Source organism: Pinus tabuliformis, chromosome 4_1 (assembly GCF_031772625.1).
Source record: "Pinus tabuliformis cultivar Carrire ecotype Pingquan chromosome 4_1, CPIR1, whole genome shotgun sequence".
NCBI lineage: Eukaryota > Viridiplantae > Streptophyta > Pinopsida > Pinales > Pinaceae > Pinus > Pinus tabuliformis.
The window spans coordinates 779519958-779664136 of NC_142303.1; the positions used below are offsets into that span (position 1 = coordinate 779519958).

The 144179-nt window shown below is 40.5% G+C and overlaps 1 protein-coding gene across 9 annotated transcripts; it reads right to left on the minus strand.

The window, feature by feature from the left end:
- Positions 1-53843: 53843 nt before the first annotated feature.
- CI51 (51 kDa subunit of complex I) lies at positions 53844-115346 on the minus strand. Of its 9 annotated transcripts, XR_016258203.1 has the most exons (3): positions 114839-115180; positions 69436-69850; positions 69250-69309 (listed from the first exon to the last, which is right to left on the minus strand). XR_016258203.1 is itself a non-coding variant. In XM_089420336.1 (2 exons), the coding sequence occupies exon 2, from the start codon at positions 55579-55581 to the stop codon at positions 54130-54132; it is 1452 nt and encodes a 483-aa protein (XP_089276462.1). In that variant the 5' UTR covers positions 55582-55605; positions 114839-115131; the 3' UTR covers positions 53844-54129. The 9 variants fall into 9 exon arrangements, 1 of the variants encoding a protein (XP_089276462.1); XM_089420336.1 differs by lacking the exons at positions 69250-69309; positions 69436-69850 and adding an exon at positions 53844-55605 and having other exon boundaries at positions 114839-115131; XR_016258206.1 differs by lacking the exons at positions 69250-69309; positions 69436-69850 and adding an exon at positions 55632-55983 and having other exon boundaries at positions 114839-115346.
- Positions 115347-144179: the final 28833 nt, after the last annotated feature.

Below are 144179 nucleotides of genomic sequence, written 5' to 3' on the forward strand. Positions count from 1 at the left end.
AAACCAATAAGAGGTCTATCCATTAGCTATACTGCTTATAATTCGAACAAGTTCAGCTTAGGGAAAGAGTCAGTTCATTTGTCATGATTGTTTCTAGTTTCCATTTAGATCTAGGGAGATTGCTTTTGTTCGCAAGAGGGATTTTCCGGTGTAACAAACTGGCGACCATACTAGGGAACGTCTCTGTTCTCGTCTTTTTCCTTATCCTTGCTTTCTGATTTTTCTGATTTATTTAGACTTGAGGCTTCATAAATTAATGGCATTTTAGATCTGAGTGGTTGATTCTTGAATTTTTTATTTTTCCTTTAAGTTTTCCTCCCTGCGATGTGTCTGTTTCTAAACAGAGTGCATCTCTGCGCCTTTTTTCCGTAGCAACTGAGTGCATGCACTCTGTTTCCTACTGAAAACCCGCGCATGCCTTGAAAATTTTTGAAATTTTCATACTAGCTTCAACCCAGACCTGAATTTGTCTCTTTGAAAGTGTCATTCTATTTTTTTAGATTGTGTGTTATCTCTTCTGAACTCAGTTGATTGCTTTGTTGATGATTTTTGAAGATTAGGTATTTTTGAAAGAATACCTTAGGGTTTTGCTTGGTTGATTTGTTGATTGATCAAAACAAGTTTGAATGTCTTTTTGTAAGTGATATTCTTATTTTGTTCTGTCAAATACACTGGTTAAACCTTAAATATTGCTTATTTGTGGTCAAAAATGCTTTGAATTGAAAATTAGGGTTTCTGAAGACCTTGTGCTTTTGTGAAAGAATTCTAGTTATTTTTTCTTGATAAAAGAAGTTGTTTCTTTCATCTTAGGAAAATTTTCGCAATTGCACTGTTATTGTCTTTAAATAAAAGCATTCATAAGAGAATATGTCTTTTCTCCAACCTTCTTGATTGATTTTTGTGTACTTGGAAGTTTTGAGTGATTAGAAGAAAAGAGTGTTTAAGTTTATTTTGATGATTAGGGAAATCTGGAAATTAGTTTGTTGACTGCGTTTTCATTACAAAATAGTGAAATTGGTTGCTTTAGGAAATTGGAAAAGTTGTGAGTTTTTCTATTTAATTTCTCAAAAAATCAAAGAAACTCTTTCTTTTCTCTAAATAGAATTTCATCGAAATTGAAAGTTGCTTTTGCATTTTAGAGTGCATTAAGATTTCGAGTCGTGTCACAACATCATAAGTTTCACCTTCATCACCCATTAAGTAAAAGAACAACTTAATAATATAGTGTTAATTAAAATTCACCTAGAATTTTATATTTTTTTAGGGCTCTTTTCACCTACAGTAGATTAAGTGTACGGATTTGGAATAGGGAAGGAAGTAAACTTTCCAAAGCTACAAACTAGCAATAGAATCTTGAGATAGGGAGAGAAAATCCAATTATTTTCGTTTTTCTCTGGGAAGCTCTTCTTATACATGAGTTAAGCACAAGGCCGTGTCAACTCTAGTGAAGTGATCTGACCCACTTAATTGGCCTAGATACAGTGATTTGCATGTATTACAATGGTACCGAAAGGTACTTGGGGTCACTTGAAAGTAAACCTCCAACTAATCATGTGGAGGAGCCTTCAAGGCGATTGAGCTTGTTATTCTTCCCTTGTGTGTACGTCTGATCTACGACTACCCCCCCAAGTAAAATTGTTCTATTTGGTGAACTTAGTGACTATAATCCTAGGGCTCTACCTAAGGTGACGGCAGAGAGAAGGTCTTGCTGTACTTGGAACAGACGTTGACTAGACTCGCTTGGACTCTCTGGAGGGTAATTTTTGCTTGAGATGGTTTATAACAAATTTACTTGCACCAAACCATTTCATTAAGCAGGTTGTTAGGATAACTGATTCCAAATTCTCATTTTCTATAAAACTTTTCACCTTGATCTCTTCAATGTTGGATTTTATCACCAACTAGTAAATATTGATCTATGTGAAGAGTAAGTTTGTATGGTTTGAACTCCTATATTTTTAGCGTGTGTTACTTTTTGTGTTGTTTTTTACTTTTTAGAGACTTTAGGTGTAATTTAGATATTGTGTGATTAATAAATTGAAATTTTTTCATTGTGGCGAAACTACCAAGACAATCACATAGCATACTCAGGGATCCCCCTGACTATACACCTAGTCAATTAGAAAAGGTTAAATTAGAAAATTCTAAATCATCTGAAACTAGAACTGTAGCAGAAATTGAAACTTCTACTATTTTAGATTCTGATGTAAGAGGAACCGAAGTTAATCAACCTATAACATCTACTATTTTAGACCTTGAAGTGACAGAAATTGAATTTGATCAAACTCAGAATTTAACATCACACTCAGCAGCAACTGATTTACAAATTACTGAACTCGTTCAAACTGAATCAGATACTAGAGAATCTTCCGATAGAAACCTCATTTCCGAACCAGATATTGACAAACCTGAGTTTGATATTTCTGAGCCTGAAATTCATACGTCTACTATAGCACATATTTTGGATCCTCCACTTTCACCGCATGTGAAACTTATCATTACTGATAGTATTCCTCCTGATCTTATTGCCATTGAAGAACTTTTTTGAGACGAAGAGGAAGAACCTATAGTTTCTACCAGTGAGCCTGTAGATATCTCATAACTTTTGTTTTGATCTCTTCACCCTAACCCTTGGTATTTTACACCCTTGAACTTTTTAGGACAAGGTATTCTGCGTTACACGACTCCTTATTCTACCATACCAGGTTTTGACTGGTCCACAATGATTCCTAGAAGTGTCGTGTCAGATACATCCATGTTTTCCACTTCTCCGGTATCCACATTGTATGGTGGTTTTTTACCACCTGGATATCACTCTCTTGCAGGAGCTTCTTCCTTGAACCCATCTTCAAACATGTCAACTGGTGTAATTAACCCTACCAATGAAGGTTTAGCATCTGAACAAGTCATTAATATGATTTCTGGTAATGTTGGTAATCCACAAGCTAACCCAACAGGTGGTTATTATCCGCCTGGGGGGCAACCGTCATATCCTCTGCCTAGAGGACAACCTTTTGGTGGACCTTACCCTGTAGCTGGGGGGAAACCCCCCACCGGAAACTACTTTAATTATGTTCAAATGCCTCAAACCGGTTTTGGTTAGCCTGTTATGCCTCAACCCGTCGTTGGAATGCCTTACCCTGGATTGAATACAATCTGGAACCCTTCTCAACAGTCAATTCATGTTTCTTCTCAAGTGTATTTGTATCAACCTAACAAACCTATGCAGCAACTACCTTTTCAAGTCCAACCAACCGTCCAAGCTAACCCATTGACACTTGCCCAGCAATCACTTCGACAGCTTGCCCTGAGTACTCATCAAACTGTGGGGCAGTTTGTTATGCCAACGATTGTTCAGAACCCAGGTTCAAGTTCACCTCAAACTCCCATTCTAGGAGTATCACAAATAATTGTCCCGCTTATATCACAGGTTACTATGCAACCACTTGTTCAGTCTTTACCTCAGGCATCTGGTGTTCAATCCATTCCTATGATTCCATCAGCACCTCAAATACCTGTTGTTAAGCCTAACATCCCATATATGCAAGTACCTTTTCAAGGGCTACCTTTCCAAGGTTTACCCCAGAGTCAGTTTGTTTGAGGTACACCTTTTCAAACTCAATTTCTCCAAGGTCAACCCTTTCAAGGATAGTTTTTTCAAGGTCAAATGGGTCAGAACCTCCCCTTCCAGAATCAAACGTACCTAGGTCATATCTTTGAAAAACCTATTCAACTGCAATATGCTATGGCTCATCTTAGATGCCCAGGAGGTATGCAGATTCCAACTGCTTAGGATATCCTGGATATCCTCCTCCTAGTACAAGACTTTCCCCTCGGGGTTATCAATATCCATCGCAAGACCCTAATGACCAGTTTCCCTTCATTGCAACTTTGGATTCACCTAACCTCTCTCAGTTAACTAATGATCCACTTCTCTATTTACTCTATTGGTCGGCTATTCCTACTAAGTTTCCCAGTGATGTTCCTAAGTTCGAAGGTAAGTCGGGTGAAGATCCGTCCAACCATGTCATGACCTACCATCTTTGGTGCGCATCCAACTCATTAAATGACAATTCTATTAGATTACGAATTTTTCAACGAACCTTAACCGAAACGATAGTGAAATGGTATGTAGAATTGTTGCGTGCTTCCTTCAACACATTTAATGCCCTTGCTACAGCCTTTTTGACCCATTTTCAGTTACCCTTTCGGTATGACAATGGAACTAGACTTTTGACTTCTTTGAAGCTTCAACGTTAACCCATATCTCATATCACATTCAAGAATGGAGACGAAGATGTTTCCTAGTTAAAGTTTACGTTCCATACTAGATTTTGGCCAAATGGTTCATAAAGTCACTTTTACCAGTAATAACTGAAGATTTGGCCAAAGGGGGTGTTGTAACTAAAGAGCGGGTAATTTCACGCGCTCAATATATCAATCTTGTTTATACTCAATCTGGTACTTTGTATGAAAAGATCCCATATTTACCCCGATCTACTCCAAATAATCCACCTCTTCTAGGATCACATGCCGCAGATGGCATGATTGGTTCTGTGAGTCAGAAATCTAAGAACAAAAAGAAAATTCTAAGAATTTCCAGGTTTCAGTTTTATCTGATTCACCTGACAAAGATCCTTCTCCCAGAACTACTTCTGAAATTAATGTCGTAGATTCATCTACTGGCAAGGGTAAGTCATCTGGAAATAAGAAAAATGGTAAAAGAAAAACTAAATAAGACAACTTCTCTAAGGAGAAACGAAAAAAGAATGAACCATCTGACAAAAAGAGGAAACCTCGCTATCCTTGCTTAATTTGTGAAGAAGATCATTACACTAAGGAATGCCCTCATCGGGTCGAAGTTTCCAAATTCGTCAAAAGTTTACCCACACCCGTTATTTTGAAGGATCCTTTTCCTCCTCAAGACAATAAAATGATCTCTCACGACCAATCCTCCTCATCCCCATCGGAAGATATCATGATGATATCTTCCAGAGTTATGGTAGCAACGAGACCCAAATATTACGCATCAAAGAGTCCTATTGAAAATGGATATGACTCCAGTTCACCTGGTCAAACTTCTGCATCTACTCCTCCTTCTTATGAACCATTACATATTGAAAAACCAAATCCCGATATGATAATTCGTCTGCCTCCTAAGGTATGCTTCATAGTTCATCCTTTAATCCTCATGCGAGGGTTGCCCAAAATTATAACATTGTCGAAGATCTAGCTATGTCACCTTTGGCCATGTCTTCCCTTGAAGTGCTGCAAACTTGTCCAGCGCAAAGGAAATTATTATTATCAGCCATAGAAGTTGTAGATCCTCATGACTCCCATTTGATTGTTTTCGATCTCAAGAATCATGTCTCGTGTCTCCCACATCAACTGGCTTTTTAAATACTATCTCATGTCAAAACTCGATGATTTTTTCGAGTAGTGATTGATGAAGGAGCGTCGACATGTATTATGTCCATTGCCTGTTGGAAATCCTTCGGCCCAAAACTTTGAAAGCCTTCGATGGAAGAGTTTTTCATCCGTATGGACTTTTAAATGATTTTCCAATAGAGTTAGAGGGCAAAACAGTTGCAATAGATGTTGAGGTTGTTGATGCTCAACTTAACTATAACCTTTTGCTTGGTCGGACTCAGCTGGACTTATGCCATGGTGGTAGTGGTCTCGTCGTATTTTAGGAAGATTATGTTTCTTCACAAAGGAAGAATTGTGAAAGTGGATCAATAGTCCTACTATACCTCTAACCCTAGTTCCACCGGCAGCATCCCATTTGTTGGAAAATCCACCACTCCATATGAAAAAGTTGGTGTTAGCATGATCAAAGACTCATATTTGATGGGAAATTTCATGTTCCGTCCACCCATTCTTCTTCATAATGAAGCACAAATTAACTTGATTACATCAAGTACTTTCGAAATGGGAGATCCACGGAAAGTACGATCTTATATGGCGTTGAAATGCCTTGTACTCCTTTTGAGTTAGCCTATGAGGCCATTCGGTCTTTTTCCAACCCATGAACATCTTATGATGATCGAATGAATACGATCATTGATGAATATTCTCATTTTTCACGCTTAGAACCATTCTATACACCTAATCCTTTTAACACATATTTTTTAACTAATGAAGGGATTATGGAAGTTATGACATTGGATGAAATTCCATGGAATGATACTCATCATCGTTCAACTTTCTTACCATCCTTTGACAAAATCGAGAATAATCTCTCGTCACTATTTTCATCTGAGACCCTTAGCGATCCTGAAAACCCAATATCTACCATTTCTTCCAGTTCTGAATAGAATTTAGGGAACATATCAACAATGATACCTACTGATATCTTAGTGAAACCCTGAATAATTGAAAATATTCATATACGAGCCTCTTGTTCGTTAGAAGAGATTTCAATGTACAAAGCCCTATTTCAGGAATTCCATGACATTTTTGCCTGGTCCTATCAAGAGATGTCAGGAATCGACCCTAGCATTGTTGTACATGAAATAAAAACTAATGCGGATGCTAAGCCAGTTAGACAATGATTACATCTAATACATCCATGAAAATCTGATGCTATCAAAACTGAGGTTGAGAAACTGTTGAAAGTAGGATTCATTTACCTTGTTCCTTTAACTGATTGGGTATCCAATGTTGTGCCCATTAATAAAAGGCAAGGAACTATTCGAGTGTCTATCGATTACTGAAATATCAATCAAGCTTGTCCCAAGGATAATTATCCAACTTCATATATCAACCAAATTGTCGATGATTGTGCCAGGAATGAAATGTTTTCCTTCATGGATGGATTTTCTGGCTACAATAATATAAACATATTGCCTGACGATCAGTGTAAAACTGCATTTATATTCCCATGGGGAAATTTTGCTTATCGCAAACTCCCATTTGGCCTAAAAAATGATGGCGAGACTCTTCAACAAGCAATGTATTATGCATTCCACGATATCAAGCATATTGTTCAGCCTATTTAGATTACCTATCGGCTCATTCCATGAAACGGAAGGATCACCCATTGCACTTAAAAGCAATTTTCATTAGGTGTAGGCATTACAATATTCACTTGAATCCGCACAAATGTGTATTTTGTGTGCAATCCGATTGGCTTCTAGGTTTCATCATTTCAAGGTGGGCATTCGTGTCGATCCCCTCGAGGTAGAGGTAATTATGAATTTTCCAGCTCCTTCTAGCCTTAATCAACTCCAAAGTTTGCAAGGGAAGGCAAACATTTTGCGTAGATTTATCCACAATTAAGCTGAACTAACACAGGGTTTTACTCGACTGATGAAAAATGGTATTCCATTTTTCTGGAATGAGATTGTTGATAAAACTTTTGATGCATTAAATCATGCACTGACTAATGCACCCTTACTGTATCCACCTGATTATCATCGAAACTACTTTATGTATCTCTCTGCATCCGATGCTACCATTGGCATGGTGTTATTCCAAGAGGATGATTTTGGCAGCGAACATGTCGTTTACTATTTGAGTAGGAGTCTCACTAAAACTGAGATTAAATACACATAAGTGAAGAAGCTAGCCTTGACAGTTGTGCAAGATGTTCAACGATTCCGCCACTATATACTTCTCTGGAAAATGACTGTCATTTCAGATTGCAACCCTATGGTGTACATTCTCACGAAACTCGAAGTCGATAGTCCTTCTACAAGAGTTTGATTTGGAATTTGAAAAATCCAAATCAAATAAATCCTTGATTTTCGTTGAACTATTGTGTGAATTTCCCCATACTGATATAGAAACTGTAGCAGAAGATTCTTTTGCTGATGAATATCTCTTTCTTATTAGTACGTTAGATCCATGGTATGGAGACATCATTGTATATCTCCAAACACAAAATTTTAGGCCCGAGTTATCCAAAACTGGTCGTTGGCGAATTCGATACCAATCCCAACAATACAATATTATTGGCGACACCCTTTATCGTCATGGTGCCGATTTTGTATTCCGACATTGTTTAACTTTTCAAGAAGCCAAAAAAACTTTAAATGACTGCCACTCTAGAGCATGTGGCGGTCACATGTCTGGGTATGCTACTGCCCAAAAGATATTACGTGCTGGCTATTTTTGGCTGTCCAACTTTAAAAATTGTATCACTACAGTTTGCAAATGCCATAATTGCCAAATTTATGATCGCAAAATGCGAGCACCTCCCACTCCTCTTCACCCAATCGTAGTTGTCGGTCCTTTTTCCAAATGGGGCATCGACTTTGTCACTTATAACCCTCCCTTGGTGGGGGGCATGGATATATCATCCTTGCAGTCGATTACTTTACAAATGTATCGAGGGTGATGCCTACATATAGAGACGACGGCGAAACTGTAGCTATTTTCATTTTCAATCGTGTGATTGCTCGATTCGGTGTCCCACAAACTATTGTTACAGACCACGGTAGTCATTTTCGTAACTTTATGATGGTCGAACTATCCGCACAACTCGGCCTGTGCCATGATAGATCTACTCCGTATTATCCACAAGCTAATGGTCAAGTCGAAGTTGTCAATAAAGTTTTAACCAATATGATTAAACGGATAGTTGGTATGCATAAAGGAAACTGGCACTCTATGCTCTTTTTAGCACTGTGGGCTTACCGCACTACTATAAAAACATCGACCGGTTTTACCCCTTTTCAACTCGTTTATGGTTTGGAAGTCGTATTACCTATTGAATGTGAAATTCCATCTCTTAAATTAGCTATCAAATTATTACCTTCTACCTCTGCAGACGAAGAACGCTTTGTACATTTAGCTCATCTAGATGAAAATCATTGTAATGTCGTACTAGCTAGCAAAGCTCACCAGAAACGTGTCAAAGCCCAATATGATCAAAACGTTAATCCTCGTACATATTTAGAAGGTGACCTAGTCTTGGTCTATGATCAAGCTCATGACAAGCTAGGTGCAGGGAAATTTGAGCCCATGTGGCATGGCCCTTACATCATAAAATGTGTATTAGCTAAAGGTTCCTATGAGCTGGTTGATTATGATGGTGTTCCTTTGGGAAAGCCCAAAAATGGTATTTACCTAAAGAAATATTTTGCATAAAATTTTGGTGAAGATTTGTACATTATTTACTGTTTTTTAGGTATGTGTGATGGTTAGTGTTTTTTACATTTTTTACTACTTCTCCTGCTTATCTCGTTTTTACACTTGATTTGTACATGTCGACGTTTTCTCTGACTTACTTTGGCTTTGTTGATGGCGCTAGTCGTAGTACTCAAAATTTATCTTCCGCAACCTGGGTTATCTATTCACCCAGTGACGAGCTAGTCTCTATTCACAGAATATGTCTCGGTCAAACAACAAACAATATAGTGGAATATAGCGCAATCATTGAGCTATTAGATTATGCTATTACATTTGGTATCCAGCATTCGATCATTAAGTTAGATTCGTAGCTCGTAGTATTACATTTAAATGGTGTCTATTCAGTAAGGATTCCAACCATGTTAAGGGTCTTTTTACAAGTCTGTCTCTTGGAAAGACAATTTGATTATATCAAATATCAACACATTCCGATATATTTAAACACAATGACAGATGCATTGGCGAATCATGTGTTAAATAGACATTTGCAACATTTTTAATTAAAAACAATATTCATTCATACATTGATCAAGATAAACATAGGTAAAAAGTAGTATATTTTTCTTTAAAATAGAGTTTGGGTGTGTCTACAAAATATGTCATCCAAGGACATAAGGCCCCATGGCCTTTTATTTTTTGAATATGCTGACACCAAAAAGTCAAAAATGGTCCTAGAAAATAGAAAAACTAGGCATTATGATGCTCATGATAACAGATGATAGCACGGGAAACTCGACACAGCAAACGTCTGAGAGGCCCTAGAACTCCAACTACACATCTATGATAGTCGCGTGGAATGTCATCAGTCCCAGTCTCTAGGATGTTGGCAGTCAACCTCTCAAGGTTGTGCTCCAACTCTGTCAGAATGTCATCAACCTCTAGGTTTGTTGTCGCAGCTACTATAGGTTGCTCACCTCATCTATCGTACCGTCTCATCCCGGCTGGATGGGTCGGACCCACATCTGCACATGCATTTCGGATAATTAGCCTTTGAAGACAAAAAACACTTAAAAATTGAAAATTTTGAAAATATGTTAAAATGAGAAATTCTTACCTAAATCACCCTACTGAGCTCCGGCTGGAAGTGGGATATCAAGATCACCTTGGTAATCCATCCCATCATATAGAAAGTCCTCGATCAGAACAATCTACTAGCCCATCCAGTCAAAAAACTTTTTCGTATACCTCACTACAAGACCATCACCTACATGACATGCCATCAATGCAACCCACCTCATCAAGCGTGGATCCCCCGAACCTCCCTCGTCTACTAGAATCTGTTGTGGCCAAAGAATAGGAACCCTCTCTAGATAAAAAGCAAGGAGAATGGCACCAGAACCTAAATTCTAACGAGATTCAAGTTTGACCTTTCCCTTTCCCCTTTTTCTTCTTTTAATATGATGGATGGATATGACCTGACAAGTTTTAGTTTACCATTCTTGCACCTAATCAATTGGCCCTTCATGTTTACCACTACTGCCTCATACTATTTGTATACCGTGGATTCCCAGCATTCCACGATCGTCTGCACCTGAGCCCGTGGGCTAGATGAAGGGCAGCACTTCCACACAGCTTGCAAACAGTGAAAGCAATGGTCCTCAAGGGTAAAAGTTTGATGGACTAAATTTCAAACCAACCATCTTTGGGCGGAGCACCCCTGCAAAAGCACCATACATATCCATAAGTAGTATCTCCCCTTGCTCTCGAACCAAATAGTGAAAGATCAGCTCCCCGATGAGATAACCCAGTCAAAAATTAGATGTCATAAACATCAATGGTAAGGTGATGATCAGGAATCACAAAGCATTGTTCCTGGACATTCCAGGTCCTCAACAACCCTGTCATCAGATCTACTTGGGCTTTCATCCCAGGGATAAGCTAGTATTTCAGGAAGCCACAAGTCCTGAGAGCCTACAAAGTGGCCAAATCTGCCAAAGCAGCCAAATCATTGACTTCATGCTCTCTTTCCCTCCACTCCATTTTCGAGCAATCAAATGACGATTTAAAAGCAGTTAGAAGCATTTTTGAAACTTATTTCATGTTTTTTGGGGTTTAAAAATATTTTAAAAAATAGCCCATGGCGCCTGTGTGGTCGCCCTTTTATGGACAGGGCACAGCTGTGCGGAATTTTCCAACAAAATTCCACGCAGGTAGAGATTTTCGGTATGGAAAATTTTATTGACCTATGCGGGCCCGATTGAACGAAACACACGCAAGGCCAAGGGCACATTTTTGAACAAATATTTGTCCCCAAAAGCCAAATGAAAGCTTAAAATGAAAAATTAAATGGATAGAAAGCTAATTTATGGAGAGATCTTCCACCTGGAGGAAACAGTGTGTGATTTCGTCAACCGGTTAGCTCAGAATCAGTCCTGGAAGTTCGGCGGTAAAAACTCCTCTCTCTGCTCTGAATTGGTGAAAATGAAAATGGTAAAAATAAAATTACTTTTTCCCACTTTTATAAGTTTTTTTAGCTTAAAAAATATTATTTTTTTATGTTTTGAATCTTTTTGAGAGGGAAAACACCCTTTTGAGCAGTTATGACGGGTTATTGAGTTTAAATGTGCAAGATCATTTACAGAGTAAAGATAAATCATTTTCGACATTTTAGCAAACTCTTATCGCTTTTTATGCCTTAAAAAAATTACAAAAATCGAAAATCATGGAGTCTTCTTTTAGGCTCTTTTCATACTCTTTCAAAAACAAAAAGATTGTCGAGTACTTGCTTGTTCGAACTCGTAAAAGTAAATGAACAACCATCCCCTCAGTATAAGTTTACCCCTTTTACGGACTGAGCCAAGACCATTTACGAAAAAGGTATATGTTGATCAAACATGGTCAATAGAGTTCTCTCCTATATTATTTTATCCTTTTTCAGACCTGAGAGACTAAATTGACGAAAAAGAACCTGATGGAGTCTACTTATGTTTTTCTTCTGACTCTCTAAAAATGAAAAACGTCGAGCTTTACTTTCTCCGGGCTCATTAAAATTTTATGGTTAAAGAGTTGAATGAGTTTTATTTTTGTGTCTTTTTCAAACTCTTAAAAGAAAACAACATCAAGTTACCCCTTTACTGGACTCGTAAAAAATTAAACAATATAGGACTCGTTAAGCATAACGAGACCGAACCATTCCTTCTTAGGGTTTGTTAAAAATACTTCGATGGACTCATCCAAAGGATGAGCTTACAGTCCAAGCATATGTTATCCTCCTCAAGCTTGTAAAAAATAAAGAGGTACTTGCCAGTAATGGTGGGGGGGAATTGGGGAAGGTGTCCATTTTACATCATCAGTTAAAAGGTAGCATGTCACTCTTGAACACGGCACTCTGTCACATTCATGTCTGGGTTGGGAAATCCATTTGCCTTACATTTAATCAAACCTCATTGAAAATCTTCATGGTTTTAGGTATTATCATTGAGTCAAATGCTGCCAAATCATTATAGTTTTATTATGTGTTCAAGAGAAGTTCAACCTTGGTTCAAATCCATTTGCAAAATCTTTGCCTTCATTCGCGTCGTCCATCCTTGAGTCAGTCCTTGCAAACTATTTTCAAAACTTGATATCATGTTTTGTGTCGTAGGATTTCCTATGACAGATCGCTTCCTATCGACTTCAACTCATTATCTAGGAAGTTGATTTAGAAACCTTCAGTACCTTGAAGCCTGCATGCCTTAATGGCAGGTTTTTCACTTTCGACAACAAGTTCTCATCATTGGCCTTCGATTGAATGATTCTATGAGTGTTCGACTTCAGATCACATATTCGCACTTCATAGATTGTACTGGGAGTACCTTGAGAACCATTGTCATTATTGGTGGTTTCTCTCGCACTTGTTAACGGTTCACATCATTGACCGGTAATCAAGTGGTTTCTTCCATGTTTGACTTCGAGACATTCACTCGCATGGTTAGAATCGTACTGTGGATCGAGAGATGGAGATCAAGACCTTGGATCTAGTTTCATCAATCCAAGTTGCAAGAAGATTTTATATTCATGATTATGTAGACAGATGGCTATGTCCATGTTGTGTCTACCATCTATATGATCTTAGTTTTTCCATATTTGTTCATTAAGTTCGCTTTACTCTGAGTATGGGAATGCCTACCTCAAAGATGATTTTTGATATATATTTTGCATTATGTTCCCTTTGAATGTTCCTTGCAGGTTTCCAACCATTGCCTCTAATCTGATCCTTGGAATGATAAAGCGCTTCAATCTTTAAACTTATTTTTCAGACTTTGCACTTTAGGGGGCAATGTATTACACGTAAGTTTGTCGCCGTGACACTTTCTCAGTTTATGGATATTTTTACCATTCATGAACATGTTGAAACCAGCTCCCTTATAAGTCAAGCAATTCAAAATATGTTAACGTACATGAGAAATTTTGGTCAAATAGACCTTACACCTTGTTAAGTTCCACCTGTGCCAATTTCTCTAGAGTTTCTAGCGCATGCACTAAAATTGACTCTAAGAATAGTGCAGAGTTGTGCTTTGTCTGCAACTATAAACCCGCGCAGGTGAATTCTAGAAAGTAAAAATAAAAAAGTACATTCTAGAAATATAGTTGGTCGAATATTTCCCAACTGAATGCTTCCAGGTGATGACTATTCGAACTATAACCCTCATAATATGCATCTTCATCCCTTTTCTCATTGTAACCTAATCCTTCATTAAAGGAGGTTCATCCTCTTCTTAGGGATTTGAAACTTCCCCCTCTTTGATTTATAAAAGGAGTAGAGAGTTGAGGGATGAAGGAGGTCAGAACTCAAAGAATACAAACTTATTTTGTTGGTTTGAGATTGGAGAGCTTGTCATCTGAGGAGGAGATTGAAGGAATTGGGAGGGACCTCACGGCATCAAGGAGAAATTTGTAAGGCTCCTCTTATCTTCTAATTAATACAAATGAGCACTTTCTCCCATTGATTTTGTCTTTTGTGAATGATGAATAATTTACAATTGTTTATTATATTTATTAAGGAAAATTCAATCCCTAATTTCCTTGATCATTAGGCTAATTTGTTTGAATTATTATATCACATGTGCTTTTTATCCTTTTATGGTTTCTGTTTGCAAGTCCTATCAAGAATTGAAGAGCTACATCAAGTCGTAATAAGGGATCTTCATCAAGTATTTCGTGAAACCAGTAAAAGGTCTATCCATTAGCTATACTGCTTATAATTCGAACAAGTTCAACTTAGGGAAAGAGTCAGTTCATTTGTCATGATTTTTTCTAGTTTCCATATAGGATCTAGGGAGATCGCTCTTGTCTGCAAGAGGGATTGTCCGGTGTAACATAAGGGAAGCCCGCTCTAGCTGGAAATGGTCTGCAATGTAGCTCCTAGAGAAGCCCTGAGATGGACTCCTTCACTCCCCTAGGGTGACACTCGAAGTTCACCAAAGGTAGAGGTGGAATTCCCGCTCGGAAATTCCTTGTGCTAAACAGCACGGTTGCCTTGGCTAAGAAACTCAAGCGAACTAATGTCGAAATTGTAAAATGACCAAAGATAATCCACAAAATGAGTCCATCCTCCTTTTATAATTTCTCCTCATGCCTCTGGACTTCTTTTTTTTAAATATTATTTTATTAGTGGGGGCCATTTTCTACTAAGTCACTTTTGCCACCATTTAATAAAATAATAATTTGCTGCTATTCTCTGATAAAATAATACTAGCCACCTTTCTCCAATAATATTTGCCCCTTTTTAATTAATATTACTAAAATTGGGTAAAATTTGTTAATGACTCTCGTGCTCAGAAAATTGGGGATATTACAGATTCTTTGTTTCTGTTAAGGGTTTTTTCTTCTATATATGCAGCCTACAAGTTGTTAAAGGAGGTGGCCAATGTAATGGGATATTAGGTCGAATGGCGTTAGGCCCAGAGCAACCGTATCTTGTTACTTTTTAAATTGAGTATCCCCTGTGTTGGTTAAAATGTATGTGCTTAGTTTAAGTTCCAAACCATTTCTAATATCATAGTCGTTGTATTTTATTTGATTGAGGGCCATGAGAGTTTTATGGTTGCAGATATCATAATTGCAGAGAATGGTGGTCCAAATAGGCCAGGTTCGAGCCAAGGTGTAGCCAAGAGCTGCTAGGAACCATCATCAAGAAGGAAAGGACATCGGTATGCACAGTCAAAGAAGGGACAAAGGTCGGACAAGGCACAATTGAATCGTGTCACCGAGAAGAGCCAGAGATCATGGCATGAAGAAAACATCCATTTGCATAAGAACGAGTAGAGGTGATGAAAGGAGAGCTCTGCAGAATCAAAGTAAAGAAGGGTAGAGTTGTTGAAATGAAGTGGACCCATTGGTTGGGCTTCGAGCTTCAATTTTAGCGAACATGCATGGAGAGGAGTTGACCATCCCGACCTCTAACTCGAGCGAGGCCTAGTCAGTTGGTCGGGCCATGCGCTAGTTTGAGGTCCACCATGAAGAACATGAAAGGTTCAACCCTCGGCCCTCAAATTCATCTGACACCGACCTCAGGTGGGGCCATGAGTTTTTTCAACAAACAAATTTGTCTAGGAAAATTTTGTGTGAGGGAATATGGCTAGGAGATGGCCCTGAACGCGACATTGGTCAAAGACGAAAGGTTGAAGTTGGGGTTTGAAGGAGACGAGTTCATTGTTGCATGTCAGAGGGAAGAAATCTTAGGCCCATAACCCAAAGCTTCCAGAATTGAAGCCATCTAGGGATGAAATTGATAGACCCCATAATTGGTATTCATATGATCCTTATTATAGTGATCCCTCAATTTGTGTTTAAGGGCTAATGTAGTTAAGCTTTTAAGGTTATATAAACCCAACTTGATGTTATTGAGAACCAATGATGGTTTTCACTGGTCAACAGAAATTGACATAGGTATTTAACGATGACACAATGAGGGGGATTCGACAAAGTAAGGGTTGCTTAGAGTAGTAATGGACCAAGGAACTATTTTTCAGTACACACAAAGAAATCAAAAGGGATTTTCAGTAAATAAAGCTAAGTTTATTTTGTTTTAGGTTTTTGTACTATTCTTGACACTAATTTTGCAAATGTTGTTCTAACCATTTAAGCATAGGCTCTAGTTGCTCCACTCTCATGTGTGAATATGTTTGGAAGTTCCAATGAACACTCTAGTGTAAACCTTCTTGCATGATTTTGCTTCACTTCAATTTTAAGGGGATTATGTGGAAGTGTTATGGGGATAATTGTTCTATTAAATCTTGCCATGGTCAAATATGTTGTTGTCTGAATGTTCTTAACCCAATTGTGTTCAAAGAAAAATGATGGTAGATGTGATATCTCTATATTTTTAAAGCATATATTATAGTAATGAGGTACCTCACAGGAAGTTGGCATTAACCAATGGCATTGAGAGAACACCTTCATATATCCTCGAAGATGTGTTTAAGGGAGGATCTAAATATATTTAATATAAACACAATTTAAGGGGATTGTTGGACCTTTGGGACCACTTCATTTATAGTCAATCACTTTAGTGGTTATTGAAGTCTTGCCCTTTGGGGTCTTATAGTGAGGTTCTAACCTCATAAAATATGAAAAATTACTTGTTTACCATGGGCTCATTCTTAAAACCTTAATAAATACAAGTAATGTATCCTCTATGCCATAGCATTTGTATTATATTTTTGTTAAAATTGGCAACTAGGGCCAAACTCCATGTGGGTCATCTTATTTATGGCAGCTGATATTTTTCTTGCATCCCTCTCATCGAGAGGTGTAGGATTGATCTAAAGATCATCCGATTCCGATAAGTATTCATGGAGATATGAATTTATTTGCAATATAAGACAATTCGTCAAGGTCGGTCAGCAACCAAATAAACCCCACATGTGCTCAACATTTTAGTATAAATAGAGGTGGCCTTCAAGTCATTTCAACACACTTGGGATCTCCTCCTCTCTCTACTTGTCTTTGGGTTTTAGTGGGAGGAGAGATCCTAAGGAATAACGTTGCCCTGATCCAGAGGGTAGAAAAGCTAGAAAAGCTGGAACCGCCGGAAAAGCTGGAACTGTTGGAACTGCCAGAAAAGTCAGAAATGCTGGAAAAGCCGAAACTGCCAGAAAATCTGGAAAAGCCGGAACTTCCAAAAAAGATGGAACTGCTGGAAAAGGCAAAAAATCCGGAACTGCCAGAAAAGACGGAACTGCCGGAAAAGCTGGAAATGCCGAAAAAGCCGGAACTGCCAGAAAAGCTGGAAAAGCCAAAAAATCTAGAAATGTCGGAAATGCCAGAACTGCCGGAAAAGCCGGAACTAATGGGACTGTCGGAATTCCTTGGAACAACCGAAACTGCAAAAACTGTCGACAACAGCCTAAACTTCTAGAACTACCGAGAACTGCCAAAACAGCCGGAGCATCTGTCTCCGAAGGAGAGCAACATGCAAGGGATAACTAACTAACATTGGGACAGTTGTATGGTACTTAGCAACAAATACACCAAGCATGCAATGTTACAGCTAGCATGCAAGGGACAACTAGCATGCTAAGGACAACAAGCATGCTAGGGACTATTCATTGAAAGCAAGGAACCCCAGGTATGAAGAATCAAATGTTATTTTTGATAAGATAAAGAAGCATTATCTTGTATTGGCCCTCTCCTTCAAATTATTTGGGAATCTGGCTTATAGATTGTAGTGCTTCAAGGCACTTCATCAGATAGATGGGTGCACTCTCTAATTTGGTGGAGATGGAAACAATCGTGGGATTATACTTGGAGCCGATGCCACCTGTCATGGAAAGGGTGTAGGGAATGTTAACTCTCAAATTGAATAAGGGTAGCACGATTCATTTACAAAATCTCTTTTATGTACCTGATTGCAAGAAGAACCTGGTGTCCATCTCGGAAATGGAAGTCAAAGGTTTCAGGGTGGCATTCATCGATGGAAAGGTATGTGTTAAAAAATATAATTTTCAAAGATGCTTTTTCTCATGGGTTCAGGGTTGCCAATTTGTATCAAGTTGCAGGATGGTCCATTGGGGATAATGTCAATTAATATATCACATCTATAAAACCGGAGGTCTACCTATGGGGCCCTACCTGATGTGAGTCAAATGGTGATAGGGATGTTTGAATTCAAGCAGAGCATGAAGGTACATGTCTGAGATGTTGGGTGTGGAGACTGATTATCTTTTGTATTCAAAGGTATCGTCGCATTGGACCCCAGTTCGAAATGGGGCAACAACGCCGCCCGTAAAATATTCACTGCAGGGGGGGTCCAAGGGGGGTCCAGGGGGGGGCGACTGCGACCTTTTGGGAGCCCCCCCCTTGCGAGGGGTTTCGGGGGCAGCGCCCTCGAAGCTAAGAATAGATGTAAAATTGCCTTGTAAAATGTTGTAATTTCGTAGTCGATTTGGGTTGTTCATTAGGCGGAGATCTGGTGGTAGAAGTTATGTTTAATTTACGGTTTTTTCCCTAGAAGGCAACCCCTCGCTATATATGAGGGAATTGTATTGCGTCTATGTAGATCGGTATTCTGAGTAAGGAAGAGAGAGGATATTGAGAGCAAAGAGGGAGTTACAGCGAATCTGTTGTAGGTTGTATCTCTTCAGTTTGCTGGATAATATAATAAAAGAAGGACTGGCTGTTTCTCCGTGGACGTAGCCCAAACCGGGTGAACCATGTATATCTGTGTCTCTCTTGTTTTATGCGTTTTCTATGTTTATATTTCTGCAATATTTTATGTGTTCCATTGCTCTATAATATATAATTTTCTAACATGAGATGTACTGAAGGAAAATCTTATAAGGGGACCATTCCCCTCATGCAGCAGGTCCACAGGTTTGGAACAACCCGAGGAGTTTGAGATTCATGATCGGGAATCTCATGTATATAGGTGGAAGAAAGCCCTCTATGGCTTGAAGCAAAACACCATGGGCGTAGTATGAGAGGATTGATAGTTGTCTCATGAAGCTGAGATTCACTAGGAGTGAAACCAATCCAAACCATTACCTAAAGGTTGTGGATGATAGACCTCTCATACCGGCACCTTATGAGGACGACCTATTTCTGACAGGTGCAGACCCTCTCATTTGCATAAGTAAGAGGGAGTTCGATTCCGAATGTGGAATGATAAACTGCAAGCCTGTGAATACCTCGAGGATATTAAATTTCAGAAGTTATATGGTAGTGATGTCGGACCAGATTTGGGAAATGCCTCTAAGTTTCATAAACTCATTCACGTTGATGTTCTTGGTGAACTTCCATCCGAACATATGTTTTGCAGTTAGCATGGTGAGCTCATATTTGGTTGAGCCTCACTGGATTGGTGCCAAGAATCTTTTGAGATATCTTCAGGGCACAATCTCTCATGGATTGAGATACACTGTCGGAAATATGAAACTACATGATTATTCGAACGCTAACTAGGCAAGCAGTGTGGAGGATCACTAGAGCACTTCTCAGTGTTGGTTCTCTTTAGATTCTGCTTCGATATCATGGATGTGAAAGAAGCAGAATTCGGTTGCTATAAGCACTGCCGAGACCGAATACATAGCGACGAGTATGATCTCGTGTGAAGCTGCATGGTTGCAGAAGCTCTTAAGTGAGTTGTTTGTACACATGATGAATACCACTGTGATTCTCTGTGACAACCAGAGGGGGGATTCGATTATTGAGGAATCCCATATTCGATGATTGCTCCAGCAGATAGACATCAGATACTGCCTTATCTATGATATGGTAAGTTGATGAGCGAGGAGGCTCCATCGCATTGAGACTGATGTACAGGTCGCAGACATTTTGTCAAAGCCCCGGGGAAAGGTCAAATCTATGATTTTCCCGAACGACTTGGAGTCGTTGAGAGACCTTCTTATAAGGGTCTTGCATGTTGCATTCATTGAGCTCTGGGAGCTCTAGGGGGCTTGGGGTACTTACTAGAGCAACATACGACCACAGGACGACTCACCTTCCCCTGGTAGTGCGCTGTGAATAGGATGATTAGTTCTTCTGTGGGCCAGGATGATTAGTTCTCCCGTGGCAACTGTGGAACAGGATGATTAGTTATCCTGTGGGCCAGGATGATTTATTCTCTGTGGCGACTGTGGAATAGGATGATTAGTTCTCCTATGGGCCAGGATGATTAGTTCTCTGTGGCATCCACTGACAGGATGATTCGTTCTCCTGTGGACAGGATGATTAGTTCTCTTGTCGAAGCATCCTACCCATGCAGTCTGGGACTCATGGGAAGTACCTCTCATCTGATCAGTGAGTAGGGAAATGAGGATAGGGACCATAGTAGTACTATCAATGGATGCATCGTTATATCTACCGTACTCCCTATGCTAGGATGACCTCCATTGATCTCGGATAAATGAAACTGATCTGGGATTAGTATGAGTGGTTTGAGAGACTCTCTTGTGACATTGATCTGAGATCAATGAAACTGATCTGGGATCAGTATGAGTGGTTTGAGACACTCTCTTGTGACATTGATCTGGGATCAATGACACTGATATGGGATCAGTATGAGTGGTTTGAGACACTCTCTTGTGATATTGATCTGGGACCAATAAAACTGACTTCGGGTCAGTAAGAGTTATGTGACACACTCTCTTCAGATGAAACTAACTTCGGGTCAGTAGAGAATGGTATGAGACATTCTCCATCAATTCTTCTTCATCATGGTTCAGCAGAGTAGAGTAGAGTAAAGGAGAGCAGAGCTCAGTAGATCAAAGCAGAGTAGAGCAGTGCAGGGTAATGATGGCAGAGATAGTACAGTCAAACAAATGGATCAACGGATGGAGTTCTCCCTAGTTGAGAGGGAGTGTTAAAATTGGAAACTAGGGCCAAACTCCATGTGGGTCATCTTATTTATGGCAGTTGATATTTTTCTTGCATCCCTCTCATTGAGAGGTGTAGGATTGATCTAAAGATCATCCGATTCTGATAAGTATTCATGGAGTTATGAATCTATATGCATTATAAGACAATTCGTCAAGGTCAGCCAGCAGCCAAATAAACCCCACATGTGCTCAACGTTTTAGTATAAATATAGGTGCCTTCAAGTCATTACAACACACTTGGGATCTCTTCCTCTCTCTACTTGTCTTTGGGTTTTAGTAGGAGGAGAGATCCTAAGGAATAACGTTGCTCTGATCCAGAGGGCAGAAAAGCAGAAACTGCCGGAAAAGCCAGAACTTCCGGAAAAGCCAGAAAAGTCAGAAAAGCCGAAACTATCGGAAAAGCTAGAAAAGTCGGAACTTCCAAAAAAGCCAAAAATGCCGGAAAATTCGGAACTGCTAGAAAAGTTGGAAAAGCCGAAACCGCCGGAAAAGACGGAAGTGCCAGAAAATCCAGAAAAGCCGGAAAAACCGGAACTGCCGAAAAAGCTGGAAAAGCTAGAAAAGCAGGAACTATCGGAACTGCCAGAAAAGTCAGAACTGCCAGAAAGCTGGAACTGCCGGGACTTCCGGAACTGTTGGGACTGCAAGAACTGCCGGGAACAACCAGAACTGTTGGAACTGCCGGGAACAACCAGAACTGTTGGAACTGCTGGGAACAACCGGAACTGCCAGAACTATCAGGAACTGCCGAAACAGCCGGAGCATCTGTCTCTGAAGGAGAGAAGCATGCAAGGTACATCTAACTAACTATTGAAAATGCAACAAGATGATGGAGCTTAGTGAAAAGAAGTCGCCTTCACTAAGTGGGCCCGCAGGCTATTTTTGGCGCAAAGTCTATTTTTAGACTATGTCTATTTTTAGACATATGGATCATGGTCTATGAGTTGCAAGATGCTATTTGTGGATGATTGGTCATGTTGGTAAAAATATATGGACTTGTATTTTTAGACATATGGGCAGAGTCTATTTTTAGACTGCTAGTCTAAAAATAGAACAGTCGAATATTATTAGCTTTTAATCATATTTGGACTAAACATTATCTTATCCTCTTGGAGCACTTCAGTTCGAGCTACGAATGTGGCACATGCAACTTCCAGAAGGAAATATGCTTTTCTTATGGGTCAGTTGAGCTATTGCATGATGGCTTCAGTTAGAACTCAAGTGATTGAGTTTGGTGGAGTTGATTGAGGAGTTGATGGAGTTGTGTTCAGTTTGACTTAGTTGAACTAGTTGTATTTAGTCTAACTGCCAAATACACTAGTGATGAGTGATGCGAATTAATTATTAATTAATTCACTAATTATTAACTCATAAATCAACTAAAGAATTCATCAGTTAACTCAGTGCATGGACAGTTCAGTGGAGACAAGTGTTAGAGGTGGATGAAAGAGTGAGACTACTATCAATTGTGACTATCGCTGTGCATGAGATTTGCACAATCAATGATTGAGATTGCCAATGAGTATTGCACAGTACAAGCCAAGGGAAAACGAGCTTGGATCATTCCTATTCTCACATTGGATTATGCAATAGAGGCAGGCAAACAGCGGAGGAGATTTGAACCTGTGACTTGATTCAGATCTGAGCTAGTTTGTGTGTAGCAGGTGGAGATAATACTGAGTACTTGTGAGGAGTATTGTACTATGTATTGTTACATGTTCTCTATCAATATAATATACAGATAGTTGGGGGCTTTCAGCTGTATGCTTTCCCCGTTTACATACTGTGTTGATATGTGTGATTGATGTTTCAATGTGCGCATGCGACTGTTCTTTAATTCCGCAAATTGATAATCAACATAGAGGAGGTTATGTATTATGCATGCATTCCGCAAATAGTGTATAATTAGGATAATCTCTATGAATAAGTGTTATATTATTCAAAATTTCTACATGGTATTAGAGCGAAGTTGATCATCAGATCTATTATTCAGAAAGTGATTACATTTTATTTCTTTAGGCAGAGTCTGTAATCGGGCCAGGTAGCCTCTGGATTCATCCTTCTTTTGGAAGGTGAGATATCCGGTAAAATCCCATACAGTCAATCTCTGTATGAGAAATACTTTGTTCTCACTCATTTTAGATCAGAAGCGGTTGAGTTTTGAGCTGGTGGAATTCGAATTTACAGCAGTGTTTTCTTGGTGTCGAAGTTGAAATGTATTTCAACGGATTGCGATTGGAGTATTCCCTTGAAGGCAGCTCGAATTATATTGCATGGAAAGGCAGGATGGAGGCGGTGTTAGATGACAATGGGTTGAAGGAGTTCATAGAGGCTGAGGGCCCAAAGCCTACTGATGCTGCTCACGTTGAGGCTTGGCAAAAGAAGACAGCAAAGTGTCAAAGGATTCTGTTGGAGGGCATGAAGGATCACATTGTATCCAGCCTACATGGAAAGGCTTCTCCATACTTGATGTGGAAAGCGTTGACAGATTTATTCCAAAGCAAGAGTGACCAGAGGAAGTTGGCGCTCAAGGATAAACTCAGAAACATTAAGTGTGAGAAAGGAGACAGTATGCCCAAGTATCTCACGAAGTTCACCCAATGCCAGGATGAGCTCGGAAGTGTGGGGGTGACTGTCGATGATGAGGACTTGGTGAGCTTGGCTCTCCTTAGTCTTCCGAAGAGTTGGCATTCCTATCAGGACTCTGTCAATGGTCGGGAGAAATTTCTAGGATGGGAGAGACTTTGGTCGGATCTTGTGCAAGAGGAGATCAGGCGGAATACTAGGGATGGATCTTCATCAAAGGCATCTGATGAAGAAAATTGTGCTTTGGCTGCCAAAGCAAAGAAGGGGAAGGAGAAGGGTTCTCTTTCCAAATCCAGTTCTTCCAATGATGGGAAGAAGGTTGACAAATCGAAAGTGTGATGCTTTCGTTGTCATGAGGTGGGCCATTATGCTGCAAATTGTCCACGGAGGAAATCCAAGAAGGGATCCGGGGAAGGATCTGAAGGTGAGGCACTTGCTTCACAGTTTGAGTTGGATTTCACACTCTTTGCATGCATGGTTTCATCCATGGTGGGAAGTGGTTGGTTTCTTATCAGTGGAGCTTTTTTCCACATGACCGGTGACAAGAGTTTGTTCAGTACTTTGGAGGAGAAAGATCTCCAAATACTCATAGCGATGGGTAATGATGAGAAGTATAGTGTCTCAGGTGTAGGCACGGTTATTTTTTAGAGGGAGCATGGAGCTCGCCTTACCTTGACCGATGTCAAGTATGTACCAGGACTGAAGAGAAACTTGGTGTCGATCGCGATGCTGGAAGACGGAGGCTATGATGTAGTCTTCAGTAAGGGAAAGGTTTTCCTTAGACACATCATCACTAGACAGGTGAAGCAGATTGGTTCATGGGTCAAGAACCTGTATGCTCTTGAGGTTCAAGATGCATGCAAAGCCTTGAGCAGTGAGGAAATTGATGGAGACTTGGTGGTTGAGAGGGAGCGTATATTACCTCTCAACATGCAGAGCCAGAAGAAGTCTCAGACGACTGTGGAGGAGCCACGATTGGTGCAGCAGCTTCAGGAGGTTGTGGAGCAGCCACAACAAGGGAAGCTGAGAGGAGATCGAGTAGAGACATCTACTCATGCAGAGACCTCCAGTAGGGGGAAACTTCAAGCTTGGTGGGCTAAGGGATCACATGCAGCCATACCTCCATGAAGGAGGTGGGGCGATATAGAGTGATTGTCCCAAGGAGGAGGGGCAGGATCCTTGAGGTACCCAACCTCTTGGATGAGACCTTGCTACAGGAGCCCCGATGTGGAGTAGCAGGAACTGAATGATTGGGTAGAGACAAATGCGGATGGAGCGGCAGAGAGAGCGACAATGTAGGGAATCCCAGGACAGCACATAGCTAGCAGGCTGCAGCAATGCGAGAGGCACAAGTGTTTTGCACAGTGCTAGGTGGCACAGAGAAGTGTGCAATGGTGCGAGATGCATGGAGATGTTGCAGTAGCGCAGATGTCAGAGAGGGAGCACTTGTCAGCAGCAGGTAGAGCTTCAGCATCAGAGTATGTTCCTAGCCCAACAGAGTGGTCAGTTGGGAGTGTTTTTTGTTCCAAGTGTTGTTGGAGCAAGTGGACCGGGCAGATGTGTTGCATGCAGAACATTCCAGAGTTGCAAGATAGGGGTTGCAGATAATCCATATGAGTGTTGAAAATGAAACAAGATGATGGAGCTTAGTGAAAAGAAGTCACCTTCACTAAGTGGGCCCGCAGGCTATTTTTGGCGCAAAGTCTATTTTTAGACATATGGATCATGGTCTATGAGTTGCAGGATGCTATTTGTGGATGATTGGTCATGTTGGTAAAAATAGATGGACTTGTATTTTTAGACATATGGGTGGAGTCTATTTTTAGACTGCTAGTCTAAAAATAGAACAGTCGAATATTATTAGCTCTTAATAATATTTGGACTATAAACATTATCTTATCCTCTTGGAGCACTTCAGTTCGAGCTATGGATGTGGCACATGCAACTTCAAGAAGGAAATATGTTTTTCTTATGGGTCAGTTGAGCTATTGCATGATGGACTTCAGTTAGAACTCAAGTGATTGAGTTTGGTGGAGTTGATTGAGGAGTTGATGGAGTTGTGTTCAGTTTGACTTAGTTGAACTAGTTGTATTTAGTCTAACTGCCAAATACACTAGTGATGAGTGATGTGAATTAATTATTAATTAATTCACTAATTATTAACTCATAAATCAACTAAATAATACATCAGTTAACTCAGTGCATGGACAGTTCAGTGGAGACAAGTGTTAGAGGTGGATGAAAGAGTGAGACTACTATCAGTTGTGACTATAGTTGTGCATGAGATTTGCACAATCAATGATTGAGATTGCCAATGAGGATTGCGCAGTACAAGCCAAGGGAAAACGAGCTTGGATCATTCCTATTCTCACATTGGATTGCGCAGTAGAGGCATGCAAACAGCGGAGGAGATTTGAACCTGTGACTTGATTCAGATCTGAGCTAGTTTGTGTGTAGCAGGTGGAGATAGTACTAAGTACTTGTGAGGAGTATTGTACTATGTATTGTTACATGTTCTCTATCAATATAATATACAGATAGTTGGGGTTTTTCAGTGGTATGCTTTCCCCGTTTACATACTGTGTTGATATGTGTGATTGATGTTTCAATGTGCGCATGTGATTGTTCTTTAATTCCGCAAATTGATGATCAACATAGAGGAGGTTATGTATTATGCATGCATTCCACAAATAGTGTATAATCAGGATAATCTCTATGAATAAGTGCTATATTATTCAAAATTTCTACACTAACATTGGGACAATTGTATGGTACTTAGTAGCAAATACACCAAGCATGCAATGTTATAGTTAGCATGCAAGGGATAACTAGCATGCAACAACAAGAATGCTAAGGACAGCAAGCATGCTAGGGACAACAAGCAAGCAAGGGACAACAAGCAAGCAGGTGCAGCCAACACATAGGTCAGGATGGCAACATGGTGTAGCAATGGCACATAATGTAGTACAATGATGGGTATAGTCATGATTAATGAAGCATGATGAGATGCAGCATAGTGATGATGGGTGCAACATGGTGCAGCGCGGTGAGGTGCAGCATGATGACGAAATGCAGCACAATGATAGGTGAAGGAGTCACCTTGGAGAATTAGTTGAATCAACATGCCTTCAACTGATCTCATGTATCATCTTCATAGAGATGATCCATGCTCTTATCTAGATAAGTCAAAGTGTTGACTTCTGTTGTAAACGTACTATCTCTCTCTCTCTCTGTGCTGAACTATTGAAGAACATATAAGAAGAATTGATCAAGGGTTTCCCCACATTGGGGTTTGTCCCTGGCTAGTGCCACATCTTGTGTCCTCTTGTCTTGGCTTGTCTTCTGCGATTTATGTTTATGTTCTATTTGTAGTTTACGTTAATGCTGATGTGATTTCTAATCTGGAAAAGATATGGAGCTAACTGTGAAAATTGAAATAAATTGATCTAAGCATAGAACATACCTAAAATTAACAATTTTTTTACTATTGTCCACTCATAATTCCCAAAAATTATCCTAAGGTGCAGTTTTTAGGCATAAATTAACTATAGAGATAAGGAATATGTGGCAACACCAATTATGGTGGGGTGAACAAGTCCATCATTTTCAATGGGTTTCCTCATCAAATTGAGGACCCATGTATGATTCATTACATACGAAATTTTATATTAAGTTTAACTTGACCATTAACAAATTTAATCAAATCTTGTTTGCCAGTGCCTTCGAACATAAGTTTAAAATAATGGACTGCCCTAGAGGTCAAAGAAATGATGTGGAATTTGTCCATAGATAAAAGTGGTTGCTACCACATAGTTAGCACCATAATTTATGATAATCTAAACAACATTCTTCTCACCCACCCTCAAGTACACAACAAGGAGGTACTCTTAACTTGCACACAATAATTTACAAATTTAAGGAAAATCGTGCCTCTCAAAAAATAAACAAGAAAATTTAATGTGGTTCCATTTGAAGCATTAATGTGGTAATACTAAAATTTTAAGCAATTAAAAGAATGGTGTTATTTTAAAAGTCCTTTTTTGGGATGAGTGGGGCAACATTTTGATTAAAGATTATTAGGGATATGCAAATATTCATTGCAAAAGATCATGCTTCATGTGCATATACAAATTGGTTCCATTCCTTCCAATAGTCAAGCCATCAAACATAAGTAAGCAATTTGTATATGCACATGAAGGATGATCTTTAGTAATGAATATTTGCACATCCCTAATAACCTTTAATCAAAATGTTGCCCCACTCATCCCAAAAAATGACTTCTAAACTAACACCATGCTTTTAAATGCTTCAAATTTGAATACTACAAAATTGAATATGAATTTGATTATGATTTTGCAATAGCTTTCTTTAAGGTTTAAGCGTAACTTAGTGTTTATTGGATACCTACATTCTCCTTGCCACTTGGAAATTATGTGCCAAGCCATCGTGAACTTCCAATCATCATAGTTCATTCATTTACATGTTCAAACATAGTGAGCCCAATGACTCATGGCACTCTAAATCACCTTCAAATGTTTAATGGAACACAACCTTTGAATGGAAAACACACATTCATTTTCATATAAATGTCCAAATAATGAGGCAACCCCTATCCATCTAGGCATTGGTTCACTAGTGGATAGGGCCTCATAGAGACCCATGTTGATTTAGGCTTTTAAGGCACCCATTGGACCACCTAGGTAGTTTAACTAAAGAGATTAAGTGTCTCAACTAGGAGGTTCACTACACACCCAAAGAGTGCAATTCTCCTTTGTTGTGGAAGATCACACAACTAGTGAGGTAGGAACTATTGTTGCACTTTCCACCTATGAGTATTGTGATTTTACCAACATCTTCAAAGCTCATATGCTCATCAGAACTCCATCACCAAATCCCTTTAAATCAGCTTGCCCCCTTGCTTAAATCGGGATTAAAAAATTGAGATGTTATGATGAATCAACCCTATCTTTGTCATATAGTGGACATCTACAAAATATTTCAAGGTCAACAACACCTAGCCTAACAACACTCTTAGCCCACCCACCATTGCTTGACAGATATAAACCACTTGAATACAAATTTTAAAACATCATGGTTCATCCTCTTATTGTTTTTTTCATACCTATCTTGTTGGCACTCTCTAAATCACCTTTAAAGGATTACCGATGAAAAAAAGTGCATTCATTTGTTTTTTATGACTTGCATAGAAGGTGGACCCTAACCATAGAGATTGGCTCAATAGTCGTTAGGATCACATAATGACCTAAGTCCACTTGGGAAAAGGCACTCCATCTAGCCACCTTTGAAGCTTTATTGACCTAAAGATAATAAATGTCCCAATTAAGAGGTTCACTACACCCCCAAAGTGTACAACCCCCCTACCTTCTGAAGAATCAACCATCCAAATGCGACCCTACTACCACATTGCCAACCTAGAAGTATCACTTGTGCATCATCATCTTCAAAGTCCTCGTTGGTTCATCACGAATCCATCTTGAACTGGCTTAAATTGGCTTGCCCCATAGCATTTCTTGAACCAAGATTAAATATTTAAGATGTGGTACAATGAATCAACCCTCTATTACAAAGCACATCCCTATGAAATGATTCAAGGTTAGTAGAACCCAAACTATGACACTGCTACACAAACACTACCCCCCAAAAAAAATCTCATTAAAAAGCCAACAATCAACCATAAGGGACATAACCCCATACCTTCGGGGCCAATTGCTGAAATCCCAAATTATATTAAAAGATGAAACAATTGTATAAAGAAAGAGTTGTTAAAGGGTTCCTCGCTCCACATGACTCCAAAAGAACCCACTAAAAACATCCCACTTTATTGGGTCACACTTCCTTTCCAAGCCACAAGATGGTTGTATAAACTCAGCTCCAACTAAGCACCAACTGTTGGGCAGCGGATCCCCCGCGTAACGGTTTTGGGGCTCAAAGCCCGCATTTTGGGAAAAAGTATGGTAAAGGTTCCGCGAAGTGCGCAGAGCGTGAATTGTAATGGGTCAAGTCCAAGGGTAGTCAGCCCTAAAATATTATAGGTTAATCTAGAATGTGTCGGCTTGCCCATGGTCCGCGGACCATGGAAATGTATAAATAAAGCAAGGATCTAGGTTTAGAAGGCAGTTTTTGGGGGATAGCTTAGTTAGAGATCTAAAGGTATGGGTTTGTGAAAGCAAGAGTGCTCTGAGTCTGTAAGTCGGAGTCGTGGGTGGTAGTAGTTAGAGTAGGCTCTGCAGTTGTGTGCATAGAGGCCTGGTAGTGTCTGCAGCGATGTGCGCGGATTGGATTGTACTGAACAGAAGATTAATAAAGATAAGTGTTCTGAATTATTGTGTATCTGATCACAAATCCATATGTTTATGCTTATGTTATGGTTTTTATGAGTATATTCAAGATTTATGCTTGCGCGCACTGGGTTTAATTGTTAAATTCTCGATTAAAGACAGTAAGGAATAAATTAGATCCATAATAACTGCAATAATTTTAAGAATCTAAGAAACACCCCATCGCGGATCTTCGTGAAGGCCAGACCGCTGCACAAAATAGCGCGAGTGCGTAGATCGGGTTACGACCCCTCTAGACCTCATCAAGACATCCCTAGGGTGTGGAAGCCTGGTTCCAGCACCCTCCCATGCTACCTCGGGTGAGACTTCAGTCCGTGCTGCACTGATTGTTGCCGAAAGGGCCGGTAGTGCGAGATTTATTTGGCTAAAAAATCTTCCGAACCTGGGTTAGGGCCCAATAATCCAACAAATGGTTCCGTTGTTAGGACTGGGATCTCACTAAGGGATGTATGATGTCGGAACGTTGGAACCCTAGGAGGAAAGAGATTTAAGATTGGTGGGATTGGAGGGTTTATCACTGAATTCGTGATAGAAACAACTGTCAGCTACGGTGAAGCCGAAAGACGTTTTCTCAAAGGACCGCAAGTAGAAGGAGCTTCAAAGGGATCGAAGGGTTAATTTCGCCACCGCGAGCAAGTGGGGAAGAGTGCACAGGAGTGAAGTTTAGCATGGCAAACGAGATCAAGTTCCTGTATTCAAAGGAGTAGGAAACGAAGATCCCGATCAGTTTTGGTTCGGAGTAAGAGCAGTATGGGAAGCACATGGGGTTACGGATGATAACATTAAAAAGGCCACATTAGTAATTGCACTACAAGATCGCGCACTGACTTGGTATATCAAACACTCAAATGATCACCCGAATGCCGGAATAGCAGAAGTCCAAAGTGCATTGAACAGAGAATTTAGTCGACCAAAATCAAAGATGCAGTCAATTATAGGATTCAAGGAGATCGCGATGCTTCCAGGTGAAACCCCCTGGGATCTAGATCAAAGGTTGAAAAGTACAATCCGCGAGGCTAATATGACGTTGATGGACACACAGCACCGTGCGTGGTTTGTGGCGTCGTTGACACCACACCTGAGAACAGCACTGTCACAACAGAAGCTCTCAACCCAGGTAGAGGCATTGGAAATGGCAATGAGGTTGCACGAAACACCAATACAGGAACCAAGGTTGGGAGTCCAACAAATCCATGCGCAACTACAAAACCTATGTTTAGAGATGCAGAGTTTGAAGAAGGATAGGGTGCCCCGGCCAGAACTGCGCGAAGAAGTGTTGTGTATAAAATGTAAGGGCCAGGGTCACCATAAGGATCACTATCCTGTGTTTGCAAACTATTTAGCAAGTGGGGCACCGATGTCATTGAGACTAGAGGCGTGGGCTGGTCTGAATGCGTCCGCCGCTCTCTGGTGCGCGATTTTTCAGGTAGGAGGAAAGCACGCGATGGACAACTGTCACCTATTGCAGAAATATACCCAGACTCCGCAACAGCTATACTATAATTTCTGTAGATTGGTGGGTCTTGATGAGAGAACATGTCAAAGCTATGAACTAATGATGGATAGAACTCCGGCCTATCGAGTGCAGACGGAAATGCGAGGGCCCGATCCAGCTACAGCAATAGTGCGGGGTGGCTTCCAAGGGTGAGGCCGAGGTCGCGGGGGGATGGGCCCAGGAGGGGCCGCAGACTACTAATTTGTTACAATTGCGGGGGCCCTAGGCACTACGCTCGTGATTGTACCAACCCGACAAGATTATCTTGCCCGTACTGTGAAGATTTTGATCATGAAATGATAAATTGTCTAAAGCTGATCACACAAATGTGCGAAAAAGGGGTGTTGCAGCGCACTCTGATGCAAAACATCCAGATGATGAGGTTCGAACCACAAGGAGGACACCAACATGAACATGATGCTCAGAAGTGGCGCGACCACAGGGGAAGATAAGGGGAAGAATCCTGAAGGAGACACCTGGGTACGTAAGGCTCCTACAAAGGAACCTGAATTTGACTTGAACTGCGCAAAAGAAACGTTTATGGAAGCTAAGAAGAGCTTCGTGGAGGTCTCTACTTTAAGTAGTAGGGATCAACCAGAGATGGACCTGGACCTCTCGCTGCTAACTAACTCTTTAGAGACATGTATGAAACTGTTGCGTGATAATAAGGCGGTTAAGGGACTACAAGAATTGATCACTAGGTGCGCAGGGTCCGAGGAGCTGCGCGTAGTACGAAAAATGGGGAAGCATGCCCTGCGCACCGGACGGGAAATGTGATTGACAGTGCAAATTGGTGAATATGAGATGGATCAAGTAATCTTAGATCTGGGGTCGGACGCGAACATATTACCGAAGCAAACTTGGGAGCGCATGGGCAAGCCTGCACTACAGTGGTCTCCCATTCAATTACGAATGGCGAACCAACAAAAGATCTTGCCCATGGGAAGATTAACAGGAGTAATAGTGGATATTGATGGCGCGAGCATGCAGACATATTTCGAGGTAATAGAAATTGTGGATGACAGTAACCCTTACCCTGCATTACTCGGAATAGACTGGGCAACGGATATGAATGGAGTTATTAATCTAAAGAAGCGGAAAATGATTTTTGAGACAAAGTCCCTATGTGTGATCGTTCCATTGGACCCCGCCGAAGGACAACGTTACACAGAGCCTGTGTGCAACAATGGAGTGACGAAGAGCTAGATTGTATCTACAAAATAACTGCGTGGAACCAGGATCGGCTACACCCTATTGTAGATGAAAGGACCCTGTGGAGGCACGTAGAATCCTGCCTGTCGGAGTCCGACGAAGATGATGAGCGATGGCACAATCGGTTGAGGGAAGTGACGACACTAAATTGTAATATGATGACCAAATCCCTGCGTTGCGTAACCACCCAGGCGTGGGATCTACCAACCTATGATGGACTAACAGCGGTGGACGAATTCTTGCACTAGTATGAGAGTGCAATACCAGAAAACCAAAGGTTCGATGCATTAAAATGGGTGTTGCGCGCGACTCCTGCGCGTTGGTGGGGGACACATGAAGGGAATTTTGAAAGCTGGTATGACTGCAGAAGGATGATGCAACTAAGATTTGGGAAGCCAGAACTACAAATAACCGAGAAATACAATGGACACGATGACCCGCACAAGCACCTCGCAAAATGGACAAAAGCCTATGGAGAGGAGCCCCAGCCGGAATGGGTACATTTATTTTATCATACCCTGGATGTCATCCCCAGAAACTGGTATACTGAGACAGAGCTCCGACATGGTATGGGCGAATGGGATATCTTGTGCAAAGGGTTTTTACTAACATTCTTATTTGAAGACCAATGGATGGACATCGTTGACGATGCACTGCAAATTGTGAAAGCCGCTATCTTCAAATTACCACAAGAACCAGAAGAAATCGTTCAACCAGAATGGTCACATCAGTTAAGCCATGCCCTAGAATGTTACAACCTGCAAGCGAGGATGATGATGATGATCCCCGAAACATTAACATCCCGGAAATAGAAGGGAGCCATGAAGTTCGAGGACTGTAGAACCCCGACATCACAGTGCCACTAAAAACAAAACAGGTGAACATTGGTACAGATGAGGAGCCGAAGTACGCGACTCTGGGGGACTATTGGGATGATGCCATGGTGGATAAAGTTGTCGAGTTACTGCACGAATATCAAGACTTATTCCCGACCAAACTGACAGAGTTGAAGGGGATTCTCAGCGACCTGGGGGTGATGAAGATAACTCTGAAGCCGGACGCGAAGCCAATTAAGCAGCATCCCTACCGTTTGAATCCGAAGTATAAGGAAAAAGTCCGCGAAGAATTGGACAAGATGCTTGCAGCAGGAATTATTGAACCTATCGAAGAATCTGACTAGGTGAGTCCTATGATAGTACAAGAGAAAAAACAGAAGGGCGAAATTTGAATCTGTGTGGATCTCCAAAAACTGAATGATGCCTGCATTCATGACCCATTCCCAACCCCGTTTACAGATGAAGTCCTGGAGAATGTTGGTGGACAGGAAGCATACTCATTCACGGATGGGTTCTCAGGATATCACCAGATCAAGATCGCATCGGAAGATAGGAGCAAGACCACCTTCGCGACCGAATGGGGATGTTTTCAGTACACTGTGATGCCCTTCGGGTTGAAGAACACGCCAGCGATATTTTCGCGCGTAGTAGTGGTTGCGTTCAAAGAATTCATTCATAAGTTTTTGGAGGTTTATTTTGATGATTGGACTATATTTGGGCTAGTCAAGAAACATGTGGCAAGCTTACGGTTGATGTTGGATACGTGTCGACGACACCAAATTGCGCTAAATCTTAAGAAGTGTACCTTCCTCATTCCCTTCGGAAATTTTCTCAGCCATGTGGTCTACAGACAAGGCCTGATGGTGGACCCTGTGAAAATTGATGTCGTCCTCAATCTGCAAGCACCGCGCAGTGTCAAACAACTTCATACCATGTTGAGACACACAGGGTACTACCAAAAGTTTATTAAGGGCTACGTGCAAATCACGGCACTAATGGAACAATTGTTAAAAAAGGACACTACATATTGTTGGAATGATGATTGTAAGAAGAGTTTATGGATTCTAAAGGAAAAAATGGCATTCGCCCCCATTTTGGTTTTCCCAAAATGGGACATTGAATTTCATGTACACGTGGATGCGTCATGTATCACACTGGGCGTCGTACTCACGCAGGAAGGAGCGGAAGGCATTGATCACCCGATCACATTCGCGAGTCGACAACTGTCTAAAGCAGAAAAGAACTACTCCACTACTGAGCGCGAGGGATTGGCGATGGTATATGCGCTCCAGAAATACCGCCACTATCTACTTGGTGGGCACTTTAAAATGTATACCGATCACTCCGCGTTAAAATACCTGGTGAACAAGCCTATGTTGGGGGGGCGCATTTGTAGATGGCTGTTACTGTTCCAAGAATATGATTTCGAGGTCGTCGTAAAGCCAGGACGCCTAAATGCAAGCCCAGATCACCTGTCCCGAATTGAGAACGGTGAGGAGCCAACGAATTTGGAGGAAGGACTACCTGATGCACAACTCTATGCAGTGAGCGTCGCGGATGGCCACTTCGAAGATATAATCCACTTCTTAACCACAGGGACCACGCCACAGGGCTATTCAGTTCCGCAGAAGAAATAATTGATGGTACGCGCGGCGGATTTCGCTGTTATCGCGGGGCACCTCTATAAAATGGAAAATGACGAAATATTAGAAAACGATATGTACCTAAATTTGAACGAGGACAGATTCTCGTAGAAGCACATGGAGGGGTTGCAGGAGGACATTATGCGGGACAGGCGACAGCACAAAATATTCTTCGCGCCGGACTATGGTGGCCAACTCTACATCAAGATTCAAAAGCGTACTGTCGGGCCTGTGACGTATGTCAACGCACTGGGAAACCATCGCGAAGGGACAAAATGTTGCTCAATCCACAGGTGACGCTACAATCGTTCGAAAAATGGGCGATCAACTTTGTGGGGCCCATCACGCCTCAAGGAAAGACGGGTGCGCGCTATATCATCACCGCAACAGAATACTTGACTCGATGGGCGGAAGCACAACCAGTTAAGGACTGCACGGCCGCTACAACTACGAAATTTTTGTTCAAGAATGTGTTGACACGGTTTGGATGCCCGAAAATTCTAATGAGCGACCGTGGAACACACTTCCTAAATGAAACTATCAGCGCACTCACTGAGGAATTCCAAGTATATCATCAACAAAGTATGTCGTATCATCCACAAGAAAATGGGACAGTCGAAGCTTTCAACAAGATTTTAGAGACTGCGTTGACCAAGATCTATAACGCGCAACGCAACAATTGGGATTTGCGCATACCTGCTGTGCTATGGGCATACCGAACCACTTGCAAGAAATTGACGGGTCAGACACCTTTCCAGTTAGTCTACGGCACGAAAGCCGTCATGCCAATGGAATACATTGTACCCAGTTTGCGAATAGCAGCAATGACAGGCATGGCAAATTGTGGAGCGTTGGAAGAAAGGCTCACGCAACTGGAAGAACTAGAGGAGGAATGGTTTCTGGCGGGATTCCATCAGTAGGTACAGAAGCAGCACGAAAAAGCTTGGCATGATCGCCATATCAAGTTGCGCACATTCAAAGAAAACGATTTAGTATTGTTGTATGACAGCAAGTTTGAGAAATTCCCTGGAAAACTTTGGATGCATTGGTTAGGACCATATGTCGTCAAAGAAGTCACAGATGGAGGCGCGGTCCAGCTCAGCAAACTCAATGGAGAGCCCTTCCCAGGAAGAGTCAATGGCAGTCCCCTGAAGCTCTACACGAGGGGGCCGACTACCTGACTAACCGACCGAAGTACAATGTCACCGCTCCGAACAGTTGAAAGAGAGCACGGGACGATAAAGCAGTTTGTGAGGGAGCTGCGCGACCACAGGGGTGCACATAGAATTGGTATGTCACAAGGGTCGCAGTTGCGCAGAAGGGGCTGCGCTGCTGCGTGGACAAGTACGGAAGTGACCGTTGTCATCACTGTTCATGACAAGATGTCCGAGTTACGGAGAAAAGGAGCGGGCGGCAGGCAATTAAGATACAAAGTACGAGCCCGATTTGAAACGATCTACAGTCAGTCTAGCATTAATGGGCCAGAAAGGGAGGGAATGGTTGAATTTGAATTTCCACGGGCCTATAAATCACAGTGGGGCATCCACCGAACAAACTGTAGTATTTGGAAAATGAAGCTAGTAGATATGGAACCATTGAACCGCGACGGTGGGGAAGTAAGCCGAGTGTTTTCAAAGGAGATGCAGGACCTTGAAATGTCAAAAGATGGGGGCGCCATGAGGACCTCAACGCCGAAGGCGGGAAATGTACTGGAAATTCTCAGACAAGTAGCAGGGCCAGTCCGGATGCCGCTCTATAAACCACGTCTAGTAAGCGATCCATAAAATCTACGGGAAAGATGGTGAATTTTGAAACAAAGGAAAAATTTTGCTTAAAAGTTCATCTCTGACAAGCCTTGAATATTGGGATCTCGCAGACAGTAACGCCTCTCTCGCAAAAATGCAACACAAGTTGCAACATATATTGAGTATACGGGACCAGAAATTGCAAATTTGATGTACGTACACAAAGAGATCATGGCTCTTGCATCTCATCTAGAGCTAAAATCCTATGAGGAGCTGCTTTGTGTTAACCGAGTAGTGCAGAATGAGCATCATCGGTAAGGCGAACTAGTAGGGGCAATAGAGTAGGAGCTTGAAGAAGTGTTGCAAGAAGCAAGGATGGAACAACAAGGCGCAGTATGTCACTCACAGGGATGGTGAACCGCGAAGCTTGGGCAGCGCATCTCGCCGCACCGACGAGTGACTCGGGATGAGTCACGATGATTGTGTTGGGGCCCTGTTGAGCAGCGGATCCCCCACGTAACGGTTTTGGGGCTCAAAGCTCGCATTTAAGGCAAAAGTATGGTAAAGGTTCCGCGAAGTGCGCGGAGCGCGAATTGTAATGGGTCAAGTCCAAGGTTATTCCGCCCTAAAATATTATAGGTTAATCTAGAATGTGTCGGCTTGCCCATTGTAGGAATTTACAGGGTAAGTTCCTCAGAAAGAACACCAAAAGGACACCGCTAACAACCAGATCTCAAATCTATACACCAGTATTTTTGACGTGGTTAAAACCCTCAAAGAGGGAAACAGTCCACGGCCTGCGCCAACGTGGCTACTACAGGCAATTTATTAATCAAAGAATGAAAATTTACATAAGCTTCTCTCATGCACGGATTACCTGAACAATGACCCTCCATGCGCTTTAAATAGAACTCATGGACCAATCGGGTGTCAAGCCACGGACCAAGTGTCGGTAATACCGAGGAGAGAGTGAACCGTCGGATCACTACATATCGTGACCGTCGGATTGTAAGTTACAAAATGTACAACGGTAAAGAAACACACTTTACCTAACTCTATACCTAACTCTATACTAGACCAAGTTGAACTTAACTATTTCCTATGTGTCGGAATATCCTAACATCCCCCCTTAAAAACAACTTGGGATAGGATTGAAGGATTTACAAATATGACACAATAGGAGAAGGAAGGAGGCACTAGAGCCTATCCCCCCTTAGTGACAACTTCCTGAACTCCAAGCATATATCGAAGTTTAGTGAACTTTGCCTCTGTGAGAGCCTTTGTGAAGATGTCTGCAACCTGATCATCTGTTGAACAATATTGCACTTCAAGAACATGGTCATGAATGAGCTTTCTGATGAAGTGCATGTGTAGTTCAATGTGTTTGCTGCGCTGATGCTGGACTTCACATGGTTTATAAGGTTGGGATCACTACCAGTAAGAATAAGATCATCAACATAAAGAACAAGGATGATAAGAGAGTTGCCCACTTTCTTGGTGTAGACAGTATTGTCAGAATAACACCTAAAAAAGCCAGATTCTAAAATAAAGCTATCCATTTTGGCATACCAAGCCCGAGGAGCTTGCTTGAGACCATAAAGAGATTTCTTAAGTCGACATACAAGGCTGGAGTCTGTTTGGATGAAGCCAATGGGTTGTTCCATATAGATTTCTTCATGCAAGTCCCCATGCAAGAAGGCAGATTTAACATCCATCTGATGTACTTCCCATTTTAAAGAGGCAGCAAGGGAAAGAACAAGGCGGATAGAGTTCATTTTGGCAACAGGGGAGAAGGTTTCAGTGTAGTCAATGCCTTCAACCTGTGAAAAGCCCTTAGCAACAAGACGAGCTTTATGTTTATCAACTTTCCCATCTGGTCCATACTTGGTTCTGTAAACCCATTTACATCTAACAAGTTTGCGTCCCTTTGGTAGAGGAACAAGATCCCATGTATCATTTGCCAACAATGAATGATATTCTTCATTCATAGCTGCTTCCCAATGTGGATGGCCTGAAGCTTCTGCAAAAGTGTCAGGATCATGATTTACTGGAGCTTGAGCCAGTAAAGAAGAGCCTCTTTCAAACTGAGAACGTGTACGTCGCTGATCTGTAGGATCACCGGCAAGATCACCTGCTACATCCCGAGTAGCACGGACCCATCTTGGAAGTTGAGGATCCTGAGAAGGTGGGGGAGGATTGTCATCCTCACTTTCATCATCTGAAGAAGAAATGTTTTCAAAAGTAGAAGAGATAGGAAGAGGTGGCACATCCGCCGGACTAGGCTCGCAGGCCGATTTATTTTCATCAAATTTTACATCTCTTCTAATGATAACATTTTTGGACTTAAATGGAATAAGTCTATAACCTTTTACATCTTCAGAATATCCAACAAAAGTACATTTCTCACTCTTAGGTTCTAAAGCTTTATGCTTTTCATCTGGAATATGGGCCCATGCTTCACTTCCAAAAACACGAAAGTGACTTACATCTGGTTTAATGGAACTCCAAGCTTCTTCTGGAGTGATATTCTTTAGAACCTTAGTAGGAGTGCGATTGATTATATAATTTGCACAATTAATTGCTTCGGCCCAAAAACTAAGACTGAGTCCTTTAGATTGCAGCATACAATTAGCCATTTCCTTTAAGGTGCGATTTTTCCTTTCAGCTACACCATTTTGTTGTGGAGTGTATGGAACAGTATGGTGCATTTGAATTCCATTTTCGGTGCAAAAGGTGATGAATGTGTTTTTAACATATTCTCCACCATTATCAGTTCTTAGCTTAAGAATTTGATGTCCAGATTGTTTTTCAACAAAGGCTTTGAAGGCCAAAAATGTGTTAAATACTTCGCTCTTGAGTTTTAAGAAGTATAGCCAAGTGCGTCTGGAGAAATCATCAATGAAAGTTAAGAAATACTTGCAGCCAGAGAATGAAGCAACAGGAAGTGGACCACATAAATCACTATGCACAAGCTGTAAAGGGGCTGAGGCGTGCCAAGAGGCACGTTTTTCAAAACTGTCCCGATGATGTTTTCCGAGTACACATCCGGAACAAACACCATCTCTGCAAGATACCATAGGAAGACCTGTCACCATATTTTCTTTACATAGATGCTAAAGGGAGCGATAGTTTAAGTGACCAAATCGCTCATGCCAAAGTTTGCTCACTTCATCATTATGAGCAACAAATACTGAGGGAAGATTTGATGACCCAAAGTTGTGAAACTTATACAACCTTGTGGAATCATCAGCAATACCAGTAGCTAGAATCTGTTTAGGATCTCTCAGATCCTTGATTACAACATCATGAGGTGAAAATTCAACAATTTTACCTTCACCTGAATGAGTTATCTGATATACAGATAGAAGGTTGCAGGATAAGGTTGGAACACATAATACATCATTAAACTGACCATTGTCTAGATGAACAGTTCTAGTCCCTACAACATTAAGAGATCTATCATCACCAACATATATATTTTTGGTGTTACAATCATTTAAAGAAGAAAACATGGCTTGGTTTTTGGCCATGTGATAAGAGGCTCCAGAATCAATGAGCCACTCATGAGAATGAGAAGAAGAAGATACATTTAATGCATAACCAGACTGAGATGATTGACAGCGACATGCAGAAAGTGTCATTCCTGAAGATGAAGTTGAAGTTGAAGTTGAAGAATGCTCCACATGGATGTTATGTTTCTTCATTGCGGCTTCCAAGGCTTCCATCTTCTTAAAGCATTTAGATTCTAAGTGGCCATCTCGATTACAAAAGTTACAATGTCTATCAGTCTTCTTCCATTTGTTTTTATTGGTCTTATCATTTTGCTGAAATGATCTTTCATTTTGAGGCTGAGTTTGCTTAGGACCCTTGTTTGGTTTAGGACCATTCTTTTTAGGATATGACGTCTTAGGATTCTTTGAATTTGGTTGCTGCTGGGCGTCTAACGCTTTCTTGGAAGAGTTTCCAAGATTAAGAAGACCAAGGTGTAAGAGTTTTTCTTGTTCTCTTATTAAAGAATCACAAAAAGAGTCAAAGGAAGGGGCCTTGTAGTCTTTTCCTTGACAAATGAAAGCTTCCCTTGTAGAATGGAAGGTGGAAACAAATACAGAGTAGGCTGGTCCCAACCTAGTAAGGATGGAATAAATAAGGTTACTATCTTCTTTCTTAACCTTAACACCTTCCAAGAGATATCTAAGGGTCTTGAATTTGGACAAGAAATCTTCAATGCAAGAAAAATTATTAGGATCCAATGTAAGCAACTCATTTTCAAGTTGATGGGCTCTAATTTCATTTTTAATCCCAAAAACTTTAGTGATTTGTTCCAATGCTTCATGAGGAGTTTCAAGTTCTGCAATATGGAATCTAAGATCAGGAGAAATAGACATCCCTATCAAACCACGTGCTTGATCTTGTCTATTTTCCCATTTTGCAGCCTTGTCTTCATCTTTTGGTTTCTTCTCTTGGCCTGTGGCTATTCTGTAGAGACCTTTACTTCTAAGTAAATATTCCATGTAGGATATCCATTGGAAGTAGTTAGTGCTGTCAAGAATGACTTGGCATGGACTTTCCATTTTTTTAAAAACTGAAGCTGAAGATGCTGAAAGTAAGTGTTCCAATGGATAGATCTCGAAAAATTAGGCTGTTTTAAAAAAACGGCTCTGAAAAAGGCTTCCGGATGAAGAAGTTATGGCTTTTTAAAAAAAAATTGTTGAAGTTGCCAGCAAAGTGCGCGAATGTGTGGAAATGAAAAAATCCGCCCCCACAAAATGGAGACTTGAACTCAAGACCTCTACTCTCTTAAAATAGCTTTGAACCAATTGATCTATACAAAAAATTTGAGAGAGAGAGAGAGAGAGGGGGGGGGCCTTGGTTTGCGTGCTTGCCTTGAGAAAGCTCTTTTTCCCTACAAAACACAAAACACAAAACCCAACACGGACATGCAAAGAAAACGAACCTTATGGCTCGAAGTTAGCTTTAGCCAAAAAACTAGATATTTTCAAAAATGAACCTTGCGGCTCAAAGTTAGCTTTAGCCGAAAAACTAAATATTTTTCTCAATGTTTCTGATTTTCCGAGATCACACTAAGGTGCAGGAAAAAGAGCATACGCATGAGAAAAATCCTTCATTTCTGTTTCTGATTTGCCCAGATCGCACAGAGTCGCAGGGCAAAGAGCATACGCAGAAATGAAAGGTATAGATCCGGTTAAAAAAAAGCTAAATAAACCGAAACCGAAATAAGCAGAGAGAAAATAACAGTAAACTGCAAATAAAGACTTTATACCTCCAGATCTTAAAAATGACGCAGCTAGGGCTACCGGAAACCTTTTCGCGTGAAACGAAAGGGGTTCCTCACTGCAACAGATGCTCCGAACACAACAGAGCAGTCCTCTCGGCCTGAAAGCAGTCAGAAACAGCAGATCTAGGAAACGGCAGTCGGATGCAGTTCTACCGGCTTCAGATTTGGATCACCAACGGACGCGGCCCTCAAATAGCTCTGATACCATGTAGGAATTTACAGGGTAAGTTCCGCAGAAAGAACACCAAAAGGACACCGCTCACAACCAGATCTCAAATCTATACACCAGTATTTTTGACGTGGTTAAAACCCTCAAAGAGGGAAACAGTCCACGGCCTGCGCCAACGTGGCTACTACAGGAAATTTATTAATCAAAGAATGAAAATTTACATAAGCTTCTCTCATGCACGGATTACCCGAACAATGACCCTCCATGTGCTTTAAATAGAACTCATGGACCAATCGGGTGTCAAGCCACGGACCAAGTGTCGGTAATACCGAGGAGAAAGTGAACCATCGGATCACTACATATCGTGACCGTCGGATTGTAAGTTACAAAATGTACAACGGTAAAGAAACACACTTTACCTAACTCTATACCTAACTCTATACTAGACCAAGTTGAACTTAACTATTTCCTATGTGTCGGAATATCCTAACACCCATGGTCCGCGGACCATGGAAATGTATAAATAAAGCAAGGGTCTAGGTTTAGAAGACAATGTTTGGGGGACAGCTTGGTTAGAGATCTAAAGTGTATGGGTTTGTGAAAGCAAGAGTGCTCTGAGTCTGTAAGTCTAAGTCGTGGGTGGTAGTAGTTAGAGTAGGCTCTGCAACTGTGTGTGCAGAGGCCTGGTAGAGTCCGCAGCTGTGTGTGCGGACCCCTGCAGCTGTGTGCGCAGGGTAGAATTGGATTGTACTGAACGAAAGATTAATAAAGATAAGTGTTTCTGAATTATTGTGTATCTGATCGCAAATCTATATGTTTATGCTTATGTTATGGTTTTTATGAGTATATTTAAGATTTATGCTTGCGTGCACTGGGTTTAATTATTAAATGCTCGATTAAAGACAGTAAGGAATAGATCAAATCCATAATAACTGTAATAATTCTAAGAATCTAATAAACACCCCATCACGGATTTTCGTGAAGGCCAGACAGCTGCGCAGAATAGCGCGAGTGCATAGATCGGGTTGCGACCCCTCCAGACCTCATCAAGACATCCCTAGGGTGCGAAAGCCTGGTTCCAGCACCCTCCCATACTACTTCGGGTGAGACTTCAGTCCACACTCCGTAGATTGTTGCCGAAAGGGCCGGTAGTGCGGGATTTGTTTGGCTAAAAACTCTTCCGAACCTAGGTCAGGGCTCAATAAGCCAACGAATGGTTCCATTGCCAAGACCAGGATCTGCCTAAGGGATGTCTGATGTCGGAACGCTGGAACCCTACGAGGAAAGAGATTGAAGATTGGTGGGATCAGAGGGTTTATCACTGAATTCGTGATAGACACAATTGTCAGCTACAGTGAAGCCGAAAGATGTTTTCTCAAAGGACCGCGAGCAGAAGGAGCTTCAAAGGGATCGAAGGGTTAATTTCACCACCACGAGCAAGTGAGGAAGAGCACGCAGGAGTGTGGTTTAGCATGGCAAACGAGATCAAGTTGCCTGTATTCAAAGGAGTAGGAAACGAAGATCCCGATCAGTTTTGGTTCATAGTAAGAGCAGTATGGGAAGCACATGGGGTTACGGATGATAACATTAAAAAGGCCACATTGGTAAGTGCACTACAGGATAGCGCGCTAACTTGGTATATCAAACACTCAAATGATCACCCGAATGCCGGAATAGCAGAAGTCCAAAGTGCATTGAACAGAGAATTTAGTTGACCGAAATCAGAGACACAGTCAATTATAGGATTCAAGGAGATCGCAATGCTTCCAGGTGAAACCCCCTAGGATCTAGATCAAAGATTGAAAAGTACGATCCCCGAGGCTAATATGACACTGACGGACACACAGCACAACGCACGACGCCACACCTAAGGACAGCATTGTCGCAACAGAAGCTCTCAACCCAGGCAGAGGCATTGGAAATGGAAATGAGGTTGCACGAAACACTGATACAGGATCCAGGGTTGGGAGTCCAACAAATCTACGCGCAACTACAAAACCTATGTTTATAGATGCAGAGTTTGAAGAAGGATAGGCCGCCCCAGCTAGAACTGCGTGAAGAAGTGGTGTATAAAATGTAAGGGCCAGAGCCACGATAAGGATCATTGTCCTATGTTCGTGAACTATTTGGCAGGAGGGGCACCGATGCCGTTGAGACTAGAGGCGCAGGTTGGTCTGAGTGCATCCACCGTTCTCTGGTGCGCGATTTTTCAGGTAGGAGGAAAGCACGCGACGGACAGCGGTCACCTATTGCAGAAAGATACCCAAACTCCACAACCGTTGTACTGTAATTTCTGTAGATCGGTGGGTCATGATGAGCGAACATGTCGAAGCTATGAACTAATGATGGATAGAACTTCAGCCTATCGAGTGCAGACGGAAACACGAGGGCCCGATCCAGCTATAGCAATAGCGCGGGGTGGCTTCCAAGGGCGAGGCTAAGGTCGCAGCGGGATGGGGCCTGGGAGGGGCCGCGGACTGCTAATTTGTTACACTTGTGGGGGCCCTAGGCACTACACTCGTGATTGTACCAACCCGACAAGATTATCTTGCCCGTACTGTGAAGAGTTTGATCATGAAATGATAAATTGTCCGACGCTGATCGCACAAATGCGCGAAAAAGGGGTGTTGCAGCCCACTCCGATGCAAAACATCTAGATGATGAGGTCCGAACCGCGCGAAGAGGACCCCAACGTGAACATGATGCTCAGAAGTGGCATGACCACGGGGGAAGATAAGGGGAAGAATCCTGAAGAAGACACCTGGGTACGTAAGGCTCCTACAAAGGAACCTGAATTTGACTTGAACCGCGCAAAAGAAACGTTTATGGAAGCTAAGAAGAGCTTCGCGGAGGTCTCTACTTCAAGTAGTAGGGATCAACCAGAGATGGACCTGGACCCCTCGCTGCTAACTACCTTTTTAGAGACATGTATGAAACTGCTGCATGATAATAAGGCAGTTAAGGGACTACAAGAATTGATCTCTAGGTGCGTAGTCCAAAAAATGGGGAAGCATGCCCTGCGCACCGGACGGGAAATGCCGTTGAATTGTAATATGATGACCAAATCCCTGCGTTTTGTAACCGCCCAGGCGCGGGATTTACCAACCTATGATGGACTAACAGCGGTGGACGAATTCTTGCACCAGTATGAGAGTGCAGTACCAAAAAACCAGAGGTTCGATGCATTAAAATGGGTGTTGCACGCGACTCCTGCGCGTTGGTGGGGGACACATGAAGGGAATTTTGAAAGCTGGTATGACTGCAGAAGGATGATGCAGCTAAGATTTGGGAAGCCAGAACTACGAATAACCGAGAAATACGATGGACGCGATGACCCGTGCAAGCACCTCGCAAAATGGACAAAAGCCTATGGAGAGGAGCCCCAGCTAGAATGGGTACATTTATTTTATCATACCCTGGATGTCATCCCCAGAAACTGGTATATTGAGACAGAGCTCCAACATGGTACGGGCGAATAGGATATCTTGCGCGAAGGGTTTTTATTAACATTCTTATTTGAAGACCAATGGATGGACACCGTTGACGATGCACTACAAATTGTGAATGTCGCTATCTTCAAATTACCACAGGAACCAGAAGATATCGTTCAACCAGAATGGTCACATCAGTGAAGCCATGCCCTAGAATGTTACAACCTGCAAACGGAGGATAATGATGATGATCCCCGAAACATTAACATCTCGGAAACAGAAGGGAGTCGTGAAGTTCGAGGACCGTCGATCGAGAATCCCGACATCACAGCGCCACTAAAAACGAAACAGGTGAACATTGGTACAGATGAGGAGCCGAAGTACGCGACTCTGGGGGACTGTTGGGATGATGCCACGATGGATAAAGTTGTCGAATTACTGCGCAAATATCAAGACTTATTCCCGACCAAACTGACAGTTGGAAGGGGATTCTCGGCGACCTGGGGGTGATGAAGATAACTGTGAAGCCGAACGTGAAGCCAATTAAGCAGCGTCCCTACCGTTTGAATCCGAAGTATAAGGAAAAAGTCCGCGAAGAATTGGACAAGATGCTTGCAGCAAGAATTATTGAACCTGTCGAAGAATCTGACTGGGTGAGTCTTATGATAGTACAAGAGAAAAAAAAAAAGGACGAAATTTGAATCTGCGTGGATCTCCGAAAACTTAATGATGCATGCGTTCATGACCCGTTCCCAACCCCATTTACAGATGAAGTCATGGGGAATGTTGGTGGACAAGAAGTGTACTCGTTCACAGATGGGTTCTCAGGATATCACCAGATCAATATTGCGCCGGAAGATAGGAGCAAGACCACCTTCGCAACTGAATGGGGATGTTTTCAGTACACTGTGATGCCCTTCGAGTTGAAGAACGCGCCAGCGATATTTTCGCGCATAGTAGTGGCTGCGTTCAAAGAATTCATTCATAAGTTTTTGGAGGTTTATTTTGATTATTGGACTGTATTTGGGCTAGTCAAGAAACATGTGGCAAGCTTACGGTTGATGTTGGATATGTGTTGACGACACCAGATTGCGCTAAATCTTAAGAAGTGTACCTTCCTCGTTCCCTTTGGAAATTTGCTTGGCCATGTGGTCTGCAGACAGGGCCTGATGGTGGACCCTACGAAAATTGCTGTCATCCTCAATCTGCAAGCACCGCGCAATGTCAAACAACTCCGTACCACGTTGGGACACAGGGTACTACCGAAAGTTTATTAAGGGCTACGCGCAAATCACAGCACCAATGGAACAGTTGTTAAAAAAGGACGCTACATATTGTTGGAATGATGACTGTAAGAAGAGTTTGGAGATTCTAAAGGAAAAAATGGCATCCACCCCCATTTCGGTTTTCCCAAAATGGGACATTGAATTTCATGTACACGTGGATGCGTCGTGTATCGCGTTGGGCATCGTACTCACGCAGGAAGGAGAAGAAGGCATTGATCACCCGATCGCGTTCGCGAGTTGGAAACTGTCTAAAGCAAAAAAGAACTACTCCACTACTGAGCGCGAGGGATTGGCGATGGCATATGCGCTCCAAAAATACCGCCACTATCTACTTGATGGGCACTTTAAAATGTATACCGATCACTCCACGTTAAAATACCTGGTGAACAAGCCTGTGTTGGGGGGGTGCATTTGTAGATGGTTGTTATTGTTCCAAGAATATGATTTCGAGGTCGTCATAAAGCCAGGACGCCTAAATGCAGACCCAGATCACCTGTTCCGAATTGAGAACGGTGTGGAGCCAAATTTGGAGGAAGGACTACCTGATGCACAACTCTATGTAGTGCACGTCGTGGATGGCCACTTTGAAGATAAAATCCACTTCTTAACCACAAGGACCACGCCACAGGGGTATTCAGTTTAGCAGAAGAAAGAATTGGTGGTACGCGCGGCGGATTTCACTGTTATCGCGGGGCACCTCTACAAAATGGGAAATGACGAAATATTATGACGATATGTACCTAAATTTGAACGAGGACAGATTCTCGCAGAAGCACACGGAGGGGTTGCAGGACATTATGCGGGACGGGCGACAGCACAGAAGATTCTTCGCGCCGAACTATGGTGGCCAACTCTACATCAAGATTCAAAAGCGTACTGTCAAGCCTGTGACATATGTCAACGGACTGGGAAACCATCGCGAAGGGACAAAATGCCGCTCAATCCACAGGTGACGTTGCAACCGTTCGAAAAATGGGCAATCGACTTTGTGGGGCCCATCACGCCTCAAGGAAAGACGGGTGCGCGCTATATCATCACTGCGACAGAATACTTGACTCGATGGGCAGAAGCACAACCAGTTAAGGACTACACGGCTGCTACAGCTGCAAAATTTATGTTCGATAATGTGTTGACACAGATTGGATGCTCGAAAGTTCTAATGAGCGATCGCGGAACGCATTTCATAAATGAAACTATCACCGCACTCACTGAGGAATTCCAAGTATATCATCAACAAAGTACGACGTATCATCCACAAGCGAATGGGACAATCGAAGCTTTCAACAAGATTTTAGAGACTGCGTTGACCAAGATCTGTAACGCGCACCGCAATGATTGGGATTTGCGCATACCTGTTGTGTTATGGGCATACCGAACCACTTGCAAGAAATTGACGGGTCAAACACCTTTCTGGTTAGTCTACGACACAGAAACCGTCATGCCAATGGAATACATTGTACCCAGTGTGCGAATAGCAGCAATGACAGGCATGGCAGAGCGTGGAGCGTTGGAAGAAAGGCTCGCACAATTGGAAGAACTAGAGGAGGAACGGTTTCTGGTGGGATTTTATCAGCAAGTACAGAAGCAGTGTGAAAAATCTTGGCATGATCGCCATATCAAGTTGCGCACGTTCAAAGAAAACGATTTAGTATTGTTGTATGACAGCAAGTTCGAGAAATTCCCTGGAAAACTCAGAATGCATTGGTTATAGCCATATGTCGTCAAAGAAGTCACATATGGAGGCGCGGTCCAACTCAGCAAACTCAATGGAGAGCCCTTCCTAGGAAGAGTCAATGGCAGTGGCCTGAAGCTCTACATGGGTGGGCCGGCTACCTGACTAACCGACCTGAGTACAGTCTCACCGCTTCAAACAGTTGAAAGATAGTGTGGGACGATAACGCAGTCTGTGAGGGAGTTGCGCGACCACAAGGGTGAGCATAGAATCGGTATGTCACAAGGGTCCCAGTTGCACAGAAGGGGTTGCGCTGCTGCATGGACAAGTACGGAAGTGACCGTTGCCGTCATTGTTCATGACAAGATGTCTGAGTTATGGAGAAAAGGAGCGGGCGGTGGGCAATTAAGATATGAAGTACGAGCCCGATTTGAAACGATGTACGGTCAATCTAGCATTAATGGGTCAGAAAGGGGGGTAACGGTTGAATTTGAATTTCCAAAATCCTATAAATCACAGTGGGGCATCCACTGAACAAACTGTATTATCTAGAAAATGAAGCTAGTAGATATGGAACCATTGAACCGCGACAGTGGGCAAGTAAGTCGGGTGTTTTCAAAAGAGATGCAGGGCCTTGAAATGTCAAAAGTCGGGGGCGCCATGAGGACCTCAACGCAGAAGGCGGGAAATGTACCAAAAATTCTCAGACAAGTAGCAAGACCAATCCGGATGCTGCTCTATAAACCACGGTCTGGCAAGTGATCTATGCAAGCTACGGGAAAGACGGTGAATTTTGAAACAAACGAAGGAATTCTGCTTAAAAGTTCATCTCTGATGAGCCTTGAAGATTGGGATCTCGCGGACAGCAACACCTCTCTCACAAAAATGCAACACAAGCTGCAGCAGATATTGAGTATATGGGACCAGAAATTGCAAATTTGTTGTACGTACACAAAGAGATCATGGCTCTGGCATCTCAGCTAGAGCTAAAATCCTATGAGGAGCTGCTTTGTGTTAACCGAGCAGAGCAGAATGAGCATCATCGGTAAGGCGAACTAGTAGGGGCAATGGAGTAGAAGCTTGAAGAAGTGTTGCAAGAAGCAAAGATGGAACAACGAGGCGCAGTATGTCACTCACAAGGATGGTGAACCACGAAGCTTGGGCAGCGCATCTCGCCGCACTGACGAGTGACTCAGGACGAATCACGATGATTGTTTTGGGGGCCTGTTGGGCAGCGGATCCCCCGAGTAATGGTTTTGGAGCTCAAACCCTGCATTTTGGGCAAAAGTATGATAAAGGTTCTGCGAAATGCGCGGAGCGCGAATTGTAATGGGTAAAGTCCAAGGGTAGCCTGCCATAAAATATTATAGGTTAAACTAGAATGTGTCAGATTGCCCATGGTCTGCGGACCATGGAAATGTATAAATAAAGCAAGGATCTAGGTTTAGAAGATAGTTTTTGGGGGATAGCTTGGTTAGAGATCTAAAGTTTTTGGGGGATAGCTTGGTTAGAGATCTAAAGGTATGAGTTTGTGAAAGCAAGAGTGCTCTGAGTCTGTAAGTTGGAGTCGTGGGTGGTAGTAGTTAGAGTAGGCTCTGCCACTGTGTGCGTAGAGGCCTGGTAGAGTCCGCAGCTATGTGCGCAGACCCCTGCAGCTGTGTGCACAGGGTAGAATTGGATTGTACTGAACAACAGATTAATCAAGATAAGTGTTCTGAATTATTGTGTATCTGATCGCAAATCTATATGTTTATGCTTATGTTATGGTTTTTATGATTATATTTTAAATTTATGCTTGCGCGCACTGGGTTTAATTGTTAAATGCTCGATTAAAGACAGTAAGGAATAGATCATATCCATAATAACTGCAATAATTCTAAGAATCTAAGAAACACCCCATCGCGGATCTTCGCAAAGGCCAGACAGCTGCACAAAATAGCACGAGTACGTAGATCGGGTTGCGACCCCTCCAAACCTCATCAAGACATCCCTAGGGTGCGGAAGCCTGGTTCCAGCACCCTCCCATACTACCTCGAGTGAGACTTCAACCCGCGCTCAGCGAATTGTTGCCGAAAGGGCCGGTAGTGCGGGATTTGTTTGGCTAAAAACTCTTCCGAACCTGGGTCAGGGCCCAATAAGCCAACACCAACCTATGATATTAATTGTTGGTGAATAGGTTTGCAATCCATTTTTTAAACCTTTGTACTTAACAAATGTTCAAGCTTTTGGACCTGTGTTGAATACTAGAATCAAGGGACTATTAAAATCTATGTTCAAAGAACTATCCCACCAAACTTTATCTATATGAGTTCCTAGTGATCCACTAAACGCACGACAACTTTGTAGTGGGCTCTACTTCGCAAGGTCATGTATATCCATCATCTCAATCCCAAAAGTGAGCACAGCCATGGCCCAAATAAGATTATAAATAATTAAAATGTACAATAGTTCTAGGGTAAAATGATTTTTGACGAAGTGTCATAATCCTAAGAAATTGCAACTATTACAATAAAAAAAAGTCAAACATCCACATTGCATTAAAAAATTGTAGCCAAAAGCTTAAACGTGCCTTAGCATATCCTACTCGAATTTGGGCCCACTCACAAGGATTTCTCCTCCTCCTAGTAACATACTGAACCTTACAACAAGGATCTCAAAACTCCTGGCCAGCATTTTATTGTCACATTTCCTTACCAAAAAATACTGCAATCCCCAAATAAACACAATAATGCGTTGCCATTTGTACCTTTAACATAAGAATTTGGCAGTAATAAAATCACAAAAGAGAAAATAATAAATATATCCCCTTGTTCTGTGTATTTGCATTAACATTCCAATTCCCAAAGACTTTTTCCATCCATCTATTTGAAAAAATGTCTTATGCAAGTAGCCATGCCATGTTGCAAAATAAACATGCATTGCAAAATTATATTATGGTTCTCAAAACTATATCACAGGGATGGATTGCAACTCAATATATGCCATTAAATTTGGCTACAGATAGTAGCTGGAAAGTGAAACAACATCGAGAGAAACAGAATGGTATAAGAGGGAAGATAAAGAGTTGAGGACATGTTAAGTGTTGAAAGGTAATCTGATGCCCAATATTTCCTTCTAATGCTATGAAAGTGTACCATGTGAATAAAAGAATGATTTGAACATTGTGGTTGTCACCAACCAACCAAACAGTGAAGTGTCTTTGGGATTAACAAATTCAAAGGGTGGAGAACAAGAAATCATAGTTCAAAACATCTAAACACTCTAATTATGTGTATGGAAGACAACTGTATTCATGAATGATACCAAGTTTGTGTTATTCAGAAGCTCTAATCAATGTCACAATCAAAACCAAGAGGATATATTTAACATGATGAATCATAAACTTACAGAAATTGATGGCATGTACTCAATGAGAAATCAAAACTAACTAAATACAAAGACCATTCATTCCATTGATTCATAAAATCTAACATAAACATATTTTAATTGATGACATATACATTCATGACATATCGAATCTAAACACAAATACCGATCAATCCAGATCACTGTGCACAAACAAACCAATGTACAATGGTCATTGCATTAGACGAGACAACATGATGCACATTCCAGCCAATGATAATCTATGGTGTATATAGATGAAACCAGGAGATAAACCAATAGCAGAACAGACTATATTACAAACTTTTTTAGTGTATTATAAACTAATATCAAAGACGTGGACAAAGTCCATGTCAAATCTTCCTACCCTCTTGATTTTAACTCATTTTTATACAACATTGAAAGAGTTAAGGGACCAACCAATCTATCACCCTTTGGATTTCTAAATACAAAGAATAACAATAATAATCTAGCAACAAACATTATGGCAGTATTATTTTATATGTATTTTGCATATGGACGACACAGCTATATTGAGAAAAAGAAATCCCCGCGTGGGATTTTACGATCCCAAAACATAACTGTGCTTATCGTTTATCAAGTCTCTCTCTTTTTAGACACAAACTCTTCAAACCCAAAGACAATGGCAAACAACAACACAAATGCCATTGTGGATAACCAACATGGATATCAAAGAAATCTCAATTCCACTCCTTGTCCAATATTTCTACAGATTTAGCAATTGCATCAATTTTCTAATACAAAGGACATAACTTCTAAAAACCAATTTTTCTTATCAGGCACAAATATGATCATTTCCCAATCATGTCTCACTCATTATTGATTGTCAAACCCATTAAGTAATCCACTCGGCCATTGAACTTTGTAGATGAATATAGGCAAATTAATCACCTCCGGTTAAAAACATAAGTATGTTGGCCTGAAACTGGCTGTGCAATTATTAAATATATTCTTTTCGAAAAGAAATTAAAGATAACTTTCAATAGAAAATTTTGCATAGTAGAAAGATCTACTGTACCGAAAGTATACATAATAACCTCAAAAAAACATCTCATACATGTTCATTATAGAACCACGACCCATAATTTAAAACTTCAACGATGCAAATAAGCTGTAATATAGAGAATAAGACCAGGGAAATTTGGTAAATTTCTTCTAAAATACCGAAACAAGTAGGAAAAAAACCTTTTATCTTACACCCTTAATTTATTAATTCCAAGTCTAACCAAAACTTAAAGCATCTCCTTCAGAAAAGCTATTACTCTCTTCTTTCATATGACATAGCCTCTCTTGAACGCTCTTTCATTGTATATTTCCTTTACCAAACACGGTTATTTACTTGTACAGATTCATCAAAATGGATCTATTGTAGATTATTTTTCTACTTTGGCTCTTTCTCTCTTTTCTATTTTTAAATTGGAAGTCGGATGTCAGTTTTTGCTACCCCCATACGCACATGGAGATATCTCCACCCCACACTGTAAGAGCACTAAATCAAAAACATATTTTAATGATAGAAAATCAAGGAAAATATCTCTTAAAAACACTAATTAAAGGGATGACATCCACTTAACCAAAAGTATCAGGCATCAAAAAAACAGAGAGAACAAAGTATTCATACTACCTGGACGTAAATATAGCTACAGATCACCTTTCCTTGCCAGGCAAACAACCAATCCATGTAAACAAAAGCACTTATTGAAGTATCTACGGTTCATTTTACAAAAATTGAACTACTGAACGAAGCAATATCAAGCACTGGAAAGTGGTGCAAATTTATGAAACATTATCCTGTATAGCATTCATATTTCTGCAGTCACAATTCTTAATGGCAAGATCCTTGGTGTTTACAGCAGCTAAGATCTCTGTAGTGACCTCCACTTGAAAAAATTAATCCCTATGTTCTTCCAGTTTATTAAAAACTTTGATGATTGTGTTTCCCCAGGCAATGAAAGAACAAAATTAGAATAAAAAAATAAAAAAGCAGAAGCTATTAGTGTTTAAACATAAAGTCTCAATAAACCATATTCCCATTCAGAAGCTCAGACGTATTAAACCTATTTAACCCACAGCTTCCATGACTTCCATCCTAGCTCGTTCACGAATTCTTTTTTCCAGCTCAGGCCTGAAATGACGAATAAGACCTTGGACGGGCCATGCTGCAGCATCACCCAATGCACAAATTGTATGACCTTCAATCTGCTTTGTCAATTCTTGGAGCATGTCTATCTCTTCAAGTTTAGCATTCCCAACCTTCAGTCTTTCCATGATCATCCAAAGCCATCCCGTCCCTTCTCTGCATGGGGTACACTGACCACAGCTTTCATGCTTATAGAAATAGGAAAGACGAGATATTGCATCTACTACATCAGTTGACTTATCCATGACAATAACAGCAGCTGTTCCAAGACCTGATATCACAGCTTTCAACGCATCATAATCCATCAATACATCATCACAAATGTTTTTGGGAAGGAGAGGAACAGAAGAACCTCCAGGGATGACTGCTAACAAATTGTCCCACCCACCTCGTACACCTCCTGCATGTCTCTCAATTAGTTCCTTGAGAGAGATACTCATCTCCTCTTCCACAGTGCACGGCTTGTTCACATGTCCTGAAATGCAAAAAAGCTTTGTCCCCGAATTGTTCTTGCGGCCAAAGCTGGCAAACCACTCAGGGCCCCTGCGGAGTATAGTTGGCGAAACAGCCACTGTCTCCACATTTGTAACTGTTGTTGGACAGCCATAAAGACCTGCATTGGCAGGAAAAGGAGGTTTCAATCGAGGCTTGCCTTGTTTTCCCTCCAAGCTCTCAAGTAAAGCAGTCTCTTCCCCACATATGTAAGCACCAGCTCCAAAGTGAATATGAACATCAAAATCATAACCTGAACCACAGGCATTTTTCCCTAAGAATCCTGCTGCATATGCTTCATTGAGAGCATTCTGTAAGGCTTTCCTCTCATTTACATATTCCCCTCTAATGTAAATGTATGCAGCACTAGCACGCATACCGACACCTGCAATCAAGCATCCCTCAATAAGCTTGTGGGGATCATGTCTCATAATCTCTCTATCTTTGCAGGTCCCTGGTTCACTCTCATCGGCATTCACAACAAGATATGATGGTCGTCCATCCGATACTTTTGGCATAAATGACCATTTTAAACCGGATGGAAATCCTGCACCTCCCCGGCCACGTAGACCTGATTTCTTCATTTCATTCACAATCCAATCAGAACCTTTTAGTACCAAATCCTTTGTTCTGTACCAATCCCCACGTTTCATGGCTCCTTTCAGAAATGGATCATGCAATCCATATAAATTTGTGAAAATGCGATCCTCATCTTTGAGTCCTCCAAAGTGGGTTTTCTCTGGAGGTGGAGGGGGTGGAGGTGGCTGTGGGGTAGTGGAAGTACTTGCAGCCTGGGTGCTGAGACTCCTAAGCACTGAATCCCATTTCCTGCCATAATGATATGCTAAGATTCTCCTGGTTGGCTGAACAAGGTTCCTCATCTATAATTGTCAATTATAACAGACCTACATAAAACCATAAAAGTATGTAAGCATAAACATCATCAGCTTTCAGAAGAAATCCTCTCAAAAGAGGAAAATGAACATTTTGTAAGAAAACAAAATAAAATACAAATTAACAAGGGAGGAAAAACATATTTAATTTTCTAACTTTGAAATTTTCTATGAAATTACCAGTACATGAATAGAAAATACACAGCACAGAAAAGCAAGTCATGTGTAGTCATATCATGGCAACACATAATTTCCATATGGAATAGAACTCAATTGTCATCCCTTCACTCTTGGGTGTGACAGTTGTCCATGTTTATGTAAAAGCATCTACTTGTTATCTTGCATCAAGGCAGCTTTGCGATCCCAAAATATTGAACTTTGATTGTTTCACTGCATTTAAGAGAGATACTGAATTGCAAGAGGTTGCTTTCATCATCGTTTATGCAACTTAAAATAATAAGATTGATGAAAATGCCAACATCGAGACTGAAAGAGCTACATTACCCTCTGATGTATATGGCCACGTTAAGTAAGCTTTCACTTTATTGGACATATGACGAAGCCTCAAGAGAGAGTAACTAAGTTGTGATATTTTAAAAGTGCTATAGTATTTTAAGTGTGTGTGGTAATCATACGCCCCTGCAACCTACAAATAATGCAACTATATATGCATGCGCATTGACAATGTGAAACATTATGGAACAATAGAAAAATCTTGAACCTAAAACTTCACATTGCTAAACTCGAACAACATAAATTCAATTGCAGGTGATGAATTAATATCTAGTGAGGAGTCACTGTTTAAAGTTGAACGTCAAAATGATGAGATAATTCAATACCCAACATTTTTTCTGTTTATGCTGAAAAGGTGTAACATGAGTAAATAAAAGATTGATCTGAATCTTGTACTTCATCTTGAAAGCATCCTTCACGAATCCACCAAGAAATCAAGTCTGTGGAGGATTAACAAAAACTGAAGGGGGGGAACCAAAAATCATGATTCAAACCATTTAGACCCTCCAATCCAATATATGCACGATGAATGTGTTCATAGATAAGAACAAGCTTGTATCGTTCAAGGCTATAATCAACGCCACCAACAAAACCAAGAAGGTACGAAAAACATGGTGAATTGTTAACCCACGGTAACTGATCTCAACATACATTAATCAGATATTAAAACAAATCGAAGAGGAAGACCATTCAAACCTATGATCAATGCATGCTAACAAAACCAACAAAAGGTGCACCATCATTGACTCAAGAAGTATATTCCAATGCACTTTCAAGCTTCAACGGGATGATACTTGGTGTACAATACATGGACCAGAGATGAACCCATCAAACATGAATTACCAGAAACACAGGCTTTTCTTAATATCATCACTAACATGAACTGATATGGAGGAGAAGGCGGCCCAAGGCCAAGCTAAATCTTCCTCCCCTCTTCTTGATTTCAATTCAATTTTGTAAGAAATTTAAATGATTGAGGAACACCCAATGTATCACCCTTTTGGTTTCATATCACGATGGACAATACTAAGAATCTTATAACAAACATTAAGGGATTATTTTCCTTTTCATGTGTAATTTACATATACAAATTGTGATCAAGAACTTAATTGCGGTGTACACTATCCTGCCCAAATTTGGATTGTCACTTATCTAAGGCTCTTCCCCTCCCAATAACCTACTTCCTCGAACTCTCTACAATAAGCCCCAAACTCCAAACTCAAATTTTGTTGTCACATTTCTTTACAAGTAAAAATGCATGTTCTAAATGAAAACAATAATTTGCTATCATGTGTTTGAGCATGAGAAGTTGGGATTATCAAATACTAGAAAGACATAATGAGATCATATCGCCTTTGTATTGCACATCTGTTCTGAATTTCTAAATTCAAAAATGCATTTTTTCCCACCAAGAACTTCAACCTTTTCCATAGATCTATTTGAGAAATATTTTATCTGACACAAGTACACATATTATGAGAGGAATGTGCACCGCAAGATTGAAATGTGGCTTACCAGAAATGCGAAACGTGGCAAAGTTACCCAGGAAATGTGCCATGTACTATGACTCCCCAAACTATATTGCACAAACAGATTGAATCTTCTCAAGAATTGCCGGAAATTTTGGTTGCAGGCAAACAGTTGGCGGAACACAAACAACACAGAGAAAAGCAACACTCGTGTTAGGAGTACAAGGGATTTTTGTAGGGGTTGTAAGGGTAACTTATGTGTATGTTAAATGTACAAATATAATAGCTACTCAGTGCATAATTAGAGGTAAAAGAGGCAGTGAGTGCATTGCAATTGGTTGTAAAGGATTTTAGTCTCGTAGCATACCTCATGATTAGGTATCTGAGTTTCAATTCTGAATATCACTGGATTTTGAATTTCTGGGTCACATACTCTTAACAATTTGTTGGCTTATTGTGAGCTTAAACCTCTGTTGTAAGTGGGTTGGGCAAAGACCCTGTGCGATGACTCTGTTTCCTGGTCACTTCTTTGCAGATAGGAGGTGGTTGGGCCTCATCAAGATGATGGCCTTTCCATATTGGAGTCATCCTAAAGTAGATGGGAAGGAGGATGATGGGGAGCAGAAACCCTACTTGGAGATGATCACTTTACCGGGGAGCAGAAACCCTACTTGGAGATGATCACTTTACCAAACATAGTCTCAGAAGAGCTTGTGGTCACCCTCATAAATACACAGGTACCCCTCCTTGACCATGCACAGCAAGGAAAGCAAGAGAAGATCTGGAGCGGAGAAAGTAAATTTGTCATGCCTCCCACTTCTAGCAAGAGAAAGGAAAATTCTGCCAGCTGCATGGTCAATTTCATTCCCAGGTTTTCTGGGAAGGTTGTTGAAAGTATAGCCGATCTGGAAGTGTGAACAATCAAATTGCATCTGCAACTGGAGGATTAAGATACAGCATGATTTCATCATGTTGATTCCATACAGGTACATCCAGGGTATCACACTGATCAAAACTTGCTACATATTCAGTTTCGTCAAATTCCAAGAACTTTATATTTTTGGTGGTTCTCCAGAATTCCACTGCCCACACATGTCAGAGTTAGCTACATATCATTGGTCCTTCAGAGCTCATGATTCCAATGAGTTTCGTTCTGGAAACATGCGCACTGTTTCACAAAGTTTCATTTTTTGCAGTTACTTTTTTCTTTTAACCAAGGGGGAATCAATAACTAGAAAACACAATCATCCATGTTACCAGGGATCACACCACTGCTGCCATTATAACCCCTTGGCCTAATATGATAACCTGCAAACTATATCGAGCAAGTCTAACCAAGATTCAAACTAAGGTGAGTGGCATTAACACCATTAGTCCCAAGCACTCGGTTTGCCCCTGACAGGCTAAAAATTTTGAAGGGCGTGGAGCTGGGCTTCGATCCACTTATGTGCTATGTCACCGGGTTTGGCTATTTTGCATGATGATGTTCGAATTTCGACCAATTAAATTTAGAGGTAAACAAATTCGTTCAAATTCATCCAGTAAATTCAGTTGTATTTCGAACATGTCATTTCCAAATAATATCACAGTTGAGAAAAAGATGGAGAGTGCTAGGGTTCCGGCAATCAGCTGTGAGGAAAATTGCAATGCACCCTGGCTTCGAACGGCCTCTAATGCACATGATGCTTCATGGTGAGGGGAGCTCGTGCTCCTTTGCACATATGGCCCCTGACCTAATATGATAGCCTGCAAAATATATCAAGCAAGTCTAACCAAGATTCAAACTAAGGTGAGTGGCATTAACACCATTAGTCACAACCACTCGGGTTGCCCCTAACAGGGTAAAAAATTTGAAGGGCATGGAGCTGGGCTTCGATCCACTTATGTGTTGTCACCGGGTTTGGCTATTTTGCATGATGATGTTCGAATTTCGACCAATTTAATTTAGAGGTGAACAAATTCGTTCAAATTCATCCAAGCTATATTTCGAACATGTCATTTCCAAATAATATCACAGTTGAGAAAATGATGGAGAGTGTTAGGGTTCCGGCAATCAGCTGTGAGGAAAATTGTGATGCGTCCTGGCTTAGAACAGCCTCTGATGCACGTGATGCTTCATGGTGAGGGGAGCTCGTGCTCCTTCACACGTATGGCCCCTGACATGACTTTTTATTGTCTTTTCAGTGGATTATCGCCTGGTTCTACTTTGCTGTGTCAAAGGCCATAGAAGACGGTTGCGAGTCGTGACATGGACTCAACGGGTTTCGTCTCTTTCTGGACCCTGTGTTCGTCTACGACCTAGTACAGTGCAAATACGTGTCCCTATTGGGTTTTCGAAGCCCACTTTCCAGATTTGATGCGCCTATGGCAGAAGGGGCCAACAATTCAATGGTCTGCGTTCTCATTACTTGCTTTTTTATTGTTTGTTGAATACTCTGTTGGGCATTCTTGGTAGCTCGCGGTGGTTAAGCTTACCGAGAGTATAAAGGCAGTATGCCAAATAAGCTTTGTCCCATGGGCGATGGAATCAGCAGCAAGTCCATACATTGTGCCCAAATGGATGTTTGACCCACAGAGAGCTTTGTTCCATCCTTTGGGGTTTGCTCAGCTTGTGTCTATGGATGCAATGGAGCAGAATAAATTTCAAATCTTTATAAAGAACATGAGAGGGAAGTCCTGCTCTATATGGACCAACAACTCTACTATTGTCTCTTATTTAAAGCAAACCATTGAGAAAAATTTGGGGTTTCCTGCATTTTGTCATAGTCTACGATTTGAAGGGAAGGTGCTCAATGATTCTTCCCAGCTCCAAGACTATAATATCAAAAGGAACTCTAATCCTGAACACAAGGCTAAGAGGAGAGGATGTGCTTCAAGAGTTGGAGCTTCAAGACCCAGGTATCCAAATGGAAAATCTACCTCTTTCAAAGATGTTGTGAAAGGAACGTCTCCTTCCCCAGCAGAACAGATACAAAGCATTCCAGGTCCCTACATTGTTGATCAAATGGAACAATCTCCAGCCATGGAAGTTAACCTTCCAGAGGTAAATACTTTTTTCACAACTCTTCAATCCAAGGTGGTTATCTGTAGATTTAATGGCTTCTGGCCCAAATCAGAAGCCTTACACCAATGGATTTTTTCCTCTTGGACACCCAACTGTGATATCTATTTATATTCCAAAAGTTTTTTTATTGTACAATTTGATGCACGTAAGGATTTAGATATTGCACTAAATTAAGGGTCGTGGTTTTGGGGTAGAGCGAGGCTCTTCATCACTCCATGGTTTCCAGATTTCAATGCAACAAATATGGTAGTCACAACACTACCGGTTTCGGTGTGACTCCCAAATCTACCTCTTCCTTTTTGGCACCATCAGGTCTTAGAAGGTATTGGAAATACATTGGGCAAATTCAAAAAGAGGGACATGGAAAGAATAGAGAAAGGCACTTTTACTTTTGCAAGAATTTGTGTGGAGATAGACCTCAACAAAGGTTTACCGAATCACATCATATTGAAACATAAAAATTTTCAATGGACTCAAGTTCTAGACTATGAGAATACGGCATTTCGATGTCGATCCTGCTTTCATTCAAGACATCTGCAGAATGCATGCCCACAGGTTAAATATAACACAAAAAAGAAAGAAAAAAAAGCACATAAGTCAAAAGGACGGCAGTTTACAAACCCACATCTCCCTAAAGAAGAAGAAGAAACACAACGAAGAATACCACAAAAGATGGGGGCACCTAGGAAAAGAATTAGAATGCTACTCACTATCAGAGTGGGACAAATTCAGCAGCAATCTAGGAATTAGATGAACAAAAAAAATTGGTACACAGAGGATGGCACAAAGCATGTCCATGTATTGGAAAGCTCTAATTCAGACAAAGAGCATCCTCCAAAGACATCCGTGAGAAATATGGCTCCAGTTCCAATGGATCCAAAAGCTAGGGAGTGGCAACAGGTCCAGAAAAAGAAAGGAAATAAAGGGAAGATAAGCGACTTCTACATCAGTTGATCTTCTCCTTTGTCTTGTATTTCTATTTTTCTTTTTTTTGTTTTAGCTCCTCTTCAAGGCCAATTTGGCCGCTCTTTCTAAATGCTTATAAGCATATGTAAATGTAATTTTGTTTGTTCTATGATCACCACTCATGAATCTGGGTAGATCCTAATGAAATGTATTTTCTTTCAAATATAAATGTTAGTATGGTTTTCTTTTTGCAGAAAAACAAATAATATCGCAGTTAATTTACTTGTAAATTCATTATTTTTAAAGGGGATTTGTTGAAAATCGTTTATTGGACATGGTTTACTTCTTGGAAATTCTTTTCATCTTTAAAGTCCACTCCCACGATTACATCCCGCGAATTGTTAAAACTTAAAATGCATCGTTTGAAGGGTTTCAAAATTTGTCACAACATAGAGTACACCACATACGAATTGTCGAAAGCACAATGGTAATGTGGCTGCACAGTGGAATCAAACAATTGATAGAATCCCTTCGTATAAGTTGTCGAGGGTGCCATGATCAATGGAGGAATCACAGGCGCGCACCTCGATTTTCTTAATTATGGCCTTGTAACTCACTCGTGGATCTCAGACTCTGGCCCTCAAACTCACACCACTAAATCTTGATTTCGATATGGTCATGGACCTATGGTTATGTCCATATAATATATTGTTATATTTTTTAATTTCAACATGACCATGGCCATGGCCACGGCCGTAACATAGCATATATTGTAATAAGTGTTAATTTTTTTTCCATGTAACATATATAAATGATGATATATGATATTGATGGTAAATTTCAATTAAATTGTCTATAATAATGATTCAATTTATAAATTAACATAATATTGTGAAGATTTTAATTATTTATAATTTTATATATAATAAAAATTTAACACAGTTTTAAAGTTTATATAATATAATTAAAATTTTATATTTATTATAATAGAGACTATTAAAATTTGATGTCATATATATATATATATATATATATATATATATATATATATATATATATATATATATATATATATATAATTTAATCACAATTTATCCAAGAATTTTGGCTAGACAATTTTTCATGGAAAACAAACCAAGTGTATTAGACTAAATAATATACACATTTACACTTGTCGAATTTAATGGCGAATTTTATCCACTATTTTTTGTTGATGATCTTCTTTTCGAATTTCAAGATTGTCGAACTCGAACACGAACCCGAACCAGGTGACTAAGCTTATGTGTGCATAGTTCACAAGATCATTTTAATATAGTCTCTCAAGGTGCAACCACATGTTCGACCACTACCTCAAGGTGACCCCATGGGTTTTGTAGAAGTTCTATTTATCTTCTGAGTTTCCTAATTTTTTAGGAATCATTAACTTATTTTAGTAGGTAGATGTTTTGCAAGTGCAATTGGCAATGCAAGACTTTGTTGTGTAGTTATGGATTGGTTTCCAAGTTCCATGTGGGATAAAGGATATGTGGTTTGAGTTTTGAAATGAGGAGAGAATGGATGCATCTCATCGTGACACATGGGATCCTAATTATTGTTATGACCCCATGGGGAGCTATATTGAGTTAAATGAATATTGTATGACCCAAGGTGTAAATGTACATGTAATAGAAAACTACTACATATTGAATGAAGAAAATAACCATTATCAAAATCAAGAAGAAACAAGGATCCTTGATGAAGAGAACCAAAAGACTTAAAAAGAAAATTTGCTATAAGATTGAAAAATCGCTAGACACAATTGAGGTAAACGCATGAATGCAGTCTAGAATTGAAGGGCAACATAATTTGATAGATGGGATCACATTGCAACTTCGAAAAAAGAAAGAAGACAAGATTCAAGAAGGTCTCCAAAAGATACTTGAAGTTGAACTCCATATAGAGGATGTCCATGCCATATACAATGGTATTATCTCCAAGGCTAGAGAAGTCAATGACCACGCAAAGAGGATAAAGGATACCATTATGTTTGAAAAGAAGAAAGACGAAAAACTTGTTATGCAGAGTGAAGGAAAGCCATCAAATGTAAAACCATATCAACATCCTCACTACCAAGAAAGATTTCAATGAAGACAAGAAGATCAATATCAACATTATCAAGGAAGACAAGAAGATCCATATCAACATTGTCTAGGAGATGGAGCAGTCATCAATATTCATGGAACAAGGCATCACCAAATAATTATTAAACAGGATGTTACTAAAGACCAATAACTACCAGACTAGATCCATCTTAACTCCAGACCTACCAAGCATCGAGAGAGATCAAATCTCCTTTCACTCTAAGAGAGGTTTACACCTCAAGAGATTTGATCCCTCTTGGTGCTTGGTATATCATTGGCAAAACCATAGGTTGTCAAAACTTGGAGCCCAAAAACTGCCAACAGTAAATTGACTATTTTACCTCAATTTTATTTTAATTATTTTTTTAATTTTATTTTTATGTAATTTAACCAAGTCAAAATGTTTACATAACGGGACAAGCTAGGCCATTACGACATTTCTTCCATACTGGGCTAAAGAGCACCTCTCGTTGCATTTACAAATTGGTGAAGTCACAACAAGAAGACATGGAATCAAAGGAAAGAAAGCAATGCAAAAACCAGCCATGAAGGATTTGGACAAGAAAGAATTGACTTTGAATGGATGGGTCTTCATTAGTGGCAAGAAAAATGTAGCAATCTAAGGAAATCTTGTTATTTGGTTCCATCACATGTAACTCCCTTAACATCAAAGCTTTGAGGACAAAGCTTTTCGAAAGAGGATATTATGTATGACCCCAAAGGGGGCGTATGTTGGGTTAAATGTATATGATATGACCCGAGAAGGGGGTATATGGGGTTAAATGTACATGTAATATGTAAATGTATATGTAATAAGATCATCCTAACAATGAAGGGACCGCATGTGTAATGTGTGGATAGGTATATATAGAGATCATGTATTCATTATGGATGACATGGATATGCTTGGGGTGTATGAATGTATTTGGATATTTGGAAGAGTTTCTCCTATTTTTATGTAATAACTCGGCCACTGTTGATCGGAATAAATAGAGTTTCCCTGGCTATCTACTTTTATTTGGGATTTGGAGTGTGTATTGTTTTAATTTTTTCTTGAAGTTTATGTGCATGTGACTTATATCATCATAACACAACAGCACCAAAAAAAGAGACGGAAGCGAGACTAGTTTATATTATTATTATTATTATTTCAGAGTAGCAAATTGAATACACATGCCCAGTAAAGTCAATTACATGAGGGTTGGTTGTAACTTGAGGCTGCCAGAAGGTTTGGGCTCAACATTATTTCTCAGACAGCATTCCTTCCTCCTTAGACTACTGGATCATCAACTGACCACAATGAATTGACATTTGTTTTTCAAGTCCTTGTTAACACACTCAACTCACCAAAATCACTGTTCCAGCCTATAGAAGAGGATCCACAGCAGCTTGTAGCTTCTTTATTGGTTGCCACAACACCTTTGATCCACCAACCAACCACAAATTGTCTGAGGAATTCCTTGATGCTCCACGCAGATACTTTGTCTGTCCCCCTGAGTTGCGATCTAGCTAGATAATCCTACAACCACTTCCTTTGTATCCAAACATCCCCCTACTCACCAAAGCACCTTTGTAACTGTGTATCAGTCTTGTCTCGTGCCCACAGTCAACACGAGTAGGTGGAAAGGGCTCTGTCGGTTCACACAACCGCTCCCACACACATTGATCAGCCCATGCTCAGCCACAAGCACAAGCACAAACCACCCAAACTTGAGGTAGCACAAACAGTGAAAGAAGTTTCTTCGTTTACGTTGGCCACGACCCTTTCACGATCTTGAACAAGCCTCGACTTGACCTGCGCTACGTCTCCTATTTAGTAATTAGGGAGTACAATTTGCCTTCCGATCTCCTTGAACTCTATGTGAACTCCCTCCGCCACATGTTAGAGTATTGTTCATTCAGTCTAGGCTACGATTACAATTGTTAACCTCCCCATCCACAAGGAACACGCTCCGGTCACGAGTTAGGTGTGTTGTTGATTGGTTTGGGTTGTGATCTGCTCCTGTAGAGCCCAGGTTCATTCTTCCTCATTAAATGCGGCTTCATGCACACCACTACTGTCGTGAACAGCTATGTAACAATGTACACGCCCCCCTGCACACCATTGCAGCCACAAACAACTGTGTGACTCCGCAATGTGGTCCACCTGTACATGCTGGCAGTCACCATTGTTGCTTGATCCCTCAGAACAGCCTCCTTGCACACACTAAAATCCACAACAAAATCATTGTAATCCAACCCCATTTTTCCTCAACGTGGTCAATCCATGCATGCGTACAGTCACACACAACAAATTGACTCTCCTCTAGTGCATTCAGGCAACTCGACAGCAACTCGAATTCACCCATGTGTGTGGTCAACTCGCAAGGGTTCTGGATGCCCTCTACAAGAGCAACCCTCTCAAAGAGCAGATCAATCCATTCCACGGGCACCTTGTCAACACAATCTTTGCCTATGCACTCACGCAGATACAAGCAGTTGATCAACAAGTCGATCTCCCCCTGCTCTCACTGATGACAACGAACAGCAAATTGAAACACCCACTTGTGTACTCAACTGATGAAGAATTTGCACCACAGATTAGAGAAACACTACCTCAATCCAACTCGAATCTCTGAAATGGAATTCAACTTCACATCATTCCCTATCAACAGAATTTCTTGCTTCCACAATAGATCCCAATGAGAAATCTGTATGATTTCCCCTCAGATTAGTTAGGGTGGAATCTTTCACCACCAAAACCGAGTTACACCCAAGAATTTCCGTCTCTGATGCCAAAAATCTTAAGAGCTCTCCAAACAATTTTGCTAGAGAATAATATGCATATCCTAGAGTGCAATCAATTGGCCATTTTTAAAACTCTCTTTCTTTCTTTTCCCCCTCTTTTCCAAAATTCAAATTACTTTCCCTCTCTTTTCTTTCTTCTTCTTTTTATTTTTATAAGTGACTCCTATGGGGATCACTCGGAAAGGGACATTATGTATTATCTATATCGGAGCTCTAATTGTTGTACACGGTGTGTACTTCTGATTTTTGTGTCTTTGGATCATAACAATTATACTATGCATCGTCTAGAAGAAAGTGCTCCATCTAAGAAAGTTCCTTCTTGTTGTTACACATGCAAAGTTTTATATTTTTATCCTTCATTTTCATTACTAGTTCAGGCAAAGGATATGCTAAGATTCTCAGTCCTGCGCCTTCCATGTGATTCATTTCAGAGAGTATTCTCAATCGCGTGCCTTCCATGTGATCTACTTCAGAGAGAGTTCTCCTGAGAAGATACATTAATCAATGTCCAACAAATCACCAAAGGTATGTCAATGGGATTGCTTAGTACATAAGTTGTGATACAAAGTGGTAGTGCAAAGGCAACTCCTATAAAAGAAAGAATCAGTACTGCCCTAAAAGATCTGTCCCAATGTCAAAATGAAAAAATACAATGCTTTGGAGCCAAGTAGAAGGGAAAGAGCTTTAATGCTCCAACGGCCCACTAACAGATGAAGAAGAAAGGGGGTCCTACTCAGAAAGGGAAGCTCCCCTACCATCTGAGGCTGAAGGAAACAAATTGTGTATAGAAAACCAGCCAGGGGAGACGAATCTGGTCCAGGGAATGTCTCTTTGTCTGGAAGAGGTGGCCAGCAGCAGGGAGCTGGTAGAAAGGGGCTGCCTGCTGGTCTGGTATGAATTATTTCCTGCCCCCATACAAGAACTCCACATAGATCTCACTACCAAGAGCTGGGCTTCTTTTTGCCCTACTTCTCTGTTGAGTTTAGAATGTATGCAGTCCTCCATTTAAAAAAAATCAATGGGCTATGGTCAACGCATGGTGGGCTATTAATTCCTCTTATCAGCACACTATTGTTACAAGCATTTTGTGGAGGGCCTTCACTTGGTTTATCGTGGATCCATGCATGCATTGATTTAGTATTGTCAATAGGCACCACAAGCTAACTACAAGGAGGACGCAGCAGCTCCTCAAATACCATGACTCTAATTAGTATTTCCCAGCAGGTTTGGGTCTTAAAGCAGCAAGTTTTCTTTGTATGCTCAGCTGGTGGAGAAAAAGCAGGAAAAGCAGTGAAATGCTGGGGGATAGTGTGCCCTAATGGGCTGTTACAGCTGTTATTGCATATATGTTTGGCAAATCACCCAACATAGCAGGAGTAGCCCTACAGTAGTCTTCTACTAGCAGATTGTGGACATAACAGCAAGTACAACAGTAGAGGAACGCTTCTCTTGAGCTGTATTTGGTTTGTAACTTTGTAGTGTGTGCATGGTGGGTGTTTGAGGAGAAAAGGGAAGAAATAGCAGTTTACTACAGAAAACAGTGTTTTCATGGTGTTTTCAGCAGTCAAAGACAGCAGACACCATTAGTGCAGTGTGCCTAAAGGAGCCTGGGCCATCCTATTTGTGCATTTATTATTAGCAAACGTTCAGAAACAGCAAGAGAGCCTCCTAATTCAGTGTTTTCAGCATGCATATATTTCTAAGGGAAACAACAGAGATATTACGAGGACGAGTGCTGTAGCAGTTTGTTCACTGGCCGAGAGATACAACCATCAGATAACAGCAGTAAATCTTCAAGGCTGTGCTCCCAGTTTCTATTTCCAGCTGTTATGAAGGTTTCATGAATTAGAAAATAGTGATATCTTTGGAATACTTCATGTTTTAGCAAGTAAACAGGCCTATCCTTCAAGGTAGGGCAAGTTAACTTCAGCAGATTGAGAATTAGGGTTTGCAGATTTCTGTGGGGATGATCTTGAATCTGTGATGCCGGAAATTGCTCCCCAGTAGTCATTTTTGAGTATCGACGTTTCGAGTCTACACCAAGACCCATCGTCGGGACAAAAAGGTCGAGGAGAAGCAGAAGATAAATGGAATAATAAATAGAGAGAGCGATCAATAGAATGTGCCGACAGTGAGAGGATCAAATATTAATGAAGGTGAAAGCTAATTATTTGATATTTTAACTAAATTATATTAATTTTTCAATGGTGAAGAACTGTATTATTGATTTATTTTAAATTGATTAAATTAAAATTTTGATTATTTGCATAATTTATAAAATGTTTATAATTTTAAATACCTTAATATAAATATCAATTAAATCTATAGTTTAATTAAATATATTAATATATTTAAATAAATTAAATGTATTAATATATTTAATTATTGATTAACAAATTATTTGCTTTAGGTAAATTAATTAATGAAAGTATTGATTAATATGCTTAAATATTAATTTGAATATATATTTTATTGAAAGTATTCAAATTAATAATTAAACATATTAATCAATACTTTCAATAAAATATATATTCAAATTAATAATTAAACTCCTCCTGCCTCTTTGATTCACACTGAAAATCCATATCTGACCCTACTGAAGAGAACATTGAGACAAGTGAAGCTCTTGCAAAATTCATGGACTTATTGGAGGATCTATGTGACAAGATGATCTAGATTAAGAAAAATCTGCAAAATCAGCAGGATGTCCATGTAAATCAGAATACTTTCCCACAAAGAGAAGGCCTTTTCAGCAGGAAAGGAAAGTAGGAACTCAAATACTTCCCATTGTTGGGCTTAACGCACCTGATTTGCACCTCATATACAAATAGCGCAAATGCAGAGACAACATTTTAAACTGCATTTTAAACCAGACTAGAAGGTCAATTAACATAAACCTTTAAAGATTATGAGAGAATTTAAACATCAAAACAAAAATATAACGGCACGCCATAAAGAATTACACAGCACACAAAGATTTTACCTTAGAAACCCTCAACCTTAGACAAGAGGACACAAGATATGGCACCAACCAGGGACAAACCCCAATGTGGGGAACCCTTGATCAATTCTTCTTATAATTCTTCAAAAGTTCAGCAGAGACAGAGAGAACAATATACAATATTCACTTGCCCAATCACAGTGAAATCTGATCAGTCAAACAGCAGAAACAGAAAGCCCTAACCAGAAAGTCAACGCTGGTCAACAGGGCAGATTTTGACCTCCAAAACAGCTCAGTCAAACTCGGTCAACTCGACCTCCAACAACAAGTCAAATCAGCCCAAAAACAGTCTGAAAATTTCCAGTCAAATCTGGTCAACAAAAGTCAACGCTGCAGCAAACCCTAGCACAGTCAACACTGGTCAAACAGCCTCGGATTTTGTGCCCAGAACTGCGGCCTGCCCAAACAGAAATATCCCACACAAAACCAGAGTCAAAGATGGTCAACGCTGGTCAAAACAGCCTTCTGCAATTTTCGGTCAACGCTGGTCAACGCAAGGGCAGCAAAAGAACACTCCCTTCTTTGCACGTGTGGAGAGAGAGAAGCCTCAGAAATCCGTACCCAATCAGAAATCCTACTTAAGGTTTACACATATAATATATACATACACTTTAAAAGGTTTATGAAATTTGAACATTTTTAACCAGTGTTCACACTATTGTAAAAGTGACCAAGGAGGCATTTATATATTTGTCAATTTCAAAGTGTAGACAATATTTACTATATGCATATTCACCATTTTCACTATTTACAAAACTGACCAAGAAGGTATTTACAATGGCCATGTAAGGTAACCAAGGCAACATTTACCATATCTACATGAGTGCACGATGATTGGCATAATTAACAGATTTGCAGAATAATTGGGGTCATTACAACCCTTCCCCTTTGAGGGGAACACCGTCCTCAGTGTTCTATGACCATATGCACTAAAACAATCCTGTAACACAACTCATCGGTGGAAGCCAAACATAAACAAGTTTTGTTACAAACTTACTAAGACTGTAACCATAAACACGATACATATAAAGTCAAACAAGTGACATTTTGAGTCAACACTATTTGAATTGTAAGAGAGTTTACAGCTGACAGAGTTTGGAGGGTTTACTGTAGTGAATTTTTCACTGATATTGACCCTTTCGAAACTGTCCGCGCCAAGAGTAAAATGTTGCTGGCCCTTTTGCAAAGACCCTGATGAGGGTAAGTCTCAGTGTGATTTTTGTAAAGAGCTAATAGCTGAGGGAGGGGACGTTTTAAATACATTGGCCCGTGATCTTACATAGCACTTGAAGAAGTCTATGCCTAAATTTAGTGCAATTATGTCAGGTTGTGTCTGTTAACATGTTTCAGGTATATTGACTGACTGCAACTATTTACAGAGAATTCAGGCAACCATACAACTGCAATAATTAGTTGAAACAGAGAATGCTAGTGCTTTAGAAGGTCTGATACAATATATCTTAGATTATAGATTATAGACCTACATTGTTAAGAACACTATAAATGTGATCTCAAACTAGTATGTGACGAACGTTATCTAAACTGAAGCTGAGGGTAGAGAATAATCCTTGGCAGAATTGGTTTCCCCTGAGGTAGAAACATTTTATTGTCAATTTTCTTAGGACTTGGGGACTGAAGAGTTCCACACCATTGACCATTATCCCATTCTCGTGGGCTTTTCTTGGGACTTAAGGTAGCCACAGAGGCATATGAGGTAGGAGCCAATTTATAGCACCAGGAGATGAGAACGACCTGATCATGTTTCAAGGCCAAAACCCCTATTAGGCCTGCCACTTAACGGCCAGCTCAGAAAAATTTCAAGCAGTGGTATATCTTTATATATATATATATATTATATATATATATATATATGCAATTTGGTACATGAAACTAATTCAAAATTTGTCAGTCTTTCCAAGTGTGTTCCCCATTGATTTTGGAATACTGCTCTCAGATTTCTCCTCGTTCAATTAAACCTTGTTGAGCACTCCCTTGATTTGACATTCTGATCCACTTTTTAAGGAGTTTTGCTAGCTTGATTGTTGGAGCACCCTACATTAAGGGAAAGTTTCATAACATTGTCTTGGCATGCTTCCACCTTGAGATCCACGCTTCAAGAATTTGTTGGGATTATTTGAGGAATGCTTCCCTTATTTTGAGCTCCATAACTATTTTAAAAGTCATGCTTTGAGAGAATCTTAGATAGAGGATGCCCTTGTTCAAGGAGGCATTAAGCACACTCTAAGAAGCCATTGAAGCTCCAAAAGATGAGGAAAGCCCTTCTTGAGAGAATTATTTGATTTGTTCATGCATCTTTGCTATTATTTCTTGTAGGGTAAAAGTAGATCTAGAATCCACTTATCATTATTTTATTTAAGAAGGTTGAGGATTTAACATTTTAATTACTTTTCCTTGAAGAAATTAATGAATCTGAAACCACTAAATGATTATATTATTGTAAGAGAGGTTGAGATCATATATACATAAAGACAAGCCCTCTCACTTGTCAAGGAATGCTAGATTTGTGAGGAGATCCCCTCCAAGCCTAGTTGAAGATCTTGTAGAAGGAATAAGTCAAGTGGCAAGCACGTGTGAGGTTTCCATTTCTTTTATATTTTGTATTGGATGACCAGAGTTTTATGCTAGAGTAACCACTATAACTTTGTGCTGAAAATAACCTCTAGAGGGCAGTTTTGCACAAAGACAGAAATTAGGGTTGATTATCTTGACCCTCCCTAAGTCTTTGATGTAATTTTGAATTTTTGAAGAGCATTTCTGCTGTAATTTCAGATCGGTTGTTTGCATTTGCTAATGGCCCATTTAATCTTGTGAGATTATGAATAAAGGTGTGATGTATTTGGTTGGGCTGTTTATTCTTTAGAAGGTTGTCCTGCATTGTCCTTATCTCTGGTAATCTCATGTTATGGTTGTCCATCGTTTAAGGTTGCATATTATTTACTGGCTGAAGCACAGAAACTCAGCAATTAACAGCAATGATATATATATCTTATTAATAATTGAATGATGAATTACAGAGTGAGAGGCCCTGGCTTAAATACAGCCTTGGGTGCCTCTTGGTGAATGGGCATGATCTTTGATCATGCCCTTTGCCTATTAAACTAATAATTACAACTAACTAATTTTTATATAACATTGCCTTCCTCCCAAAAAAATGCTTTGTCCTCAAAGCATACGTAACGACGGATGTTGTTGACGAAATGCTTCAGTCTCCCAAGAAGCTTCTTCTTCTAGTAAGTCCTTCCACTTGATCAGGTATTCTTTGATTACACGAGATCGGAGCTTCTTTTCCCTGGTGGATATGATACCTTCTGACTCTAAAATGACACTTCCTTCATCATCTAAGGACAGAAGTGTTGTTTGTGTTAATTGATGGTCACCAAGTGCCCTTTTAAGGCAAGATACATGGAAGACGTTGTGGACGCAACTTTTATCCAGAAGGCTTAAACTATATGCAACTTGGTTGATCTTTTTGTTGATCTGGTATGGTCCATAGAATTTTGGTGCCAATTTATTGACAAATACCCATTCTACAACTTCAAATTCTCTCTCGGTTTTGTTTCAGTCAGCTTGCTGCTTCATATGATTCCTTGCATTATTTATATTTTCTTTTAGAGTTTGGACTACTTTTTGGGTTTCTTCTAACTGGATTTTAATAGCTGGCAGCTTCGTCTCGATGATAGCAAAGTCCTTCCATTTCGGAGGTTCGTAACCGTACAAAGCTTGAAAAGGAGTCATTTTCACCGACGTGCGTTAAGTGGAATTGTACCACCATTCAGCGAGATGTAACCACTGAACCCACTTATTTTGTTTGTCGGTGGCATAACAACACAAACAGGCTTCTAAACATTTATTGACAACCTCTGTTTGGCTGTCCATTTGAGGATGGTAAGCTGAACTCATGTTGAGGTAGGTTCCTATATGTTTGAAGAATTCCTTCCAAAAGTTACTCTTAAATTTGACATCTCTATCGCTCACAATGACCTTGGGAAATCCATGTAATTTGTAAACATTTTTGCAAAATATCTCAGCGATTTGTTTTGTTGAGTCTGATTTCCTCATTGCAATAAAGTGAGCGTACTTGGTGAGTCTGTCGACTACTACGAGAATTTTATCCTTACCATCAGACATAGGTAAACCTTCAATAAAGTCCATTGATATTTCCACCCATTTCTGATTCAGGATGTTTAAGGGATGAAGTAGTCCGGGTGTCATTATATTTTCAATTTTATTCCTCTGGCACTTATCGCATTCGGCTACATATTTTTGAATATCACTGCTCATTCCCTTCCAAAAGAACGACTGACATGCGTTATAGTAGGTTTTAAAGTATCCCACATGTCCGACTGACAATGAATCATGTGACTCTTTGAGAACCTTGGCTTTAAATTTGGAATCTGCATTCAGATAAATTCTTCCCTTGTACCATAGAATATCGTTCTTCCATTCTAATTTTGAATTCTGGGGAAGATTATTGATTATAGCACTTGTTTCTAGGTTTTTTGCATATTCACTTCGAATCTCATTAAGTCATTCGAGCACAACCATTGAACCTGCGAGTAATGATGGTTCTTTGCCTTTCCTTGACAACGCATCAACTACTACGTTATCTTTCCCTTTCTTATGTAATATATCCATGTCAAAGGTAGCAATTTTTTCTATCCATTTTTGTTGTTCTGTAGATAGCGTTTTCTGCTAGAGGAGATGTTAAAGACTATTATGATCTGTTCGTATTAAGAACTTACTTCCCAAGAGATATTGTCTCCATTTGGCTAATGCGTGCATAATAGCAAGCATTTCCTTGTTGTATGTAGACTTGAGACGTTCGTGCTTATTGAGCTTTCTGCTTTCAAATGCGATTGGATGACCATCCTGCATTAGTATTGCTCCTATGCCAAAACCCGAAGCATCACATTCAATTACAAATGGTTTTGAGAAGTCTGGAGTTGCCAATATAGGGGCATTAGACATAACTTCCTTCAAGTCTTCAAAACACTTCTCTACTTCATCATTCCATTGAAATGAGTTCTTCTTTAGAAAGTTCGATAGGGGTGTGGTTTTATGGGCATAGTTTTTGATAAATCTTCGATAATACCCTGTCAATCCTAAGAAACCTCTTAACTTGGAGATATTAACTGGTTTGGGCCATTCCCTTATAGCCTTGACCTTATTAGGATCTACTTTTACTCCTTCTTTGGATATTAATAATTATATGTCCAAGATATTCTACTTCTTCCTTCCCAAAAGTGCATTTTGACTTTTTGGCATAGAACTGATGCTCTTCCAACACATTAAGAACTTTCTCCAAAAGTTGTAGGTGCTCCTTCCAAGTTTTACTGTAGATTAAAATGTCATCAAAGAACACTAACACAAACTTCCTTATATGTGGACGGAATAGCTCGTTCATAGTAGCTTGGAATGTTGTCAATGCATTGGTTAAATCAAAAGGCATTACTTTAAACTCATAATGACCTTCATGTGTTCGGAACGCAGTTTTTGCTACATCTTCCAATCTTATTCTGATTTGGTAATATGTTGACCTTAGGTCCACTTTTGAGAAGTATTTAGCGCCATGTAGTTCATCCAACATTTCATCGATAAAAGGAATTGGAAACTTGTTTTTAATTGTTATTTTGTTTAGTCCTCAATAATCGACGCATAATTTGAACGATCCATCTTTCTTTCGAACTAATACAACTGGAGTAGCATACGGACTTCTACTTTTTGAGATGATACCACACCACACTTTAAAAGATCTTGGACTAATCTCTCAATTTCAGTTTTTTGATGATGTGGATATCGATATGGTTTGATGTTGATGGGATTTGATCCTGCTTTGACTTCTATTGTATGCTCGATATCTCTTTTAGGCGGCATCTTCATCGGAAGGTCTTGGAATACTTTTTCATGTTTTTGAATTAGCTCTTGGACTTCTGGTGCTTCTTTGTTGACTAGATTTGAAGTTAACATTTCTAATTGATGACACTGTACTACATAGGCTGGCGCTCCGTTCAGAATCATTTTCATCATCTGAGATGATGATACAATTTGGTTCTCAGGTGGCTGGAACCCATATAATTTGTATTTCTTCCCTTCCCATTTAAATTTTATAAATTGCTTTTGATGGTTGGCAGAGTAAGTACTGAGGGTTTGTAGCCATTGGATACCTAAGACCACATCCACTCCTAATAATGGTACAGTGTAGAACGGAGATTCTAAATTAAAGTCTTGAATCTGTAATTTGACTTTATGGGATTTCCCTACATTTTCAATTTTCTTAATGTCGGCTACCATAAACTTCATGTTGGGCATGGGAAATGTGAAAATGTTGAGTCTCTTCGCCATGGTTGAGTCCAAAAAATTGTGGGTGCTACCGGTATCAATGAGAACCATTACATTGTTCTTCTTGATATGTCCTTTTAATTTTAATGTCTGGGGTTGTGATATACCTATCATGGCCGATAATGATACTTGCAAAATGCTCTCATCATCTAGTTCTGGAGAGAATTCTGGGGAATCTTCGATTTCTTCTACATCTGATTCATCACTATCTGAATCATTAGTTGCTTCGCATTTATACAGGTTTTTGGTCTCTTTTCCTTTAGCACACCTATGTTTAGGGTCCCATTTTTCGCCACAGCGTTTGCATTTTCCCTCTTTCATCCTTTGCATTTCCACGTTAGTTTTTTCTCCTTCACAAAGATGTGGTGGAACATATTTTGTGTTATTCGTGTTCGCAAACTGGGGAAATCTTCGTCTCGAATATACTCTTTCAGCCTTTGACCACAACATCTTTTCAAATTTCTTTTCAACAGCTTTTGCTTTTTGTCTTGCTACTTCTATCGACATAATGTCATGAAGCTCAAGTTCTGCTTGTAGATGGGGTTTAAGTCCCGAGGTGTACGATTGAATGAGACAAGTTTCTGATAATCCAGGTACTCGTGTTGCTAAAGTCTCCCATTCTCGAGTGTATTCATCCACATCTCCTTTTTGTTGCAATCTGGTGAGTGTTGAGAAGAACTCTTCTTCCTTGACACCTTGGAACCTTTTAAAGAACGCATCCTTAAATTTCCTCCAACTAATAGCAAGTGTCATCTTCTTCCACCACATATACCAATTATATGCTTCGCCTTCCATTTTCATGGAAGCATGCCTAATCTTTTCGTCATCATTGTCAATATCGTAAATCTCGAAATATTCTTCTGCTTTATTGAGCCAAGCAACGCTACATTTTTCGTTACCGTCAAATTTGGATAGCTCGATTTTTGCTCTTTGTTGATATGTCGCTATCAACGGAGCGAAAAAGGGGTATTGATTTGAAAAAAACAGATTGGTGTATGGATTCTAGCGCTGCCTATTTTCAAAATTCGTGTTACTATTTCCTTGATTAGGTGTGGAAGATGTCTTTGGAGACTCGGGTTTCTCATTTGTGTCTGATGATTTTCACGAATTTGGAGAATTGAGATGTTAAGTAGCCTCATTATTCTGGAGTATTTGATCGGGTGTAATCTTCAAGCTCATACAAATACAACCCAACATCACCATAGCTTGATCCACCTTAACTGAAGGTTTGCCTGATCCTTTTTAAACTCATTCTTGCTCTCCTCGAGCTGACTCTTTATTCCCTTTGTTGTGTTCTGGAGCTCCTCGATTTTATCGCCTTGTCCGGTCACCTTAGTCTCAAGGTCTACTAGTCTCTTATTGAAATCGGCCATCAACATTGATGAAACCATTGAGCGGGTCTGAGGTGGAGTATATCTATCCAGCGTAACTCTTTTTCTTAACTTAATCCTAATTTTCTTTTTTTTCTTTTTTAAATTGAATTTTTTTTAAAACAATAATCTAAATATTAATTAATTATACAATAAGAAATTATATAATTAATTAATCCTTACTATATGGTTGACTATATAATCTAATGTTTGAAAATTGGTCTCAATATATATAAATGTAATTGGAGCCGACGGAAATTTAAACAGATTATATATTATCTAATGTCTAATGTTTAATATATGGTCTTAATTGAGACGGATGGCGGAAACTGAACAAGGCCGACAATCATATGCGGAAGGAGAGGTGAAGTGCGTGGGGTATACAGGCGGTCGTGGATGCAGGGACAGTCGGAACAGCAGACGGTTGACACGAAACGAGAATAAGCAGCGACTGTGTGTGTGCGGACAAGCAGGGAAATTGGCGGAGGGATGAGACGTGTCGCGAGAAGACAGCGGACAGATGAGGAAACACATAGCAGATGAAGAATTGAGATTGGAATTGGTCTTTGTCCACCCATCCATCTATTTCTAAGGTTTATCGTATCCATCTTGTATTGAAGGAGAACTAGCCTAAGTGAGAAGAAGAATTGTTGTGGTGACAGTGAGCAGCCTTCCTAAGTTCCCTTCAAGTTGAACTCATGTTTCAGGGTTTTCTCATGTTGGACACCTAATCCTAATGGGTTAGTGTGGAAGCCGAATGGACAAAAGCAGTCCAAGAGACCTTGGGATCTGAAACCCAAGAGTCACATATTTGTACTATAAATGTATATCTATTGTTAATAAAAAAATGTATTGCATGATTTATCTTTCATATCTTTTGTGCTGTCCATGTGTGTCTAACATGGTATCAGAGCCGCTTGTTTTTCTGTGGCCTGTTATGTGCATGTCAGTCCTGGCCCTTTGCCATATTCTTTTCCAGAGCTCCTGACACGCTGCCTCTGCCATATAACGCATCTGTCCAAGCCGTTCTGAGATGTTTGTCTTCCATATTCTATTTATGAGACCTGCGTTCTCTGTCCATATACGCTCCATTTAAAAGCGTTGCACCACCTGCGATGTACCTTTATTCCCTGACATGGTATTACGCCTCTGCTACGTTTCTTCAATAATAACTTCGGTAAATTTGTTGCAGTTACTCTCAGAGACTTTGTTCCTTGTCGTTCTGCATTCTAGCACTAGCCAGTGCATCAAAATTAGTAAATTCGCACTGCATTCCAGCACGCATAATTTCTCTAGTATGAAATGCATGGGTTGTTTATAAATATTGTGCGCATTATTGATGTTGGAGCAATTCTAATCCGTGAGAGAAATTAGGTATTTGAATCGATTTTTATGTCATAAATCATCTCTTCGCCCTTCAGAAACGCCAACGCTGACATTTCTGTTACCTTTGCCAGACCTGCACTTTGTGCATTCTCCCATGCAAATAATACTCATATTCTGCTAGATGTTGTCCTCTCAGTTTTTTTAGTGAACGTATTGGTGCTCCGTGGATAGATACATTGAGCCGAAGCTGGGAACAACTGTAGCCATATAACCTTTCTGGAGATAGTTTCATTCGAAGATATAATGCTTGCTTTCATCTCTTCATAGGAGTCCTTGAAATCATAGCTGCGTTGAATTGGTTGCTCCTACAAATTGTATGCGTTGAAGGTTTGTTCGTTGAATTCTTGGTAATACGTTGAATTAAAGACCATGAAGGTTGTGTGCTTGAAGAGTGGTGCATATGCTTTATGTTGACACGTATGGTGTTGCGTTCTACATTAATGCGTTAATACATTGATTGCCATATGTATGGCATCAATTCTGTGCATTGAATGTTTTTAAACACCGGCCTTTGAAGGTTGTATGCTATAACTCCCTTCTGAAAAACACGTGGTATGCATGTGATGTTCGTTATGCTATTCGGTGCGTTATTTGAGGCATTTGTATTACATATGTGCATCGATTGCGTTACTCCTGTTTTGAGTTGAAGGCTGTAAACATGAATCTGCTATGTACAATGGACTTGTGGTAAAGCAGCGGGATGTAAACATCGTGTATGAGATTTGCAGAACAACGAACGAGACTTGGAGCAGTGCGGCATTGTTTTGGGTTATTCTGCGAAGACAGATATTGAAATATTTGCTGTTGGAAACACTGTACTTGGTATTCAGTTCCATCCAGAATTTTCAGAGGATGTCTTGTTGGACATACTAAAGTTTCGCCGAGCACGAGGAATCATTAGTGAGGAGGTTGCCAACGAAGTGATACTGAGTTTTAAAGACAGACAGCCGGACCAGGATATTCTTTCGAGAAAAATAGCTTTGATAAAAAATAAAAATAAAAACAACTTGTGCGCTCCTTGTTGAAGACTGTGCGGTTCCCTTTGTGCGTTGAAGACTCTGGTATTTTATTTGAAAACAGTGTTTTTGAGTATTGTTAAGATCAGTCGCATGGATATAAACAGATTTTTACGAGGTAAGACGGTGTAATTTTTTTGTTGAGGAGAAGTTTGGGCCTAGTGCATAATAGAATTCAGAATTAATAAGTTTGAAAACTCTGCGAATTAATAAGTCTTGAGAATATCCGGCCGACCGCTGCCCTTCAAAGTTTTTTGTTTTTTTCCTCTCCGACGTGCATTTACTGAATTGTCCTATTCATGTGGAAATACATTATGCAAAGGTAGTGTACCAGATCGTACAACTATCTCCATACCAAATTCCTGTTCGCAGATAAATGTGTTATCTAAAACAAATTTGAAGCGCAGACCTACACAGGGTGTGAGCTCGAGAGACTGCCCATATATAGCTTTTCTATCAAGTGTAGATCGAATCAATCCACCCACAAGAAGTGACCTGGATTTGTTTCTCTATTTGTACTTTTTGTTCTTCTAGTTGAATTTCCAACAGATATTTTGGTTATCAAGGTGCGCTGAGGCGATTTTGTTGATTTCTGCATGGAGATTTAGAACTTTAACTGAACTGTGGTTATGAGGGTTAACAGTGTGATATTTTATTGATAATTTTGTACGAGTTGGTGAAAGGCATTGCTTCTGTATGCAACCATGGAGTCGTGCAGAGTGCAAAATCACTAATGATTTTTTCTATGCCACTTAGTTGAATCTGGTTGGCCATAACAAATTTTTTTATGCCTGCCGCTTGCATCTAGAAGGTATTTAGCAGTGATGATGCACATTGATCGTGGATTGAAGGTATTTAGCAGCTGATAGTTTTCTTTTGCAGCAGTCGAAGGATTTCTTCAAAATATTAGAGGATTTGGGTAACTGTTGGCTAAATATAGAAGTACTCGGTGATATTTGTATAATTTTGACAGTTTCAAGATATCTCTGGTTGATTTTTCCCTTTAAGCTATAGGGCTTTCTTGTGCAACTTGAAGATATTTAGCAGCTTACATTTTTCTGTGGGATTTGGAGGTTTTTTAAGGGGTAGAAAAATGGCTAAGCTTGAAAGAATATTAGAGTTATTGAGAACTCTAATCATGTCCACTGCTAACAGCACAGTCAAAATTAACAAAGCCTCTCTTTCAGACATTCAAACATGTCTGCAATATGCACAAGAAAAGATAGAGTTTTTGCAGCTTGAATCACAACTGCAGCAGGAAGAATTACAACAGTGGAGTCATCATTCTGAACCTGTTTCTGTTCAGAACAATAAAACAGACTCCCATAAACAGCAAGTTAATATTGTTCAAGTTCATTCAGTGCCCAATAAAGCAGCAGTTGTACATGCAGATGCAGAAACTCAGTCTGCACTTCCCAAGCCCATCATCAGACCTTGAGAACAGCTTGTCCATAACAAGCACAGAACTGGTCTTGGATATGACAAGGACTTGTCCTTTCATATTCCAGACTATGCCAAGCCCATTCAGTTTCAGAGTGCTGGATTCATTCATGACAGTTCACCTGCTCCTTATGACAGTTCAGCTCCAGCTGTTCCAGATTTTGCCCCTCTTCCACAGCAACAACAACAACAACAACAGATCGTGAAATGCCAACACTGTGACCGAGTTGGCCATTTGAAAGATCATTGTTTTGATCTTCATCCATGTGAGCACTGTCATAAAACCAGCCATTCTTCACACAGATGCTTCAGAAACAAACGTCCTGCAAGAACAAAGATTCATCTTGGATGGATCGCTTCTTGGCAATGGGCATCAACAGCCAAGAAGATATTCCAAACGCATGTCAGAACTTGTTCTAGAGTATTGAGCAGTCTTGCAGTTGAGTTTTCTCCATCTTCTCACCTTGTACCTGACAGGGGGGAAAATGATGGTCATCTACAAGCTTCAAAGTCACATCAAGCGAGCCTGAGCCACAACCTGCCACACCAGTTTCAGAGTTGTAGCCAGAGACAAAGATGCCCGTGAACAGATTGAGAACACTTCCTCTAGCAGAAGACTCCAGCTTCTTGCCAGTTTTGGAAGAGTTCCAGGAATTGCATTAAGCATTCCAGAGTTGTTGGTTATCCTTAAACCATCACAGGTTGAGACTTCCCTTTTCAGGTTGAAGTTTTACCTTTTATGCGGGGTGAGACCTCCCTTTTATGGTTGAAGGTTTCCCTCTTTGAAACAATAGGATCACTTCCTCTAGCAGAAAACTTCAGTTTCTTGCCAGTTTTGGAAGAGTTCCGGGAACTGCACTAAGCGTTCCAGTGTTGGTGGTCATCCTTAAACCACCGCCCTTTATACCAACATTTCATAGAGCACATTCAGCCTAGTGCTGCCATGCATTTTTTGCACATTTTGTATTACAGCTCTCTTCTTGGACTCATACATAACCCTTCGGATTAAGGGGGGGAATGTTGGACACCTAATCCTAATGGGTTAGTGTGGAAGCCGAATGGACAAAAGCAGTCCAAGAGACCTTGGGATCTGAAACCCAAGAGTCACATATTTGTACTATAAATGTATATCTATTGTTAATAAAAAATGTATTGCATGATTTATCTTTCATATCTTTTGTGCTGTCCATGTGTGTCTAACATCTCACTTAACTGAAACTTTGGGTGTGGGACCAAAAAAATGTAAGAAAACACAGTTCCAAGCTTTTGTTACAATAAGAGTACAATTAATAAACTAACAATTATGTTTAAAAACTTCAAAAATTTATAAACAAGTAGTAAAGCAAAATTTTGATGACACCTCTAAAGAAACCTTGGCCTAGAAAACCACCATAGCCACCAATGAAAGTCTATTATCAATTTCTTGGGAAGGGATGAATAATAAGGCCAAATTTTAAGTCCATATTCTAGGCACCGTGGAAGCCCTTAGAACCTTGTTACAAGGGCACTCTTCTGTTCGATTGCTTAGAGGCATGATTGCACCAACAAACTCGGTGGCGAGTGAGAAGATGGAAGCCACTCCAATCAGCTTTTTCTGATTTGGTTTCTATTGGAGATTTGCTAGGCAATATTTTGTACACATATGGCCCAGTGCGGTATTATTTTTGGTGCAGGCTTGGTGACAAGTATGTCTCCATGGACATTTAATGTATCACCACTGACCCTTGGTTATATTGGGGCGTTTGGGTCTGGAAAATGATGTTTGCATGTAATTGTTGATTCAGTGGCCTTTTCTGGGCTTTGCAATGGCATTGACTGTTCTTGGTATTGTGCCATCATTTGCTGAAGAGGCATATTGGCATATTGGACAGGGGTTTCTGGTGGCTGATTCTGGAATAGCAACTATTATGGTTTTACACCTATTGAAAATTATCGAATTGCAACTTCTATCATTCTCCAACAAATTTTTTTTTAAGCACATGCTGCTGCAGCCAGCTTCCCTTCAAATGTACATGGATATTTGGTAGGCCTAACATTTGTGGTACTCCTGTGCTTGCACACTGCTTGCTTATGTGGCAGCATCTAAGGATCCATTCACAGAAGGCAGCCAGCTTCCCTTCAAAGGTACAAGGATATTTGGTAGGCCTAACATTTGTAGTACTCCTGTGCTTGCACACTGCTTGCTTATGTGGCAGCATCTAAGGTTCCATTCACAGAAGGCAGCCTGCCATTGACATACACAACAGGAATAAGTCATGAAGGAAACTGCTCTTTGGGAGACAGTAGGCTGGGCACAGAGACAAAAGGAGGTGCAAAAAATAATTGATTCTCTTTTAGATGTATTTCGAAATATACCACATGGAATGCCCCCTCAGACTACTAGACATGGGCCATAATGTCCTTAAAAACAGTCCTATTATGGAGCTAATCAGAAAAAAGGATGGTATAATCAGAATTATACGAGATTAACCAGGGGTCTATCAAGAACAGGTATCCTATTTCAAGGATCAATGAGTTGATGGCAAACTTGCATGGTGCCACAATATTCACCAAGATACACTTAAGACCTGGGTATTCCAGATAGGAGTGAGAGTGGCAGATCAGTTTAGAACATGCCATGGCCACTTTGAGTCTCAAGTGATGCCATTCAGACTAACCAGTGCACCAACTACTATTCAAGGTACCATGAATAAAAGTCAAAACTTTCAAACCCTACCCCTTTTTTTGTTTTCCTTTGATGAAAACCCAATTTACAGTGTGAACATGGAGTACCACCTTCACTGTTTGGCAATTGTTGTTGAAATCCTATGGGTAAATTCTTTGTTTGTGAATAAATCCAATAGAGTCAATCTATTTGGGTCACATTATTAGTAAGTAGGTTGTGAAAATGGACCACACTAAAATTCAAGCAATTCTGAATTGGCCTACTCCAAAGAACGTGAAGCAATTAAGAGGATCCAATGAGCTCTGCAACTTCAATATGAAGTTCATCAAAGGCTTATGGGGTCTCATGGCACCCTTTACAGATCTAACCAAGAGGCCACAGTTTAGCTGGTCCGGCGCAGAAGAAGCCACAATCTATAGGAAGAAGATAGTGACATCTAGTCACCTCATTATCAAATATGATGCTTCTTGCATTAGCATTAGAGCTGTGATTATAAGAAAAAAATCAACAGCCTATTGCTTCTGAAGGTAGGAAGTTCACTGATAAAGAAAAGACACCAGGCATTTATTCAGGAAAATGCATGCCATAGGAAAATTTAAGCAGTGTCTGTTGGGGCAACAGATCATCAAAGTTTAGAGTACCCCTTAGCTCAACAGAACTTAAGTGGCAGCACATTCAAGCGGTTAGCAAGTTGCAAGTGTATAACTTTGAGATTCAATGTAAGAAAGGCATCAACAACATGGTGGCAAACTCATACATGATATTCCCACCTTATCCATAACAGACCAGGATGGAAAGAAGAGATTCTTGCTAAATATGCCAAGGTTGAGAATCTAAGTGTTGTAAACATCTCGATAACATCCCGATTTTATCTCGAAATCATGATTTTTCGGCCTAGCCAATGTTTGCCGATTTTAAGTGGCAGCACATTCAAGCGGTTAGCAAGTTGCAAGTGTATAACTTTGAGATTCAATGTAAGAAAGGCATCAACAACATGGTGGCAAACTCATTATCCTCAATACATGATATTCCCACCTTATCCATAACAGACCAGGATGGAAAGAAGAGATTCTTGCTAAATATGCCAAGGTTGAGAATCTAAGTGTTGTGAACATCTCAATAACATCCTGATTTTATCTCGAAATCACGATTTTCAGCCAAGCCAATGTTTGCCGATTTTTACTGATATTTTCCCGATTTTTACAATTTTTTTATTTTCCGGACCCTTGCCGATTTTATCCCGAAGCTGATGTTCGCAACATTGGTTGAGATGATTCCATAATGCACAAACCCAGAATGACAAAAAGGCAGACAACAATTATTCAATTTCAGGTGATATCATTTTATCTGAAAATCAAATCTACCTTATTACTCACTCCAACTTCAGGGTACAGATCCTTGAATAAAGCCATTCTTCTCCTTATGCTGGCCATGTTTGGTTTTCAAAACTCATTTATGCATCAGGAATAGATTCTTTTGGAAAGGTTTAAAAACAGATGTAGAATATTTTTATTTTGTGGCCTCACGAGTCACATGAAACCAGTCAAAGGAATAAAATTGAAAACACATGGAGTCCAGCTAAGCATGGACATTGTGATGGGACTGCCTAAGGTGGGTGGACACTTGTAGGCATCACCTAAACTCCAAACACTAGTTTCACCCTTAACCAATGGGCAGGCTGAAACTTTTAACAAATGTTTGGAAGGATACCTCTGAAACTATGCTGCTGACCATCGATCCTCAAGAATAACATGGTTGCACCTAGTAGAATATTGGTCGAACACAGCATACCACATGTCCATTGGTATGACAGCTTTCAAGGCCCTGTACAGTTATGGTCCTCTATTGATTAGTTAGCCTCTTTAAGAGTACCAAATGCCAGCTGTTCCTTATCTAGTATGTCAACAATACTTTATAAGTTGAAGACACACCAAGGATTAGACCCTTATTCTTCAGGTGATAGAGCCCATTAGGTCCAAGTGTTGAACCTAGGAGCTCTGATACCGCTCTGTAACACAACCATGAACTAGAGATCGTTACCAATAATTTTTATTTTTTTTGGATGATCATTTTGATATGTTTTCTCAAATACAAAGAAATCTATTGCTTCCATCCACAAACCAACCTTCAATTCTTAAACTAGATTGTTGACATATGATCAGCAAAATTGTAGCCCAAACCCACTATCCAAATACTAAATAATGGATTTTAAGATCTGCTATGTCTTGGTAATATCTTCATTGGTGAAGCCTGACACATAGGCCACTAGTTTGTTAATTAATTCGGACAAAGTCATGCTCCAAATCTAGTGTACAATTCTTGTTAGTTCATTAGGCTGCTCTGAATTGCTCTATTTCTACTTCAAATGCATCAAGCACCACCATATCTAATCTGTTTGTCATTTATGTTCTCATAAAGCACGTATACTTTGTTTACATATAGTAGAAGCATACAGATCATTTCAATCTTTTCAATTCCCACAAGGAGTACATTGTAAGATCTACAATCATTCTACTGGAAGCATCTTCTTCTTGCTGCAGATTTGAAAGGTCCCTATTTATGAGATATTACTAACAAAAACCCATCTATATCTGGATTGATATGCACATCAAGGTTGTGGAGTTTGAGGTTGCATACTTTGAGTTGCAATAGTTGACACATTGGAATTTGAGTGAACTTGAGAATGTGCCCTTGAGCTTGTATTTAATACTGTCTTTCTGCTATTAATCGAGAAGCAATAGGAGCTGCTTTTACACTCCCATTATGTATTTACAATAAACATGCTTTTGGGTGCCAGCCCAGTGTTGCGAACATCTCGATAACATCCCGATTTTATCTCAAAATCACGATTTTTTGGCCTAGCCGATGTTTGCTGATTTCTTAAAATATTTTTATGGTATCTTAAGTTTGCCGATGCTTGCCGATTTTTTACCGATATTTTCCCGATTTTTACATTTTTTGGTTTTCCGGACCCTTGCTAATTTTATCCCGATGTCGATGTTCACAACATTGTGCCAGTCCCATCGACCTACTTATTAGGGTCATAAAATTATTAATGTATGATGTCTTCTCCAACATGCATACAGTGAGTTGTATCACATGTGTGCACACACTTCACAATTCTGACCCCAGTCCAGTGTAGATTGGAAATATAATTTGTGCCTCTTGCATATCTCAGTTACATAGTCTCTTGATTTTGAGGTGCTAAGGGTAGATAAAGCGTCTAGATACAGGAACACATGGGCACAACCACTCATGCACACAACTAATGGATTTAAGACCCAAGTCCTATTTTAAAATATCCCAAATGGAAGGTGGAAAGTTGGTATATCCTGATCAAACTGACTGACCTCTACTAGTTCGCTATAAAAATATTGGGATATTGCTTTACTCAAAAAGAAAACCTATGGGTTCCAAACTATGCATATCTAATTAAATATGCATGTTCCTACTGAAAATCTGAATAATGACCTGGCAAAGTTTATTTCCCTTCAATAATGTATATTTGGAGCATTTTCCTGTTGAAATTTGGTACCGGAGGACAGGTGGTTCCCTCAGGCTTTGATCTTTGGCCTAGGGAAAAGTGTCCAAAAGAATTTAATTTTTCTCCTAAAGTGACTTTATAAAAATCTAATTTAAAAGTGACTTTAAGTGATAAAGTTACTAAAGTCTAATTTTAAAGTGACTTTATTAAAGTCAATATAAAATTAGAAAGGAAAAGTGACTTTGGAAATAAATGACTAAGTGGGTCTTTATTAAAGTGGGGTGAATTAAAAAATAGAAAGTGAGATTTAAATGAGCATTTAATCTCAGCCCTAGATCTCAATCTATTTTAGCGATTAGATTTAGGGATCACTCAAAAATCGCTTAGGGTTAGATTAAAAGAGGAAAAGGTCATTCATTCTTTCATGAGCAGATTAAGAGAGAGAGAGCAAGAGAGCAAGGGAGATTTCTGGACAGGGAGGAGAATGAGGCAGCAGCTTGGCACACATTCCAAGGCAGCAGTTTAGCAAATCCGTACAACTGAGTGAGCACACAGTAAAAAGCAGATATTTGGCACGATTTTCTAGAAATCCGTACAGCAGTTTATTTGTGGAGGCCGTACAGCAGTTGGGCACGATTTTCTAGGAAAACCGTACAACAAGTTGGGCACAATTTTCTAGGAAAACCGTACAACAGTTGGGCACAAAAATCGAGGAGGCCGTACAGCAAATTTGGCACCAAAATCGAGGAGGCTGTACAGCATTTATTGTTGTTCTGTTTTGCTGTTGCTAGTTTTTCTAATTGGCTGTGAAACACGGAAAACGAGATAAGTTGTAAAATTTGCTTGCTGATTTTTTTGCTGAATATTTCTCACTGTAAAAAGCATTTTCCAGAAATAAGAAATAGCTCTCGAACTGGTTTTCCCCAAGAGTTGTAGGGGGTTTTTCCAGGGTCACCTTGACCAAAAATCATTGTGTTTAAATGTGTTAAATGGTTGTTTGTACCTGCTGATTTTTTTATTTCTGCATTTTTCAGCATTCTGTAAAATTTCCAAAATTTGTGTTTTCAACAAAATTTATTTTTCAGTTGTTGAATGTATGGATATGGGAAAGGGCATTTAACTGTATGGGAGAAATAAGGTGAAACTTAAAACCGGGGTGGGAAATGAGAAATTTTTACATGGTATCAGAGTTTGAGTGCTGAAGTGCAGTTTGGGACAGCAAGGAGGAAAATTACAGCCTGCTGATTTTTCTCAGAAAATTCCAGCAAGCTGATTTTTCACAAACAGCAGTTTTATCTTTACTACAGCAATGCTATTTTTCAGTTTTAGAACAGCAGGATGTCATTGGGATTGAGGGTGGAGGATAGGCTGGATGGGCATACAAATTACAGCGTTTGGAATGAGAGAATGCAGAATATCTTTGAGGAGGCAGAAGTCTGGAACATCATGGTGCATACCACACAGAACCCTGTTGTTGTGCCTATTGATGCTACTCAGTTGGCTGAGTATAATAAAAGGAACAACAAGGGCAAGAGACTGATTCTAGACAGAGTCAAAGACCATTGCATTCGTCATGTGAGAGGAAAGAGAAATGCCCATGAAATGTGGACAACATTGTCCAATCTCTACCAGAGTACCAATGAGAACCGGAAAATGGTCTTTAAGGAGAAGCTGAAGACTATTAAGATGGGTAATGATAGTGCAGCTGGATATCTCACAAAGATTACTAATGTGAGAGATGAGTTGGCAGCAGTTGGAGAGGACATTCCACCCACTGAGTTGGTGCAGATTGCAGTGAATGGCCTCCCCCGTTCATGGATGAACTTTGCTGATGGGGTTTGTGCACGTGAGACCCTTCCCACATGGGAGAGGTTTTGGGATGATTGCATTCAGACAGAGATCAGGAAAGGTCAGCTTGGGGCAGCCAAGCCAGTTGAGCAAGATGAGGATGTAGCAATGTCGGCAGGAGGCAAGAAAGGCAAAGGGAAGAAGCTGGCTTCCACAAGCAATGGTGGGGGCAAAGGCAAAGGTAAAGGTAAACAAGGTAACACACAGAAGGACTATTCCAAGGTGAAGTGTCGGAATTGTCAAAAGATGGGACACTATGCAGTTGTGTGTCCGGAGAAGAAGAAGAAGAAGGGGAAGAACCAGAGCGTGGCAACTTCAGCAGAGGTTGAGGACTTTGCAGTTCGTTTTGATCGAGAGTTTGGGTTCACTGCGTATGAGTCCTCTAGTGTAGGATCACCTGCCACACAGGTTCAGAGGGAGCATGCTTTTCCCTCGATTAGCAGAGCATCTTCGGGTATCTGGTATGTGGACAGTGGGGCTTCACGTCACATGACAGGAGTCCGTGAGTACTTCTCAGAGCTTTCAGAGAGTGGCACTAATATAGAGGTAGTACTCGGTGATGAAAGAGTTGTTAGAGCAGTCGATGTGGGGACACTGACATTTCAGAGGGAGTCCAAACCTCCCTTGAAGATGTCAGATGTTCTTTATGTGCCAGGGATGAGGAAGAACCTCATATCCGTCTCATCTTTGGAGGACAGATGATATGAAGTATTGTTCAGGGGAGGACAGGTGTTGATGTATCCCGGGGGCACTCCAGCTGATTCAGCGAGAGTGATAGGTGTACGCCATGCAAAGGTGTACAAGTTTGCATTCCAATCCCTTTTGGCATTGAGCAGTAGTACCGACAGCAGAGCTCGCAGTTCTGAGCTGTGTGAGATTTGGCACCGCAGGATGGGGCATATGTATCATGGAGCCTTGAGGACCTTGCGGGAGATCACTACAGGTGTGCCAGATTTCAGTACTGATCACTTTGATACTTGCAGAGGATGTGCGATGGGCAAGTTTGCCAAATCCCCTTTTCCCAGCAGTGACCGCAGAGCGACTGGGATTCTTGATTTGATTCATTCTGATGTGAGCGGTCGGATGTCTCATGTTTCCTTGAGTGGATATGAGTACTATGTTTTATTCATTGATGATCACTCCAGGAGGACCTGGATTTATTTCTTGAAGACCAAGAGTGAGGTCTTCAAGCGGTTTCAGGAGTTCAGAGCTCTTGTGGAGACACAGACAGGTCGGAAGATCAAGTCCCTGAGGTCGGACAATGGAAGAGAGTACACCCTTGGAGAGTTTGTTGACTATTGTGCGGAGGCAGGAATTGGGAGGGAGTTCACTGTTCCTTACAACCCCCAGCAGAATGGGGTTGCGGAGAGGAAGAACAGATCCATCGTAGGGGCTGCCAAAGCCATGTTACATGATCAGGGGTTGCCATTGTTCTTGTGGGCAGAGGCCTGCAACACAGTTGTTTATTTGCAGAACAGGAGTCTGCATCGTGCCTTAGGGAACATGACTCCGGAGGAGGCTTTTTCTAGGAAGAAGCCTGATATTGGTCATCTTCCTATCTTTGGATGCATTACATACTCCTACATACCCAAGGATAAGAGGACCAAACTAGAGCCCACCGCAAAGAAGGGTATCTTTGTGGGCTACAGTGGGACCTCAAAGGCCTTTCGGATTTACATTCCTGCACAGAGGAAAGTTGTTGTTAGGCGGGATGTGAAGTTCGAGGAGGACGGGGCCTTTAGGAGATCACGGGAGTTAGAGTATCTGGATCAGCGAGACCCTCAGCAGCAGTTGAGTCAGTCGCAGGGATCCAGTGGGCAGGGATCAGGAGGATCAGGAGGTACATCTATGAGGATGTCAGGTCCGTCAGTGAGCAGTGGCTCACCGAGCCAGAGGTGTGGTGCTCCAGGCAGTTCACAGAGCAATTCACTGGGGAGTCCACTGATGGACAGTTCACACGGTACCTCAGCTTCTACAAGTTCAGGTGCAGGCAGGAGGACAGCAGATAGACAGTCAAGAGTTCAGGCTCATGATGATGAGGAGGAGGAGTTTCATTCTCCTATGGGAGAAGTGCGCTCAGGGAAGAAGAAGCCCAAGTGGCTTCAGGACACCTTGAGAGATGCAACAACTGTTGCTGAGCCTAAGAGGCCGGTCAGAGAGAGTAGACCACCTGAGAGGTTTTGTAGCTATGTGGCAATGGTTACCAGCATCCTTGACTCTGAGCATTCTAGCTATGAGGAGGCAGCTAGCCAGCAGGTCTAGAGAGAGGCCATGCAGGAGGAGTATTCTTCTATCATGAAGAATGATGTTTGGGAGGTAGTGCCGAGGCCTGAGGGCAAATCCATGGTTACTTCCAAATGGCTTTACAAGGTAAAGCATGCTGCAGATGGCAGCATTGAGAAATTCAAAGCGAGGTTTGTGGCTAGAGGGTTCTCCCAGGTAGAGGGAGTTGATTATGAGGAGACATTCGCTCCCGTGGCTCGATATACTTCGATCCGCTCCATTATATCGATAGCAGCAGAGATGGGTTGGAAAATCCACCAGATGGATGTGAAGACTGCATTTCTCAATGGCTTCATACAGGAGGAGGTGTACATTGAGCAGCCACAGGGCTTTGAGGTGCATGGGAAGGAGTCCCATGTGTGCAAACTGAAGAAGGCCCTTTATGGCCTGAAGCAAGCTCCCAGAGCTTGGTACTCCAGGATAGATACATACTTGCAGGGGATGGGTTTCACAAAGAGTGAGGCAGATCCGAACCTTTACTTTATTGTGATAGGTGAGGAGCCTCTCATTCTGGTGCTGTATGTGGATGACTTGGTCATTACAGGTGCAGAGAGACTCATAGAGCACTGCAAGAGAGATCTTGTGGCGGAGTTTGAGATGAAGGACATCGGCTTGATGCATTACTTTTTGGGTTTGGAGGTGTGGCAGGAGGAAGGGCATTTCTTCCTGGGGCAGGGGAAGTATATTGTGGACAACCTTAGCAGATTCCACATGGAGGATTGTAGACCCATGTCGACACCGATGATCACCAACTGGAAGAAACTTCATGCTTCAGATTCCAAGTTGGTGGATCCTACATTGTACAGGCAGCTGATTGGTTCCTTGATGTATTTGGTCAACACTAGACCAGATATTTGTTTTGCAGTCAACACAATGAGTCAGTTTATGTGTGAGCCTAGGAAGGTTCACTGGGTGGCTGCAAAACACATTTTGCGGTACTTGCAGGGGATAGTGGATTATGGTATGGACTACAGGCAGGGGGATGGAGTGAGATTGGCAGGTTATACTGATTCTGATTGGGCAGGTTGTGCTTCTGATAGGAAGAGCACTTCAGGGTGTTGTTTTGGGTTGGGTTCAGCAGTAGTGTCATGGTTCAGCCGGAAGCAGCAGTCAGTAGCATTGAGTTCAGCGGAAGCAGAGTATATGGCAGCCAGTCTAGCTAGTTGTGAGGCCATCTGGCTTCGCAAGATGTTGTTTGGCTTATTTGGTCAGCCGTTGAGACCTTCAGTGATTTATTGTGATAATCAGAGTTGCATTAAACTCACGGAGAATCCAGTATTTCATGACAGGTCAAAGCATATCGGGATCAAATATCATTTCATCAGAGACTGTGTTCAGAAGGGCGCTGTGAAGCTTGAGTATATTCCCACTGATGAGCAGGTTGCAGATATTCTTACCAAAGCCTTACCACGGGGCAAGCATGACTACTTCAGAGACAAGATGGGTGTGGTGAGGAACACCTTCCTCGGTAAGAGGGAGTGTTGAAATTTGGTACTGGAGGACAGGTGGTTCCCTCAGGCTTTGATCTTTGGCCTAGGGAAAAGTGTCCAAAAGAATTTAATTTTTCTCCTAAAGTGACTTTATAATTTTTATAAAGTCAAATCTAATTTAAAAGTGACTTTAAGTGATATAGTTACTAAAGTCTAATTTTAAAGTGACTTTATTAAAGTCAATATAAAATTAGAAAGGAAAAGTGACTTTGGAAATAAATGACTAAGTGGGTCTTTATTAAGGTGGGGTGAATTAAAAAATAGAAAGTGAGATTTAAATGAGCATTTAATCTCAGCCCTAGATCTCAATCTATTTCAGCCATTGGAGTTAGATTAAAGGAGGAAAAGGAGAAAAAGGTCATTCATTCTTTCATGAGCAGATTGAGAGAGAGAGAGCAAGAGAGCAAGGGAGATTTCTGGACAGGGAAGAGAAGGAGGCAGCAGCTTGGCACACATTCCAAGGCAGCAGTTTAGCAAATCCGTACAACTGAGTGAGCACACAGTGAAAGGCAGATATTTGGCACGATTTTCTAGAAATCCGTATAGCAGTTTATTTGTGGAGGCCATACAGCAGTTGGGCACGATTTTCTAGGAAAACCGTACAGCAAGTTGGGCACGATTTTCTAGGAAAACCATACAGCAGTTGGGCACAAAAATCGAGGAGGTCGTACAGCAAATTTGGCACGAAAATCGAGGAGGTCGTACAGCATTTATTGCTATTCTGTTTTGTTGTTGCTAGTTTTTCCATTTGGCTGTGAGACACGGAAAACGAGATAAGTTGTAAAATTTGCTTGCTGATTTTTTGCTGAATATTTCTCACTGTAAAAAGCATTTTCCAGAAATAAGAAAGAGCTCTCGAACTGGTTTTCCCCAAGAGTTGTAAGGGGTTTTTCCAGGGTCACCTTGACCAAAAATTATTGTGTTTAAATGTGTTATTTGTACCTGCTGATTTTTTTTATTTCTGCATTTTCCAACATTTTGTAAAATTTCCAGAATTTGTGTTTTCAGCAAAATTTATTTTTCAGTGGTTGAATGTATGGATATGGGAAAGGGCATTTAACTATATGGGAGAAATAAGGTGAAACTGAAAACCGGGGTGGGAAATGAGAAATTTTTACATTTCCCAATAAGGGTGAATTCAACGGTTCAACCAGTGGCAAAACCACATCCAAAAATGAATTGCATAATTACATATAGATGCACCATACTATTCAACACAACAATATTAAATTGGAAGACAAGTATAAATAATCAAGATACATAGTCAAATACCACTTACAGAGACCTGTCTTTCATGAGTTTAATGATATTTCATGGGAAAACTCTGTGAGTAGATACAAATAAGGGAAACCTTCAAAATCTGTTCTAGGATGGAAACAAATCAATTAACCATAAATTTCTGCGACTGTTGACAGAATGTCGTGAACTTCTTTCCTGTGATTTAAATTTTACATAGAATATAAAGCAATATTACCAGTAAAGCAACTACTCAAAAAAAGAGCCAAAAAAAATCAATAAACCTGATCATATCAAGTAGGGGGGATGGTATCCTCTTCAATGGAGCTATTCCTTACTACTTTGGCATCGCTTCCTCCTCCAGCCTTTTGTCTTCCAATGGCTTGGCCACTAAGTGCGCCATAAATTCTAAAATGTGTTCAGCCCAGATTAATTGATTGTTATAAGATAAGACCAATCCTGAAATCATTTCCCATTAAATCATGTTAAATTTGGCAAGTAGGGCCAAATTCCACTTTGAGTATCTCATTTGATGGAAATAATTGTTGCAATAGATTCCTCTTTTCAAAAGGACCAAAATCGACCTAAAGATCATCAAATTTGGTTAAGCAGAAATGTGTTTTTGAATTTATGCCCCCACATGTTCAAATTATCAAGGTCGGCTTGGGGTTATTTAGACATGTGAAAACCTCTCCATCTTATATAAATAGAGGAGTCCCCCTACCTCATTTAGATCATCCAATACTTGAAGATATGTCTAAGGCAGCCGAGTACTTGGAGAAGGAGGACGAAGAGTTGTTTGTCTTTGGGTTTTCTTTTGCATGAGGGCCAAGATGTTTCAGATGGACAGCCGCAGGCCTTGAGGAAATTCTGGACAGTTTAGAGTGTGTATTGGGATGGGTTTGTGTGGGACCTCTTTACCTCAGATGAGCCACTGCACTTGAAAGGTTACTTCAGCTAGGCCGCAGGCCTTTATTCTCTTGTTTGATGAGCCAAGTTCCATAGACTGGTGGTCGAGGTTGTTGGAGCAAATCTGGGTATATTTGATAGGCACTTGAGGGCAGTCCTGAGTAATGTTTGTCTTCACTTGCAGTCCACAGACCTTCAATGGAGATTACAGGGTGTGGATCAATGTCTGGGGGAGATTGTAAAGTCTAAATATCAGTCTACCCTAAGCTGCAATCTCAGCAAGGAAGTGCAAGCTCTTTTGGGGTTAGTCACATGTTTTTGCTGCATTATGTTAGGACTGATGTATGCCCTAACCAGACCTGCAATCTTCTCAGAATTGAACTGTCTTGTGTTCACTATCATCAACAAGGAAAGCCGCATTAGCTGATCCAGCATTGAGCTCCTTTAGGAGACTGATTTGTAGCTGCTTTGTCTATCATTGACCTCTGGCTAGGGCAGAGTATGTCTACTGTTATCTGAAGGCTGAATGAAAGACTTGTCTGGGTTGCTTCTTGGTCATTTGGACTATGGTATTGTACATCATGTTGGAAAGTCTGTTTGACTTTGATTGTACTCTTTCTCTATGCTGAACATTTGATATTTGATAATAAGATGAATTAATCAAGGGTTTTCCCAATCTTGAGTTGTTTTCCCTGGCTTGAGCCATATCCTCGTGTCCTCTGGTCTTGGCTTGTCCTCTTCTTTTATTGTCTATGTTCTTTCACCGGTTACTATTAATATGATAATGTTCTATGGAAATGAAATGAATTAAATTGGGCTGATATGGATCTCAGCAGCAAAGAGCATGTTAACCAAAAATTTAACATGAGCTAGGCTAGGACAAGCCCAAGCAAGAGGGAATGCAACACAACAGAGAAGCTTGTTAGTCTCCATTAAAGGCATGCATTATTTACTGGCTTATAGTTTATGGGCAAAAGTTTTGTCTGATCTTGGATTCTTTATTTTGAATGCCTATCATTTCAAGTGGGTATGCTCTGTGGAGAAGTAATAGTCCTACTGTGCCATGGGATTCGTTGGATTCATGCAGACACTAAGGCCAGCGAAGGAGCCTTATCTTCTGTAGTTTTTGGCTAATATTACATCTATGGTATTTTATTTGGTTCATCTATTATCTCTGCGTTATCGGCTTTCTTAGGGCTCAGTCTACAGACATTTTTTTTGGCGCCCATTTGACATCTGGTTACATGAGTCACAGCTATACGTTGAGGAGACTTCATGCCTGCCCAAGTTTCAAGAGTGACTTCAGCTCAAGTTGATCTGAGTTTCAAAGATTGCAAGCCATTCTTATCTGAGTTTTAATGGAAGATTTCAGATCTAGGTACAGAGGTTCTTCTGTCCAAGTTTGAGGACTCATTCGATCACATACCTCTGCCCTAGAACAGAACGACCTGTCCTGCGGATTGTTCACTTGAAACAACCTCAATACAGACCGAGATTTATCAAGGATTTTTTTAGGCCTGAATTCTCTTGAATTTGAATTGAAGTTCAAAACCAGATTACAGTTCATTGTTAAAAGTTCTCATGAGCAGTTGTTGGAAATCTGTGGCCTTCCTTTACTCTCTGAACAAGGTATGTATAGGGTTTCAACCTAATTATTTGACAGACCCTAACTTGGTTATTTTATCACCTTGTTCTGTGCCCTAACCAGAGATCCAAAAGCTAACACAATTCAGATATTGATGTAACTTGTTTTGGGTGTAACTCAAGTTTTAATGCTTATTACAAATCTGGTTTGAGGCCTTGTGTCTATAGCCATTTTGACCCTACGGTAGGGCATTCCTCGGCAGACTATTGGACAGAAGTATGAGAAATATTTGTTATCAGAACAAGGACCGAAAGAACAGAAGTGTCATTGGCATAACTCACTTAAGTTTCATGCATGAAGATTTCACTGTCTGAAAGGCTAGTTGTTAAGTATACATCTGATGTAGAATGAGTTCAGACTTGCAAGAAGACTTCTCTGGTCCAAGGGTTTACAACAGAAGTCTTGATCAAGATTCAGTTCCCAGTAGGACCATCTCAAATTTTAGCTCTCCAAGGACATGAATTCTGAGCAGCAACTTGTTGAGTCATCTCCAGAATTTTGATCTTCATAGTGACAAGGCAGAAAGCATATCAGAGAATGACTTTATTGCAACAGTTGAGACAGTACAGAACAGATTAGTGGCATCCAAATCACAGATCCTTTTCAAGAATAGAAGTATTACACTTCTTCACATTTCAGGACATTCATCTTATAAAAGGCAAAAAATCTAAGATGTTGAATAGCGTTCAAAACCCAACTTGTACGCTACAAGTCAAGGATCTCTCCTTCAGAATTTGTAAGGTTTCTGAAGCAGCTCATTTGGTTCTGAAACGGGCAAAAGCATGCAGCACCTTCAGGCATCACGGACACTGTTACAATAAGAAAACCGTTGCGTAACAAAAGCACCCTTATTCAAGATTGTCTATGAAACAAGCATTCCTGATCCTTAAATGTGAGGCAGAGAAACCTTATGATCTGAAACAATATTTGTTTCTCCGTTAGTAATTCAGAAATTAGAGTAGCGGTTTAGCAGAGGAGTTGAGAATGATGATTGTCACTATTGTAAGAACTTATGTTCCCTGTGATCTTGACAGAATTTGATTCTTGGACACAATAGAACAAATCTAACATAATTCACGGAGCTTAGGATGACTGAGATATTCCTTCACCATATCAGAAATGACCTCAGCATGACAATGATATTCTGATGTGTAACCTAGCTGTGATAATGACTGTATCTTGACTTTGAAAATGCAGTAACCTGGTAGTGACTTTTACATAATGACGACTTTCGTCATGAACAGAGTCGTATTAACAGTAACCGTGATAGGATTTGATGACTCTGACCTCCCGGAATATTGTCACAATAGCTTCATTGGTACGGAGAAATCTTGTATGTCTTGATATAGATTGCAGTGATCTTCAATCAATTATCCCTATCATGATAACAAACCGTGTAGCATCAACATCATATGGTCTGCCAGTTGAACAGGCAGAGCACGTAAGAGGGATTGTCAGTGCATGCGTTCTGCTGGGATTTGGTGATTAGAAGGTTGCTGGATAATAAATCTTAAAGATGATAAGCAGATTGATGAAGCTCAATTGGAGTAAGACTTCAGAGGGATACCTTGACTCTTCTTGCCCAATGTTTACATGGCAACTGTTTATGAGTATGACGACCCTGACGATGCCCAGATACCTCAGAGGCTGCATGGAAGCTTTATCATTATGATGATTGACTTTGGCACATGAATCTCAGGGTTTATAGCAGGAAAAGGGTCAGGCTACAGGTAACTTGACAATAATGTTCTAGCAAGGTCACTTTCCCTACATTCAGAGGGATGGTGTTGAACTATAAAGAAGAAGCTATTGATGTGGTCTAACTGATGATCCTCTCGTAAGAGGAAGTTGACTTTTTAAATCAAGATGAATGACCTAGCTCAAAGGTCTGATGAGATGTGAAGCTGTTGGTCTGCATATTCCTGGGATTCCTAGTATTCTTGATAATCACCCTATCAGTCATATGCCTCGCGATGAAGACTATGAGTCGATCCATGGATAACTGCTAATTGAGATATCTCTGTAATTCTATAATCTGAGATACAGTATCAGAATCTAAGATTCTATGGATATTCTGATGCTGATTCAATTGACAGTACAATAAATAGAAAAAGCACATCCAGGGCTATATTTTTTTATATGGTTGCTCTGGAAGTACTATTGAGGCTGAATGTATGTAACAAACTAAATTTATATAAAAATAAACACAAATAAGATTAATGATTAATTAGTTAAAAATTAATGAAAAGGTATGTCCCTAAAGACATAACTGTTAGTGAAAGGGTACTTACCTGGCTAGATATACAAGACCCTCATTCTCATTTGTACTCATCCTACATCAATTCTTTTATACAATATATAATTTACAATTACTATCCTATGATGGATCTCTTTGTTCACAAAGTATTTTAAATATTTCCGTTGCGTATACAACTTTTGGTCGTTACATTGGTATCAGAGGTGTTCGATCCTCTAGTTGCTCAACCGCTACACAGAGCCGTGTTCTCCGATCCAAGTCTTTGACATCAAATTTATCAACATTGTTGTCGTTGAAGCATTTCGCTACAAGAATTTGGAGTTTCTCCATTTCACTATCAAGCATTTGGCCATTCAATAATAATAATAAAAAAAAAATTAATATATATATATATATATGGAGAGAAAATAAAAAGTCAAAAAACAAAGATTAAAAAGATAAAGAAAAAAATATCAAATTCAAAAAAAAAAGTACATATAAAGATTTTAAAAAAAATATAGTCCGATGTAAATTTTGAAGGAGAACATTCATATATATAAAAAGGTTCTACATTATTGATAAAAAGTGCATGATAAAGTTAAGAGGGAATCTTTCCAAATATATTTAAAACTATACGTAAGAGAAGGAAGAGTAGATAATATTATCTTGATTCTCCATTAAGTGGTTTACAAGCCCGTGGTTTTAGAAACCCATGGTAATTGTCCATGGTATTTTAAAAATAAAGGAAAAACAAAAGGAATACAAAATCTCTTTATGTAAATGGTAAGCTTTACTTTTTACGTGGAGAACATTAACCGAGTCAAAAGTACATATGTGAACATATATTTTATATTATACCCCAAAGAGGTGAATAGCCACGTTTCACTAGGGTTGTAACTTTTCAAAAAGAAGGAAAAAAAATTATTATAAATAAAAGATATATAAAGAGAAGTATTATATTATAAAGGGGTATTTAAAGAAAAGTTCAAGTCATAAAATTATTGAAAATATATATAAGTACAAAGCAGGTATTATTATAAAAGGTTACATAAGGAGAAAATATCAATTAAGAGTTTACGTTAAAGTGAAGTTGAATTAAAGTTTAAAGAGTTATATGAAATTTAAAAAATAAATACAAAGGACAATAAGATATTTAAAAGAAGCCAATTGAAACAATATTTAAATATTATTTTTAAAGTACAAAAGGAAAAAAAGTTTAAGTGGAATTATATAAAAAGAATACGAAGGAGTTTTGAAATATTAAGGATAATAGGAAATTGGATTGCAAGAGTTTTCAAGAATTATAAAAAATATATATATTAAAAAGACAATTTTAAAGGAGGCTTGAAGTACAAAGTCCAAAGGAATTTTAAATATAATACCTTAAGTCATCTTGACAAAACAAATGGGATCAATCATTGAAAAAAAATGATGGAGCTCAATTCAAAAAGGACGAAAGAATAAAGGTTTTTCTATAATGGTCTTTCAGTTATAGATCACGGAGTAATTACACTAAAAGGAAGTATCCAAGGAAAAGAAGTTAATGTCACCATCAGCCCAAGCAACAATAAGAATTATATCAACATCAACTTGGCAAATCAGCTATTAATTCCAGAGCTAAGCATTGGTGTAAAGAAAAATATTTTTGACCAAAAAGAGTATAAAATTAGTGATCTACAAGTGCCAATAGGTCATTATGAGTACATATCTCAATTTCATGTTGTAAGGACGAATAAAAACACTGACATCATACTCGGTCAACCCTGATTTACGGATCTGGATACATTCGTGTTAAACATAGAAAAACAAGTTTTGATGTTTCCTTATAAAGGGAATATGGTCACGTTTTGAGACATAACAAGTAAATCAAAATCAATAAAATCTTCATTAGAAGACCTTAAGGATATCTCAGACTTGATGTTTCAAGATAATGAAAAAACTATATCAAATAAGCAAAAAGAGCCTGAAGAAGTCAGCTGCAACAAAGACAAAGAAATTTTGTGCCTCAAAGATCAGCAAGAAAAACTACTCGAACAAGTCAAGAAAGCCAAAGCATCAAAGAAGGAATTCAAGGAGCGTTTATTAGAATAAGAAGAAGAAAAATTATGTTTAAAGAACCTTAACCAAACATTAGTAGAACAAATCAAGTGTTTAAAAGACGAGATGCATGAAGGCCAAAATAAAGTTGACTCAAAGAATGAGGAATGCTTACGTCTCAAAAATCATTATCAAAATCATAGTTTTAAAACTCCGACTCCGACTCCGACTTGGCCGAGGATCGACTCCGACTCCGACTCCGAAACGGTAATGACTCGGCCATCTCGATTTCAATGACTCGGTCGTTGTAAAAAATACATTAAATATTTATTTTTTTTATAAAAAAACATAATTTTGAAGATTTTAAACATAATTTTAAAGATTTTCATTCATGTTTCCAAACACACAGCATTATAATATAGATGGAAGACAACATATGATCAAAGTAGGCTCATGAACCAATCCATTATATCAAAATGGTACCCAATGGCAATACATAGTCAACTGTCATACATGATCAAAGACTCAAAACAAAAAACACATAACCAAGGAGGCTAGAAATGGCCTCTACAACAAAAGTAAACTGTGGCCAGACTCCAGTACTAGTACTACAGCTACTGGCTAGTAGCTACTGCCAGAGGAGCCAAGATCATGTCAATCAATCTCTGGATCATCATCAGAGTCAGACAAGGGGCCCCATGGCTCCTCATCATCATCATCATCTCCAACTGCAGCTGTAGAAGTGATACCACTAGCAGGTTGTGCAACTGCAGCAGATGCAAGCTGAGATAGAGTAGATATGCGGCTGCGCTTCTGTCGTGGCTGAGCAGAGGAAGCACCTACAACTGGAGTCCTTGTTGGCTGTGAGACTGAGGCTGGTGGATTGGGATCTGCATTCAACTGAACAGCATGTTCAAGTTCAACTGATGTCTCGATATCTAAATCTAAATCAAGATCCTCATTAGGATCAAACTCTGTTGGACGACTCTCCACTACCCAATCTGATGTTGGATCAATGTCTTCCAACACAATGGGATCTGAACCAAGTCTTTTGTTCAGCAAATGGTTTCGTCTGAGCCGGAGGTTGTATTGGACATAAACTAGATCATTTAACCGTTTTTGATCCAAACAGTTTCTCTTCTTTGTGTTACTTGGGAGTAGGAGCGAAAACAGGAGCGGGAGCGACATTTTTAGAAGCTCCTGGTTTGGGAGCGAATCCTAGAGGAGTTCGACAACCAATGTCACTAACATCAAGGTACATAGAGGGATTGGTGCTCTTGATTAAATACGAGTTCCATACCCTAATACATGACAAAATTCAATGGAAACATTGCAATCCTCCAATCCTGAAATCCTGAAAAACTGATAAGTCTACTGCATTTTGAATGAAATCTAAAATTCTACTTTTTCCATATGAAATCCAATGAGGCCGAAACCACTCTCAAACATCCTGAGTCATTTCATGGTAATGTTAAAAATTTAAGTAAAAGGATGAAAATGAAGATTAAGGAGAATGTCACTTTTACTTTAAGAATTTAACATTACCATGAAATTTGAATAGCATATCAATAGTAGAGAGCATTTGAGTGTGTTAAATAGCGTTTGGGAGGGGAAAATGGACCCCAAATAACATTTAGCTAATTCATAAAACACCTTGAAGTCCAAACCAATCAGCAAACCCCTTAAAATTTCATTATAATAATGTTAAATCGTTGTTTTAGTGGGTTACGGGCCACTGTTTGTGACTTGGCCGAGCCAGTACGGGAAACGGCCGAGTTGGCCAAGTCAGCCATGACTCGGCCAACCGAGCCGTTTTTTGTACCGAGTCACTTCGAAGGGCAATGGAACAGACCAATTCGGCTGTTTCCGTTTCGAAACGGCCGTTTTTTAAAACTATGATCAAAATCTGCTCAAATAGAGTAAAAAACTTAAGGACGAAAAGAAATCATTGACGAATAGGTTCAAAGAACTTATCGCAAAGGAAGCATCAAAATCTCTAGATGTAGCAGTCCAAACTGAAGAAACAAACATCAATACCACTAATCTCGCAGTTCAGGCAAATCCAGATTCCAAACCCTATTGAAGTAAAAACGTACTCAGAGGTTGTCGGTCAAACAGAGGACACCCCAAATAAGGGTTTGGTAGTTTAAGTCAACAACAACAATGCCTGATGGAAATCAAGAAATTGCCATAAAAACGTTTAAGGAAGTTCAAACAAGAAAAATTCCTTATCTACATCCGAATCACAAGAGTAGACGCCTTAATAAATTTACAGATCTATATCACGCAAAACATAAACAACAAACTCATGTTCTGAAGAACACTGAAGTGAGCTCAATCTAGTCATTCGATAACTATTCACCACACATCTCCAAGGGTCAGAAGATTAACCTAGGATGGTCTGATCCGTTTTCAGTACGACAATTTTGTCTGTCGCTCAGAACATCATATCGTCTTGTATCAACAAAGATGAAATCTCAGAAATAAGAAGATATTTCGATCAACGGAAGAGAACTGATCCTTCATTAGTAAGCTTTGAGGACAAAGCTTTTTGAAGTGGAAGGCAATGTAACAAACTAAATTTATATAAAAATAAACACAAATAATGTAAAAGACAACAAATAAGATTAATGATTAATTAGTTAGAAATTAATGAAAAGGTATGTCCCTAAGGGCATAACCATTAGTGAAAGCGTACTTACTTGGTTATATATACATGACCTCATTCTCATTTATACTCATCCTATATCAATTCTTTTATACAATATATAATTTACAATTACTATCCTACGATGGATGCCTTTGTTTACGAAGTATTTTAAATATTTCCACTGCATATACGACTTTTGGTCGTTACAATGTCTATAACAGCAAGTACGATTTATTATAAGCCAATTGGTTAAAGAAGCTCTTCTGTGAGCCATTTGAAGCACATGTAGGAATCAAATCAAGCTCTATCGTTTCTGGTTCTATATGAAGATTACTGCATAACCTCTTGGTAAGGTCAAGATTATCTTCCTTCAAAGAGAGGCTGGGAGTTATGGATAGACCCTACTAGGAAGGCCCCGGTTGAACACTGAGCCCTGGGAGTTCCTAGGGAGGCTTGGGGTACTTGAGCTATGAGTGACCATAGGGTAAGTGGTTCACCTTCCCCTATAGGTGCGTTGTGTACAGGGTGAGTGGTTCACCTTCCCCTGTGACGATTGACATGTGTGTAGGGTGAGTGGTTCACCTTCCCCTACTATTAATGACATATGCATAGGATGAGTGGTCCACTTTCTCCTATGGCATATGAGCAGGATGAGTGGTTCACCTTCCCTTGCGGATACCCCAATGGGAGATGCATACAGGCATCTGCTTGTTGTCACATGTGGACATGTAGGTGGGATGTGGTTCATCCTTTCCCCACATGTAGGATGCTCATTCCCTACGATCGATGGTTGAAATGTCGGTGGGGCAAGGTTCATCCTTTCCCCACGTGTAGGATCCTTCCTACGATTTATGGTTGGCATGCATATAGGACGTGGTTCATCCTTTCCCTACTCTCGGTGGTTTGCATGCATGTAGAATGTGGTTTATCCTTTACCTACGATGGTTGTGACATATGACTGTAGGATGTGGTTCATCCTTTCCCTATGTGTGGTTGTGAGCAAGATGTGATTCATTCTTTCCCTGTTGTTGCCCCAGCATCATCCTATCCATGTTGTCCGGAACACATGGGAAGTACCTCTCATCTGGCCAATGAATTAGGAAAGGGGATAGGGACCATTGTTAATTTTAGGGATGTTCTATGCTTAGAGCAATTTATTTCAATTTTCACAGTTAGCTTCATATCTTTTCCAGATTAGCAATCACATCAGCATTAAAGTAAATTGCAGATAAAACATAAACATAAATCGCAGAAGACAAGCCAAGACAAGAGAACACAAGATGTGGCGCTAGCCGAGGACAAACCCCAATGTGGGGAAACCCTTGATCAATTCTTATATGTTCTTCAACAGTTCAGCAGAGAGAGAGAGAGATAGTACGTTTACAACAGAAGTCAACACTTTGACTTATCTAGATAAGAGGATAGATCATCTCTAAGAAGATGATACATGAGATTAGTTGAAGACATGCTGCTTCAACTAATTCTCCAAGGTGACTCCTTCACCTATCATTGTGCTGCATTTCGTCATCATGTTGCACCTCACCATGCTGCACCATGTTGCACCCATCATCACTATGCTACATCTCATCACGCTTCATTAATCATGACTGTACCCATCACTGTACTGCATTATGTGCCATTGCTGCACCATGTTGCCATCCTGACCTATGTGTTGGTTGTCCCTTGCTTGCTTGTTGTCCCTAGCATGCATGTTGTTGCATGCTAGTTGTCCCTTGCATGCTAGTTGTAACATTGCATGCTTGGTGTATTTGCTGCTAAGTACCATACAAATGTCCCAATGTTAGTTAGTTATCCCTTGCATGTTGCTCTCCTTCGGAGACAGATGCTCCTGCTGTTTCGGCAATTCCCGTTGTTCCCGCTGTTCCCGACAGTTCCCGCTATTCCCGGCAATTCCCGTTGTCCCAACAGTTCCGGCAGTTGCAGCTTTTCTGGCAGTTTCGGCTTTTCCGACAGTTCCGTCTCTTCTGGCAGTTTCGGCTTTTCCGGCAGTTCCTGCTTTTCCGGCAGTTCCGGCTTTTTCGGCTTTTCTGGCAATTCCGGCTTTTCCGTATTTCCGACTTTTCCGGCAGTTCCGGATTTTCCGACAGTTTGGATTAAGGCAACGCTATTCCTTAGGATCTCTCCTCCTACTAAAACCCACAGACAAGTAGAGAGAGGAAGAGATCCCAAGTGTGTTGAAATGACTTGAAGGCCACCTCTATTTATACTAAAATGTTGAGCACATGTGGGGTTTATTTGGTTGTTGGCCGACCTTGACAAATTGTCTTATAACGCAAATAAATTCATAACTCCATGAATACTTATCAGAATCGGATGATCTTTAGATCCTACACCTCTCGATGAGAGGGATCCAAGAAAAATATCAGTTGCCATAAATAAGATGACCCACATGGAGTTTGGCCCTAGTTGCCAATTTTAACACTCCCTCTCAACTAGGGAGAACTCCATCCGTTGATCCATATGTCCGACTGTACTATCTATGCCATCAGTGCTCTACATAGCTCTGCTCTACTCTGATCTGCTGAGCTCTGCTCTGCTGAACCATGAAGAAGAGAATTAATCGAGAATGTCTCATACCATTCTCTACTGACCCAAAGTCAGTTTCATTTGAAGAGAGTGTGTCACATCACTTTTACTGACCCGAAGTCAATTTTATTGATCCCAGATCAATATCACAAGAGAGTGTCTCAAACCACTCATACTGATCCCAAATCAGTTTCATTGATCCCAGATCAATGTCACAAGAGAGTGTCTCAAACCACTCATACTGATCCCAGATCAGTTTCATTAATCCCATATCAATGTCACAAGAGAGTGTCTCAAACCACTCATACTAATCCCAGATCAGTTTCATTGATCCCAGATCCATGTAGGTCATCCTAGCATAGGGAGTACGGTAGATACAACGATGCGTCCATCGATAGTACTACTATGATCCCTATCCTCATTTCCCTATTCATTGATCAGATGAGAGGTACTTCCCATGAGTCCCAGATTGCATGGGTAGGATACCTCGACAAGAGAACTAATCATCTTGTCCACAGGAGAAAGAATCATCCTGTCAGTGGATGCCACGGAGAACTAATCATCCTAGCCCACAGGAAAACTAATCATCCTGTTCCATAGTCGCCACGGAGAACAAATCACCCTGGCCCACAGGAGAACTAATCATCATGTTCCATAGTCGCCATGGAGAACAAATCATCCTGGCCCACAGAAGAACTAATCATCCTGTTCCACAGTTGCCACAGGAGAGCTAATCATCCCGGCCCACAGAAGAACTAATCATCCTGTTCATAACGCACCAGCAAGGAAGGGTGAGTCGTCCTGTGGTCGTATGTTGCTCCAGTAAGTACCCCAAGCCCCCCAGAGCTCCCAGAGCTCAATGCATGCAACATGCAGGACCCTTATAAGAAGGTCTCTCAACGACTCCAAGTCGTTCGGGAAAGTCACAAATTTGACCCTTCCCCGGGGCTTTGACAAAATGTCTGCGACCTGTACATCAGTCTCAATGTGATGGAGCCTCCTCGCTCATCAACTTACCATATCGCAAATAAGGCAGTATCTGATGTCTATCTGCTGGAGCAATCATCGAATATGAGATTCCTCAATAATCAAATCCCCCCTCTGGTTGTCACAGAGAATCACAGTGGTAATCATGTGTATAAACAGCTCACTTAAGAGCTTCTGCAACCATGCAGCTTCACACGAGATCATACTCGTAGCTATGTATTTGCCATTTGGTCTCGGCGGTGCTTATAGCAACCGACTTCTGCTTCCTGCTCATCCATGATATCGAAGCAGAATCCAAAGAGAACCAACACTAAGAAGTGCTCTAGTGATCCTCCACACTGACTGCCCAGTCAGCGTTCGAATAATCATGCAGTTTCATATTTCCGGCAGCGTATCTCAATCCATGAGAGATTGTGCCCCGAAGATATCTCAGAAGATTCTTGGCACCAATCCAGTGAGGCTCAACCAAATATGAGCTCACCATGCTAATTGCAAAACATATGTCTGGACGGAAGTTCACCAAGAACATCAATGCGAATGAGTTTATGAAACTCAGAGGCGTTTCCCAAATCTGGTCCGACATCACTACCATATAACTTCTAAAAGTTAAGATCCTCGAGGCAGTCACAGGCTTGCACTTTATCATTCCACATCCGGAATCCAACTCCCTCTTACTTTTGCAAATGAAAGGGTCTGCACCTGTCAGAAATAGGTCGTCCTCATAAGGTGTCGGTATGAGAGGTCTATCATCCACAACCTTCTGGTAATGTTTTGGATCAGTTTCACTCCTAGTGAATCTCAGCTTCATCAGACAGTTATCAATCTTCTCATACTACGCCCGAGGTGTTTTGATTCAAGCCATAGAGGGCTTTCTTCCACCTGTATACATGAGATTCCCGATCATGAATCTCAAACTCCTCGGGTTGTTCCAAACATGTGGACCTACTGCATGAGGGGAATGGTCCCCTTATAATATTTTCCTTCGGTACATCTCAGACATGAACCTTCATGCTCTACTTGAATTCAAACATCCCTATCACCATTTGACTCACATCAGGTAGGGCCCCATAGGTAGACCTCCGGTGTTATAGATGCGATATGTCAATTGACATGATCCCCAATGGACCATCCTGCAACTTGATACAAATTGCCAACCCTGAACCCATGAGAAAAAGCATCTTTGAAAATTATATTTTTTAACACGTACCTTTCCATCATTGAATGCCACCCTGAAACCTTTGACTTCCATTTCCGAGATGGACACCAGGTTCTTCTTGCGATCAGGTACATAAAAGAGATTCTATAAATGAATCGAGTTACCCTTATTCAATTAAGAGTTAACATTCCCTACACCCTTTCCCAAATAGGTGGCATCGGCTCCAACTATAATCCCACGATTGTTTCCATCTCTACCAAATTAGAGAGTGCACCCATCTATCTGATGAAGTGCCTTGAAGCACTACAATCTATAAGCCAAATTCCCAAAGAATCTGAAGGAGAGGGCCAATACAAGATAACGCTTCTTTATCTTATCAAAAACAACATTTGATTCTTCATACCTGGGGTTCCTTGCTTTTTATGAAGAGTTGGCCATTTCCTTGATGACCTGCATTACCTGTCATTCCTTTGATCATTGAAAATGTCCCTAGAATGATTGTTATCATCATCCAGTGATGTGTCCTTGCCATTCGGACACTCCTTCGCATAATGGGCTAGTTATCTACCTTTCCTTCCACCCTGAGATGCAGTCTTCCAATGAATTGATCTTTAGGTAGGCCATATTCCGCTGCACCATTCTGATAATATTCTCTGCTTTGACTTCACCCTTGGTGAATTTGAAGAGAGATGACGAATCCACTGATCCTTTTGTCCTTTCCCAACTGCCTTCGATGATTGCTCTTTCACTCTTGCTTGGGCATTGTCTTCACCTCACCTCTGATACCATGTTAATTTTTGGTATGTTCTATGCTTAGAGCAATTTATTTCAATTTTCACAGTTAGCTCCATATCTTTTCCAAATTAGCAATCACATCAGCATTAAAGTAAACTGTAGATAGAACATAAACATAAATCGCAGAAGACAAGCCAAGACAAGAGGACATAAGATGTGGCGCTAGCCTAGGACAAACTCCAATGTGGGGAAACCCTTGATCAATTCTTCTTATATGTTCTTCAATAGTTCAACGGAGAGAGAGAGAGAGATAGCACGTTTACAACAGAAGTCAACACTTTGACTTATCTAGATAAGAGCATAGATCATCTCTAAGAAGATGATACATGAGATCAGTTGAAGACATGTTGCTTCAATTAATTCTCCAAGGTGACTCCTTCACCTATCGTTGTGCTGCATTTCGTCATCATGTTGCACCATGCTGCACCCATCATCACTATGTTGCATTTCATCACACTTCATTAATCATAACTGTAACCATCACTGTACTGCATTATGTGCCATTGCTGCACCATGTTGCCATCCTGACCTATGTGTTGGTTGCACCTTGCATGCTTGTTGTCCCTTGCTTGCTTGTTGTCCCTAGCATGCTTGTTGTCCTTAGCATGCTTGTTGTTGCATGCTAGTTGTCCCTTGCATGCTAGCTGTAACATTGCATGCTTGGTTTATTTGCTGCTAAATACCATACAATTGTCCCAATGTTAGTTAGTTGTCTCTTGCATGCTGCTCTCCTTCGAAGACAAATGCTCCTGCTGTTTCGGCAGTTCCCAACAGTTCTGGCAGTTCCGGCTGTTCCCGGCAGTTCCAGCAGTTCCGATTGTTCCCAGCAGTTCCGATTGTTCCCGGCAGTTCCGACAGTCCCGGCTTTTTCGGTAGTTCGAGCTTTTCCGGCAGTTCCGGCTTTTCCGGCTTTTCTGACTTTGCTGGCAGTTCCGGCTTTTCCGCCCATTCCGACAATTCCGGCTTTTCCAGCTTTTCCGGCTTTTCCGCCCATTCCGACAATTCCGGCTTTTCCAGCTTTTCCGGCTTTTCCGGTGGCTCCGACTTTTCCGGCAGTTCCAGCTTTTCTGGCAGTTCCGGCATTTCCGGCCTTTTCCGACTTTTCCGACATTTCTGGCCTTTACCGGCAATTCTGGCTTTTCCAGCTTTTCTGGCAATTTGGATCAGGGCAACGTTATTCCTTAGGATCTCTCCTCCTACTAAAACCCAAAGACAAGTAGAGAGAGGAAGAGATCCCAAGTGTGTTGAAATGACTTGAAGGCCACCTCTATTTATACTAAAACGTTAAGCACATGTGGGGTTTATTTGGTTGCTGGCCAACCTTGAAGAATTGTCTTATAATGCAAATAAATTCATAACTCCATGAATACTTATCGGAATCGGATGATCTTTAGATCAATCCTACACCTCTCGATGAAAGGGATCCAAGAAAAATATCAGTTGCCATAAATAAGATGACCCACATGGAGTTTGGCCCTAGTTACCAATTTTAACAACCATAGCACTACCGATGGACGCATCGTGTACTGTCGTACTCCCTATGTCTAGGATGCATGATGTTTAACAAACTCATCTCTTAGGATAAAATCCGATTGGTGTTCATCCCCTAGTTATGTGGACTGACTTTAGTCAGTGGAGAGTGGCAAGGTCTTGTGACTCACTCGATCGATCCTTCTTAATTATCTATAGTGGTGTTCAACAGGGTTGAGACGAGATGCAGAGATGGTTCATGATGACAGGATGGCATGATGGATTGGCAGGTGGAATTCTCCATAATTGAGAGGGAGTGTTAAATTAGGCAACTAGGTCCAAATTCTACTTTGAATATCTCATTTGATGGAAATAATTGTTGCATTAGATTCCTCTTTTCGAGAGGACCAAAATCGACCTAAAGATCATCAAATATGGTTAAGAAAAAATGTGTTTTTGAATTTATGCCCCCATATGTTCAAATTATCAAGGTCAGCTTTGGGTTATTTAGACATGTGAAAACCTCTCCATCTTATATAAAAAGAGAAGTTCTCCTACCTCATTTAGATCATCCAATACTTAAAGATATGTCTGAGGCAGCCGAGTTGTTAATTTTTGGATAACAATGGTATGTTCTATGCTTAGAGCAATTTTACTTCAATTTCTTTATTAGCCCAATATCAATATCTAGTTTAGCAATCACATCCATGATAATAAAACGCAGATAGAACATAAACAATAACAATAGAAGACAATCCAAGACAAGAGGACAAAAGATATGGCACCAGCCAAGAACAAACACCAATGTGGGGAACCCTTGATCAATTCTTCTTATAAGTCTTTAAAAGTTCATCAGAGAGAGAGAGCAATATACAATATTCACTTGCCCAATCACAATGAAATCTAATCAGTCAAACAGCAGAAACAGATTGCCCTAACCAGAAAGTCAACACCGGTCAACAGGCCAGATTTTGACCTCCAAAACAGCTTGGTCAAACTCGGTCAACTCGGCCTCCAATAGCAAGTCAAATCAGCCCAAAAACAGTCCAAAAAAGTCCAGTCAAATTCGGTCAACAAAAGTCTACACTGCAGCAAACCCTAGCACTGTCAATGCTGGTCAAACAGCCTTGGATTTCGTGCCTAGAACTGCGGCCTGCCCAAACAGAAATACCCCACACAAAACCGCAGGTAAAGATGGTCAACACTAGTCAAAACAACCTTCTGCAATTTTCGGTCAACACTGGTCAACGCAGGGACAGCAAAAGAACAGTCCCTTCTTCGCACGTGTGGAGAGAGAGAAGCCTCAGAAATCCGTACCCAATCAAGAAGAGAGAGATGTGTGAGTGAGTGAAGTGTCCAAATGAGGAGGAGGCACCTTGTATTTATATGCAAACATTGAGGATGAATAGACGTAACTGTTGGGCTTCTGAACCTACATGAGTTCGCTGGCCGACCTTGACAATTTGTCCATAATCAAAATAAATTCATAATTCCATTTGTACATGTTAGAATGGGATGATATTTAGATCAATCCTACACCTCTCAGAGAGAGGAATCTATTAAAAATATCAGCTGCCTCATATGAGCTGTCCAAGATGAAGTTTGGCCCTAGTTGCCAAAATTAACACGAGTACTTGGAGAAGGAGGACGAAGGGTTGTTTGTCTTTGGGTTTTCTTCTGCATAAGGGCCGAGATGTTTCAGATGGACAGCCACAGGCCTTGAGGAAATTCTGGACAGTTTAGAGTGTGTATTGGGACTGGTTTGTGTGGGACCTCTTTACCTCAGATGAGCCGCTGCACTTGGAAGGCTACTTCAGCTAGGCCGCAGGCCTTTCTTCTCTTGTTTGATTAGCCAAGTTCCATAGACTGGTGGCTGAGACTTTTGGAACAAAGCTGGGTATATTTGATAGGCACTTGAGGGCAGTCCTGAGCAATGTTTGTCTTCACTTGCAGTCCACAGACCTTCAATGGAGATTACAGGGTTTGGATCAATGCCTGGGGGCGATTGTAAAGTCTAAATATCAGTCTACCCTAAGCTGCAATCTCAGCAAGGAAGTGCAAGCTCTTTTGGGGTTATTCACATGTTTTTGCTGCATTATGTTAGGACTGATGTATGCCCTAACCAGACCTGCAATCTTCTCAGAATTGAACTGTCTTGGGTCCACTATCATCAACAAGGAAAGCCACATTATCTGATCCAGGATTCAGCTCCTTTAGGAGACTGATTTGTAGTTGCTTTGTCTATCATTGACCTCTGTCTAGGGCAGAGTATGTCTACTCTTATCTGAAGGCTGAATGAAAGACTTGTCTGGACTGTTTCTTGGTCATTTGGACTATGTTATTGTTCATCATGTTTGCAAGTCATGTTTGACTTTGATTGTACACTCTCTCTCTCTGCTGAACATTTGATATTTGATTATAAGATGAATTGATCAAGGGTTTTCCCCGTCTTGGGGTTTTTCCCCTGGCCTGAGCCATATCCTTGTGTCCTCTGGTCTTGGCTTGTCCTCTTCTTTTATTGTCTATGTTATTTCACCAGTTACTCTTAATATGATAATGTTATATGGAAATGAAATGAATTAATATTGGGCTGATATGGATCTCAGGAGTAACTGCCCTAAGCAAAGAGCATGTTAACCAAAAATTTAACAAATCGTCCTTCAATCCATGAACTATATATGTACGAGTCATATTCATTTTCATTGCACCACAATGGATGTCTGACCTTTCAAGATTGTTTCCAGACTTCATTGCAAGGTCATGGAAGTATGCATAGAGCCACTTATCTCATTGAAGGTATAACAGATAGTGGCACTGGCATTGCGATATAAATGCAATTGTAAGGGCTCACCCCTATCACCCCGTCCAGAGAAGGAGTATAGAACTATGCTAGAGATTTACATGCCATAGATAAAGGTGTGTGAGAGGTAGGAAGCCATTGTTGATGTAGTATTGTTTGAGTATGAGAAATTCTTTTGTCGGCTATCTTGTGTAACACATCATACACAGTCCCAGCCTTGCACATTTTATTATTAACTCTTCATAATTTCAAACAATGACCATACGTTCAGCATATTCAAACCACATACCTATCTCATGAACAGTAGCAGTAATTATTGCAGTACAATCAATGTGAAGGGGCATAAACCTTAGAGAGAAACTTAGATCATGGATGCAGGATCTCAATAATAACAGTAAGCCACAACACTATACCTTCAACATTTTGACAACAATAAAACTTATTGGGAGATTGATCTAAGGAAATCACAATTTTCCAGAAAGTGGGCATTGGAACAGGGACAGGAATTTGCCACCCAGCCATTGACAAACTGCAATCAGGGTTCTCATGCAGCCACCACCCCCAGCTTTTGAAGACTGTCCACTGACCACACTGCCAGATGTACCCGGGATTCCAGAGGTCTAACCCACCACCACCCTTCTAAGTTCTGGCATTAAAGTATTCAAATCCAGGCCAGTCCAGGGACCCCAGAGGTAAGCCACCTCTACCCAGCAGCCAATGAGGGGCTCCAGAGGTTTTCCTCCACCCTGACTTCACTGCTACAGTAACTCCACCCAGTGCAGGGACTCTAGAGTCCTCTACAATTTGAGTACTTCGGCAAAGGCTAGTCCAGGGTAGGCAGCGGCTAGTCCAGGGTAGGCAGCGGTCTGTTACCTCCACCCACTCGCCAATGAGGGACTCCAGAGTTGAGAGCCTCCACCCTCAGTTAATTCAATTCAGGAAGGCTAGTCCAGAGCAGCGAGCGATCTGCTACCTCCACCCACTAGCCAATGATGGACTCCAAAGGTGAGAACCTCCATCCTCAGTTAATTCAGGATTTCTGAGACCTAATTTCCAAGGTATGCATAAGAAGGAACATAAAATTATCCCCAGACAGCAATTAACCTTGTATACTTGTCCCAAGTATTTTCAAATCAGCTCTTCGGGAGTTGCAACATCAAATTTAAGAGGGCCATGATGTGCAGGACTGATTGGGACAAGGTGCTGGTAATATATTGGAAAGAGATATGTAACATATAGCAATTCTGTGCAGGCTTTCACAAATTATTGCAGCCATCTCCTAGCATTTACTTGAAAACTATCCAACTTCACACCAGTTTTGTATGTGACTACCTAACGAGAGGTTTGTAACTAGGCATCGTTATCCAAGATTACCGGCACTAATTGGCCCTTCCAGCAAGGTCATATGGTTATACAAAAGTTACAGGCATGTGCAGGAATGAGAAAGAGTGGTATAAGAAGCATCATCCACCCAATATATTTACACGATGACCTTAACAAAACTATTAATTGGTATCTACGTAGGTCTAGATGTTTTAGCACAGTTCAGCAAGGAAAAAAAAAAACTTGACAAACCTCAATCAGTTGGACCTTCACCACGGGCCACGAGCTCGTTACTTGGCTGTCCTCAGTCTTCTATGCAGCGATCCGCCGGAATAATACGCCACATACCTCGGGCCTCCCTCTTCCGGCAGCAGCACGCTCTCTGGTTTTTTCCCTTTCGAATGCCCCCCCCTGTTCCGTTTTTTTTGGCTCTGCCTTCTCTACCCTTTCCGTCTTTCCCCTTTCTCGTGGTTCTCTCGTTGATATTTTTTGTGGTACCTTTTTCCCCTTCTTTTCTATGGTTCGCTCTCTCTCTCTGGTTAGTTAGCGTCCAGCCTGGCCCAGCTCCTCTCGACCGATCCATTTTGTGCCATTTGGCCTGCCATTTATCATATATTTCATTTTTGCAATGTTTTTCATGAAGTTTACCATGGGTTGATGTATCCATGTGCTATCTTTAAGATGATGATTTTCCTCATTATCTAAGGTTTACATTCATATAATATATACATACACTTTACAAAGGTTATGAAATTTGGAAATGTTTAACTAGCATTCACCCTATTGTAAAATGACCAAGAATATAGATATATATATCTCATTTTCAAAATGTACAGGGTATTTATTATATGTATATTCATTATTTTCACTATTTACAAAATTGATCAAGAAGGTATTTACAATAGTCATGTAAGGTAACCAAGGCAATATTTGTCATATCTACATGAGTGCACGATGATTGAGATAATTAACACATTTGCAGAATGAATGGGGTCATTACATTCTAAGACCCTATCGATGCCTTGAAAATCACTGCAAAAATATCGGGGAAAACCACCCGGTCTGGACCTTAAAGGCAACTCCTTTTCCGTTTGGTGTGGTGGCTCCGATTGGAAATAATGGGACCAGTTTCCCAATGATTGGTAAATATGATGGATAAGTGGTTGATTCTTAAATATCTAATGATAACGAATGAATGATTTAATCTAAAAGTAAAATTATGAACAACTATCCTATCCCGGGAAATTTCTGCTTTAGTGTAACTTTTGATGATCTTTATACACAAACAGGCATATAAATGACTCTATTGGTAACAAAGACATTTATTCATATGATAATTACTTTGTTCAAATAGTTGAACAAAGTAATCAAGAAAACATTATTACATTATTCTTCATATTTATCATAGACATAAATATGATTGAAAGAATATCACTCCTTAGACATTCAATAGTGAAAAGTATAAAGATTGATGTTAAAACACATACATATATCCAATGATAGCAAGATTAAATAAATGTTGATTCACAAGCAAGAATGAGACAAGAGCATAGATAATAGTATCATATGTTATTTGAATCACTCTCGATATCAATCGCATTCAAATTCCTTCTTCTAACTTAGAAACGCTTCCACAATAAGGCAATAGTGCACATGTCATCAAAGCTTTCTTCGTTAAAATTCATAATACTGGCCCAGTCTTCATAAAAAATATATCAGAAGCACAATAGTGTGACTTACTGATTTGAGTTTATACAAAAACTGAGGACCCTTTCTAAATACATGAAAGGGCCTATAAATACTAATTAGGCTAACTAATTACAAAATAAAAATGCTATTAATTAGTAAGTAAATGCTTATAATTGCGCGCGCGCGAACCTGAGATCGACCTCGGCCTGGGATCGCTTGATCGAACTTCAGCATGGACCCTCCGGATCCGCCCGGTGGGGATCCGGAGCTGCAAAGAGCCTTCTCCAATCTGGTAAAGTCTCTACCTCCGCAAAGACCTAGACCAACAGCAACAAAGTTTGTGAAGAAGCTTGATGTATTACAAGAAGTTCAGCTGCCTCCTACCATTCCGCGCATGGCAGCCATTTCCTTAGCAGAGAAAGGGTTAATCGGGCAATTTACAGGACTGTGGCCATCACCCAGAACAGTGCAAAGATGGGTCGAGAGAAACTGGTCGGACAAGATCCAGGGTAAAATATCCATCAAATTCTGTGGCAGAGGATTTTATACTTTTCATTTTGAAACCAAATAGGATAAAGATCTAATATTCAGAAATGGGCCTTACTTTATGGACTCCAGAGGCCTCTATCTCAATAAATGGACTCCGGATTTTGATCCAGAACTTGATATACCAAATGCGGTCCCAGTTTGGGTTAGATTGCCTCATCTTCCCCTTCACTGCTGGGGGGACGACTCGGTTAAAGCAATAGGAAATGCGGTCAGGAAATATATAGATCGCAGTGAACCCAAAGACAACATGCAGGCGTGTGCACGGATTTGTGTAGAAGTTGATCTGGGACGAGGACTGTCGGAAGCGATCAAACTGAAAGTTGATGACTGGTGCCATATTTAGCAGTTGGACTACGCGCAGATCCCCTTCAAATGCAAGGTATGCCACGAATATGGACACTTTGCAAATAGATGCACTAAAATAGTTAATGTAGAATCTGATGAGCAGGATGGGCAATGGGAAACTGTAAAAAGGAAAAAAAATTCTCCACCCCTCAAATCTTCGGAACCTGAGGCCCCTGGTCCTTCCCATCAGCATCCTTCCCGTCAGCAACCCTCCTCCTCCCAGCAACCTCCCCTTCAGAATCCTCCCTCATCTCCTCGGCTGTCCGACCCTCCTATCCCTCCATCCTCTAATCCCTTCGTGATCCTCTCCGAGGCTGATTCTGGGCCTAATTTCCCTTCCACTAATCCTCCTCTCCATCCTTCCTCTCCTCACACCTCTCAGCCCTCTCTTGATCCTCCTTCTTTTAGGATTACCAGGAGCTCCTCAAAGGAACATGGAGCGACTAGTGATGTTCCTAAAAAGCATGGACCTGGCAGGAAATCGGCTAAGCAGTAGAGGGAAGAAAATGCACAGAAAGACATAGCCATGGGTTCCCAGACTCCAATAGAGTCATTCATTCTTGGACACTTGGAAAAAGAAAATAGTAACAAAGGCAATGAGAGGCGAGCACCTCTCCATGTAACCAGTAAATCATGATGAAAATACTATCTTGGAATAGTAGGGGATTAGGGCACCCCTCCAAGATAGCTGCCCTCAAGGATCTAATACACAGTGAAAGTCCTGAAATCGTTCTTATCCAAGAAACAAAGCAAGACCAGTCTGAAATTAGCAGAGTAATAAGCCAGCAAAAGCATTTCAATGGATGTGCAAGCGAAGCAAGAGGAGCCTCAGGCGGCATACTAACTATGTGGGATAGCAATAAATGGATCTGTGATTCCACCAGGGTCCATCAGAACTGGATTCGAGTCACACTGGAAAACAAAACTGGCGGCCCAAAGGTAACAGTTTACAACATATATGCGCCGAATCAGTACAGAGAGAAAGAAGTGTGTTGGAACACATTCGAAGAAAGTATAGAAGAGGAGCAGAACAATAATCTCATTATAGCTGGAGACTTAAATCTGGTGATGCACGCCAACGAAAAAAGAGGAGGGAATTTCACCCCTGATCCTTTCAGAAGACAACTTGAGACTATCATGCAGGAGCAAGAACTTGTTGATATCAGACCCAAAAACCGTAGGTACACCTGGAGTAACAGAAGAATTGGCGCCGGCAATATCATGGAACGTCTTGATAGGTTCCTTATAAGTATAGCATTCTTGTCCACCTTCACTACAAGCCATTCAAATATTCTCAATGTTTCAGCCTCTGATCATTACCCAATCACGCTCACTCTTCATAACCAATGTCAGTTAGGACCCATACCCTTCAAATACTGCTCCATTTGGAATCGCTCCCCAACAGCAAAAGATGTGGTGCGGCAGGCTTGGATTCAACATGTGGAAGGATCGCCAACATATATTTGGGAGACAAAACTGAAGAGAGTAAGACAGGCTCTAAAAAATTGGGCAAAGAACAATTATCAAGAGCCTGAGGTGAACAAAAAGAAAATTAAGCAAGAGCCAGAGGAAGTGCAACAAAGAATTGAAGCTCTTGGGCTATCCCAGCAAACTAAAGAGCAAGAAACTAGATTATATTCTCAGCTGAGTCAAACTATAAGGGACGAAGAAACAAAATGGAGACTGAAGTCCAGGCAACTCTGGTTGCAAGAGGGGGATAAAAACACAACGTATTTCCACAAGCAGACCACGGTTCGAAAGGCCAAAAATACAGTCAGCACAATAAAGGACAATGAGGGGAACAGTTACAACACTCAGGAATCTATAAAGGAAGCAGCCACCAAACATTTTAATAGCCTTCTAACTGAGGACAAAGGTGAGGAGGATTATTCAAGCATGCTGCAACATCTGTCCAAAGGAGTCACTCAAGAAATGAACAACAGTCTCAGAAAAGAAGTAGAAGAAGAAGAAATCCAAGCAGCAATTTGGAGCTTACACCCAGATAAAGCTCCAGGACCTGATGGGTTTCCAATCAGCTTTTATAGAGAATATTGGCAGATGATCAAAAAAGATCTCTCAAAGATGATTCGTTGGGTTCTTAAAAAAGGCAAAATGGGGGGATTTACAAACTCCACCTATCTAGCCTTAATCCCCAAAGAGAACAGACCTTCCACCTTTTCAAGATTTCGACCAATATCTCTATGCAACTCAGCATATAAAATAGTTTCAAAAATTCTAGCATCCAGGCTCAAGCCATATCTCCCATCCCTGATCTCAGAAAACCAAGGGGGCTTTCTCCCTAATAGGCACATCACTGATTCTATCCTTCTTGTGCAAGAGGCCATCCACTCAAGTTTAAGTAGAAAAGAGAAAGGGTTTGTTCTTAAGCTGGATCTCGCCAATGCTTTTGATAGGGTAAGGCATTCCTTCCTGTATGCTGTACTTCATAAAATGGGATTCGACCCCTCCTTTATCACAATGATCAAAGCTTGTATAACGGATCCCTGGATCTCCCCCTTAATTAATGAGAGGCTGTGTGCTGCATTCCAATCTTCTCGTGGCCTTAGACAAGGCTGCCCCCTATCTCCTTACTTGTTTATCCTTATGGCTGAATCACTCAGTCAAACCTTGGATTACAACCGGAGAATAGGTCTAATCACTGGCATCAAGATCGAATATGGAACAAAGAACATCAATCACTCTCAATTTGCAGATGATACTCTCTTAATAGGAGGAGCTTCCACCACTGTTGCAAGGCGTTTTAAGAAGATTCTAGACCAATTCATGGATTACTCAGGTGGGAAGTTCAATCAGATAAAAAGTTGTATATATGGTTGGAACACACCAAATCACATCATCCATAACATTGCAAGTATATTTGGAGTCTCCTGCAAACTAGTCTGGAATCATTTCTCCTATCTAGGGATGCCTGTAAGTATGGGACCGCTGAAAGCTGATACCTGGAACGAAATTCTTGACAAAATAAAGAGAAAAATCCAGCAATGGGGCACCATGTGGCTGAATCCAGCAGGGCGTCTAGTTCTTCTAAAATCAGGTATAGCTTCTCTTCCCATATATCGGTTCTCCTTATATCAAGCTCCTGTTGTTTTCCATCAGAAAATGGAAAGAGCTCTCAGGCATTTCCTTTGGCAAGGAGGGAAAACGGAAAAAAAGAAATTCAATCTTGTAAGCTGGAAGAACATCATTCAATCTCAGGAAAAAGGAGGATTAGGCATCCGTTCACCAAAATTGCTAAATTTAGCACTTGGAGCAAAAATAGTATGGAGGTTGATCACTGGGCCTGCAGCATGGTGGAAGAAGGTTTTAGAAGCAAAATACCTGACCTGCACAAGGCACCAACTCTTGGAGACTAACATACTCGGCAAGGATAGTACAAAAATTTGGCAACTCTGCAAGAAGGCCACTACCTTTATGTCTCAGAATATATCAAAGGTCCCAGGAGGGGGGAGTAGCATCAACTTCTCCACAGACAGAATTTTAGGGCAGCATCCCATTGGAACAAACTTGGAGGCAATCCCTGCCATAAACTGGCTCAATGGCAAAGGAATAATGCACTTGGCCCAAATATCACATTGGGACAACCACTCTCAAGCATGGACAGGTTGGAACTTCCCGGATCATCCCAGGGAGCTAGACACTAGCCTCACTATCCTAAAGAACCTTCTACACAGCAAAGCTCCGATCCAAAAAGGCAAGCATGATGGATATCGTTGGGACCCAACTGGAACTCAATACACGGTTAAAGCTGGACACCAATTTCTATGTGAGAGCAACTTCCATCAGGAAGTATGGAACCAATGGAAACTTGTTTGGAGAGCAGAAGCCCCCCCCAAAATCAAATTTTTCATTTGGTTGCTCTTGAAAGGAAAAATATTAACAGCGGAAAACTTAAAGAAAAGAGGCATAATGGGGCCATCCAGATGCCCAAACTGCTGTAGATCAGAGGAAACAATCCAGCACCTGTTTGTAGAATGTCCGGTGGCTGATGAATGTTGGAGAAAGATGGCCTCAATAGGGGGAGCTTCCTGGGAGCCTCAGGCAACTATAGCAGAAACGATACACAAGTGGAGAAAGAACTGTCCATGGAAAGAGAAAAGGAGTAAATTGGTGCAAAGGGTATGGAACACCATTCCCCTAACACTTTTATGGCGCATTTGGTTGGCAAGAAATGGAAAGGTTTTCCAGGAGAAAGGTTGCTGTACCAGGATAATTTGTCATAAGGCAAAAATGCTAGCGGAGGAGACAATCACAAATCACACCAAAGGCAAGATAGAGGCAACTAAATATAGCATAGAAGAGAGAAACCTGATCAGCTATGTTTTAGAGAATACTGCAAGCGCTCAGGAAACAAATCAAGCAAGAACACAACTGAAAGAAACAAGTAGCCCATGGAAACTGAGGCTAAAGGACGAGGAATTTTCGAATTGGCTGAGAAATTGTAACAGGTTCTATTTATTTTTCGATGGAGCTTCTAAATCGAACCCGGGCCAAGCTGGCGCAGGGGGTCTAATTTGCAATGCAAATGGAGAGAGCATGCTTCATTTCGAATGGGGGCTAGGAGAAATTTCCAACAACAGGGCAGAGGGATTAGCATTATACCAGGGCCTCACGCAGCTGCTAAAGCTAGGGATACGAAAAGCAGTGGTTTTTGGGGACTCAGCTATAATTATCAGGCTTATGGCGCAGAGACAGAGCACGTCGAATATCTTCCTCCAGCAGATAAACCACCGGAATCAGATTCTCCATGCTTCAATGGAAGAGATCGAATACTACCACATATTACGGGGCTTGAACAAGGAGGCTGATAAGTATGCCAACAGGGCATGCACGCGCTCCAAGGGCAGCCTGAGTTGTAATAACATTGTCTCTTTGCAGCCATTACCATGAATCTACAACGGTTAGTCAACAGCAGGTGTACCATAACTGATAGCAGTAATGACATCAGACAAGAAGTCAGAGCCGATGACGGAGCAGGTAAGGTAGGCAGGATTTGGATCAGCATTGAAATCAGAACATCGATTCATTACATGGAAACCAAGAGAAATCCAGCAGAGAATCGTCCTTGCAGTAGGATCTCATTTGCGGTTCATGATACGCATTTGACCAACCTGTGGACTACTTCGAGCCATAGCCGGGCATTTTCCCGCCCACACAGCATGCAAATCGTTTCTATTTATACCTCAGATGGCAGAAATACCCAATACAGTAAGAAAATCAGTTTCTCCAGGCATCAGAGCATTATTGTTCCCGTTCAGTTCCATTCAGCCCGAGGGAGTTGTTATTGCGACCAGCAGAAGCATAACAACCCTGTGAGAGTCGTGACCGCAGTCTGCAGTAAGCTAAGAACTCAGAGGACCCGCGCTAAAGAAGCCAACAACGCAGACAGGGAATTTTCAGAGACAATGGCCCGTTCAGAAGATTGCTTCCACTGCAGAGACCTTCAGGCAGAGTTCGAGGAGCTGAGAGCGCAACAGCGTGCACTGGAGGATCAAGTCCGAAGCCTGGAAACGCGAATGGAAGACCAGTTCAGAGTACTCAATGAGAAGTATCGGGCAGAGATCAATTTGTTCCTACACAGAGTCAATTCTCTACATGAACAATTCAGCAACTTGTCCAACCGGTGCAACCATGCAGAAGAATCGATAGTAGTTCTCAAGTTCATGATGGACAAAAAGTTCAAGGAAACCCCTTCTTCCTCCAGTGCAAAACAGAATGAGCCGGACCCATACCCAGAAGAGTCCACAGCAAGGAAGATCAGCCATATAGAAATAGACTAGTTATGTTTTGTAGTTGTAAATTTTGGTGCTTGCAATATGTAAGGATTTACAGTAGTATAAGAAGCCTTAGAGGCAGGAAAATCAGAACAAGGAGCAAGGAATGGACCCTTTTTGTAATTCCTTGGATCCATGAAGTTCAGGAAATACTGTATGTATGGCGAACAGCCTCTTCTTTTTTCAGATTATAATATAGCAACCGAAGTTTGTCTAAAAAAAAAAATGCTATTAATTGGTACAATTACATTATGAGTATCTCCTCAAAATCGGCTTGTTTGCAGTCGGCAACATGATTCATTATTTCAGATGATCTCCCTTGGGCTTGAGCTAGCAGATAGCAAGCATCGATTGCAATTCTGGAGGGCGACTTAGACGAGAATGCAGTTGGGCAGAGTATGTGGCATCATGGATTTTGGGAATCATGCAACTGATGGCATCGGTTAAACATTTGAGTGTGGCCCTCTGACTGTATGGTTTAATTAAGAAAAACCAAAATGTATCCCAAGTTAAACTTTGGATGCCGGTAATTAATCTTCCATTATTTTCCAATTTTTGATTGCATGTTTGTTCCAAGGCTTTGGCTGACGTCAATTTACCTAGAGAGCACTATGAAATCATGTTAGACAAATAAAGAGTGTCATTGATTAACTCAATTAAATTACTGGTTGATAATCTGCATCTTGATGTTTCTCTCTCTGCTTTCATCAGTTGTGACTGCCATTCTAGAAAAAGGATTTCTTTGTGTGACTCTAGAATTTTAGGCAGATTCGCGGCTTGCCCTTCACTGGTGTCTTGCCAAGCCAAAAAATTGGTCAAAGTTTCATCGGCCTGTTCCAAATCCTGCCTGGCATCGACTGATTTGTCAACTATTGACGCAGTAATTTCACAAAGAGGCTCAACCAGAGAAATATTGTGACATAGCAGTTTTAGCTGTGTAATCAATGCTTTGTTTATTTGGAGAGCTTCGGTTCTGAACTCTGCTGGTTGAGGAAGACTCTTGAACTTTTCTACTTCTTGTGACAGTTGAGCGATTTGCTCATCTTTAGTCTTACTCATTTGTTCATTCATTGTCTTCAATCTGGCCAATGCCTCGGATAATTCCTTTTGTTTCTGTACTGCGCTTAAGTCTATCCTTTGCTTCTCCTTAAGCAATTGCTCCTTTAATTGATTGTTTACCTGCTGCTGTGTTGATAGTTGTTGTTCTAACTGTTCTATTTTTCGCTGTGCTTCGGACACCTGTGACTACAATGAAACAATTGTTTGATCTCTTTCCTTAAGTAGATTGCTTACTTCCGAGGCTTTATCCATGGTGGTTGCCGAATAAGCTCCAGCATACTGAGAAAGTTTTGTAAGGTCATCGGAAGGGTTAAATTCCTCCTTCCACACCACATTGCCATCTTTGTTTGTTCTGGTAAAAGGGAAGATTGATCAAGTCTCCTCATTTTTCTCTGTCTTTTCACCACAGCCCTGTGTTTGGGATTGTAAAAGACATCTAATGGTGGTATGTCTTCTATTTGCAAAATAATCTGATCGGATGGATCTTTAGGAATTATTTCTGCATCTTTGTTGATGGATAGGCCGCTAATTCCTTCAATTGGAACCGTAGTTGTTGTTGTTTCTTGACCAACTGTTACTTGAGGTGTGCCGAACCCTTGTGAAGTCTCAAGATTGCTTATAATAGAGTCAAATTGTTGCCACTCTTTGAGGAGTTTGGGATCAATTTGAGTCTCTAGATCAATATATTCACTGTCCTGCTTCTTCTCTTTCTCCTGCTCTGTTTCTTGTTCTGGCTCTTTTCCCTTTTCGGGAATTTTCTCTGTAGCAGGAGATTTGTCAATAATTTTCTGTTCAGGCTCACTTGACTTAGTTGTTGGTGTAGTAGCTAATAAGTCCAGAGGCAAAGTTTGCAACCTCTATTCTCTGAGCCTATTGAATTCTACCAGTCCTTCATCTTTATATTTCATTTTGGCCAATGTTTTCACCTGAAATAATGATTCTGCTGAAGAAAACAGGTCGTCAAATTCATCTTTTTCATGGTCAAACTTTGTAAGTTTGGCTTGTTCAAGCACATTATAGGCAACTTTCCTTGGATCGAATTGCCTGTTAGGAATGGTTGGAAGATTGAGCATATTTATTTTTCCTGCCTCCTTTTCCGCATGTTTGTAATCATGTAGAGTATAAACACCGCATCTCAAAGGAAATATAGGCCATGACTGCTTTTTAGAAGTCCTAAGAGTTTTGGATGTTCCCGCTGTTGTTATTTGGTAGGCCAACTCTCGGGCTAACAGCTTATCAGGTATATACAAAGGAAGGACATGGGGTCTTGCAAGGCTACCAAAAACCCTTATATATGTGAACTTGTCCTCCCCGAACCAATTCCCTACAGCAGTCAAGTCAATCTCTGCCTCCTCGGAAATCCTTGGGGCAGGCTTATCAAAAATGGCATAATAGATAGGCAACATGAAACCATTACAGATTTGGTACAAGTGGTCTTTATAGTGCGCCTTCCATAACATTTGATGATAAATGTGGATTGGCTTAGGGTCTTGTGGCGTCCATCTCCACCCAAGTACCAGGTATTCGGAATTAAAGCAAAGCATATCCATAACATAAGCACTGTAATAGAAAGGGGGAATGGTCCTGGTGGTTTTACGTGAATTTGATCTAAAATCAAGAATTGCAGAGGCTAATTTATCGGACAATATGTTTGCCCAATCCATCACATAACTGTTAACAGCCGCTTCCATTAAAGGAACCATTTCAATAGTAAACTTTGCTGAATCATGCATTCCCCACATCCTACACATCATCGCCCCAACATAACAGTAAGGAGATGATAGCGAATCGACAGAGTACTTACCCGATGATTCATGTTTGTGCTTTGCGGGATTCTATCTCCATTGCTTAATTAGGGTCGATTCAGTCTCGTTCTCTGCTGCGAATTTCTCCAGAAAGGCTTTGTTGTATTTCTTCTCGGGTTGGGGTAAATGGTACATCTTCCTTAAGTCATCAGGCTGAAATGAACCAAAAATTCTTCCGTCAACCGTGCAAAACGTTCTATTTGAAACTGGAATTTCTTCAACCACCCATCTGACTACATCAGTGTATGGAAGAATTTTCTCCCGCGCTGCTATCCTGTGCAAATATGAGTCGGCTAAGTCTTTCAGGGAAGCTTCTGATTTATTAGTTGAGTCTGCAGTAGCTTCTTCCGACACTTCCTCAGGATCCTCTGCTTCAATTAAATTATAGATACTTTGCCAACTTGTATTTCCAAGACCGAGACATGTAGTGTCTGAGATTAGGCCTTTTTTACTTGGTCCTGGATCACTGGTTGGCTGCACTGTTACTGTAGGGGCCGCTGTTGCCGCGGATCTCTTGGATTTCTTTCCCATTTGCTTAAAATTTGTTATTTCGGTGGAATTCTACACAAGGAATGAAACCAGCGTGATACAAGGAAATAGGTAGTATGAGCCAATATGAAAGAGTTATATCAATTAGCGAATAATCAAAGATTATAGTGAAACTGTCGCAGATAGAATCTAAGTGGAAAATCTCGGCATAACTGCTTCATTAATTGGCCATTTCACCTGTCAATCATGGTAAGGGAGCTTTTAAATACCCATCATAACGTTTATATGGTGAATGATCGATTCAAGCGTGGCTTAGATTTTTGGCAGATAATCGCAATTGATGATTGGTGACGTGAACGAGAAGGTTTTAATAATAGTCCAAAATATCCCTTGATCACCAAAAGGTGATACAATGCATGCAAGCCTTTCAAATATGTTTCGAAACACGCGCCTTGATTTAATGTATCGCAATCGGGAATGGGCTCGGGTCATATTACTTATGCCATTGCGAAATCGCCGATCGCCGATGGCGATACGCCTTATCGCATCGGAAGATTTGAAGGTGTGACAATTCATATGCAGGGTTGTTAAGGCCGATTGCTGATGGCGATGCCTTTTATCGCATCGGAGGAATGGGAGAGGTGTTTTCTATATACGATGTGTTTTGCCTTTCCCCGATATCCGATAGCGATTTCCTTTTTCGGATCGGAGTAGTTAATGGGTCTTTTATATATGTTTTCTTATTATTACGATATGCGATCTTGCGATCGCTTTATCGTAATAATAAAGAGCTTTGCAATTATTTAAAAGACCTATTGTATTATTCTTCAAAAGGTTTATAATATATCATTTCCATTGGACCTTTTGATGAGGATTTTCCAAAAGATAGGTTAATATCAATTTATTCACACATCTAAGTTTTTTAAAAGGGACCCATTTCATATTATGATTTTTCAAGAAAATTTTTATGAAATGGGGGGTTGTTGTACAACACAACAGACCCTAACCTAGATTCTCCAGTGTCATGGAAATTCAACACAGATGCTATGGTCGCATGATGAGAACCTTGTTTATGGCAAGGATATGCCATTTTTATTATATTTTAAACCTTCTACAACCCACCCTTATGGCTTTGATCATATCCCTAAGCATTTTGAGATGATGACTTCATATTGTGATCACTTTATGTTAGACATTTCCCTGTTTTATCTCGTGATTAAGCATAAGGGTAAGATGTTTTATTTTGATATGATACTGTGTTGCTTTGTTGGTTATATGGCTAGACTTAACCCTTATTTGTAACATGTTAGCTTAGAATAGGTAGGATTCTGTGTCTTGCATACTTGATTTTGCATCCTTCCTTGCTTTATTCATGTTATTTTCTTGCATAATTGGATAATTTTCTTCTCTTTTTGTAGTTTAGTTATAATTTTGATTTTTCCATTTCACAAGGTGACAATTAGCACACTGCCCCTTTTGTTACTAGTAGTTTCTTTAGAGTGATATAGGTAACAAGTTTGCAAACAACAGGGATTGTTAGGATTCTCATGCACTCTTCGTCACATGGATTATTCGCTCTATGATGAGCACATGTCCCTAAGCTGGAGTCAGATGTTACACACCCAAATGGGTAGCCCCTAAGAGAAAATTTGTTCTAACTAGCCAACAGTCCTACAATGATTTACAAATCACTAGCCTCAAAGGCCCTCCATCCATGCTCTTACCAATGCTTCATGACATCTAGCTTACTCACCAGATGAAGGTGGGTCATCTATTATAAGGTACATAACCATTTTTGTAATCAAGTGTTTTCATTAATGTTTAAGGGCATTCTAATATGGATCACAAGTTGAATTAGATGATAGATCACTTTTGGTTGTACTCTTATTCCCATTTTTCACCTTGGTGGTTATCCTTTGCCCCTACTCTTGCGTTACCTTCCCTAAGGATTTCTTTTCCATTGTCTAGGAGGGGCACAAACATCAAGCATTGATTGTTGTTACGTGTCCATGGTAACCCATACCTAACCCTTTTCATCTCTTCCCTTGTATCCATGTCCCATCTTCAGGTTGATCGCTATTTGTGACCAATATCAGATCCTTGTTTTCCTCAATCTTGAGTAGGGGCCTAGAAATTTTGCCCTAAGAGGTTGATGCAGTAGAAAGAAAAGAAAGTGTGTGAGCCATAATGATAAAATGCAAAAAAATGGTTCTGATATAATAAAGTGTGGGGAGAAAATCTTACTCTGAGCTCTACCCCTCTCATTAGCCCTCACTCAGTTCCTTGCTAATGCATGAGCTATCAAAATGGAAGGAACTTTGAATATCCAAACCCTGATGAACAATAATTCATGTCATCTTTAAGACATCATTGATGCATAAATAAAGCTTATAACCCAATTTATGCAATTAAAAGAAAAGTAAGCATGAGGGATGTTAAAATAGGTCGAGGAAAGGGGTAACTTAGGTCCCACGATTACCCCCTCTTCACATTATAACTCTTAAGAATGATGGAAGTTCATAGCCATTACACAAATATTGTGGCATCCTCCATGAAGTAAACCCATACCATACCATTAATCAATTGCACCTATTGATTGATGGGTCAACCTAGGAAATGCTACTCCCCTTAGGGTTGGAGGCACCTAATAGGGCCTTTTGATAACACTCCCATATTTAAGCATGGTAACTTGTTTACAAACCCTAAGCTAGGAAAACGTTTAAAGATGATATTTGTGTGAAGTACTTTAGTGCCTTTTGCATTGGATATGGCCTACTATAATACTTTTAAGGTTATTTTACGTGTGATGATGATCTCACTTGATTTTGAGTGTATGTTTCAGATGCTTTCTCCCAAGTACAAACACCATCCCTTAAGGGATTGTTTGAGACTTCTCCAACACTTCAGAGAGTACATTCAACCCCACTTGAGGACCTTTCAAGGCACCATAGCTGCATTAGACACTTTATGAGGAGCATTGACTTAGGATGTAACCAACATTGATGATGCCCTTTCTCCTCTCTCTAGACCATGGAATGGTGCACATTGAAGCCAAGACATTGCCTAGAAGGAAGATGTACCCCATAGGCCACAAGACACCCCCAAACTAGCATTATACATTCTTAATGGATGTTTCCTTGTTTATGGACTAGTTTGATGATGATGATGACTTGAGATCCCTCGACAAGGGATGGTACACCTTTTTGGATGATGACATTATGCCCTAGCATTATGAAATTTCCCTCATAAGGCTAGGAGTGATGGTGCGGGATTAGTTGATGATGACATGTGATAAGGAGGGTTTTGTTTCATTAATGGACACCTTGTGGACAAGGAGACAAATTTTGAGTGAGGAGCACTCTTTTGACACATCCATGGCATATTTTGATGGAGACCTTCAACTTTAGAGAACAACGTCACTCTTGGAGGCCCTTATGCTCACACATGTCGGCTAAAATAAGGCTTTTTGTTATGTTTTATCATTGAGATAGCTATCTATTAGTTCAGCTTGTGACCTACTTAACTTGTAATCACGTAAATTATTATTTTTAGGGTTTTTAGTCAATTTTACTCCTAAATCGACTTGGTTCCCTCCTATAAATAGAAGGAAGTGGATTTAAGGAGAGATCATTGCCACACACACTCATTACTCATTAAGAGAGAGTGTGCACTAGCCTTCTTTTCTCTTGGAATCAATGGAGCATTGACGTAGCGAATTGTTTGTTAAATTTCCTAATACCGACTCAAATTATTCCTAGCAATTTATTTATTTAGCCAAATAAAATTTGAATTACTGAAAAATAAAATCGTTGGTATTTTAACATCTAGAAATATAGAAGAATGAAGTACAAACCACCTCTACTGCCTATCGGGAAAGGAGCTTACGGGGTCGTCTGCTCTACAATGAACTCTGAGACAAAAGAGCAAGTTGTCATCAAGAAGATAGCTAATGCCTTTGACAATCGCATAGATGCAAAACGAACTCTTCAGGAAATCAAGTTGCTCTGACATATGGATCATGAAAATACGGAACAGGCAAATTTCCTGGGGATGTTGGACCATGTGTGGATGGACCTGGTTGTTTTCTTGGGGATTCGAAATCGCACCCCAAATCTGGTGCACATTGCAACAGTTTGGGCTCCGATATGGTCAAACCCCCCTCAACCAGAAATCTATGTAGCAGATTGCCCCTTGAAATGGTCAGATCTAAATCAATCTTTTCAGATCCGAGTGTTCCCACAACTCGATGACAGGAAGGAACCGGCAGAGGTTCGTGGCAAAGCAAGAGTGGAGGCAAATTTGATAGACATCAGCCCTCCTTTGCAGAACGACACAATATTGAACGCCGCAAGGCTAGAAGATCCATCGGATAGCCCATATCTGGCGAAGCAAGAACCAGATAGAGATTTGATATGCCTAGATCCGTCAGATCTGGACACTTGGGCAACAGATCGAGCCCTTTCTCAGACAAATCCACACTCTACCAAGGCGAATTTGATACAAATTTTCATCAAAATGCTGGAAGGCAGGCATATTTGTTGGAGGATCTAGAAGGGGAGGAGGATCCAGGATCTAGAAGGGGAGGAGGATCCAGGATCTAAGGTATAAAATTTAGAACCACCTCGGTATACTAGCATGCAGGCAAGATTTGATCTGCTCAGGTCTCAATTTACGGGATAACTACACACTTCAGGATTATGGCATTACCACAGACTCAACCATCATAATCAATCTGCGTTTGCGGGGTGGATGCTCTGGAACCAGCTCAAAGAGCACAGGCTCTTTTAAAGATGAAATCAAAGGTAAGGAAAAAGCACAAACCAAACCAGCAACACTGCCTAAGCTACCAGGGCCCTACATTGTAGAACAAAAACCTAAGAATCCTGCTCTCACCATCGCAATGCTTGAGGTAAATGATCTGTACTCAGATCTCTATTCCAAATCAATTATGTGTAGATTTAATGGATTTTGGCCTAAATATGATGTTTTGCACCAATGGATATATTTTGCATGGTCACCAAATTATGAAATATACTTATGCCCCAAAGGTTTTTTTATAGTCAGATTTAGAACAGAACAGGAAAGGGAACACATCCTCAATAAGGGACCATGGTTCTGGGGCAATGCAGGGCTCTTCATGACCCCTTGGTTTCCAGAATTTGATGCCAACACAATGATGGTATCAAAGATTCCATTTTGGGTTAGGCTGCACAACCTTCCATTACACTTCTGGCATCATAATGTTTTAATAGTCGTAGGGAATACCCAGGGAAAGTTCCTAAAGATTGACGGGGACAGACTTACAAGGGGAATATTTACTTTTTCCAGAATATGCGTTGAAGTAGATCTTAGCTAGGGACTACAAGACAATATAACATTGAATTTTAATAATACATAGTGGATTCAACCTTTAGATTACGAAAATACAACATTCTGATGGCGTGGATGTCTACAAACAGGCCACCTCCATAGTGCTTGTCCACAAGCAAAATAAATCCCCAAATGGAACAAGAAGCAATAGAGAAAGCCAAAAGGATGGCAATATACAACCCCCTTGGATGAAGAAGCAGACACAACAGATAGCAAAATACAAAGCAGAACTGGATGTTCAAAAAGTCCAGAACAACACACTAAAGGAAGAGAAAGACCCCAGTAACCCTTTGCAGCGACAAGAACCCCAGCCAACAGGAATGGAAATAGCTGGCAACAAGCGAACACACGGATCAGAAGGATCTGATTCTGACAAGGACTCTCCCATAAATACAAATGAACATCAGCTATCCATTATAACAACCACCCCCAACACTGGAGGTTGGCGAAAGGTGAAGAAAAAGAAAGGGAGAAAAGAATAGTATTTTTATTTTTATTTTGTTGTTGTTGTTGTTTTTTTTTTTGTGAAAACAGAAATAGGCCATATGCATATGCTTTTTAGGATCTACAACATGTAATTTTGTCTTATGAATAAAATTACGATTTTTCCAAGGGGAAAAAAACATCTAGAAATATATGCAGTGGAAATAAAAATTCAAAGAGATCATTCACACATTACAACAGATAAAATAATTCACCCACAACAATTCTCTGTCATTTATTCATTTGGAAAATTAGGTTTTTCGACCCACGGAGTATTACAAGAAAAATACATTAATTGAAACGTGTAACTCGGTCCCTGTTATGAATAAATATATAGGAAATAATGTAAAATATTGTAAATGATAATAATCATAAATAATGATTAGTTAAACTAGTAATTAGGTTGAAGAGGCATGTCTAAATGAGACATGACTCTCCAAGAAGAGGCACCTGCTTGGTATATAAACAAGCCTCTCATTCTCATTGTATCAATCATTATTATTCACACATTTTTATATAATATTTGTATAGAGATAAAAGATGAAAATAGAAGAAAAATAATAATAATAATAATTACAAAAGAAGGTGCTGCCGCGAGCCGCTGCCGAGAACCCTTGCCTGCTTACGCTGCGCGTCTCCGCCCTGCCCCCAGGCCTAGCCTGGCCGGGCTCCCTCGCCCTCGCCCTAGCAGAGTCCTGCTTGGACCCCCTCGGGTCCCTCCGTCGCCGTTGCCCTGAACCTCCGCTCTCCCAGCGGGCCTGCCATGGCAGGATCCGCCTCTCCTTCTCTTGGCCCTGAGACCCACGAAGAAATTTTTGACTCTCTGCTATCTGAATCTTCAGATCCAAGACCAAGGCCTTCTCAAACTAAGTTTATCAAAAAGCTGGATGAGATTCCTGAGGTGGATTTGCCCCCTGCTCTGCCAAGGAAATCAGCAATAGCTCTCGCGGAAAGAGGACTGGTTGGCCAGTTTACTGGGCTTTGGCCATCACCAAGAACGGTTCAGAAATGGGTGGAACGCAACTGGAGCCCAATGATACAGGGCAAGATCGCCATAAGATTTTGCGGACGTGGTTTCTTCACTTTCTTGTTCGAATCAAAGGAGGATAAGAACCTCATCTTCCGTAATGGGCCCTATTTCATGGACACAAGAGGCTTATACCTGAACAAATGGACCCCGGAATTTGATCCGGAAATGGATATCCCAAACGCTGTTCCTGTCTGGGTTCGCCTCCCCCATCTCCCACTTCACTGCTGGGGGGATGAATCGGTAAGAGCTATAGGCAATGCACTCGGAAAATACATTGATAGATCGGAACCAAGAGAAAACATGCACGCATGCGCAAGAATCTGTGTTGAAGTTGATCTCGGGAAAGGACTACCAGAAGCCATCAAAATCAAGGTGGACAAGTGGATGCACATTCAGCAGCTGGACTACGAACAACTCCCCTTCAAGTGCAAGGTATGTCATGAGTATGGCCATTTTGCAAATAGGTGCAGTAAGTTAAAAGTAAAAGAAATAGATATTAATGAGGAACACACAAAGGGACCATGGGAACAAGTCAAAAGAAAGAAACCCTCCCAAAACCAGGGCCTCAGTACCTCAATCCCCCCAGCTTCAGGCATTCCCCCCCCGCCTCCTCCCCCTCCCATCTCAACCTTCCCTTCGACCTCAAACCCCTTCGAATCTCTAACTGCTGAAACCCCCTCTTCGCCTCCTCAATCCCCTCGCCCTGCCTCTCCTTGCACAAACCCCCCCCCCTCCCCTCCTCACACAGTTGAAAGAATTCTTACCAGAAACAAAGCAAAAGAAACCAACCAGCAATCAGATCCACCAAGGAAAGTGGGTAGGAAATCGAACAAGGAGCTCAGGGATGAGACGGCAGCAAAAGAAATGGCCACAGGGACACAGCAACCTCTGGATTCGTATTTGGGACGGCCAAAAGGCAGCGGCGAGAAAACAAAGGAGAAAGCAGGATCCCACCCTTCAGCGGGTAAATAATGAATTTGGTCTCCTGGAACTGCAGGGGGATGGGCACCCCTCCAAAACTAAAAGCCATCAAGGACCTTCTTAATCAGGAGCAGCCAGATATCCTTCTTATTCAGGAGACCAAGCTCACTAATCAGGACTTTCTTCAACAAACACAGCGATTCAAAAACTTCTCAGGACTATCCAATGATTCAGATGGAGCATCAGGAGGGATTGGAACACTATGGAATAAAACAAAGTGGGAAATCTACAACTCTCATCAAGGCACATGGTGGATTAGATCGGATCTAAAGAACAAAAGCTCACAGGAAGTCTATCATATCTACAACATCTACGCCCCCAACCACTACAGGGATAAAGCATGTTGCTGGAACACCTTAGAAGAAGACATCTCCTCTATACAAGACAGCAGATTGATTCTTGGAGGAGATCTGAACCTAATAAGGAATGTGCAAGAAAAATACGGAGGGAAGTATCACTCAGACCCCTCAAGAGACAAACTAGAAAATATAATACAGCTCTTCAACCTAATTGACACCCCTCTGTCAAATGGGAAATATACCTGGTCTAACAAAAGGACAAGTGCTCACAACATTAAGGAACGGCTTGACAGGTTTCTAATTCAAGAAAGGGTAACCGAAAGCTACTCAATTAGAAGTAAACTAATCCATGGATCAGCATCGGATCATAAACCGGTGGTTCTCTCTATGGACAAAAGCCCAAACCTCGGCCCTCTTCCCTTTAAGTACAATAAAAATTGGGATCTCAATAAAGATTTCAGTCAACTTATTCAAACTCAATGGGCAAGAGAAGTGATTGGGTCGCCATATTATGTTTGGGAAACAAAGCTGAAGCAGCTTAGGACAACGATAAAACAATGGGCAAGGGACCAAGCAATAATAAATAAGAGGAAAAAAACAGTTCTGCTAAACGAAATGGAGCGTTGGCACATTCAAATGGAACAAATTCAATACAAGGCAGAGGATATTGAAAAAGAAAAGACTCTCTACAAAGAGTTCTACCGGCAAAACCGCGCAGAGGAAGAGGAACTCAGAATAAAATCTCGCTGTCTCTGGCTAAGGGCAGGAGATAAAAATACCTCCTTCTTTCATAATAATATCAAGCTCAGAAGAGCATGCAACCAAATAGATAAAATCGAAGTAGCGGGGGTTGAGCTGAAAGGTCAAGATGAAATAAAAGGGGCAGCATACAATCATTTCAAGGACCTTCTAACATCAGACAATCATCATCATGACAGCGAGACCTTCCTCAACATTCTCAAAGGCAAAATCACAGAGGAGAACAATAAGGAGCTGGAACAAGAACCCTCAGAAGAGGAAATCAGAGAAGTCATCTTCAGCATGCAACAAGACAAAGCCCCGGGGCCGGACGGCTTTACAGTTGCATTCTACAGGCGGCACTGGGAAACTATAAAAAAGGATCTGGTAAGAATGGTAAAGAACGCCTTCAGAAATCAAAAAGTAGGGGAAAACACAAAGTCCACCCATATAGCTTTAATCCCTAAGGAGGCAAACCCCAAAACCTTCGATAGATTTCGTCCCATTTCGCTTTGCAATGTCTCTTACAAGCTCATCACCAAAATCCTTGCCAACAGAATAAAGAAATTCCTTCCTTTATTAGTGTCTGAGAACCAGGGTGGGTTTGTCCCAAACAGACAGATCATTGACAACGTCATCCTAGTCCAGGAAGCCATTCATAGCAGCCTCAATAGAGGAGAAAGGGGAATGATCATTAAATTAGACATGGCTAACGCTTTTGATCGAGTGGACCACTCCTTCCTCACAGCAGTCCTTCTTAAATTTGGCTTCTCCTCCCTTTTTGTAAACATCATTAAAGGATGCATCACCAATCCATGGACCGCACCTTTGATCAATGGACGGCCAAGTAATTACTTTAGAAGTTCAAGGGGGCTAAGGCAAGGCTGCCCCCTCTCCCCCTTTCTTTACATCCTAATGGCTGAGACACTGAGTGCTCATCTAGAAAATCTCCGAAGCAAAAAAGAAATCACGGGTCTCCGCATTGAAAGGGGAACAAAGGAGCTCAATCACTCCCTCTTCGCGGACGACACTCTCTTGATTGGAGGAGCATCCAGCCTGATGGCCAGAAGATTTAAAGGAGTTCTGGATGCCTTCCTTCTAGCCTCGGGAGGAAAGCTAAACAACAGAAAATGCAAAATTTATACATGGAATGTCCCTCTTCAGATTCAACAAAGGATTTCTCAAATCTTAGATATTCCTCTCCAAAGAAGCTGGAGCTCCTTCTCTTATCTGGGCCTCCCTCTGGCCAAGGAGCACATTAAAGCAGAGGTCTGGTCTAAACATATTGAGAAGATGAGAGGCTTATTGCAGAGCTGGGGTGTTTCCTGGTTAAATCTGGCAGGTAGAACTATTCTTATCAAAGCGGTCCTATCCGGCCTTCCTATCTATCAGTACGCAATAATAATGGCCCCTGCAAGTATTCACAAGCATATGGAAATCATCATGAGAAGCTTCCTCTGGCAAGGAGGAAAGCAGGACTCAAAGAAGTTCAGTCTTGTCAATTGGGATCAAGTCACCCTCCCGTATGACAAAGGAGGTTTGTCAGTAAAAATCCCGAGTCTATCCAATCAGGCTATGGGGCTCAAGTTACTTTGGAAGATCATCTCAGGACAAGGATCATGGTGGGTCGAAATAATCAAAAGGAAATACCTTAATGGTCCGAACTCGAACATCCTCCAAGACCCAATCGTGGATAGGCCGTGCACTCCAATGTGGAGATTGGTTAAAAAAGTTCTCCCTCACTTTAAAGAGCATGTCTCTAAGAAACCTGGCAGCGGAAAGAATGTCCAAATATGGCTGGACAGAATCATGGGATCAAGTCCCAGAGAATCTCTTCAAGAATTAAGACCCCTTCAAATTTGGATGCAGACCCACAACATATCCTCCTTATCCGACATTTCCACATGGTCCCAAAATACATGGTCAGATTGGAAGGTCTTAAACCTGCCCCTGGATCTCAGAGATCAATGGCATAAACTAAAAATCTCACTAGCCGGAGCTGCGCCAATGAATAAGGAGACGGAGGACAGTTACATATGGGACACCTGTGGGGGCAGTTTCTCAGTGCGTGAGGGCTACAAATCATTGCAAGATAAGACTCACAGTGCAAGCTGGAACCTTCACAAGGCAGCCTGGAACAATGAGTGCATACCCAAGGTAAAGCATTTTAATTGGGCCCTTCTAAAAGGGAAAATTCTTACTGCAGAAAACCTGAGAAAAAGAGGAATACAAGGTCCCTCAATTTGCTGCTTTTGTCAAGCTGAGGAAGAATCCATTCTTCACACTTTCCTCCAATGCACTTTCGCTCAAAACTGCTGGAACCAGCTCCTTAGCCCTTTAGAAACCAGAAGCAGGAATGACCAGGTAAACAACTTACAGAGAAACTGGAAAAAAGACTACCCTCTGAGCAGGAAAGGGAAAAGAAATCTTCTCCGAATCTGGAATTGTATCCCAGCAACTCTCTGCTGGAATATCTGGCTGGCAAGAAATCACTATATTTTTAACAACGAGCAGATCAAAATTGACAAGATAATTGCAAGGACTATCGCTGGGATCTCTGAGGCAATCAGTGCGAATCACATAACTCTCCCTGATCAGCAGGGATGGACAAAAGAGGAGACGGATTGGTACAAAAGATTCAATCTTAGCCACTCCCAAAATCTTCCTCCTCAGATCAAAATCAGGCAGAAGGGGCAAAACTGGAAACTTAGGGGGGACAAAGAAGAAGTAAATAAATGGATCACAGCCCAGAATCGCCCCATCCTCCTCTTTGATGGAGCATCAAAGAGCAATCCCGGGAAAGCAGGCGCTGGAGGAATAATAAAAGATCAGAAGGGGATCACAGTAAGCTGCTACGAATGGGGTCTCGGGCAAGCAACCAACAATGAAGCAGAAGCCTACAGCTTACTTTTAGGCACATCAATCCTACACAGGCTCGGTCTACAGAATGCCTTAATCCTCGGGGATTCAGCCATAATAATAGCAGCTATGAACACAGGCAAGGATTTTTGCAAAGCCTCTCTCAACCGCATCAAGGCAAGGATAAACGACACCCTCAGCCACTTGGGAAAAACTACTTTAAAGCACGTGCTGAGGGAACATAACGCAGAGGCGGATAAACTCGCAAACAATGCGGTCAATCGCAAGCAGGGACAGGTCAGAGACAACACCAGAACATATGAAAGACCCATCCCATAAGGACGGCAGCTGCCAGTCTGACCACAGGGCAGAGTTCACCAGGAAAAGTCAGAAACATGATCCACACACCCGCGATCATCAAATCCATACCATTATGCCGGCGTTCCCATCCCCTCTCAACCTCAAAACCTCCCCTCATCGTGACAATCTCACGCTTCTTCTGGGCATACATCATTTCGATCTCAGTGATATGAGATCCCTAAATCTGCTACCCGATTTCCCCTCTGCAAAACTTCGGAAATATCCTGAGCATCATCATTATGTTAACCCTCTCCCTCGTCCTTATATCCCACCTCCTAATCCTCCCTTCCACCAGCATTCCGAGAAGCACTTTGGGTGTGAAGTTCTCTCTGAGGCCAATAGACTCCGAGGGAGCAAGAAGTGGATCCCCGCCCCAGCTCACTCAGGAAGCAGTCATCAAGAAAACCAGCAAGACATTACAAGCAACCCGACTCTCCACGAAGATATCAGGTATATCAAAAGTTATTTGCAAGGTCACTCGCTATTAATCTGTTTTGCAGACATGGCAGAGGGACGGCAACCGGAAGCTCAAGGAAGGGCCGGCCCCCGCGAGAACCCCCTCGAAAGAGTCTTGGGTAATGAAGCATGCGCACTGTGCAAAGACCATTGTTATCTGATCTCCCGTTTCATGAAGCACCACAATGACCTGCGTGAAGACTTCATCGCGGATAGCCGGTCCAAACGTAAGAAATTAGAGAAGCGCAAGAAGGAAATAGAGAACCTCCAGGACAGATGTGAGCACCTAGAGGAGGCACTCAAGCACATTCAGTCCATCACAGCGAGTAAGCAGGCAGAAGCCTCCACTAAGGAAAGTCAAAAGGAACAGCAACAAGAGGACCACATGGAGGAAACCGTCAATCAATTTTGGTGTTAATCTCATGACCTGTAAAGTCTGCCTATTAGATGGCATTTTTGTAAGACAGTATAGCAGGCATCTTTTTCAGTTTTTCTTCTTCAAGCTAATCTATAAGGCTTCCAGGGCTGCGTCCCAGTTTAGTTTCCTCTCTTTCACTCTTCTTCCAGCATATATGTATCTTCCTCTGCTCCTAGCAGTTTTTTATAATACATAAGTACTCGATCTTGTTAAAAAAAAAAAAAAATTACAAAACAAAAACCAAGAAAGCGCCGCATAAAAATTTGCTCTACCGCCACAGGGTTTATTCGTCCAACACAACCGCTAGCTAGGGCGGACATGGCATAGCTCAACTAACTGTTGTCATTGTAGCAACATAGACAACCGACATTTGCCTTTGCTCGCCTATTAACATTCAATACATTGTTACATGTCGTTGCCAAACTGACCTGCGTTGCCACCAAAACCGCTCCACTCAACACCGGGTTGTCGCTTACGGCTCAGGCACACTGTTTGGCTCGTTGTCACAGCACCCTACACCATCGCATCGCCGCAACTTTTCCCGTCCGTTGGAAACCCACTGCTACCCGTGTCCCCAGCGCTTCGTCTCACGCACCTATATTCTCTGTGCTCCCCGTTGACGTCCCTTCCACCAACTTGCTACCCTCCACACAAGCTCCTCCCCATCTCATTCCTGTCTTTCCCGTATAGGTCTGGTACCAATAATATCCTTATCCGTACATGAGTCAAACGACCCATGCCACACAATTCAAACGACATCTCTCAACAAACCTTGACATTTAGGAAAATATGAGTTAAGAATTAAAAAAAAAAATATTAAGTGAATTTTAATAAAGATAATACACCCTAAGGTTCCATTTGAGGTAATTAGAAATAATAAGGTTTTGTTTACTGTAATTATAAAAAAATAAATAAATAAAAGTGGATTAAAAAGTATTTAATATTCAAGAAGCAAAATGGAACCTAATATAGAAATGAAGGCCAAAAGATTCCTAGAAACCTTACCTAGAGATAGTAAAGCGTTATTTAACATTAAAGGAACCCTTGCAAGAAAAGATGTTATTATTTCTATTTCTCTGGCAGAAGATACAAATTATATAACACCTAAAATCGCAAACCAATTAGTGATCCTGGAGTCAAATATAACTGAAAAATTAGAATTTTTTTACAATAAAAAATATGACATAGCCAATTTACAGTTAAACATTGAACATTATACATTTGTATCGCAATTCTCAATTCACACCCTATGGAACAATCAAGGTGACATTATTTTGGGATTATCTTGGATGGAAACAGTAGGATATGTCATCTTAAATACGAAGAAAAAGTTTCTAACGTTTTCTTACAAGAAGAAGGAAATAACATTCCAAGATGTTACACTAAAACCAAATTTAGTAACGCTAGAAGATATATCATATATTTCAAAATTAATTTCTCAAGAAGGTAAAAAAAAAGTATTACAAAATATGCAAAATGAAATTGACAAAATTACTGTTGATAGAAATGAAGAAGTCTTGCGACTTAGGGATCATAGTGAAAAATTACTAACACAAATTAAGAAGCTTAAAAAGGACAAAAAATCATTAACCGACAAGTTAGAGCAACTTAATCAAGAACTATCGAAGTCTCTAGACATAACAATCCAGGTTGAAGATAAGGGAATTAATGCCAAACCAGTCAATAGCAAAACTCAAGAAGAGGATCAATAAGTGGAAGGAAAAACACATTCACATGTTACAATCTAGACGATGAAAATTCTAAACAAAGATTATGTACCTAACTCAAAAACCGTAGTACCAGAAGGAAATTAAAAAATTTCCACACACCTAATAAGCCAAAAGTCAAACAAAAAAGGGTTCCCTATCGACATCTGAATCACGAGAGTAGACAAATCAACAAAGCTACGTATCGGGACCATTCAGAATAGAAACAACAAACTGATGTTCCAGAGAATAGTGATGTAACCTCAATCTAGTCCTATGATGACAAGTTGTTACAAAATTTCGGTGATCAAAATATTCCACATAAGATTAATCTAGGATGCTCTGATCCCTTCTCAGTGCGATAGTTTTGTTTGTCACTTAGAAGATCATGTCATCTTGTATTGATGAAGATGATTATTCTGAGACAGAAAGACATTCGAAGCTGAAAAAGAGATCAAGCCTTTTTCATTAATAAGCTTTGAGAACAAAGCTTTTTGAGGATGAATGCAATGCTATGAATGTATATATAGGAAATAATGTAAAATAATGTAATTGCTAATAATCATAAATAATGACTAGTTAAACTAGTAATTAGGTTGAAGAGGCATGTCTAAATGAGACATGACTCTCCATGAAGAGGCACATGCTTGGTATATAAACAAGCATCTCATTCTCATTGTATCAATCATTATTATTCACACATTTTTATGTAATATTTGTATCCTCATGGATATCTTTATATTCCAAGTCTTTTGGAGTAATTAACTTGTAGAAGGAACTTTGTTCACTTCAGTCCCCGCCAGATGAATTTGGTCCAAGGATTTCAACCTCTTGGAAATCGACTTTTGAATTTTTTGGCCCGAAGGAAACTAACCTTTACACCCACCAACTCAACCCTGGCAATTCGTCCTCCCTAGCAACTGTGCTTCACTCCAGCAACTCGACCCAACAATCTCCACAACTTGGGCTCCTGGATTCACCCTCGAATTCTCCTATACTTCTCTTCCTCTGCATTCCTCTCTGTTTAGCCACTCGCACTAGAGAAAATTGTTTTCCCTTCTTGTGTTTGCACACTTGTGACTTCACCTCTTCACTAGGCTTCTTTAATAATCTTCATTAAGCCCAAATCCCTAACCCTAATCTCTCTTCTAGAAGATACTAGAGATCAATGGTTGAGATTATTTATGAGTCACTCAAATAATTAAATTATTTATCCTTAAAAAATGACTTAATAATCCACAATAATTAATTGGCTTTAATTATTGTACTTTTCCTAAGTTAGAGTTAGGAAAGAAGACATAAAACACTTACCCCACCAAGCAAGCATCTAAAGAAGCAATAAATCATCTTCCACATGCTAAGACACAACTTGTGGAAAAGACCTTCCAAAGCTACCACAAGGTTCAACATTGTTTAGGGGAGGATATTATTACTTGGAGGGATTTTCTCTTGAACCGATGAAATGATTATATGGTGAATTATGTTATTTTATTGTATATTCTTCCATTTTGAAAATGTTGTAGAATTAGGATTTCAATGAAATTTTCATCTCAATGTATTGAAGCTTTTATGGCTTTAATAACATCTCCTTTGCAAAACTATCACCAAGCATCCATCAAGAAACTTAGTATAGCATTCCTCAAACTTAAATCTTCAATTGATTGGAACCCACTAGGGTTTAGAGTAAGAGGTTTTCTCTCTCTTAGCTCACTCCAACCAAGTCTTTTGTCATTGACCTTTCCCTTTGACTCCATATACCTGGGATTGATAAAGGCACTAATCTACTTTGTATATCAATCTTTTAAAAATAAAAATAAAACCCTAAATTTTATTTTTTTATTTTACTTTTTTAAGAGTAAATCAGGGCTATGTTACGAAAAAATATGCATTAAATAGAATAAAATATCTTAGATATCATTTTCCCAGTTTTAGGCTTTGCATCTACTATTAAATGGGAAAAGAAAAATATCTTTTTGCATGCAATTTTCAGCCACCTTTTTAGGGTTAACGTCTAGAATTTAGTAGTTGTTTTATGCATTTTCAGCCATTGAAAAATTGTCACAACTTGTTCTTGTGTTTACTTATGCGATAGCCTTGCTTATTTATTGTTTATCATTAATTGAAGGTTATTTTGTTATTGTTGCCATAATTTTTGCATGTTATAAATTGTTCTTACTAAAAACCCTAATTTATAGCAACAATCATTAATTTAAAGGTAGCATACGTTTGGGCACTATTTGAGCATCTCCAAGACTATTCTAGCCCTCTAGACTCAGCCTATGTCATTTGAACTTGTTACTTCATCTCACTCGGAGTCCTACCTTATTGAATATTATTTCTTAGGTATATATTTAGCAAAATCCTTGGAGGGTATTAGCCTGGGAATTCTTAGGTTACCTAATCTTTGAGATCTACTAGGGAAGCCTCCCTTTTAGGGATGACATCCATCCACAGAATAGTAGGAGAGAAACTAGTAAGGTCACAGTGGTGGTTGGTCCCATTGTTGCCTTTGATCTAGAGTGTCAATGGTGGTTGATCCCATTGTTGCCCTTGATCTAGAGTTTTTAGTGAGGCCTTGCACTAAGGTGCTAGATTTTGTAGCAACAAGAACCAATGACCCTAAGATGCATCATCAAAGGAATGGGTCCATGCCACATTTCATATGGAGTCTTATTTCTAAGAGCATGAGATGCACGCCTATTTTTAACATATATTGCACAAAGAACCACATCAGCCCAAACACCAACTTCACATTTTTGAAAAGCATCATGGTATGAACCATATTTTAGAGTCATGTTCATTCTTACAGCTACATTCTATTAAGAATTGTATGGAAAATATAGTTTGATTTTGAATCCCATGTTGGAAAAAATAGTTTTCAAGTTCATCAAATGTATATTCATCTCCATTATCAATATGAAGAGTGCCAATACGTGATTGTGCTTCGTTTTGAATCCATACACGAAAAATTTTAAAGATTCAAAATCCTGAGATTTATATTTCAATAAGTACACACAACACATCTTGGTGTAACCATCAATAAAATACATGATATATTTATTTCCATTAGAAAATCAAACAAGCATGGGGCCACACAAATTAGAATGTATAAATTCAATTTTTCTACATGCTCAGGAAGTGGAATCATGGAAAGCTTTTTTTGTC

Bases quoted from the DNA above. Each gene is read 5' to 3' on its own strand.
- CI51 (XM_089420336.1), bottom strand. From the start codon at position 55,581: ATGAGGAACCTTGTTCAGCCAACCAGGAGAATCTTAGCATATCATTAT.